The sequence below is a fragment of the Vanessa tameamea genome, chromosome 15, assembly GCF_037043105.1.
Source record: "Vanessa tameamea isolate UH-Manoa-2023 chromosome 15, ilVanTame1 primary haplotype, whole genome shotgun sequence".
NCBI lineage: Eukaryota > Metazoa > Arthropoda > Insecta > Lepidoptera > Nymphalidae > Vanessa > Vanessa tameamea.
The window spans coordinates 2597354-2741532 of record NC_087323.1 but is presented as its reverse complement, the minus strand read 5'-3'; the positions used below and the strand labels follow the sequence as shown (position 1 = coordinate 2741532).

At 32.3% G+C, this 144179-nt stretch overlaps 6 protein-coding genes and 1 non-coding gene across 9 annotated transcripts; 5 read left to right on the top strand and 2 right to left on the bottom strand.

Moving 5' to 3' along the window:
* Positions 1 to 33036: 33036 nt before the first annotated feature.
* Positions 33037 to 48803, top strand: LOC113399115 (uncharacterized). The gene is made up of 6 exons (XM_026638153.2): positions 33037 to 33202; positions 43381 to 43538; positions 45805 to 46021; positions 46449 to 46576; positions 47548 to 47728; positions 48379 to 48803. Exons 1-6 carry the CDS (start codon positions 33157 to 33159, stop codon positions 48426 to 48428), a joined length of 780 nt encoding a protein of 259 aa, XP_026493938.2. The 5' UTR covers positions 33037 to 33156; the 3' UTR covers positions 48429 to 48803.
* Positions 44745 to 44861, top strand: Trnal-caa (transfer RNA leucine (anticodon CAA)). The gene is made up of 2 exons: positions 44745 to 44782; positions 44817 to 44861. It is a non-coding gene; the product is annotated as a tRNA-Leu (tRNA).
* Positions 48804 to 52533: 3730 nt separating the features above from the next.
* Positions 52534 to 73985, bottom strand: LOC113399102 (centrosomal protein of 164 kDa). The gene is made up of 21 exons (XM_026638138.2): positions 73776 to 73985; positions 73300 to 73411; positions 69795 to 69942; positions 68800 to 69250; positions 68329 to 68542; positions 67500 to 67789; positions 66750 to 66939; positions 65706 to 66642; positions 65097 to 65274; positions 64086 to 64243; positions 62871 to 63026; positions 61572 to 61672; positions 60744 to 60918; positions 60298 to 60412; positions 59856 to 59927; positions 58692 to 58761; positions 58204 to 58337; positions 55861 to 56018; positions 54083 to 54230; positions 53457 to 53521; positions 52534 to 52907 (listed from the first exon to the last, which is right to left on the bottom strand). The coding sequence occupies exons 1-21, from the start codon at positions 73840 to 73842 to the stop codon at positions 52824 to 52826; spliced, it is 4023 nt and encodes a 1340-aa protein (XP_026493923.2). The 5' UTR covers positions 73843 to 73985; the 3' UTR covers positions 52534 to 52823.
* A 2238-nt stretch (positions 73986 to 76223) lies between these two features.
* LOC113399172 (26S proteasome non-ATPase regulatory subunit 8-like) lies at positions 76224 to 78088 on the top strand. Its single transcript, XM_026638248.2, has 5 exons — positions 76224 to 76456; positions 76539 to 76714; positions 77092 to 77299; positions 77418 to 77588; positions 77880 to 78088. The coding sequence occupies exons 1-5, from the start codon at positions 76349 to 76351 to the stop codon at positions 78021 to 78023; spliced, it is 807 nt and encodes a 268-aa protein (XP_026494033.1). The 5' UTR covers positions 76224 to 76348; the 3' UTR covers positions 78024 to 78088.
* On the bottom strand, positions 78075 to 95338 carry LOC113399169 (uncharacterized). Of its 2 annotated transcripts, XM_026638243.2 has the most exons (19): positions 95224 to 95338; positions 94219 to 94986; positions 93754 to 93902; positions 92250 to 92381; positions 91936 to 91956; positions 91147 to 91203; positions 90838 to 90987; positions 90212 to 90356; positions 89716 to 89863; positions 89246 to 89317; positions 88306 to 88401; positions 87604 to 87838; positions 86592 to 86715; positions 85764 to 85980; positions 84737 to 84935; positions 83809 to 83981; positions 82684 to 82884; positions 78486 to 78601; positions 78075 to 78294 (listed from the first exon to the last, which is right to left on the bottom strand). In XM_026638243.2, the coding sequence occupies exons 1-19, from the start codon at positions 95247 to 95249 to the stop codon at positions 78201 to 78203; spliced, it is 3123 nt and encodes a 1040-aa protein (XP_026494028.2). In that variant the 5' UTR covers positions 95250 to 95338; the 3' UTR covers positions 78075 to 78200. The 2 variants fall into 2 exon arrangements, with proteins under 2 accessions (XP_026494028.2, XP_064073256.1); XM_064217186.1 differs by lacking the exon at positions 91936 to 91956.
* LOC113399171 (nuclear valosin-containing protein-like) lies at positions 78727 to 81880 on the top strand. Its single transcript, XM_026638247.2, has one exon. The coding sequence runs from the start codon at positions 78814 to 78816 to the stop codon at positions 81424 to 81426; it is 2613 nt and encodes an 870-aa protein (XP_026494032.2). The 5' UTR covers positions 78727 to 78813; the 3' UTR covers positions 81427 to 81880.
* Positions 95339 to 97854: 2516 nt separating the features above from the next.
* LOC113399170 (putative molluscan insulin-related peptide(s) receptor) lies at positions 97855 to 119084 on the top strand. Of its 2 annotated transcripts, XM_064217142.1 has the most exons (8): positions 97855 to 98008; positions 101681 to 101808; positions 106197 to 106416; positions 107726 to 107866; positions 115609 to 115814; positions 116288 to 116434; positions 116526 to 116688; positions 116774 to 119084. In XM_064217142.1, exons 2-8 carry the CDS (start codon positions 101786 to 101788, stop codon positions 118622 to 118624), a joined length of 2751 nt encoding a protein of 916 aa, XP_064073212.1. In that variant the 5' UTR covers positions 97855 to 98008; positions 101681 to 101785; the 3' UTR covers positions 118625 to 119084. The 2 variants fall into 2 exon arrangements, with proteins under 2 accessions (XP_064073212.1, XP_026494031.2); XM_026638246.2 differs by lacking the exon at positions 97855 to 98008 and having other exon boundaries at positions 101570 to 101808.
* Positions 119085 to 144179: the final 25095 nt, after the last annotated feature.

The window sequence follows — 144179 nt, the reverse complement described above, 5'->3', positions numbered from 1 at the left end:
GGATAAGATTAAAAACATTAAAATTCAACATTTCACGAGTGAGATACGTAGTCACTTCTTACAGAATAGCACTGTTTCGGTATTAGTATTATAACTTTTATCAAATTATTGACCAAAAGTATTTCAACATTAAACACGTGAGATACAAAGTCACTTCTTATAGAAGAGCACTGGTGTAATACTAAAATTGTAGCATTTATCAAATTTTTGACAGAAAAGTGTTTAGTCATTTCTCGAATGAGATGCGAAGTGACCTTTTACAGAAGAGCACTGTCCCGATATTAATATTGTAGCTTTTATCAAATGATTGACAGAAACATCAACTAAATTCAATCAATCTTAAGTTATCTGTCCGTGAACAAATTGACCGACGAATATATATTTTCATAATGTTTCAAAGTTTTGGATAATTCTTTTCCAAATATTTTGCGAACATTATTATTATTAGAGACGCCCTTCGTCTACGTAATACGTAATACTCACACTTTTTCTAAGAAAGCTAGACCAGACTTATGTCATACACATATTAAATGTCAGTTGTCATTTACATTCGGTATGTGTAAAGAAATATTATTATGAATATTATTTTTTCAATCTTATACAAAATAGTTTTTTTTTTATTTCATTGTTATTGGACACTCTTTATTTGAAGTGTCATGCCATGCAGATTTGATGGCGGTTTAATAATATATTTTATTTGTAAATATATCAAAGTATATGGGTATATTTTAAGACTTTATGCAAGCTACTCTGAGTAGTTAGCACCCACTCAACGTAGTATACGTATACCATTACCGAAGTACAGGCACAAGAGACATAACATCTCAGTTCCCAAGGCTGGTGACGCATTGGCGAATTAGGGATTGATTAATATTTCTTAAAACATGAATGTCTATGGGCAGTGGTTACCACTACGATCAAATGGCCCATTTAGGAGTCCTCCTACCGAAATGAAATACAAATAGATTATAAATATACATAAATCGATTCAAGAGCCACTATCACCAATCATCCTGAGCTATTATTATAATATAATAGTGCAACTCTTTAATAGAAAGAGAACACAGGATTCATAAAATTCATTTAAAATTAAAACAAATCTTTCCTTTTTATTTCGAAGTTACAAAGGAACCGCCTCGACGTCGTATAAGCGTAAGCGATTTCTCTCCGACTCCGTTGACATTATTAACTACACCTCATAAAATATACACAAAATATGAACATATTATTTATACTTTAGTGAAACCAGAATAAAGTACTTTATTCTACACAAAAAGACCAAACTTAATATCTTTAAAAGTTCAAAAACGGACTGACTTAAACAAAAGTAGTTTATTCAGACAACTTTAAAGCTAGTTTAGTTAGGTTAGGTTAGAAGACGTTCCAATTAAAATTTTACCCAAATATCCAGATTCGGTTGCAAATATAAAAATAACACCACAACAATAAATAAGGCTTACAGCCACCAACTCATTATACATCTATACTTAGATTACAGTGATTCTAAAATATAGACCCTAAGAGATCATTTACCGGTTGCAATTCACTTTTAACCGTTCGTAGCTCAGCGGAGTTCTCCTCTGGGGGCGAGAGAGATCTCCTTCACATTCCTCACCAATGCGTGCGGCAGCGCGAGCCTATCCTAGCTGCCGTCCTCCTAGATCACTCATAGTTATAGACACGCACTGCAGGAAATATGAATGACTAATTACAACTTCTATGTACCGACATCTTTAATTGCTTTGGCTCACTCACTTATAGAACAAGAAGCATAGTATTGTCATGTGGCGGTAGTATCATTGAAATTGAGTGGCGTGGAGTGAATTTGGTGAGTCCAAAACGGATCTACACTAAACTCAGCAATTCGTTTCTTCTGTTAAAATAAATTACACTCAATCTGAAGGATTTGTTTTTTTTTTCACGTTGTCTTGTCATATTAGTAATGAGAGGATTTTTTTTATTAATGGTAGTAATAATACAATATAATGAGTTGACCTGCTACACAGTACAGCGAACCCAGCATTTTTCCATTGATATACAATAGCCATTATTGTTATTTTTACGTTTGGATATTAATAACCTGAATAGAGGCCAATGCTAGGTTAGCCTAGCATTGGGGTATGGAGCAAAGGGGTCAGCTCTAAAGCCGACGAAGAAGAGCAGATTTGGAGCAAATTCCGAGCACGAAATGAATAAACACAAATTAAGCAAATGAAAATTCAGAGGTCTTTGCGAAGGTTTGAACCTGCAATCGTCGGTTAAGATGCAGACGTTCTAAACACTACGCCTACTTTTTTAGATACTAAAACACTTTTGTTTATAAGAAAAATTTAACTAACCTCTATCTTTAACTTTAAAATATATTGTACCTATAAAGCATGTTTATATGAGTACATTAAAACTTTAAAGTATATTTTTAAGCTGATTTCATCTACATTGTAAGCACAAAATAAAACTATTACTTTAAAGCGCTTGTATCGCTTACAACAAAATCACGTGTAAAGTTAAACTTCTAGACGCAATAAATTACAGCAGTAGGTTTCGAACTACTTTTAAAATCCCTCTCGACTACACGAACTACTAAGATTCGTATCTCCGTAAACTTAGGGTCTACTTAAGGTAGCGGCTATACTCAAACTTGAGCAGTGTACTAACATAACAAAGCTTAGTAATGAGATCTTAGCTCGTTAACTTCTTTAAGACATGTTCAGACTGTGAGTTTTTTACAACGCCTCAAATATTACACTATTATACAAAAGAGGCGAATTTTTAATAAGCTTATATTTTGTAAGGATATTCCTTACAAAATATAAGCTTTTTATTTTTGAAATAGTAGTTGATATAAGTTGGGGGTACATGTCAGTCACCTCCTCGTGGTGTACCCTGGGCAACGGGGCCGGCTTGAGCTTGCTCGTCGGCCACACGGCTAAGACTGGCGGGAGGGATGCCGCGGGGCTGCTCTTGGTACGTCCCTGATCAGCGTCAGGGCGGACCATGTGATTTGCCTCATTGGCTGGGAAGGAGTGGGAGGGCTCGCTACTCGAGCCTCCCAGGTGTTTAACACCGGCGGTCAGCGGCGGAGCCTACCATCTTATCCGCTGCAGGGCGTCAGCTTCGTTGACGCCCTGCCTCCGGTGGCGGACTCGGGGGAGTTCGCCACATTCCCACGTGGAGGATGAGGGGGAAGGCGTGCTCTAGGCGTATTTTTCATGAATATTCAGCCGCCTTGCGGCGGCTGCCGCTGGTGGGGTCGCGGTTGCATGCCCTTGGCGATCCCGTAGCCTCACCACTCGGCGGCATGGTAGAAACCCGAGGATGGTTTTAGTGGATAGGACAGGGCATTAGCATTAGCGTGCCCTGGCACGGAGCATTAGATCCCTAATGAGTCCTACATACCCTTCCCGGCCCGCGACCGGGCGGCATGCGTAAATGGATTTCCTCCTCGTAAGACAAATTTCTACACTATTATGTACTCTATAGCCCATTCCAGTGGAAGTAGGAAAAAAGATAAACAAACCGTAGATTAACGACTTGCTAATAACTCAGCTGTATTGTGCACTACTAAGAGTTTTTGATTAATATATCATTTTTTTTATAATAAAACACTGTTATACTTAACTACTTACTTCCATTTTAATTTTACTTCCAAAATACCAATAACAGTTTCGACGACGTTCAAACGTCATTTTTTCGCTAATCCATAGTGAATATCATAGATTAATCAAGCTCTCGACAACATATGGTAATTCATGTCTTAGGAAACTATTTTCTAGATGGAACGAACGAAACATATAAGTGAAGCAAAAAAAGCGAATACAAATTCCCGGTAGTGTGAATAAACAATAATTTAAAATAAAAACACTTTTTGTGAATTAATAATAATTCGTATCATTTCGCTCTATATGAAAATTATTTTCGTTTCGGGGATGAAACAAAACATGAGGAATTGTACATGAGTTGGATTACATATCGCCATAAACATAAGCGTTCTGAATTAAGCTGCAAAGGTTAAGAGTGCCTTATGTCAGTAGCGAGACATTAACAGACTAATATTTCTCATTTAGTATCGTTATCTAAAATCGCATAAGATTTTAATCATCGTTTAAAACCTCCCAATGTGTACATACCCTATCCGTGTTCCCTACGGCAAGGTTAACAATGAACTTCCTCAACTTCAAATGAAGTACATATGTTTTTAACTACAATATTGACTTAGCTTTGCTTAAACGCAATGAAACATTTAATTCTGTTCAACGTAATTGTCAGGATAATTAACAGTTATAAAAAAAGTTCGCTATTGCTCATAAAAATTGAATTGAAATTTTAGTTCACTATCGACACGAAATAATAAAATAGTTACGTCAAAAATTTACAGTTCTATCTTGTTAAGGAATTTATAGTAACCTGGTTATATGAATATTAAGGAATTCCAATCAAAGAGATTCGTGACTCAGCGCTACGGTTAGTTATGAACAGGCAAATGTTTCATAAACTATACATCGTATATACAATCTTTAAGACAAGAGTCGCTTAGTAAACTAAGCATTGATTTTAACTAGTACAGATAAACAATATAATGGATTTATAGAGAAATGCTGCTAGCATTCTTGCTAACATTTAACATATTATTGTTATAGTAATTATTTTTAATATTTATCTGTATTATTATTTTAGGAAGTCTGTCTGATACCTTTTCTTCCAATATTAAAAAATGTATTAATAAATAAGTTGTGTTACTCCACACAAAACATTTATTTTTTTCATTAGTACTCGTTGATTTTCGGGCATATATTTGGTATTTCAATTGTTGGAAAAGAGAAACTGTTAAGTCTATTATCAGTTCTTCTACTTAGAATCTACATTCCGAGGTCGCTTTACATTTAATATAATACAATTCTGAAAGATGACGATTCAAAAGTGTTTGTAAAAGCTTACTTTAATAAAATAAATTTAGATTTTATAAAACTCCTGCTGATCCCAAATAGGATTGATTACTCACCATACGGATAGTGGAGGCGCTTAATTGTTCTGTGCTATTAAAAGGTGCCCTTATAAGCTCTTATACGTAGTTAAAATGAGTAGATTGAATATTTTATAATTCCGTATATTTTGATATCGCATTCATATTCAAACCACCAACATGAAATTGAATCAATAAACATAAATTATATGTGATACGCTGTACAAGGAATTGATTAAGATAAAAAAAAACTGTATTTTTATACCACGAAGAATAACTTAGAAAGTTATACTCGTAACGTTTAAAAAAAATTAAGCTTCATAAAATTACAAAATGTTGCTAAGCAGAGATCGCTGAATAGATAAGACACGAGGATCTTAAAACTTAAATCTTAATTTTAAAATCTTAAAAACGCCACGTAGTTCTTCAAGAGATTATTTTTTGTAACAATAATTAATCTTGTAGATTATAGAAAATTTACACTGTAAGGAAAAGTGGTGTGCCGGTGAAAATTCACTAATATGTACATGATCTACCTGCAATTGAAAATCGTACTGGATTAATCTCTAACATTTAATAGTAAACGTAACTAATAACTTCTTGAAATATAACAGTTGAAAAAATATGCATTGAGAAATGTGCATTGTCTACATGTGTGTTTTGTATATGGAAAAAATATAAAACAGTCTAAACCATAGTGGAGTAAATTACAAATACATATCACATCCATAAGTATAAATAATTGTTCAATAGTAAAGTTTAGATATCGAGGTCTTGGATTCAATCCTCAAGTTGGTTGGAGTTGGTTATATTTGAAATTTTTAGTAACAATCCGAAGTTTGAAAGTTGGCAGTTTTAATGTTTGCTAGCCTAGGAAAGCACCCAAGGTCGTATTTTGTCCTGCACATGTTTTTTTATTGATTATAATATAATATCGTGCAAACACAGGATCAGTTCACCTTGGCGCTATGCGGACACTTTCTCCTCTATGCAGGGCTCTCTGTAACCCGGGTTCCCATATAGTTTGGAACATTCACAAGCTATCCCATGATGTATTTTAGTGGATATTTCGTTGCCAGTGAGCCACATATAATAAAATGCAATAAAAAAAATCTTGCATTAAAGGGCCTTAAATGTGGACATAAAAGTATAATACCGATCTTGTTTCTTTACAAGCAAATACTTCTAATACCGTTGGGTACTATACAACCAGCGAAAGCTTGAAATAAATGAGAAATTTAAATAGCTTAAATAGTCCTGAAGAGTTTCGAGAAGCGTAATAAAACAATATTTATGAAAAGAACACTCCAGAGTCTTAAAATCAAGTTGAACGCTAACAATAACTTTGAAAGTTTAGAAATTCGTGAGTTATTGCTTGTCCTAAGATAGTTTAGTAGTTCGTCCTGGTTTCAGTAATTATCACCATATTATCTTATATTATTATTATCATATTATCTCAATAAATTTATACCAAACCTTAAATACCAATCATTTAAATTAAACAGCGAAGTTCTGCTGATGTTCAGTAATAATATAAAATATAAAGTGCCAAATGTAAGCCCTTGGATGTTGTTAAATTAAATTAAAAAATAATATTAAAAATATATTGTAATTAATCAAAAACCCAAATCCAAATCAGTAGTCTCTGATCTCGAGGTCCTAGGTTGAAACCCCAGGTCGGCCTGATAGAAAAATCTTGATTATGTCAAAAAAAATTCAGTAACAGCCACGGGCTTGGAAGTTGGAAGTAAGTTCAATCTCGTGCTTAAGAAAGTACGTAAAGTCGATGATGGACAGGCGCAGGGTCTGAAGTCTTTCTGGTCGTGTCGTTTTTGCTGTCCCATTGTATTATGAGAGTGAGAGAATAGAGACTACAACTGTGTTTGTGGACACACTTGTGCATTATAATATGCCCTGCGTAGTTGGTTGCTCTCCCTTTAGATAGGCAGCAGTGTCTGTAATCGGTCAGATCATCATCGTCATCAGTAAAAACTTTATGGAAATCCTTTCCGATATTATCAGACAGATCTTACGAACATGAAACATAAATACGTATTTATTTAAACATCGCCAATACTCATTGATTTCTAAGCATTTCTCGATAAGATTCCGTTTGAAACCGATGCAAATATTTATACCAGATTATTCCGAGTCGCCAAACTAAACACGACTAAAGCTACCATTAAACTGCATTGTTTATTGTTCGCACCGAATCCTGGCTCTCGGATAAAGGTAACGCTATAAAGTCACGTTAAATTGTTACTGTTTTATTTACCACCAGCGCATGCAAATCATTTATGGACATGCAAATAATACAATTGATATTATCATGTAGTTTGTTTTTTCTTTATATAAAAAAGGTATATGTTACTATAGTGCGCTGAAGTGTTCTTGAACCTTGAATTTTAAAGCAAAGTCTCAGATAGAAAAAATACTTCTATTTTTTATTTAAATTTATCACATAATTGTCCTTGTATTATTTTATTTATGACATATATTGACGGGGTGGCCAAATTGGCAACTTAATTATAAGTGGTCACCACTTGGTGTTGTCCTTGTGCCTGTAGTAGTAAGTAAGTATTGTTATGTTTTGAAGCTGTTTGACGGTAGAATATGTGATGAGTCGATGGTCGTACCCATATGGCAAAACCAGTAAATTGAATATAAATATTAATGCAGGTAACGTGACAAATTTTCAATGAACTTAATTTTTTAGGGTAAATTTAAAGGTGATTCCATCACGCTTCTTGATTGAGAAAATACTACATACATGTGACAATATGTCATCCTTCAAATGCAGGCTTGCTCTGATGATGAGATCGTGACAAACACATTAGCATATGAAAATTCAACGGTACTTGCCCCGGCTTAAAACCGCAAGTTTCGGTTGAAATTCATTTGTTCTCTGGTTTATATCGGTTCAGCATAATAACAGCTTTTTAATATTTCACTAATGGGCAAATATATCTTCTTCAGTTTGGAGTTGATCTGAACACACTATAAAAATTGGAAATAATATTATATGTTGCAAAATAACATTTGATTGAAGATTTCGTCACAATGTTTTCTTTCGAATTTGAAAATGTGATGGATTACAGAAATAAATTCAGAAGTTTGAAACTCAAAGGCGCGTTTTTGGATTTAAAACATGTTTGGTAAAGATCGTGTTCTGTTCAGTGAACTGTTTCAGCTTGGAATGTTTCATTTTTATTACTAAATTATTATAATGTAGTTAAAGATTTTATCTATGCTAATATCATAAAATAATTTTCATAGAATTTGGTATGAGGCAAGATTGAGCTCCAAGGAAGGACATAGGCTCCGTTTTTGCCTAAAGCATGATAACCAACTCCTAAAATACGAGCGAAGCCGCGGAAGTCAAGTAGAAGCAAAGTGAATGTTACCTAAAGATAGCAAACATAAAACTTCTATTAGTTTATAAGACACGGCATTACTGAGCTTATATTACATACATTAAATGTTATAATTAATGGATAATTTAATGGCGCATATCACTTTTTAACATTCCACGTGTGTGTTCGATACGTTTTGAGTTTATTTTTACGGATTATCTTCGTAAATAGACAAGAAAGCTCTTTAATTATCGTTATAGTTTTTTGTCCACTTATACCCTTACAATATATAAATACAGTTCCTTCTAATGCTAAAATTCTTATGAAATATATACTAGCATATTTTAGTCTCTTCGAAAATATACACTTTATATATTTGTATGAGAAATAGTAAAACAATTTATAAGTAAACAAAATATTTATACTTGTTTTTTTTTTTTGAATATAATGAATTCGATACATAATATATTGTAGGTTACTTTACATTATAAACATATTAAAAACAGAAATACGCTCAACTGCCCGTTTTCAACGCTCAACCTTTTCTGATATGGTGACATCTATCGAGCCTTATATAAAGACTTGTCACCTGAATCTATTTCACAACCGTATTATAAAACTTGATTATTTTTTTTTTATTAAATATTATATCCCAAACATTGATATATTTATAGTTCTACAAACGATAACTAGCTATTTATAGTTTATATATATCATGTTATAACTATAGCATTATGTATAAATGTACACGTAGTTTCTTTAGTTTTATTTATGTATAATATTTATACGTTGTTAAATTTTATAGGTAGTAAGGTAAGCAGCTTATACATTAATTAAAATCACATGCGGGCGAATATTCCATTTATATAAATAATTTATTAACTTTTAACACGAAGGATTTGTCTGATATTTTAATAGTTTTTAGATTGAAATAATTTTATCGTTTTGATACAATTTATGGGCTATTGAAAAATTATCTATGAACTCAAAAATCAAAACGGATTTTCAGCGGTTTTAACGAGTAATTCATAATGGTTTTGGGTAAATTGACTGAAATAATATGACGATCACTGTTGACGCTATAAACAAGGATCTAAAATTATAATTTAATTTTGTTCTTAAAAGAGATACCGAATATTATACATATATAATCGTATCGTAAACCACCTACGCGATCTGGCGAAGCGTAAACGTCTAAATATAGAATCATTAGGAAAAATATATACAAGACTGTAGAATTATTAATGACATTTTACATGCATTTTACGACGGTAAAATTAATGATGCCATAAAGAAGTATTATTAATAGTAAAATAATATTTAATTATTCTTCTAGCAACCAGCAGATACTACGTGACCGACGAAAACTACTCTAAAAAACATTTCACGATAAATTAACTATCGCCAGGTACCTTATAAATACTTGAAAAAGTACTTCAGATCGGACGTTTCCAATAATACTAAATTTAACAATATTATATTATATCGTATAAATACGCCACGGAGACAACATTATCCTTATTTTCTTAATAATATAAAGAGGTTCTGAAATAACTGTATATATATATATATATATATTATTAAATGTATATATGTATTTAAATAATTTAAATATTGACCGTTAATGTCAATTATTTTTTGACATTTAGTGAAAAATTGAATTATAAATCTTGAGGACGGAAATCGAGGAACTCTTTAAAGGCGTTTTAATCAGTCAGATTTGGCGTTTCTAATTTCTATCTGTATAGACTTTATGTATGAGAATGTATGTATGTAGTAGAATGCTTTAGTATGTCTTTTAAAAGAACTATCTTGTTTTAGTTCTTGACTGATCGCACTAGTGTAGCGTTACGAATGGTCGCATATAAACTGAATTGCCGAATAAGCTGTATATAATTAAGTCCTGAATTATAATCCAAAGTAAGGATGATATAAACTTATTGTTTTATTCGTGATATTCGCAGCAGTAGTACTTTTAGAAGGCGTAACAGGCTTTTAGAGTTTGGCAGTTGACTATGCCGTACCTCAAAGTAATGCGCTTGAAGTCCCTCCTAATATGCTGGTTTGCCTTCCTATCTGACTAAGTAAGGTAATAGCAAGTTCATATTTGGGCGTATACGTGAGCACTATATCTAATGCGCAGTTCTTTGTATGGCTGCCATACATTCAGTAAACGTACTTCAAAATCATAAATATTCTAGCATATTCTTCGCTTGGTCATAGAGATGTGTTCAAGCCTATAGAACTAGAATCAGAACATAAAACAAAGCCGCCTCTTTTGCGAACTAACAATCAGATGACCTATATTGGTAGCTCGGAACAAAAAAACAACAGTAGTGGTATACACTAATATAACAGTTATTTCTCGTGGTATCTCTGTAATATTTATATAGAAATATGACGTCGACGATAGACGTGTAAATGGTCCACTGCTCATAGGCCTTGTAAGATATATTAACTTTTCCTTACATCGCCAATCTATATGCCCCTTTGCTGCAGTTACGGTGACTCCTTCGCCCTCCAAACCAGAAAACAACAGCACTAAGTATTGCTGTCCAGCGATGGAACAAATCATGAGTGCTCGTAACTACCAAGTCTTACCCCAGTGTGTTTGTTTGGGTGTGTTTTCATCGATGTTTAATAAAAATAAGATCAACATCTAACGTTATACGTATATAATAAAACTAGTTGTCACGTTTAAGGAGTTAGTCATCAGCTGCTATTCATGAAAGTAGCCTATGTCCTTCCTTGGAGTTCAAGCTTTATTCATACAAATCTCATCAAATTCGTTCAGTGGTTTTGTCGTGAAAGAGCAACAGACAGACACACAGACAGACTCATTTTCGTATTTATAATATTAGTAGAGATAAAATACAATCACACTCGCCTCGTGCCACTTCCAAGTTTCCAATCTCTGAGCGCAGTACAATCCCAGATAAATCAGATCTCATGAAACAGAACCCCGAATAAAAGACACTTTTTCTTCTCGATCAAGGAGCCTAACCGGATAATTAAGGCCTCATTCATTTCATCCGTTTCGCTGGAAACTGTCCGTCCGCGAAAATTCTGTCTCTTATATTTTTTATCGAAGCCCCATTGTGCGGAGGACGCTCCAGGGAGTGCTCAAGGACTTGGAGTAGTAATTATAAATACTTGGAAGACTCGAGAGCTCTAGACTGTATGAGAGAGAAAAATAGAAAAATAACTTCCGAAGATTCCGTTACGTTAATTACAAAAACGAATGTTATATTTGATATGTTTAAAAGTTTTTAAGACTTTAATTGGATGCTGAAGTTAGATAAGTTTGTGAACATATTCCCTCTCGTTACAATTATAACTTTATTATAAATATATTTCTGAAGTTTTAAAATCACTAATAACATTTACAAAACGTAATTTAAATTCAATCTAATACTTTTATATTTACAAATATGACATTCAAATTTATTATTTAAGCAACAGTATAAATTTTAACTTGTTTAAATTTAAGTTAAAAATTTTTTTCTAATAAAAACAATGCCAGGAGGAAGTGGCATTGGGCTGGTCGTGGGTTGAAGAACAGATGGATTAAAAAAGTCTTCTAGAGAAAATTAGGGATCGGCAAATGCACCTTAAATCGCCGTCCATTATCAGGTTAACCAATGGTTTATGGTTAAAAAAAATATATATATATATCCCGCTGAGTTTCTTTCGCCGGTTCTTCTCAGGTCCGAGGTGCTAAATTCCGAACCGGTGGTAGATTTTTGACAATCAATAAGCAAGTGTAAACACTTCTATATTGAATAAAGATTTTTGACTTTGACTTTGACTTTGAATGATCAGAAATACATGGCAAACCATATGCGGATGACCTTCGCCTCTCACTGCAAGCTTTTGCACCTTGGGAGAGGCTTATGCCTTTCAGTGGATGAGGCTATAACAGTAACGTTTATCACAAGTTAAACAACGTGGGAGTAGTTATAAATAAAACCATAAAACCCCCTGAAAGAGAACAATGTATATTTCTAGCGTCATAGGACTTTTTGAATATATAGGTAATTAATACATTACATTATATTATGACTAAAGGAAAATCTCTTTTAAGATACAATTGTATCCATATCAATATTATAACTCTTGTATTCCATCCCTTTTTGATCATCGCATTACATCAACGGAAACACCGATATTACCTGGTCAGTACGAAGCGAATTTGGGGTTTTATAATTTTTTTAAGACTACAAAGTTGCAGCATCTGGATCCGGACGAAATCTCCTTATTCACGTAAGCTGCTTAGGAGGTAAGTCTTTGACAATCGAATGCGAGAGAGATTGGGACTCGTGAATTTAAATTTTCGCGGAGACGAACTGGGTAGGATTAAACGCGCACTGTAGGATCGTGATATATGCGTTCAAATCGAAGATATTTTGCTATCGGCTCAGATGATTGGAGTCAAATTTAATATGATGATTGAAATAGCTTTTTGAACATAGATTAAAAATTATAATAGTTATACTATTATCAAAAACAACACATTAAACATTTTTAGGTAATGATTTAAAACATTGTCAACAACAAATTTGTCTCAAAAATTCCGTATAATAGATTTAAGATACTGATTATTTGAAACAGGTTGAATAAATTTCTCTTAAATCTAGATAATTAATGTATATAATTTTAATACTTAAAAAAACAACAGTGCGAATACTGAGAAAATTATCTCAAAGAAACTCGCGCCCCACTGAATTAATTCGGACACGAATTAATCCGAACACCTACCGATTTGAAAGATTGCGATGCTTCGATTGGCGCTTTTCGAATTTCGAACACGTTCCATTTATCAGTTGACATTTTTATTTTCACAAAAGGCTTTATTAAATTCAATAAAGCCAGTATTCTCTTTTTACGCATTCAATTTGATATTAATTTAAATTTTTTCTTTATCCACTTTAATGTCTTATAGGCAATTGAAAAAAAGATAATGTATTTCAATGTTTTAAAGCCAACCTTTACGTTATTTATAAAAAAGGTTTGAGAATTAATAACAGAACAATTTTTAAGTAAATAAAAATTGATTTACCGTCGGACAAAGCAAAAAGGAGGGTTACAATTTTGACCGATATAGATGTACATATGTATGTATTTGGGTATGTATGTTCATCTGTTGCTTCATAACTTCTAAACTACTTATCATAATTTGGCAAATGAGACACTGTGAGCAAATCGATCATCCACAGATATCATTAAAAAAAAATGTTGCTTAGTTGGGTATCCAATTACCTAGAGGACTAATTTCGCACATTTCATAAATGTATACATTAATAGCTCTTACTGTAAAAAACACAAACATAAGAATTATTAACATGAAGCCTTAACTATTCACAAACAATAATTAGGAATAGTTACTGTACAAATCATGACCGCGTGGAACGGTGGCAAGAAATTTAGCAGCAATTCCCCGTTGAATCGCAATTCCGATTCTCTACACAAAAATAAAATCCACAGGCTGCTACAAACACTTCCGTTAACAGTGGAAGCAATAAGGTGACGCGTAATAATTTTAATGAAGGTTTTTTCACTACTACTCCAAGGGCCAAGTGTTTCAACTGCAATAATAATATAATAAACTGCTGTAATGATCATTTATTAAACACCTCTTAATTATAACCTCAAATGATTTAAATAAAAAGTTAATTCAAAAACTAAAACTTGACTACTAAAAATGAAATTCTAAAAAGTTTCTAAGTTAAGACCACGGCTACCCTCTAAACATCTAAATCAAAATATACTTTATTCAAGTACGCTTTTACAAGCACTTTTAACAAACTATATTAAGTGAAGCTATCGACGGTTCTGAATGTATGTAACTATGAATACGTATTACTAGAAAAACTATTTTCTTCTTTTAAGATTTTTAGAACGTTTTCAATAGTCGGGTTGTAATCTTTGAACTGACTTTTTATTTTATTTCATTTTAATGAAGTTAATATTTTTTAACCAATTGGCTGAGTGCAAGAACTCATAGGATATATATCCAGGCCATCTCTCGCATGATGCGTAGCAGTCCCCCAGTAAACTGCGCAATCACTATTCCATGAATTGAAAAATGTGGCAGAAACAAGCAAGAAGATACATTTATTTTCCAATTAGAGAGTTTCTCAATAAAGTATAATTAATATTTATTTATATATCCTACCTGGAAGTCAACAAATACTAAATATACGTTTTTGTATCATTAATATATCATATATCGAATAATATGCCTTATTTATTTCACATTAGGTAAACGAATCGAGACAATATCGACGTGACTAAATGTGGTAGTAAAAATTCGAATCAATATTGCGGAGTATTTTATACGAAAGCGGAAGACGCCGCATAAATATTGGACGAAATTACTTAATTGTAAATATCTATAAATAGAGTAAGATAAAACAGGTTAGTGACTTTTTTCCGTTGTTTATCCACCGATCTTTTTATTTTTATATGATAGCTATTGACGAGCTTGAGTGTTATCCCAAAAGTTATCCAAAGAAAGACAGTGTAGAAGAATATGTTCGAAACATGCAAAATCTTCCAGTTTTCCTGTCCTGTATTTTCCAACAGTCATTATAGTTGATTTTTGACCACTGAGCGAACACTAGTTCGTTGTCAAGATAGAGTCATTCATTGATTTACATTTGTAATGAACGACACCCAAATATCATCAATAAGGGTTACAGAGGACATTTTTACATAGAAACGTTCACTCGTACCGTTACTCCCTACTTCTAAATTTACTGTTAATATTATATTCTTATATTATTTACTCAGAAACTCACCCAACCTACGTCGCCACACGATATAGTTAGGATGGAAAATTGATAATGATAATGTAGGCATGTCACCTCCATTATATCTATAAATATCTGTAGTGGAGGTAAAATAGGTATCATTTATTTGCAGCGTGGTCCATGGTAGTCGGATTCAATAACAACCTGATCTTGGACATCTTGTAAATGTACTTTCTAAAAAGAAACGAAACGACTAAAAACGTTGCTAAGCTGTTATTAAGATTATTTTCGCTAACTGTTTTTAAAATAACAATTAGACAAATTAATGGATATTAAAATTGTATCAATATTAAAATTAAAAGAAATCATTGTTCTTAGTTAAAAACATAATAAATTTAATAATAAATTATGACATAAATTATCAAATAGCTATTATCAATATGTATTCCTAACGCAAACATATTTAAAAATCATAACGTCTTCCTGTTCAGCAACAATGGCGTCGTTGCTAGTCTTATAGGACACCTTACATTTTGAAAGCGTTCTAAAAATTCCCTTTATATCGAACAATGGGATACATGTTACGAATTCTAAATATTATACAAAGACTTTTGAAGCTTAGTAAGTGCTTCTGAATATGCTTGTGTTTACTGAGGCACTATATAAGCCTTCAAAATAGAAATGAACAAACTGGATTATGTAATGTATGTATCTTACCAAGAACATCCACAAATTGGCTTTGTTTCAAAATTGACAAAGTTGGGATGTTTGGCAAAGATCGATTAATAGCGGACTTAAATTAGTTTTAATGGACAAAATTTTAAGAACTAAAATGAAAATGAAAATATGTTTTATTCAAATAAGCTCTCGACTTTCGAATAGTAATTTTAGAAGACTAAATTAATTTTCAAGTAACCGTGTATTTCAATTAAAATTAAGTCTCCGGTATTTAGATCCTACCGAGAAAATTGGTTCAAAAACTAAACTTTTTGTAACTAAATTGCGTGTGCTGTTGTATTTACCGAAACAGATATGAGTTACATTCAAGATATACTAATTGTCGCATACGACTTCACTCACGCTGAGAGGTATAGCCATTAGGCTTTAGGTATAAAAATGTAGCCTATGTTGTACCAAATTTCATCAACAGAGAGACAGACTTAATTTGAATAATAATCATTCCATTTATAATATTAGTGTAAAAATAAATTCTCTTTATATCACTGCATGTGTCGACGAAGGTTATAATTAAACTCAAATATTAAACTGACAAGGACTATATTTCTTGAAATACAATTAGGTAACTTCAAAATGTCCACACGCTTCCCGCGCTAGGTCCCCAACCGCCGATTTGAATGCCGCGCCCCACCGAGCGGCCACCAGTGTGGCCAGTTGATAAAAAAAAATCATTTATCCGGTAAAGCTACTTTAAATTTAGGATAATTATTAGAAAACCTTACATTAGTATATATGTTCACAGATATTAATATACTAAAGACAATTCATTAGTCATTGATCAATAACTGTCAACGATGTACTCGTAATAGGCAGCCAATAAGCCTTCAATATTAAGTCAGATCAGTTAATCAAACTTTGATTACATCTTCAATACTTCAGTATTTATTAAGTATGTATTCAGTATTTATTTATAAGTATTAAGTATATCACGTTCGATTATAAAAGTATAACAATCAAAGACAATAAGATCTAGATGTAAACAATTTTGCTACTTTTTACTAATTAAACTTATACTTAAAAAGTATATTGTGATAGACGGCGCCAGGATAGAATAAATAGGTCAAGACGCCAAGCGAAAAAGATCTTTGTACTGAACATATTTGAGTAGAATTTTACTTAATTCATGAACATCAATATATTATAAATAAAAACAAACTGCAGAATTTTATCTAAATATAATATTAGGAAATATCGGTCCATAATTAATCACGAATTCTCAGAAACTGTAACACCTACAAACTTTAAATTTTGCAGGTTGGTTCCTTATAGGGTATAGACATCCGCTAAGAACGGATTTAAATCGACGAAACTCCGCCCCTAAGGGAATAAAACGGGGGTTGAAAGTTTGTGTTTTATACATTTTGGGTAAAGCCGCAGGTTCAGCTAGTATTATATAATAGTCATATCTAATTAGATGTCGATATTATTAATTCTCAAGATTTACGCGAGTATAGAAAAATAATAAACACTCTTACATAAATAAATACATACACTATCAAAGTCTTTTCAAATGACAATTTGATTAATATTTGAATTTGAAAATCGTGTAATAACTTTCAACTGGATAGTAAAAATATTGACATCTTTTTTTCCATACATTTGCTTCTGGGAATTTAAAACAGTTATAGTCCGAAAACGGACCGAAGGTGAACGCTGAATAGTTATTAGCTGTGACGTCATCGCTGGGAGACCTGTGGCTTTGAGGTTAATCCCATGGAGATTCAATGATTCAATGGAATTGACCATTCATTAGTGCGAATGATATATTCAATACAGATAATATGTACAATCTTATCTGAATCAGAATTCGTTCGTGATCATAGATATAGTATTTACTTCTTATTTTCTGTATCATAATCCGTGTATGATTATTCTGAGTTCAATAAACTTTGAGTTATTATTTCATATTTGCAATTACATAAACATTAAGAAAGTACATGTGAACATAGTGATATACGTAATAGAAGTAATTTCTGTTATTAGTAGCTATATCAATAATGACTAGGGGCACACTGGACCCGTGAACCACTTTAGGAATGGAAGTCCGTACTGGTGGGTCAACCGTAGGGCTCAGGGTAGTATGCTCAATTAATCAAGCGATCCCGTGTCACCCTCCAAAAAGAGTTGGTACCGCTGGTTTTTAGTGATTCCGGTGTAGCTGACGCCGGTAAGGCCAACGAACCCCCCCCCCCCCACTTCATGACAAGACTATTAAACTTTCTTATATTTTTATATTGTTTTAAATTTTGATATCAAAAACGTTGCAAATACTTTCACTATGGTCATTTTTAATGTGATTGATTTTTTATTACCGGTGGTAGGTTTTTACAACTTAAATATAGGTACCACATATTCATTACTTATTTTACCATCTATTGTATTGTTTAATTCAAAGTTAAACTCAAAGTCTTCTTTATTATAGAAGCATTAAACATATAAACACTTGCTTAATGAATTTAAAAAATCTACTATTTTATAAGTCATGCATTATCAGTGTTTAGTTGCCTCTAGCCTATTCTAATGGAAGTAGGAATAAAGATAAACAAACCTTAGATTTACGTATTTCAAGCGATTTGTTAATAACTCAGCTATATTGTGCACTACTAAGAATTTATGATTGATATGTGTTTATTTATAATACAACACTATTACACTTAACTACTTATTTCCACTTTAATTTTACTTCCAAAACCCCGATAACAGTTTCGTCGACGTTCAAAACGCAATTCATACTGAATATCATAGATAATTTTCAAACTCTCGACCAATGTCGCGTCAATTCGCTGTCAAATGTTGTTATTGTTGTTGATGTTGTTTATTTGGCTTTTCCCCTCTTATAATTCGAATACCACCATTTATTTGCATGTTTACTTGAAATTAAATTTGAATAATCCTATTTAATTAGAAACATTTAATTTGTATAAAAACTGTACTATATATAAAACCATCGCATTATTACATAAAGAGTTGCTTCTTCTTTAAAGAATAGTAAAGACCTCTTAAATTAATTTATCGAATCGTAGTAGGAAACAGTACAGCTTAGAAGTGGTTAAAATTTCTTACAATGAAAGTTTAAATAATAGATAGAAACAATGACTTAGGCGAACGTTTCCAGGTACCAACAGCGGCCATTTTTGCTCCTCAGCCTTCAAAAAATAACCTAAAAAGTAACCTAAAGTTTAATTGAATGAACATTATGAGTTAAAGTCATTTAGGTTAAATCCTTCATTCAATATATAAGCGTTATACTTACTTAGTTATTGTCAAATTAAACACTACCACCGGTTCTGAAAAGAAAATGCCCTGACTTGAGAAGAAACGGATTTTTGTGAATTCTTACATATATTTAACTTCACCAAGAAATAGCCAGAAGGCGATCGTTTCATGTCCAAAGTGTGCTATCAACCATGAACTCACTAATTGGATAATTACCTTTTATACCCAAGAACAGATATCGAAAAGGCAATTATACCAGAAAGTTGTAAGCCTTTATTAATAAAAAAAATCACAGTAAATTACATTAATAAACTTTATGCTTAATAATATAAAAGGATATATAATTCATTACTTGTAAAAAGTTGACGCAAAGGAAGAACCATATCCAGTTTCTTTAAATCTAAACTTTTCTATTATCACAAAGAGTTTTCAATCGCCGACGGATTTCCCCGGACTCCTGCACACAGATTCTATTTTATCATTCGCCGGCACCGTGGCAAAGAGATGTGCTTTATAAGACCAACTCTCCACTCGGTTTATTATTAACGCTGTTTGAAGCTTGCTTTAAATGGAATTGTAAATATACTTTTATAGTCAATTTAGGTAGTAGGGCTTTGTGCAAGTCTGGATAGGTTGGTACCTACTTACCATATATGCTACTGCCAAGCAGCAATACTAGATATTGTTGAGTTCCGGTATGAAGGATGAGTGACTTGTGTAACTACAGGCACAAGGGAAATCTCATTTCCCAAGATTGGTGGCGCATTGGAGATGTAAGGAATGGTCATTTTTTTAATGTTAATTTATGGTAAGTACCGCATGTAGCCCACTTGACCAGCCGCCTACCTGTGCCATAAAAAAAATGTGACGTGATGTGAAGTGAGTTTTAGTGAATCGAAGTCTGTTGTAGGAGGATTTGGAGCATAATTTATGATGATGATGTACGTCCACTATTCGTTGTAAAGGCTATACCAATCGAAGTAGAAATAAATATAAACAAACCTTAGATTTTACCTTAGAATAAATATAAACTCAGCTATATTGTGCACTACTATGAATACTATTACACTTAACTACTCATATCTACTTTGATTTCACTTTCAAAATTCCGATAACAGGTTCTTCGACGTTCAAGACGCATTTTTTTTTGCAAATCCATAGTGAATATCATAGTTTAATCAAGGTCTCGACCAATGATATCGCGTCAATTTGCTGTCAAAATAATATTTTTTATTTGGCTTTAATCCTCTATTGGTCATTTCTGCTTTCGCAAAATGAATCCCAAAAATCTCAAAATCAATGTTGATGGTTAATGTTAGTAAATAGAGATTTATAATATCCGATAAATGGCCCAAAAACGTGTATTTTATTCGAAGGTCGCAGGTGCCAATCTGAGGGGCACTCGTCTACCTATTCTGTGTTTATAAATTACTAGCTGTGCCCGCGACTTCGTTCGCGTAGTTGTCGGAAACACTATCATGATTCAAACGATTTTGATTGCTCACGTTGGTTTTTGTTATTATAATCGTCAATAAGATTTAATAATATGTTTTACAGTACTTCAGCGTAGATTATATTTTTAGTTTTATTTTCTTGTGGTAGAAGAACATACTGATTTTGCCCGCAACCCGATCTTGACAACGCGACATATAGTTGGCCGTGTGAAAAGCAGTCTTGACGTAAATCGATTCCTACGTGTTTAAATGTTTGGCCCTGTGATTTATTAATGGTTACGGCAAAAGATAACTTAATGGGAAATTGAATTCTTTTAAAATTAAAAGGTAAATCATTTGGAATCATTGGGATGAGAGGTATAAGCACTGTTTGACCAACTGCCGGACCAGTCAAAACTGTTGCAACGATCACGTTATTGCGAAGGAATTTTACTTGAAGGCGGGTCCCGTTACATAAATTTGGTGGTTTAAGATTTCTGAGTAAAATTATCGCAGCACCTATTTTTAACTTCAGGGAATGTGGTGGAAGGCCGCTCGGGTTTAAAGAATTGAGAAACTCTTGTGGGTAATGGTCAGCATCTTCTTGATCCATTACATTATCAATAGATGTGTAGGTAGTTATATCGCCTGGAAGTTTGGTTAAAATTAGGTCGTTAATTTCGTCAACGCTACTATTTCTCGCCGCCAATATTGCCCTTTGACACATCCATTGGTAATCTTTATTTTCTATTTCGACGATATTAGGGTAAACTTTTGATATTAAATCCTCTATGCTAGTCACTTTTTCTCCTAAATCGCGATCAATTTCAATTTTATTTTCAGAATGAGGTACTTTTCCATCTCCTATTAAAAGTAACTTTGAAGGAAAATTTGTACTTCCTCCCCCCAAATGTGCTCTCATATTCGTAGATAGTTTTAAGGTATGGACAAATTTCCATAACGGTGAACTTTTAAGGCAAGACCTTACAATGTCTGCTCTAGTTCCTCTTAAAATTACCGGTAAAATTTGTCTAAATAAATTACCAACATCTGTGTTTTTATTGCTTATCGTTATACGGTCAATTATGACAACCCTTTTCTTAAACATAAAAGAAATATTGTACAATAGTGTACGATTGCGAATATTTTTTTTGTTAACAATTCGATGCAGGTGTATCGACATCTGGATGTAAGACAAAAGAAAAAGTCAATTGTAAATAAATAAATCACAAACAAAATTCATACTCTGCCAAAACAAACAAAACGTTCAACAGGAAATGTAATAGTAAATCTGAATGACTTTTCTTTGTCTTGGATTAGGAGAAAAGTTCATGAATTGTAATACCTGACGGTAGACATGTTTGCTTAAACACTCAATTTTGATTCCAATTTTCTGTCATTATATAGGACCACTATGTACGTATAGGGTTTAAAAAAACATCAAGAAGAAGTGTATTTATCGATAGACCAGATTTACAAATTTGGAGTATATCATATATTTACAAACCTACCTTGGCTGACACCGCCTCCATAAATAACAATAATTTTAACTATAATATATTATCGTAATAACTTTGCTGACTTTTAAATTGTCTAAATATTTTTAATTTCATTTTACATAGTATAAATCTAAAAAATATTGTGATCATTGTTTGTTATTCATAGGTTTGTGTTAAGTTAGATTTAAAGTGGGTAGGTACATACTTATCTCCTTGCGTGGAAACACAGAACGTACCTACATATTGGTAAGTAGAATAAGTTACTTGATTATTAAGTTGTAGAATAATAAGCAATTATTTTTTACTTTTTAGAGCATATTATTTTTTTTCTCTTTTGAAGTCGGTTTTTTTTTGTCAAAATTTTTGTTTCTAAAAGATTCGGCCGAGTATCGCTAACGTGCTCCTTAGAATTGTTCCGTTCCCTTCCGTACCGTTACTTTGTCATGGATCCTATGCTCAGAACCTTACCAAACATTCACCATAGTACCCTTGAAGTATATCCTTTATAATAAAAAAAGAATCATTAAAATTGGTTGGCACAATTTTGAGTTATTCACCTATTTATCGCGCACATACATAATGCACATTTAAGACTTATATCGTTTTCATAAGGATACCATCATCGTAACAGGATAAAATTAAAATGGGGCCCCACGGGAAGCACTACCTTTCAAACAAAAAAAAATTATCAAAATCCAGTGAAAAGTTATGAGGTAACAGACATATAAAAAAAAAATACAGACGAATTGATAACCTCCTCCTTTTTGAAGTCGGTTGAAAACAAACAATATTAACTTAAACGTAATAAGATAAACAAACCGAACAATAAGAAGTTTAGATTGTTTCTCCTTTGGTGTTATTATTTCATAAGGTGATTATAGTACAACCGTGTTGAATATGCTTGAACGTAATAGAAATTACTTGAAATATTGAACTACTAATTTATTTGTGTAGTCATTTTAAACGATATTCACCTATTTGCTTATTTGCATAATTTATTTTCTCAGTGATGATTAATCTGCATCGGTGAAAGTATCGCTCGCCATTTTGAACTTTTTTACGTGTGTAATGTAATTTTTATACCTTATTTATACCGTGAAACGTTTGAATTATTTACTTGCAAAGTACGAAGGAATGTTCATTGAAATTTTATCTTATATCGTAAGTTAAAACTACAGCAGATTATGATTTAAATGTAACCGATTTTAAACGATAAAAAATAATGAGCAAATAAGCTGATAACGAAACCTAATTTTGATAAATAATCTAACTATTAAGAATGTTAATTTTTTTAAGTCGTTATGTGCATTGCTACTTCGCAGAACTACACCCGCGGGTGAGAGTGGCGAGCGCGGCGGCGGGGCTGACCCGCCTCCCCCTCAGCCGCCGCCGCGCCCCGCCTGCTAGCACACTCTTAACAAATAGACATATAGTGTCACGGACTTTTTTTTTATTATTAAAAGAGGAATATATCTTTCATACACATTTTTTGAGTAACTTAAAACGTTTATGCTGCGCACGCATTGAAAGTCCATAAATGTGAATAATTTTCCCCGTTTTTGCAACATTTCTCACTGTCGCTGCGCTCCTATTGGTCGCAGCGTAATGTTATATAGCCTAAAGCCTTCCTCTATAATTGGACTATTCAACAAAAAAAGAATTTTTCAAATCGGACCAGTAGTTCCCGAGATTAGCGCGTTTAAACAAACAAACAAACAAACTCTTCCGCTTTATATATTAGTATAGATTTAACTTTCGGTACAGAAGAAAAACCCAAGAAAACGTATATAATTTCATCAACAAAATCTGCAAAAAAAAACTCCAAACAGCATTAGAACAGATGAAAATAAGACATTTCCACTATCCAGCATTCGGATGTTATCAGTCTACGTTGATAAATATCTATTATTTGGACTTCGTTTATAGTCTCGCGATATTACCAGTGGATACTTACCCTTATAACGCCGACTTGGAAAATTTCCGAAAGGACATTGAAAATCTCGAAGAGAATCAGGCTTCATATTTGAGTTATGTTTAAGGTTTCTCTTTCTCTCTTACACACAGAGTATAGATATATAATGTTAATTTATTGGTGCGTCACAGAGTATAATATAATGTTTGTATTTACATAAAAATTATGATGTAAGTTTCTGTCCCATCTTTCTCATTAATTCAAAACAATTTTTAATGAATGTAAAGCAATCGTATGAAAACGCGATTTAGTCATTTTTTTTTCTTTAAGATATGCATTATGTGCTAGACATAAAAAGTTACTTATTATATTTAATCCTTGTCCAATTTTCTACTTTTCAGAGAAACAGTAACACACTACTCTGTAGTTTGTACGCATGAAAGGAGATCAAACATTTTATTGATTTATGCTTATGGGTATGTTTTTTTTATGAAATACGTACATGTAAATGACATTATTTCTGCAAAATGTTATGAATATTATTTTCTTTCCTTACAATCTATAATTTTTTTCACACGCATTTCGATTCAAAGGTTAACAATTAAAATTACTTGTTGGAAATTTGTATTACTGACTAAACGTTAAACTTCATTTTCCAAAAATAGAAATTTGTCGCTTTCGCTGTTTTTCCTTTGCAGCGACGATTGTTATTATCATTAGATTTTAATGTTAACAAGAAAGGATGTCCCAGTGACATAACACGTCATATCCTAAGATTGTAAACAAAATCGTTCATCGCTAAGTTTTAATGCGCTTAGTTGGTTTCTTATTCATTTTGTGCTTGAATCTTGTGTGAAACATTCTGAGAAAACCTGTGTGTCGCATAAAACTCTACCATATCTGTTCTCTACGGACGTACATTAGAGAAGCATGATAGAATGATCTTCAATCCTCCTGTTCAAGATCCTATATCCAACTGTTCCTATATCCAAAAATAAGAAATCTACTAACTGTTATTTTATGTTAACAAAAGATATTTAGTAATATATCGATAAGTAAAGAATTTATAAATTCGAAAATAATGGAAACATTAAAATAAAATCAGTCTGATGCCAATACTTTATTAATTGCTTTTGTAAAAAGTTAAATTTGTTATCAAATTAATTTCTCATATAAATAAGGTAAAAACTTTATCATGCCCTCGTCTATATGTTACTGATGAAATATCATTTCCAAATTTAATAAAATACCCAGTTATTTAATACATACAACAAAATATTAGATTTGACAAATATTTTAACTATCTCTCTAATCTAGTCGCTTATAAGAGCCCGAGTTCTTGGGTTCAAATTCCAACACAGGATAAAAAGTTATCAGATGTTTCGGTCCAAAATTTTCTCCAATCCGGTCATTTTATATGCCGTCCTTTCGAGAATACGATATTTACCTTCAAGCATCAGTTCATCGATTCATACGGCAATACAAGGTCATCCCGGTTATTCAAAAGACGTGCAAGGCTTCTACCTCATGCACCTACTATCCGAGAGAATATGTTTGGAAGACCGCGATAAATAAACATTTTAACCGAGCAAATTCAGCCTTGAACCGATTTCATTCTGGCATTACCTTTCAAACAATGACAGTCTCAGTAGAAGTATGCTAGGCCCTCCCTAGACACCCTCCCCCTCCCCCCAAAACTAATTTACATTAAATCAATCACTATTCGACGGTTTTCCCATTTGATAATCCAATACTAGAGGTATTGGACTTAATTAAGTTTCATAAAATTTGACAAATGTAAAACTTACAGTAATAAAAATTTTCTCAAAATTTTCATAATTACTTTATTAAATCAAAACATAAATAATATCATTCGCAAATATTTCTTTCAGAACAACGAATGTTTTGGTTATTCACAAACAAAATGTACTTGCTAAGGACGTGCTACGTTTCAGCTCAAATCCTGTCAAAGGCACGTTTGGTTCATGGAAATATGTTTTCAAAATATCTAAAATATTTTTAAATTAAAAAATGCTTACCGAGATAACTTTTATAGCAGGGGATATTATTTTTACGAATTATGTATACCTTGAGTGAATTGAGGTTGGCGACAACTCAAGTATTTAATAAATAAAGGATAAAAAAATTATCAATCTTTCCGTTATAACGTATGCTATGTTAAAATATATTATTATTATTTAAAAGTGGTTCAGTGTGTTTGTGAGACGAAATAACGAATTAATTACTTGTTTTATAATTTTTTTATCAGAATATATAACAGAATATGCAGGGTTATTGGTAATTCGACGTATTCCTGTTAGGAGGTGATAGGGGTGATTATTTGTGATAATTTTAACCCCCATATGCATGATGCAAAAGTGAACAATTTTTGAGTGATCGCGTTTTTTAGATTTTTTCAAAATAAGTCCAAAATGCAACTTCAAAAATTTATTTAAAAAAAAGTATCAATTAAAATCTATTTTTTTCTTCTGATTTATAAAAACGATTAAACACTGGATATTTTTCAATATTTAAACAATAATTATCGGTCCAAATTTAAAAAGGCGAGACAGAAAACGATATTATTTCAAATTATTTTTTTCCCTCAAATATGCCTGAAAAACAAAAAAAATCATTATGAAATCTGCAGATTATTTTAAAAACATAATCGTTTAGTTAGCTTTCCGAAAATGTATAAAAACTAGGAATTTATTTCAAAGCAAATTCAAAGTTACTTCTCGCTGTCTATACGGTTATATCTTTTAAACTACGCAACGTATTTGAATGCGGTTTACAGCAATAAACAGAGTAATTCAAGAGGAAGAATATATGTATAATACGAATGTATTAAAGTAAAGAAAAGCCGAGAATTTCAACCTATCTAGCCGAAAAAAATAAATCTTTTTATGTTTATTTTTCAATCTAAAAATTGTATGTAGACCTTATTATACCCGTGTGAAGCCGGAACGAGTTGCTAGTATAATTATAACATTAGATATATTATCTATTTTACAATAAATTGTGTAGTTCAAAAAAGGCGGACTTATTGCCTTAGTATGCACTAAAGGAACAATAACAATAACAGGAAAAATATATGTAATATAATAGTTAGAAAATAAGAAGAACTAAAAAAATCCTTACAAAATATCTTTTAATTTCAAAATAGTAAGAGAAATAAGAACTATACATGTAATAAACTCGCAGGCCCTTATTACTAATTTCATAAGCAACGACTTTTGGTCTGTGATTGTTTCAAAATCTAATAGATTTTTCAAAAATAGAAACTCAAATTTTTGTTGTTTTCTCTGATACTGTTTCGAGTCACATCTGTATTCAGTAGTGAGTAGTTCACGTCTTCCATTCCATTGTGATCACGATAATAAAATAATTACTTACCCCTATATTGACGGTTATTAGTGTTCTACAAATAACCCTGTATATAAATAATTAGACCCCGCGTGCTTGTTTATTTGCATAACTCAAAAACGAGCCGAGATGGCCCAGTGGTTAGAACCCGTGCATCTTAACCGATGATTTCGGGTTCAAATCCATGCAAGCACCACTGAATTTTCATGTACTTAATTTGTGTTTATAATTCATCTCGTGCTCGACGGTGAAGGAAAACATCGTGAGGAAACATGCATGTGTCTAATTTCAACGAAATTCTGCCACATGTGTATTCCACCAACCGGCATTGGAGCAGTGTGGTGGAATATGCTCCGAAACCTTCTCCTCAAAGGGAGAGGAGGCCGTAGCCCCGCAGTGGGAAATTTACAGGCTGTTAATGTATGTTATGTAACAAGTGGTGTGGTTTATTGAAAAATAAAATCTTTCAAATCCGGGTCAAACACTTACAAATAACCTTGAATCGATAAAGTACTATTCCAATTTTATTGTCTTTTTTATGTTATAGGTAGTTGGCCGACCAAATCGACCACCAATGACGCTGTTAGAAATATTGGCCATTTCTGACATCGCCAATGCGCCAACAACCTTGGGAACTAAGATTTTAGGTCCCTTCCGCCTGTGTTTACATTGGCTCACTCACCCTTCAAAACGGAACACAACAATACTGAGTACTGCTGTTTGGTAGAATATCTTTAGTTAATAGTCTGGCATAGTACCGGAGATGCAGCCCAAGATCTACTTTAATTATAAATTAACGTTACAAAACTATAATCCATTTTATATGTATTATTAAAGACAAAACAACAAATAAGGCCACTACTATAATAAATGGGCGAAAACAAAAAGTAATTTTATTGTTACTACTTATTCAAAATACATACAGGATATAAAAAATATATATTCAAATATGTATTACAATACTAATATGTATATGTATACTAATTATGTATTACCAACTCCATATGAATGCAATACGAGTAACGTTTAATCAAAAATATTATAATCCTCGTAGAGTTCAAAAATATGTTCGTATGTATGACGGTGGAGCGGATTAAAAACGTTCATTAAACCTAACGAACTCGTATGTTTCAGGTATCACGGATTACGTTCCGATTCGTTTGTACTCCGTACATAATATATTAAAACAAGAGGGGCCGTACAGCCCATGTCATTTTTTCAACAACAAAATTGACAATTTCGTCAACAGATTATAATTTTTTGGTATAGTCATATGAAAGTCACTAATTAGTTTTATTTTTTGTGTTAATGACGTTGGTACGAATCAGAAATTGCAATATACAAAATTTTTAATAGTTATTACTTTATGTAAAACTACAAAAAAACGAGACGAGATTATCCGTAAAAGCAACAATTTTTTGTTCCTTATCGAAAAAGGAAGTTCTCGCTTATCATTAAAACATTTACGAGATACGAAAATAAAATAAAAATTAATTAATTATATGTTAAAATTATAATAATGGTTTCATACAATTTGCCTAAAATATTTCCTGAAATTAAAGGAAAATTCTACTTTTTGGACATTAAGACTGCCGAAAAATCAAATAACAGTTTCAATGTAAATCCCTCTAATCTTAACTGAAAACTTGACAAATTGCATTTAAAAAACGGTCTTCAGCTTAATAATGAGTAGATAAGCGAAAAATTTGGCGACCATTAACTTCAACAAGTACGGTCTCCCACGAATCTTAATAAAAACTCACGCCAATCTGAACCTTATTGCTAACAATATAAGATTTCCTACGTAAATTTAATTGTATCTAGTTGAATTAAAACGTCCGCTAGTAATTCCGGCACTAATGGAGCAAGAAGTGATTAATGCTGGCGACGACATTACTGTTAATGAGGATAAATTGCATCTTTGAGCGTCCCCATAATAGCAAGAGCAATTCTTTTGCTTCTTTAATGGCTTTGTACCAATCGAAAATGGAAAATAGCATTATTAAAGCCAATGAATCAATGAATGAGTTATGGCGGCAGATAACGATCAGTTGGCGAAGTAAGTACTGGTAACGATATTTGTAGCAACGAACATTAAGTATTTGTTACAGAAATGTTTTATTTCTAGCATTTTCACGATACTTTATCAGAGTTTGTTTATTATTCTGATAAAAACACTTAGGTTATTTTAACTTGATCGTAACCATCATTGGTTGTCTACAAGCTCATGTTATATTTGTTTTGCGGGTTTTTATTGTTATTTATTTATGTATATGGTTGCGAACAATGTAATTGAAACCAGGAGAGAAGTGACTATAAAATCTATAAAAAAACTTACCTCAAAAGAAAAACAAAACAGGAAATTTGCAGGCAATAAAAATATTTCTTAGTAAACTAAGATTTTTTAAAGATTAAGAAGATTATTTAAAAATAATTTTCATTAATTATTATAAGTACAAGCAACTCTCATTTTTATCGATAATATTAAACATTTATTCAAACAATACACGAAAGGAGTTCAACATATACGTCATAATTTCATAGATTATTATTTTCGCATGGTATCATACGGTGTCATAGAATGTTCGAGATATATTTTTTCAAACGGAAATCTTCTTAAACAAACTATTTTAATTCAACACGACCGAAATCACAGGAACAGCTAGTACAAGTAAAATAAACAAATGGTCTCCATTATAACGAGTCTGAATTGAAAGCTATTGGCCCTTTTAACTTGGGTACTTAATAAAAAGACCAGACAACTTCAGAATGAACTCAGTTAAGTAGCTTATGACCTACGCATCCTTTTCTATGGATAAGTCTAATACAAGTCATCTAAGTACTGAAATTGAAATTATTACATTCAAAATGCTTAGACGTAAAATAGATTGAAAATAAAGTATTTGGTATTGGTGGAAGTGGTTTGGTATTGGTGGAATGAAGGTCAAAAAACTGTAATTAATAGGACATATGTAAAAATGTTTGATTGTTGATTTTTCTGTAATAGGATAAAGTTAATGTAATATTTAATCGCAATGGAGAACTATATCTCCTGACTAATTAATCAATTGAAATTGTGCGCGTGAAATTTTGAACTTTTTTATTTATTTTTTTTTTATTTTCGGGAAACAAACAATTATATGACACTTACGGTATGGTATATAATATTACATACATCAGCTAAGTTTACACTGATACTAATTACACAGTTATTAAAATTTAAAAAAAGACTAACATACATTAAATCAAATAGGTAACATTATACAATTAATGAGATCAATAAACATATACTAAGGGAAATCTTATCATTATGACTAAAGTTAAACATAATTAAACGAAATAAAATTAAAAAAATAAACAAAATATAAGGCATTAATGGCATTAATACATTGGTTAATTAATTACAGGCTAAATATTTATACATGTCAGGGTTAAAGAGAAGAACGTAGGGTTCCTAACACGAAATATGAAATATTTCAAAATTTATTCTATAAAATTATATTATCAAGCTCGTAAGTTAAATCTTCCTTTCCTGCTATAGTGTTGTGTGCAAAGCATCTATATATTTAATCTATCTAACCTTAACATCTAAATACTTATTGTACTAAGCAAATTGGAATAAGGCTAACATACAATAGCGAAAAAGTTTAAAACTTTTGGAGCATAGGAAAATATGTACCGTATCTTAAAATAAGGGTAATTTTATTTCAGCCATTGATTAAATGTTAAATATTCTTTATTCAGTTCACAAAAGCATCAGATTAAAGTAAAACAGTTTTTTTGTTTTATAAAAAGAAAGTACAAAAGTTTCATAATATGAAAAGTTTAACGGTCAATGAATCTGGATTATAAGCAATCTGTTTACTGTTAAACTTTTAAAAGGGTACTTTATTTATTATATTACTCGTACTAGCTAACTGTGCGGACTACGCAAGGCTCAAATTAGTATTTGATATACCCCATTGTTATATATGTATGTTACCAAGGCAATTTATATCTTAAAAAAAAAAAACATTGGATTGTATCAAACGTTAGATCTTGAAATGAAAACACAAACAGTTTTCCACGATATTAATATGACTTAAAAGATAATATACGTTACGAAAATAGGACTCTTCGTTCATTTTCTGTTCCTTTCATTTTGAAAATATATTTTATATAGGACCCTACTCATTGTTTATAGGAAAACATCAACGAACCATTTGTTAGAAAACCCTCCCCACTAAGGTCCGACTCGCTCGTAACCGAAAAAAGAACCTTTAATATTTCATACAAAAATAAAAATAAATAATTTTGGATGTTTGGTCGATATGATACATCAAATTGCGAAACACAATAAAAAAAACGCACATCATTTTTTTATGCCTAAAATAATAATATTAATATCGGACGTTGAAGAATTATATATCCATACCAAAGCGGTATTTAACACAAAGATACATAGAAATTAAGTCATGGGGTACAAACACCGTTCATGATCTTAATTACGAAACAATCCATTTTATCGCCATCCCAACCATATCTATTAAGCCTAAAAATCGTAGATCAGTTAAATTATTCCACGCTTACTAAATAAATGTGCACGAATTATGAAACATTATCGCTTTAAAAAAAAAGGTTTCTCGAAATTGAGCTTTACAACTTTGTAATAAGAGCTAATATAAAATATACGACGAATCATTAAAGATGGATATGAATTTTAAGCGTTAATTCATTTGTGTCAAAATTTATCATGCATGCGGAATCAGGCATAGTGTATAAAATTGCATTTATGGTGGTCAAATTAAAGTTTCATTAACTGCTATTATGCGTTTACTGATATATTTTTTTTTGTTCTCTTGCCGGCTATCTGTCAATTATGGAAACGAAATTTATAGACCACAAATAATTTTGCACGACCATTATAGATGAGGTTTTATTTGCATTCTCTTGTTCATTATAAACTCCTTACTCCACATTTTTCATACAAATACTATCCTGTATCACTTTTACCTATTGTATTCCATATTTTTTTAAACCTACGATGTACTGTTGCTGGCGACGCAGATGAGTTTATATGTCACAAATGTCAAAGAAAGTCAAAGCGCAAAAGACTGTAAATAAAACAAATAACAAATTCACACGTGAGAAAGAGTAATAATATTAGAGTCAAATTGTCAAATTTTGTTCAGAGATTATGTAAATCAATACATTTTATTTTATTTAATATAATAAAGTACATTTGAAAAATCATGAGAGAGATGGGTCTTTCTGCTTGGCCATGGGTCAAGCCAGGTACGGGCCTCGAGGCATACCGCCTAGCCCGGGCTTGTCCTACGGTAACTTCCGTTACCATGTGATTGAATTCTGACCCAGTGGGTTAGGGTCTTATTGACCCGGTGGAGTAAAAATCATGAAAAACTATGCAACAAAAAAAAAGATGACATTTCTGTGCCTTGTAATTGTGTAATTTAACTAACATGACTGTATTTTTAGATGTTGAAAAAGAGTAACTACTGAGTTTCTTGCCGACTGTTCTCGGTAGAATCTACATTCTGACCCGATGGTAGCTTCACTTAATATAGTTTGTTAAATGGCGATTCAAAAGTGCTTGTAAGAGCTTACTTGAATAAAGTATTTTTTTATTTTGATTTTATGGGGGTCCTAAACAGTGGCACAAAGATTTATAGATAATAATTATAAACAAGAAGATATTTAGTATAAAATCATAATGTACTAAAATATACCAGTACAGTATCATTGTCAGAGTTGACGCACATGCTTTATTCGAATGTACTTTAACGTCCTGTCATTGTCGTCGCGCGCGCAGCTTTTAAACTACAGACAGTTTAGTCAAAACGGTATTATAAAGTGGACGTGTTTTATATTTCAGTTAATTGTTTTGTTTACAGTTCCATTTATTTTGATTAATAACTGTGACTATTGTGATGACCTCCGGAATTAGTGGAGCGATTATAGCATGGCTACTGTTGGGTAATTATCAAAGGGTTATTATGTAATATAGATATGTAAAAGTCGTTTTTGAATTATAATATTATTGCAATTTTAATTTTATAAAAAAATTATTGCATGAAATCATGAAGGTCATTAACATTAAACATTTTTTTTTTACCATATCTTAATAATGATTTCTGAATTAGTGAACCGCGTGTTATTATTCAGTTCATATTTATGTCGTATCCTACTTCTAGATATAGGTAATATTATTTTATTATGACAACTAAAAAAAAAAAAGAAAAATAATCAAAGTTACGGAAAACACATCTGTGTTTGAAAGATTAGATAACAAAACACAAAAAATACTTTTACAGCAGGATCCCAGAAAGCGTTCAAAGTACATAAAATTGCCAAATTAAAAAAAAAAATGTTTGAGAACGCTTGTGTCTAGTAATACAATTAGTGAATTCGCAGTTGATAGCACATCTTGGAAGGGAAGGTTCGCCTCCTGGCTATTTCTTTATGATATTGAAATATGTAAACATTCATTAAAAAAATGTCAAAAATAAATCCCGCTAAATTTGTTTCGCCGATTCTTCTCAGGTCTGGGTATTTTCATTCCCGACGCGGTGGTAGTTTTTAACTTTACAATCAATAAGTGCTTTGCCTCTACATTGAATAAAGGAATTTGATTTGATGTGATTTGAAACAATACTTGAGCGCTTATAACACGAACAATAAACAAGTTATTATTACATATATATAATACAATTAATAACAACATTATACAAAACAAAAGCATTATACAAAGTACAATAATTATACAATAGTTGCATTGAATAAATTGATAAAATCTTTATTTATAGTCACATCACAAACAAAATGTTTACCAAAATAACATTACATTAAACACACACGGAACATCTGCATATACCTCAAAACTATAAAAAGGTGTACGTACATACGTGAGAAGTACTTCTTAGGCGTAGTTATTATTTAATAAAGTAATATTAATCTACGTATTTATAATAAAATAATATTAATTATTATGGGAAATGTAATTTATTATTTGTGCTCTACTATTATAACACTCATTCACAATTTAAATTTGTAAAAAAATAAACATGAAAAAATAATCTAAATGTGTGATATTGTCCGTGTTGAGCGATTTGCCACTTAATTGGCAGTTTAGCGAGCAACAATGACAAACTCAAAATTATTTATTAAATATTACACGTATGAAGCATTACACTAAGAAATCTACCACCGGCTCGGAAAGAAACACCTCAGACACGAGAAGAACCGTCGAAAGAAAGGCGCGGGATATTTCTCTTTTTTTTTGTCATGTAGTCTTCATGTTACCATTTCAAATTCACTCATACACAAGTTTTTTTTATAACATGAAAAAATAAGTCCAAAAAGTGCAATGGCCAAAATTGTTAACAGATCAGTTCCAGTTAGGATATCGACCCTAACTTTAGTTATAAACGATCTAAGGTAATCGTAAGAGTATTGTCGTGGTGCACCCAGCTGGGAAATAGTTGCTTTCGACATATATTTTTTATGAAATGACTCGAAATAAATCAACAAGGAGAACAATTCAATGACAAAAAATTAAATTGTTGTTATAAATGTCATCTGAATTAAAACGATAACAAAATATAACTTTAACCAATGGTATATAAAACCATATACAATAGAAAGAGAGAAAGAAAAGTCGGAAAAGGACGCCTGCAAAAATAACTTTTTCCTTGCGTTTTCTGCCAGCTCACTCCACTGTAAGCCGCGTCAAAGAACTTCGTTACAAAAATAACGTTTATTGGCGCGTATTTAGTTAAATACTTATTAATTTGTTTCTGTTTATTTAACATTGGAAAGAATAAGACTCAGTATTAATTAACTTTCTCCACCCCTCCCCCTTATAGGTAAAGTAGGTATTAAAAATATCAAATAATGAATTTGCATGCTGCGCCACAACATAGATGATTTTTGACTATTTGACGATAAGTCATTGGCTGTCTGAAAATAAATGTCAGCCAGTCAACGACATTGATCACAAAAAAGATATCGTTAATATATTATTTATTCAAATACGTTTACGATTAGATGATTATCAAATACGTCTGTTTGTAAATAATTAAAATAAATTAATAAAAACCAAATAATTTATTTTCCTTAATTAATTTTGGTATAATTAGTATTTATACATAATATATTATCGTAGGATTTTCAATTGAGGAATTATTATAGTTGGAGTCTGTCCACAAATACAGGTGCACTCTTTCTACCCTGGCTCTCATAATTGGATAGAACGGCAATCAAACACAACCAGCAAGAGTTCAGGCGATTTTAAGATAAGGAACTGTAACACTGTCAAGTACCAAGCTTCGGACTTCTACTGGGACATAACACAAAAACCCAACTAACTTTTAACTAACTCATGATCTTGCCACAGACCCGTAAGCTACTCAAATAAGTGAAGTTTTACACAAATTCAAAGTTTTTCTGTTCATTCCTCAATATCGTTACCGATTGTAAACGATTTTTTTTAATAATACAGAAGAAAGAAATATTTAAGGATACAACGTTTATACCAAATTATTTATACGACTTTGAAAGACTTTCATTACGAAAAAAGTTCCCATTGAACCCACAAATATTGGATTTATACAGGAGTTCATAAACTCCACTTCACTTTTAAAACCCAGTCAATTCTTACGCTTTCGCTTCTCTGACTTTCCAAATTCAACTTTCGTAAAAAACCAATAAAAGAATTTGCGAACATATACAAATAATCCAAATAAAAAAACAAAATGATCACCTTTGAATTATGCAGTTAAATGCGACCCAGATGCACGGTGCCCGCACCCCGTCTTGCATTTTTAATTTTTCACATCAAACCCGTCCATTGCAGATGTCTCTTTAATTATTCTCAATTGGAACCAATTACTAAATAACTCAAAGCATCCATAAAGGGATCTCATAATTGCACTTAGTTTTGATGGCAGCTATAAAAAGACATTTGGTTAATATAATATGCTTTCAGTACACGATAACATTCACATAATAACTTTATATCTACATAAAACTAGGATTAAAAGATTATAAAAGTATTTTGAAAAAGATTTAAAACCTTTGATAAGATGAGATAAGAAACAAGTGAAGAACGGCAATCATCACTGAATTTAAATGTACTTACGTCTTTTTGGTGTTGTACTTAAAAAAAAATGCAAATAATAAAATTATACTATAATATTAATTATAAGAATGGCGTGTTTGTTTCATACTATTTAAATGTTTGACCCGAAAAGGTATTTGAACCCTTCAACTTAAACGTAGCTTTATAAACTAATCATGCCAACGTATACTTTATTCCAACTATAAGAGGAAAAAAGCCAAATAAACAACAATTGCCAGTAAATTGACGCGATATCATTGGTCGAGAGCTTGATTAATCTGTGATATTCACTATGGATTTGCATAAAAATGGCGTTTTCAACAAAATGGCGTTTTCAACGTCGACGAAACTGTTATCGGAATTTTGGAATTAAAATTAAAAAATTAAGGTGGAAATAAGTAGATAAGTGTTGTATTATAAATAAAGATATATTAATCATAAACTCTTAGTAGTACACAATATAGCTGAGTTATTAGCAAAGGCAAATCGCATGAAATACGTAAATCTAAGTTTTGTTTATCTTTATTCCTACTTCGATTGGAATGGGCTATATACTGGTATATACATATGTATGTATGTACATTCTTTTATTTTAAAATTATTCAATTTATTATTAATAGGACTTATGTCACTCACATTTTAGATTCGATTCAAAAGCGTATGCTTTTATTAAAACTGTAAAGAAGCTGAATGCTTGAACGCGTGAGTCGCGTGACCACTTAAGACGCATCTTCATAGTTCATAAGTTCGCATCATTATAATTATTATTACACGATACTGAGCGATAAAGACGAGGCGCGATTTTGTAATTTTTAAATTTAGAATCAAAAAAATACGTAAGCGTCTGGTTATTCAGACAAATTACACTTCAAAAATAATTCTGTTATTCTCATTCGATAATACGTTAATAATAATAAGAAAAATTATTTGATTACGAGTGTGTTTTATTTTATGTAATATTATTTTAAAAGCTAATATATTATTATTTTCGAATCCCCAGAAATCTAACCGCGAATCTTGATACCCTATCGAATTACACTTCGAATAAAAACAAGTAATAGTTTGTTTTTAGATTTGTGTTATGTAATACGCACACTAGTGATTTCTAAAAACATAAGATGATTATTTTAAAAAAGTCATAAGAATCATTTATTTGTTTTATTATTTAGGATGTTATGGCATTAAAAAGTTTGAGAAACGCTTAGCAATGAAACTATTGACTTCTAATGGGTCTCATTACGACATGCGCGTATCCACATTGTCACAAGTAGTCCTAAATATGCTTTATTAAAGTATCAAGGCGCGCACGACGCACCAATTGAGCATATTAAGGAATTCTTATATACCGAAAACTGACTATAACAAGACTACTTTGTATAAAGTTCAATATTATTAAATTATACTAATATCATTTAACGATCATAGTAACATTTTAAAGTGAAACTACATTATTAATGCATTTTAGTTGAAATTTGTTATGTGAAATAGATATTTGTCTTGATGACCGTTGATGTTAGAGACGAATAAAGTTGCTACGCTATTTTGATTCGTGTGTACTTTTAATTTAATAATTATAACAATCAATTTTGCATATCAACTTCTGACATTTCACAATTTTCTTCAAAGTGTTCTGAGTCTGTTCTTGTAGAATAAAAGGAGATGGGCTTTTATAAAATATATGTAGTAAATAAATATAGCGCTTATGGAACAAGGTTTATTTAATTTTATAACTTAATCCCTGTGGGAATCAGAATGATTTGATCAATTTTATTAAATGTATATGTAAAAATAAATTACAACGCTTTCAATTACAATTTGCGTGGACTGGGGACATTTATTTACATGAAAGTTTCTTTATAGGACAAACGGACAATTAGACAGATCATATTTTTAGCAATTATAATGTTATTTTAACAATTTTATATCTTATGTTTAGTTAAAAAAAATACTAGTATTCAAATAAAATATGTTTTCTTTGAAATACCTATTATTTTACGTAGAGCTGGTATAGTCCAAAGGATTAGGCATCTGTGTTAACCCAAGATCACTGATTCAAATTCATTGTCATTCAAGATTAATTGTGTCTCTTTTTCATCTCACTTTGTGACAGGACTTTGTGAAAGCTCGTCTGGGTAGGTACCACCCACTTATCAGATATTCTACCGCCAAATAGCAATACTCAGTATTGTGCTGTTCCGGTTTGAAGGGTGAGAGAACCAGTGCAGTCACAAGGGACATAACATCTTAGCTCCCAAGACAGATTGATATGATTTAAGAAATATTTAATATTGTTTATTACGCCCATGTCTATAGGCGATGGTGACCATCTGGTGGTCCATTTGCCCGTTCGCCTATATATCACATTAAAAAAAAAACTCGTGCTCGAAAGTGAAGAAGTCATACCTACTGAAACCACGCTTTTTCACCACGAAGTTTTACTTCGAACGTAACTATTATTAATATTTACTTCTAACCTAACCTAACCAACACGCACTGCAGCACTATAGTAACCAGTCAAGTGGTAGAACCCGCTCCAAATATTCTCCTCGGGATGAGGGATAGGCCCTGGCTGTGCTTTAACGTTCATTTTACAGCACAATTTATACATATTTGTTAACAATCAATATGTATATACTGAATACCGTTTAATCAACAAAAGTCAAATGTGAATTGAATTATTAATAACTTCATAAGCCGTGCATTTAAAAAGCCGTTAGCACGTCACAAAGGTGTGCGTTTACAATGTCTGTGATATTTATTCATAAGAACATTCCCTGCATGTATTATAACTGTCCGTCTGTGCGTTACATCGTGTAATGGTATCGTCATCTATTTGTATTTATGCTGGAATTCATTCACGAGGTCGTTCGTGAAGTATTCATAATATAATCCAATTTAGCTTGATCCGTCCACTGTCGGATCCATTATAGATGCTATGTCCCAGTTAAAATAGTCACAGACTATCCAGTTTAAACTGGAAACATGACTACAATATTGATTAAGTAAATTAACATGCAATGCATGATTTAAGACAGTTGTAAAAATCAATACCAGCAGACGATCACTTTCCTTGTTGATACTTTTAAAAATCTTGAATAAGTCGTTGTTTTTTCAGTAAATTCTTAATATAAGCCTGAAGTTAGTGAGTTTAGTTTTACACAGGGCTCGCGTTAACCACCTAGGCGCTCCGGACTAGACATGCATTTGGCGCTCTTTTACATACCACCAAGGTTGTACTGAGCCACAAGGAAGTCTGGTTTTAGGGTCTTTGACAGTAGAAATCGTGGACAATATTTTTGTTATTTTTTCGTGCCCTGTGATCGAGGACCTACTCTAATGCTAGGCGTAAAGTATTGAGGGTATGTAGTACGAGTGGTAGAATACTTCGGCGATCTCCCGAATTCGGCGCCCTTGGTAATCGCTCCAACGCGACTCCCCTAACACCGGTAATATGCTTCGACGTAGCGCACGCCTAGAATCACTGGCGATGTTCTTTCCCCATTCGTGTTAGATTGCCGTTCTAGCCGATTATAAGTCAGGGAATAGAGAATGTACCTGTGTTTTACTTTTAACAGGCGCATTGTATTGTGTTCTATAGTTCACTTGTTCTTTAAATTTTGGGTGAAATTCTGTCACGACTGTTTTTTAACACTCTGTCAATGGAGTAGTTTATGTAATTCTACAGTAGAAGATATACAAAATAAGTAACATATAATACAATTACAATAAAGTAAAAGTTAAAAAAAATGTATAATGTAATTAAAACGTCCAAGTTCAAAGGAACACATTGTATCAAAGAGGAGAAGTCTACAATTGTTGTCAAATTGACGAGATATAACTGCCCCTCCCCTCGCATGCGTTCGGTAATTTGTCTAATTTAAAAAAATAAAACATAACTGGGTGAATGACTATTTAAGCTTCATAAACTGTAATCTACGTGACATATTTAAACTACTTTTAAAATGGTTTAATACTTTTTTTATGTTTTTATGATTAATATGAAAATCTATTCAGTCGTTATTATGTTACATTGAGCGCCGTAAAAAAGGGAAACTGAGCACACACAAGCACACTTTTAACTATAGAGTTACACTGGCTCACTCATTTTCAAACCAGAACCCAATAATATGAGTATGAGTTATCAAAATAACTTTACAATAATTAGCGCAATTTCAATATTTCCTTTCTTTCACCATATGAAATACCGTCTTGGGTGGGGGGGGATATTTCCTTTATTTTTGCGTAACTTCGCTTTGTCACCATCAAACTGACTTTGAGATTTTACTGAAAATGTTTTGCACACTACTTATTAAAACAATCAGATTAATAAATCATTATTTAAAAAAAATATACTGTGACACACTTAAATGAGGTGAGATTTTGTAATAAATCGGTATTTGAAATAAAATTATATGCACACAATTATTAAGGCAATTTTCAAACGAAATATAAATATCGTCATATGTTGCATGTAAATATTATTTATCATATACCATTTATTAGTAAGATCTTTGTATGTTTTATTTTGAATTATTATACATATTTAATCTCTCTCTCCCTCTATCTTTCTTTCTCCCTCTATCTTTCTTTCTCCCTCTTTTTCTCAAGTCACATTCAAGTATTTATTATGTTGAAGACATGACCGTGGTATTGGTACAAAAAACTTTAATAAATAAAACTATTTAAATTTGGAACATAATTTATTATATACAGATCAAAATTTTCGTGACCACTTGGAATTGACGACCTCCGTGGTCGAGTAGTGTGTACACCCGTCTTCATGGGTACGCCCCTCCGAGGTCCCGGGTTCGATACCCGGCCGTATCGATGTAGAAAAAGTTCATTAGTTTTCTATGTTGTCTTGGGTCTGGGTGTATGTGGTACCGTCGTTACTTCTGATTTTCCATAACACAAGTGCTTTAGCTACTTACATTGGGATCAGAGTAATGTATGTGATGTTGTCCAATATTTATTAAATATTTAAAAAACGTGGAATGATGGCAAAACCGCGAAACAGCTTTTCCCATTTTGTACATTTTATAGTTACATGTCGTTATTTTTTATCACTTAGTCATAAATTCCAAGATATTCTGTAATGTGATGAATACTATTTTTGCAATTGTCTGTACTTCCATTAATAAAAAATAAAAAAAAATTATAAACAATCTCAAGAAGCCTTAAATGCATTCGTGTGTTATCTTATCAAAAAACGTTACAAAATTAAAACTTAAAGAGTAATTATTTCGAAGGTATTACGTGAATAATCCGCGTGACCCGCCCTTGTTTAGGTTCATACCTCACATTTGCATAATTAATTGTTTAATCCACTTGCGCCTGACAAAAACAATTTACTTATGTAAATAAAAGTTTTAGCGCCGTAAACAACGTTTGTTTATTTCTAAATGCAAAACCGCTTTAGCAGTTTAAGTGATTGCGTTTGATAAGAAATAAAATGCAACGAAGTTACCATTCGTTCTACAAAAGTCTTATTAAATAACCTTTGGGAATTCAATTTGATTCGTTTCATTTTGAATTGCAATGAAAATTAATGATATATTTTATAAGATTATACTTTACAATATAAATATATAAGTACGTTATTTACTAGGTTGGTTGTTAGTAACATATTGATATTACGTGATTGTTAATAGAGCTCACAGTGCCTCTATGGGCGGTGGTGACCACTGATACATTACATTACATTAACAGCCTGTAAATTTCCCACTGCTGGGCTAAGGCCTCCTCTCCCTTTGAGGAGAGGAGCATATTCCATCACGCTGCTCCAATGCGGGTTGGGGGAATACACGTGTGGCAGAATTTCGTTGAAATTAGACATATGCAGGTTTCCTCACGAGATGAATTATAAACACAAATTAAGCACTGAAAATTCAGTGGTGCTTGCCTGGATTTGAACCCGTAATCATCGGTTAAGATGCACGCGTTCTAACCACTGGGCCATCTCGACTCACTGATAAGTCAAACTTATCTGCCTATTTTACATAAAAATAAATAAAACATCACAATATTTTTTTATAAGTAACAATCTATATAATTTTATAAACTAAATTCAATCAATAAAATTCAAGTTTTAATTATAAGATTCCTTTTCACATATTATTAAAAAAAAATTAAAAAAAAAATTGACCATTTCATTTTTACATATTTATAAAATTAACAATCCTCTCCTTCAATAATAAAATTTAATTTATTATAATACATTAAAAATTATTGTTAAATTATACAACTAATATATTTATATTAATATAGACCAATAAAAATAGACTAATTAATATGTTTAATATTCATTGAAGAAATTATTTTACAGAGTAGCTAAGATCATTTGTAAATCAACCATTTGTGTACGTACATAAATTACAATCTTAATAATAAAAAAGTAATCATTTTATTCATTTTATTTTTTCATCCTGTTCAATATACTAGAACAATTTTTAGTATATATTATTGTATTGTCATATATCTGTAGTGCGTGTGTAAATTAATAAATCGACTAAAAAATTCATGTAAATTGAATTGGTAGAAAGACACGTTGAATGATTCCGTTGATACGTATTATGCATTTTAATTATCAACATAAGAGAAAAATCAAAATAAGAACAGTTACACTTATTATGTTATCACGTAAATATCGCATAGAAATTTACAGCTTTACTTATTAAACGTTGTTTAGCGAGAGTTATTTTAACACTGATTTATCTCTTTCTGTCATCATTGTTTCAGCATTAGAAAGAAAAAGACAAAACTGTTTAACTAATTATACAGCAACATTTATAAGTTGTATTTATTTTTTATTAAAATAAAAAATATCAAGAATTGCATTACGTTCTAGTGTTTTTGTACAGAGGTTTATGTATTTTATTAATGAAGGAGAGGATTGTTAATTTAGTTAAAATGCATGTCATAAATATTGTTACTGAACATCTTTGTTATGTTTAAAACAGTTACTTTTTTTTTTAAATGGTGAAAATTGCTTGTAAATTCATTTATAAAGGTCATTAACCTGTTACAATTTTTGCAGCGACAATAGCACATGCAATAGAGGTGAACGTTACGGGTGAATGGCGTCCAGACCTGGGATGGGAAGTTACGTGTGGGTGGCAAACTCTGTCCAATGACACCCTACAGTCAGTCAGATTATTTAACAATGGGCAGCAGTTCATGATTTACCGACCTGAGGTTTGCATACATGACATTTTAGAACATATATTATAATCTAATATCATACAGGGGAAAGTAAGTTTGCTTATATTAGTATTTAATAGTTTAAAAGTAGTAATGTTGTATGAGGAAATCTTAACGTCTTCGATTCTTGACAGTTCCCTTGAAGACTATGCATGAATACGATCAATGCTGAATAGACTTAACACTAATTAAAACATAAAAATAATATTAAAAATATACGAAACAAATGACTATTATTATAGTACTTGTCTGTTTATTTCTTTACTGGGCTATCAAATGTTATCTCCTATCTAAATCCTTCTACTCCTAGTACATCTTAGTTCCCAATGTCGGCGCCACAATGACGATGTAAGGAATAGTTAGTATTTCTTACCAGCACCGTTGACTATGGGCGGTTCCGACCACTGACCATCAGGTGATAAATTTGCTCGTCCGCCTATCTATACCACAAAAAAAATCTAAGACCTGATTTACCAATCTCCCATCCCATCCCCACTCTATACAAAGGTAAAGCCGTGAGCAGAAACTAGTAGAAACATATTTTGCGTATATTAACACTGATATACAAAGATTTCCATAATTCTTAATTAGCCTTCACATAATATATCGTGCGAGTAATTATTTTTATTAATCACGGAAAGCCGTTTCCATGAATATGTAGTACCTTGTTTTACTTTTTCCAGCTACTTTTTCAACGTTCGAAATAAAATTGTATTCAATATTCAATTATTTATTAGCTAATTTTATTTGAATTCGTTGTATCCAGGTTTACATGTTTTAAAAAAGGATTGAGTTTTTTCGAGCAGAGTATCTTTCACTTATATGTTTAATACTATTTTTATTTAAGATATGAAATCACAATTCAATTTGCTTGATCAATTCTTAGTGTAATACAATGCGACATTACTTAAACATTTTGATGATAGAAAGTATATAAAATATATAAATTTAAAAAATCTGTCCCTATTCGTTCCCTTTCATGATTCAATGAAACGCCGAATCAAAGGAGAGTCTGGCGCAAGACCACCTTTACCTGCTTTTCTAAGAACTTCCTCATATCGGGATATTCAATTGAAATATTAAATACTTTCAACTTCCCTGACCTTATGACATTATCTTAAAAAAACATATTACGTTAATAAAATTATCGTTACACGTTACTGTTGCATATGAACGACATTTTCAACTATATTACTACTCGTCAGGATGGCCGAGCGGTCTAAGGCGCCAGACTCAAGGTATCCCTTGCCTACTTAGTAGGTATACGAGCTGTTCTGGTCCTCTCTGAGGGCGTGGGTTCGAATCCCACTTCTGACAAACTTTTTTTATATATATTTTTGTTTTATTTTTGCATCTAATTATGAATTATTTAAAATATTTTTTTAATTTAAGCTTAAAGTTTGAGTTAGTTTAAAACTCGATTTAATAGATATTTTAATAATATATTTACTCTAATCTATAAAGTTATGTATAATCCTAATTTAACGCTGGTGGAACCGCATGGCACAGCTAGTATATATGTGACTTGGCATTACATTTTACACATTTGCGCATTTAAAACAGTAAAAAATAACTATGATAAATTATTTAGGCAATCTTAACCACGCATCTAGTCTTACATAACACCAGCCCTTCTCACTTTTGTTTATAAAAAAACGATATCTTTCATCGATGGACATACTCGTGACTAATTTCAGACAGGCAAAGTTAGATTGCGCGTATTGTAAATTAGCCTAAAATGCTTACGAGTAGCTATATACGTAATGTAAAGTCCGTTTTCGGATATTCACCTATTTGACTCATCATATCGAGCCGAGTGGGTAATCTTCCCCTTCCGAGTATTTTACCAAGTAACAATCTGTTTCCTCCCTATTATGCGCTTGTTTACAAGCTTCAATGAATACCGCTTTGAAATTTAACTGACTTGATGACAAATTGCGTTAATAGTAGGTAGGTAAGAATAAATCTTATTGCATTTTATATGAATATAAAATATACTGGTAAAATTTAAATTATATGCTGCATAGATATTTATGTGTTTTATTTTATTATTTAGTAACAAAATAATTAATTTATTATAATAAAGTTTTTAAAGCATTCTTAAACTTTTTTATGTATTAAAATGTAACCTGTTTGTTTTAAAGCAGCCGTACATTATTCATTGTTAAAATATAATTATGAAATAATTTCGTATATTTTTTTACACAATTCAACTGTTAATTCGTTAGGCATAACTGGGCGTACATTAAATTGGTTACAGAGACACGGACTGTCACGAAGCGAAGTGTTCCAGACACCACAGACAGTGATGCACGTGGACTGCGCCGTAACCATAGATAGGGGACAAGAAGGGAGGTGTGTTATGCTTCTTGAACCTTACCAGCCCTCCGTGAACGATTTCACATACTCATGCGAAGTTTCTGGCGAGAGACCGATGTTCCGGATTGGCAAAAAGGACTACCTCGTTAAAATTCTTGGTACGTTGTGTAATATAAATATATAAAGTAACAGCCCAAAATGTTCCATTGCTCAGCAACGTCTCCTCTTGAGAAGATTTTGGATCTTTTACATCACGCAGAATATAATATATAATCATGTGAAACCCGCAAGTTTCGAGAGATTAATTACAAAAACATTTTTTGGTATTTATTAAGTTTATGGTATTTTACGTTATATATAAATAATTTTAATACTCACTCCAAATGCTAACTTCACATAGCAAGAACTAAACAAATCAATAGACTGATATATTTATAATCTTAATTTTATTAATGCATTTTGATACTTGAAAGAGTTGATTGGCTACAATATTGATGATCGGTCAAACAAGATCTTAAACAGATTCACCACCATCCATGTTTGTGTATACTTACCATGGTTTATCACACCTTTGTTAATTTTTAGTTCCACCATCGAATGCATCACTCACTAGCAAAACCCAAGATGGATCATCTCCAACCCGTGTAATGCTCAACTGTTCTTCGACTGGTCTTCCAGCACCAAACCTGCAGTGGACTGTCGATCAGGATAAGGTGATTAACAACAATTTTTGATACTATAGAACTTGTAGTACTGTAGAGTTCTTGAATCTCGAGGTCTAAAGCAAAGCCGGATCTACAAATCAGCTTAGATTTAAAAAATACTTTTATTTCAATTTGATTAAAGTTTGACCGTTTACCGTCCATAGACATTGGAGTTGTAAGAAAAGCGCCACAAACCTTGAGAACTAAGTTGCTTGTACCTGTAGTTACACTGGATCACTCACCGTCACTCATAATTCGTTACCAACGAGCTACGAGGTTATGCCCCTAATGCCTGTAGTTACACTGGCTCACTCATCCTTCAAACCGAAACACAATACTATAGTACAAAAAAATACTATAGTAGTACTATTTTTTTTTTCTAAAAAAGGGCTTTCTGGCATAAGCGAACATGCCGCCCTGGTTTGATTGTGGTTGATTCTTAGGAGGATACAAAAATAATATATATTAAACTTAAAACTATCTTAATTAATCACAGGTCTATGACTTAATTTGGACAACATTTTTGGGAGATTTGACGTTGGATCTGCCAGAATTGTCTGTTGTTGTTGAAATGCCTGTTGCATTGTCCAACAGACTTAGATCTAAATTAAGAGTAGTTCTAACTGATTCGTTCTGAGCACATTCCATCAATACGTGCAAAAGATCATCAGGTACATTACAAGTCGTGCAGTTCGGAGATGTTATTTTCCGCATCAGAAATGCAAACTTATTGCATGGGGTGTGCCCAGACTGAAGCCGCAGAATTAATTTAGTTTCATTAAAATTGATGTTACTGTTCTCAATCCAAGGTATAGTAGTACTATATATAGTATTGCAGTTTGACGGTAGAATATCTGATGACTGGGTTGTACCTACCACCTAAACGGGTTTGCAAAAATCCCTACCACCCACAATACGGACTTTGTATGCTAAGAAATAGCATACAAGATCCGGATTTTGGTAGCAGTCTTTTGTTTTAGCTACAAGCAGATTTCACTGGGCGCGTTTGGAATGCAACGTCAAAACTTTGGAATGTCTGGTCTTATCTATCATATACACGGAACACAGATGCTAAGGTCCTTTGTACTCCTGAAGTGAATTCACATAATGAGATTATTAGAGGAACGCCAGCAGAGTTCAATTCGGCATCTAGATATTTTGGTAAGTATTTCATTTTTTACTCAGAAGTCTGCAAAATTAAAACTTTAACGGTAGGGATTTAACATAACCGACGAAGATTTCTTATTTAAAAATTATATAAAACAGAGTAGTTTTTTGTCTCTTGTCTGTATCTTAAGTAAATTATTCTAAACTTATCAATGGATTTTGATTCGTTTTTCATATAGAAATAGCGATAAACGAGAAAAAAATGTATATATCATTTGTAAATATTTTGTACAAAATGGTCGTACTGAGACAAAATGGACGACTGTGAATTCCGGCTAATCTCTGGAACGGCTGAACGGATTTCGACAGGACTTTCACTGGCAGATAGCGGATGCAATAAGGAGTAACTTAGGCTACTTTTATTTTAAAATTATATATAGAATAAAAATAAAATCACGCTACAATATCCAAATAACTTAAATTCAAAGAAGGCGCACGAAGTCGCGGTCTCTGCTAGTTTTAATAATAAAATAAAGATTATTTTATAAAATATGTATGAATTGCAAATGATCTATCTAAATATATCTTCCAAATTGTATTTTGTATTTTTCTTAAATCGATTCATTTTAACCCCAACTTCTAAACATCGATCTACTTTATCCAATTACAAATTGTATGTCTTTTTAATTATGTTTTTTTTTCAGGTACAACACATATAATGTTTATGACATTATTTCTATATCTATTAAGGTGAAGTTAATTTTTACGGACTCTTACTTAAATGAAACCACAGAGTATTGATGTTTTTTTTGTATTTTTATTTCAGTAGGATATCGATGTTGACTTAGAAACATTAAGGTGGGGTTACACTGGAGCAATAAGCACAGATAATAAAATCATAAAGTCATTAATTAGTTTTAGTAAATCTTTTATCATATATTAATGTCCTGATTTTTATAGTTAGATTATTTATATGTGATTTTGTTCGCAGTGTAACCACTAGCTTAGTAAAATATTGGTTAATAAAATCTCCACACTGAATATGTAATTAAAATATATAACTATATGTTCTATGAAAAAACGTTCTCCAGTTATGTAACAGATATACATAGATAATACGAATAATGGTAACATTCGTTACTATTTAATAAAAAATATTTAAAAAAAGTCAATCAAATTTCTTAGAACACATTGATATATCTTTAGTTTGCTATATGTCTATGGGGGTAAACATTCATTTTCAAGTAGAAATGCTACTCTATGGACAACATTCATATTATAGACACCAAAGATAAATAAATATACTTATAGAGTAAAATTTTATTGACACATGTGGACCAAAATTATTATTATTTTTTTAGGCTATTTTATACCAAATCATGTAATTCCATAATATCATTATAATTACAGTTAATTTTATTTTAATTTTTTTTAATCGTAAGATCTCATACTTCTATGTAGAAATTAGAATTTTAGACCGTTCATTTCAATGTATAGTATAAGGATTTTCAACCACATGTGTCAAGGTCAGTGTGGAGATTACCTTACAATGATTTTGGCATTCGGTTAGGACAACTTACAAAGTTACGTCTATATAGATTATACTTTCGAAGTTATTTCCAGATTACATTATTAAAATCCAATTTACATGTAACTAAGAGAAATATCTTATTAATAATAGAACCGTTTAAAATTGTAATGTGCGTGAATCGTTATATTTAAAAATATTCATATAAAGATTATTTTCAATGAATTTGTACAATGTGTCAACAAAGAGAACATTATAATACTATTTATACTAGTTTTTTAAATTCAACAGAACTTATATAATAATCGATTTTTATTCAATAATTGTAAAATAAAACTAAAGTAGCGTCAGCAGGTTAATTGTCAAAAAAACTTATTAAACATTTTTTTATTTTTTAGTAGAATATTGATTTCTACATTTCAGAATGATTTTTGCCTTTGACAAATAACCAGACATGACGAAATAATATTTCAAAACATTGCAACTGTTTCGATAGTATACTTTTATATATATTATTAAAATTGAATATAGAGTAATGTCTGTACATTTGTAAATAATAAGATTTTATGGACGTAATTCGACAATTGATTAGAAATGTAACAATTAAAATTAAACAATGTAAATATAGTATTATGTACTAAAGAGTATGAAATGACTAGGTCACAGGGCTCCATATATATTTAACGTTGAGAATATATTTAGCTAATATTTAATTATGATAGAAACTATAATTCAATAGGATTACTGTGATCCAATTATTATAAATTAATGATTGATTTATTGAAAGATTAAAGTTGACAACGTTTATAAAAAGTACATTGATCACGTTCGTCTTTTTTTTTATTTAACTTGTGCATTTGAATCATAAACATATACATATATATAATACGAATTTTTTTTTTTCTTCTGTTCATTACAACTTGACGTTCTGAAGAAATAGTAGACGATAATTGAAATATATATTATTCAAAAAACTAAATTTACTTTTGTCCGGTTACTATACTCAAGAAACGATTTATTTTGCTGACGAAGCAAGACCTGTCTACGAGGCGTAATTGTAAAGCGTCCCTATACAAAAGTTTTATCAACTCAAACATGTATATAAAGACGAGAAATTACATACAATGGTGACGAGCCGTCCTCGGTTCGTTAGATCGGTTAGATCGGTTAACCTTGTACAATAATCATTCACTAAATATAGGAACTGAAACATTGAAATTCAAATAAATTGTTTGAAAGGAGGTCAAATTAATATATATGTCACAGCCAACTAACCGTTCAATCAACGGCTTAGCCTCTTCTCTAAACTGCACCGTTGAACAAGCAATCTTTACATGAAATAACTATGAGTTCCTCCTGACTGATTTTGGACAGGACGGTCTATCTCAAAAGAGACCAGCCAACTACAAACACAGGTGAACTCTCTAACCCCTTAGTCTCATTATCCGATGGGACGGCAGATCCGACGGAAAGAGGTCAAGCTCAGGACCAATGGCTTTACGTACTTTCCGAGGTACAGTTTACAATTTCCGAGATTCCGGGCTGGTATTGAGATTTTTTCTACAGTAAAACCAATATTTTTTTTATCAGACCGACCTGAGGTTTGAACCCGATACCTCAGGATCTGCGGCCTTATATTTTTACGTATACGTGTATTATTAACACTAAAATGAATTACTAATGGGGAATTAATAAATACGACTCTACATTATTATCACAGTACCTTTTGTCTATCCTTCACGCTAACAATTTTCCCATACATTTAATTATGTTTTTGAACGATTCTTTCCAAAAAAAAGACCACTTTCTTGTAACTTTATGCTGACAAATTTAATATATTCTATAGAAATAGCTGCAAATCATGTGTTCAATATTGAAAACGTATAGTAAATTGCTAGCCGAAACAATCTCTTTATAATAATTCAGTCTAGTCGATTAAAGATTTAAACTATTCGAAATGGAGACTAGGAATCACGATTAAACGTAAATCGCTTAATCCTAACATAACGTAAGAAACTCTTATAAAACTCTCGTAAAATTACACGAAACGAAGAAATTATTAGTCACAATATATTGAACAATTAAACTACCTCTATCGTTAGACGGTGAAAGAAATGCACTAAACGCACCATCGACATTAAATTGAACTCTATACCATACATATAAGGTTCATATTAACCTATTACAAACATACTAAATTTTAGTCACTCGAAATATGAATAAAAATCTTATGAAATAGATCATAGGGTTCAAAATCGTTTGCATCATTCCATATGCCGTTGATAATCCCAACGCTGTTTACTCAAAAGCCTACCATAAAACATCTATCAAGTAGTAATTAGTGATATTTTTTGTCGAAGCATCCGTAACGTTCACTATTATATAACTTCACATTTAAGTATTAGTACCTACATTCTCAAATTTACTTTAAAAAAAAAACTATTTCAAATATAAACTGTTTTTTTTAAAACGTCCAATTTTAATAAGAAATTAATTTTAATATAGATTAATTTTAAATTGAATAAATTTTTAGTTTAACAAAATATAAACTATTATATGAATGGTAATTAGACATATATCCCCTTTGTAAGGAATTACTAAAAATCCTATTATCCCCTCCAATCAAGCTGCTAATGGAATATGACTAGATAAATTACAATACTTAAGAAAACCAGAAACAATATGTGTTCAAATTGTCATCATCGACCGTGCTAAACTCATTTATTTATTGCACGTCATAGCTTTATTTTACGTCACCTACTTCATTCGGTTATTATTTCATTGTAATTATTCACGGCTTGTGTTAATGTTCTCCTTCTACAATTACCTCTATCACTAAATCTCCAGCCATACCTTAAGTTACTCTCCTGTTTTACGTACCATACCTTACATTTATGTCATTTTCGATATTATTGCTTTAAAGCCACGTTAGAACCTAACATTATTCTTGTAATATTACATTCATCAATCATTACATGGATCTGCGTCCTTTTAAAATTTCCGTCACGAAATATTTCCTAATAATTAATTAGACATAAAAAAACTAATTTGTACTCACGAATTATAAAAGTAACTAAATTAAACATAACTTTGCTTATTTTAAAAGCGTTCAATAAGTGTTTAGCACTTACTGTGCGATATTTTCAACTCAATTGATTAAATGAACTTAAGGTATAATTTATTTTATTATCTATAAACTATATTAACTTTGGATTTTTGACTAGATATAAATAAACAATTTAATTAATATTTGAAACATTCAAAGTATTATTTAAAGAAGCAATACTTTCGATCGAAAATGTCTTTATAAGTGTCATTTATTACAAAAAACTTGTATCTATAAAATGCGATGAGAAATATTATTATTGACATATTTGTAGATATATACTATATAGATATTTGTAGATATTGAACTAGTTTAATTGGTAAGTGTGATGACTATTTCCAAGGCCGTATAAATAATATTATGTAACCATTTCAATAATCTTAGTGTAACGTATATGAAATAATATTATCGTAAAAACAGTTCAGTCAGACTATGAAATATATTGAATTGATAAATATCTAGAAATTGTATAGTCTATGGTCAGAATATATCAATGAATTGTTATGTTAACAATATTAGGGGGCAGTTTGTAGCCAGGCGCGTAAACCTTTGGCTCGCTCGGCTACACTATCGGAGTTGTCGTGGACCACTGGTTCCGGCTGTAAGATCAAATCAAATCAAATCAATTTTATTCAAGTAAACTTCACAATGAAGCGTTTTTGAATCGTCGATATTTAAATACTACAACCGTTTCGGAAAGCAGCCTCCATAGAAATAAGAGATTTATAAATTTATGCCTGTATTGTCTATTCCAACCAAAAGAGAACAAAAGCGAAATAAACAACATTTGACATCGAATTGATGAGATATAATTGGTCGAGGGCTTGAAAAAAGGGCTTTTTCAATATCGACGAAACTTTGAAAGAAATATTTAAATGGATATAAGTAATTAAATTGAATAGTGCTGTATAAATAATCACATAAATAATTTAGAAATGTTATTAGTTCCCAATATAGCTGTACTAGACCTAATTTTTTTTTAAATCTGTATTCCTTCTTCGTTTGGAATAGACTATAGTTATTTTTAAACAATTCATTATTTTCTATAAATTTTTCCTTGTTAATAAAGATTTTGTAAAAGCCATTCAATAGAGATCATTTCACTGAAGTGCAAATAATGTTAAAGATGTATTTGTTATAATACTCACTGCTGACAATGTCATTCTTGTCTGAGACGTGGTTGGCATGTTACATGAGCTCGTTTCAGGTGAAGCTGTAACAAGAAATGTACAAATTATAATTCAATCAATTCAATATTTTTTATGATTTTCTATCACTCTAGAACGTCAAATCCGAATTTAGTCTGAATAATATTCATGTAATCAAAATTATGCAAATAGTATTCTTGTTGCTCATATAAGATATTAGAGGATATGCATTTTAGATAAAAGGAATCAATGTATGTACTTTGAAATTAATTTATCGGGGTGTTTTCGGCGGAATCCTTATTCTACATCATTGGTAGCTTTACAATAAACTTAAAATTTAAACTTGTATAGTGACAGTTCAAAACGCTAATAGATGGTGCTAATAGAGGGAACCGTACACCGTAACAACCCACAAATATCTCACTGAGTGGTGATGGTGATGTCGGTGTCCGCGGACTTCGGTGTAGACTAGTAGTTAAATAATGATAATATCATCCAAGACATGCAGATTCCCACACGACGTTTCTCTTCAACGTCAATCATAAATTGACACGGACAAGTGTGTGATGCGTGTGTGTGATGCGTGTGTGTGTGTGTGTAAGTGTGGTGCGCGTGCGCGCGCTGACCGGTGGTGGGGCGGCGCGCGTCGAGGGCGCGCCAGATGTCGCGCACGTCGGCGTGCAGCGCGCGCAGCGAGCGCAGCACGGCGCCGCCCGCCGCGCCGCCGCGCGCCGACACCTCCTCCGCCGACGACGCCTCGCTCGTCGTCGCCTCCTGCGCACCGCACACGTCACTCGCTGTGTCGCATGCGATCACTAGCGTGCTACCGCAACGTTTTTGGGGTTTAGGGGGACGAACAAAAAATCTTTGACAGTGAATTACCGCGATATCGGCGATATCTTGGTCGATCTCTGGCATTCGATAAGGATACGCGAACCATATCTTCACGATTCTAGTGATCCCGCACTCAAAACTATACTACCCCAGTTCATTCAATCCCGCACGGTCAATGTAAACTAACTTGTCATTTTGTGATAAATATAATAAAAAAATTAATGAATGAATACACGTTACAAAGAAGTTTAAAACAAAGCGTTTTACAATAACCAAAATTGCACACTTACCCTCTACTACTTACAAACGTTCTATAGCTTTTGTACAGTCACTCAATGCTTTGCCTCTATCTTTCTAATGTCAAATTTCAAGTGACAGAAAGAAAATCCATGGAAATTAATACATTAGCTATACAAAGTTTTTTAGTAGAGACTTAATTTAAAATTTGCAAAATATACAGCATATGCTAATAAAAAGTAAAGGTAAATAATAACAGCAACCTGAAAAAAAAATTTCTAATACTATGCGATATAAATGAGAACAAAAAAATTGAAAGACTGGAATAACCTAAATTGATGTTATATGGAAACCGAGACCCCAGGACATCAATCACTAAACGAAACGATGAAACAAACTAATAATAATAAAAAGAACGAAATCAAATAACTGGACAAGCGATGACTTTACGTTTATCAATATTCGTAAAAGTCTCTGAAACGAAAAGAAAAAAAAAACAGATGCAATCCTTTTAATAATGAAATTCAAAACAATTCAAAAGCAGGCAAATTATTTTGTTAACGGTCCCGCGTGAAATGAAAAGAATTAAGCGACATCGACAAAAAAGAATAAATTGCGCCATGATATAGGATCGACGCGTGGCTGTAACACCTGTATGAGCGGCGGGTGCGCGTCCGCGAGACGACGCAACGCGCGCTCGATGTGTCGCAGCCGAATCTCCTTCTCCCCGAGCAAGGCGCGAGCTCGGTGCAACGCCACCTCTAGTTCGGTCGCTTCGCGTTCCTCCTATCGCGACACAGAGAATTGCACAGAAATATTGGGCCGTGAATGTGCGAATAAAATAGTGAGTGTATGTTGAACGTGACCGACTAAAAGGTAATAAAATTAAGACTAAAATGACCTGCACGACACAGCGATTATTTTGTTGTGGTTTCGTTTTTCTCCTAACGTTACACAGATAATTGAACTCTAAAATATGTGCGCGACTGAGAGAGAGGATTCAGTTCTCCAGACTAAATTAACGTGTATTGTAATTTTAAATTTCATCGGTATACTGACTGAAGATCTATGCTTGTCATTGTTAAAATTGCTTAATGCATCTTTTAAAACGTTTTGTTAAACTTTTCGAACAGTTAATTTACTTAAAAATTAAACCTATAGAAACTCAATACTTAAAGGTATTAGTAATTAAAGTATCATTTTCGATATGAGTCGATATTTATCTCGAAATAAAAGAAATCAGCTGTAAAAAAAGTCTTTACCAGTTGACAAGATACCATCTATTATTATTTAAAAAATAAGATTACTCTAAAAACAATCCGCCATTACTGACCGAGGGAGCCCTGTGCGGAGACAAGGAGGCCCGAGACTCCCGCAGGGCGGCCCGGCGGCGCTTGAGCACGGCCCGCGCGCGCCGCATGCCCTCCCGCTCCACGAGCGCGCGGTGTCGCACGAACTCCAGCTCCGGCGTGTCGGCGGCGTCCACGGTGCCTGGGACGTACATTCCCATATTATGGTACACTATAACTCTAACGTTTTATTATTTATTCCATTGGAATTATATCGCCGTCGCCCAGATGAGGAATAAAGATAAATAAACAAATCTGCCTTTGAACTGGCTTGACAGATCGATATCCCAATTAATGGTATGGATCTATTCATTCTGTCTCGTAGCTTTAATACTTCTTTCCATTTTTCATTGGCGGATATCATTCGTTTCTTCGTCCTCATTTCACAATGACACACAATCTGAAAACCGTGTGTTAAGCACACAGTAATACTGCTAGTTCTCAAACCTTTTTCTTTTCATGTGTATGGATGGTAGTTATTTTTCATTATTTCTTCCAGTTACATACATAACATAATCGGCCTGTAAATTTCCCACTGCTGGGCTAAGGCCTCCTCTCCCGTTGAGGAGAAGGTATGGAGCATATTCCACCACGCTGCTCCAATGCGGTTTGGCGGAATACACATGTGGCTGAATTTCGTTGAAATTAGACACATGCAGGTTTCCTCACGATGTTTTCCTTCACCGCCGAGCACGAGATGAATTATAAACACAAATTAAGCACATGAAAATTCAGTGGTGCCTGCCTGGTTTTGAACCCGAAATCATCGGTTAAGATGCACGCGTTCTAACCACTGGACCATCTCGGCTATATATCCAGCTATATATATTTATTTAATGAATAGGGCAAGATCTTAACAGTATATGGTATTGCAATATTCATTCACGAAGGCGCGCCCCTCCACTTGTCTGATAGTTTAAATCCGAGCATACTTCTTTCCATTTTGCGTTGGCGGATAGCATTCGTTTCATTGTCCTCTTTACTCAATGACCAATTCTGACAACCGTGTATTAGACATAATAATACTGATAGTTCGAAAACCTTTTCTTTACATTAGTATTCATGTATTTATATTTATTTTCATTTTATGAATAGGTTATGATCTCTGCAATATTTAGTATAGATTTATTCATTCATGAAGCCTCGAGGCCGTGTTTTTTTAATAAACTTAACGAATATAGGCAATATAATTTGTATTATTTAGAATTTTTTCCCTTTTACGCGTCTCACGCACACTAAGACATCTTGTAGCGTCACTCGTGAGTCAGTGCATTAATACAATATAATAATTCAACGTGTGTGAATATTATCGTGAAAAAATTAATTTCAATCAACAACTTAGAATTTTTATTAAAATTGTATCAGTAGGCTCATAAAAGCACAAAAGTTGTCATAATGTCATATTTATGAAGTTTTTGTGTGCTGTGAAGTGAAACTTCTTTTGATTTCGAAATTCTTTGCACCAAATTTCAAAATCAAATTTATTTATTTTTTTTCTTTCAAATTCAAGTTTAATTTATTTTTAATATATGTTCTAAATTGCAAGCCTTTGATGAAAAAAATATATCATTAATTTAAATATTAACCAGCACTACTAAAGCACTTTTGCTTTTCGGCCCATTTAAATGGTAGTTAATTGCTGCTCACAGATCCCGAACACAACAATTGATTATCTCCTATTCTTAATTTCCACCGGACATGTTACTATTACCAAAACATTGGAAATAATTAGAATCAATTTAATTTATAAAAGCTTGATTATTTAAAAGGTCTTATAAGTTTTTCAAAAAGATAAGTGTTATACGTTTTTCTAGACTATATGGTACTCTATGCAATAAAGATTCATATTATATTGCGTATATTACTCAAAATTTGTAAGTGCGGCTGTGTTCTGAAATTAACTCGTACCTCACTAAAATACCTACTAAAATACGCTTATACGCTATTGATGCATGTATCTTTTTAATATTCATATATTGTATTATAATTATTGTCAATGTCTCATATAACTTATCACAGGGAAGATTTCATAAGGCGTCGATTTTAACCAAAGACCTTGGGATCAAATTCCGATAAGCACCGCTAAAGTATCGCGAGTTGAATAAAACCATAGTGAGGAAACCTACATGTATGAGAAGAACTTCTGCCATTTTCATATTTAACTAACTGGCATTCGAGGAAACGAATACCAGTTGATAATTCCTTAGCAGAAATAAACTCAAAACGAACACTTTAAAGGGAGACGTTTCGCCTATAGTGGGACATTGACAGACTGATAATTATTAATGGAATTAGTTGAGTAGTTTAGTCATAATGCAATTCAATACCTATTTCAGCAAAAGGATATCTCAAACTGTAGGAAGGCTGACAAGCCAAATCCGGAAACTGGTCTTCCAGATCGTCCAACTTGCGCAACTGTTGTCTGAGGGATTCCAGAGGGCTTGACCAACCTTCGCCACGTCTGGAACATTTTTTTACAAGATCTAAAAGATGGTTTTGATAGTTTTCGAAAATTCCAATTCATTGCAATTCTAAGACTATAAGAGCTTGTTTTTAAGTTTTAGCAGCATAAGAGAAATTTGTTACGATGTATAGATTCATTAAAAAGCAAGTGCAAAAATATATTTACAATCGTAATGCAAGCAGAGCAGAGTGCAAAAACTTAGCAGGATTAGCGTCCGTTTAACTCGGTATTAATATATTTATCATTCAATCCAGTCATATCATACGTACTTTCATTCAAGCAAGGATAAAATAAATAGGCAAGATATTTTGAGACATATATTTTTTTTCTTGTTCAAAACAATATGCTTACTTCGGTGAATAATTGAGACGAGACGTCGATGCAGATTTTAATCTCGTGAAGCACCTGCGTCGGCCGTGACCTGGAAAAATTAACAAAATATATACCGACGAGGCACATATGTTACAAAAATAGGTTAAATTTTCGGTAATGAAAAATAAATTATGAAATTTGATAAAAATTAAAATACATGTAGAACTATACTTAAATATTTTGATATTGAATCATAAAAACGCATTACTTATTTATTATATTGAAATTAAGTCATCATTTTTAGTCTGTATATCACGTGACCTAAAACACGAGCCGCAATGATGTGGCGTCAGATACGCAAAAACTGACATTTCAATATCATCTTTGATAAACAACTTTTCTGGAATTTTAATGCTAGTATTTGCACATTACACTCCAACGATAGCGATTGTAACTCATTATTATCCACCCACCACACCAAATATTTATAGCTGTTAACGTTGAATGAGTGCCAGTCGTATATAAACTACTGTTGTTTTTATCAGTATGACGTCACCTAAATGATTGACAGCGTTTTCGCGGGAATAAAAAAGGTTTAAAATTTAATTTAATTTTATGGTAAGAAAAGGTGTTTATTTTACCGAAGTATATTTTTTTGTGGCTTTTTCTTAGAAAAATCAACATTTTGAATTACTTTTTCAAACATACACAGTAGAATACCCTAATGTGTTAATTGTTATAGGTAAATGGATGAACTGTATCGGACACTTGGTGATGGTTTTCTGACAGCCCATCTAGATGGGTCACACCTACTTGTCACATATTCTACCGCCAAACAGCAATAATTAGTAAGTAACCAAGTGCCAAACAGCAGTAAGTAGTATAACTCCAGCTACTGAGACTAAACATATTAGTTTGCGTTGAGATTTAAGGAATGGTTAATATTTTTCATAGTGCCAATGTCTATGGGCGGTAAGGACCACTTACACAATGTGTTCTGCAACAAAAAAAAATCTAGGATGGCTTTAAATTAAATAAGAAAAATCATGATATCGACATTGTTACATCTGTCTAAATGTCCATATATTATTTATAATGGGCTGGATGGACAGATGTGGAAGATAATTAATGCTGCTGGTTAACGCTGCAGCAGTATTTAACATATAATTTATATACGTTTTAAATTTGCCTCATCATACTCACCGTTAATAGTATCTTTTGGTTTTTCATCAGCTGTGGTAGCGTCTGATGAATCTTGACAGTCAGTAGTGGCACCTGGTAACATATCATATCACAAATCAGACATGATATTTGAATAACGAAATTAAAACATTTTTTTAATTAACTTAATGTTAATCAAATATAAAATTTACAGACCAACTAGTGCTATTGTAGAATCAGTTTTAGAAAACAACGAACATATGTTAGGTATACACCTATTTATTTTAATAGGAAGAAAACCTAATTACATGTAAGTATTAATAAAAAAAGGAAAAATAAATTAAAATTAAAACGTTTTTGACGGGACTTTCACTGGCAGATAGCTGATGTTATAAGGAGTAACTTAGGATACAATAATAACTTTTTTGTTAAATTCAAACGCGTACGAAGTCGCGGGCACAGCTAGTGTGTAATATAAACTAACCAGCATCTTTATCTCTATCTCGTCTCCGTCTCGGCGGTTCTCTGAAGGCGACTGCATTTCTCTTTGTCCGCGGATTTTTAATCGCAGACATTTGTGATGTATCCGATTGGAGGGTCTGAAAAGAAATGAAACGTCAAAGTAAATCGTTTTTAAATTGTTACGATATATATATTTTTAAATTAACCTATTTAATACTAATGACATACATGATTTTTCTTTGGATATTTTATATACTTGTAAAACTATGGTATATTTATCAAAATGCAAAATTAATTTAGATTTATATTCATCGAAATTACTTATCATTCATATTATTTAGAAATTGCATTCGTATACTTTTTAAACAAAGGTGCAAACTTTTTTTATGTTACAAAAAAAAACAAACATTTTACTATAGAGCTATATAGTACCAAAGAGTATTAAATAAACTCGTTTTAAACACTCACATTGTCTCTTCTAACTTTCCATTCGTCGTTGTTATTGTCGACCGATTTCGGAGCGTTACTTTCCGAATATGAAGTCTCATTGTCGTTAAATTTTATCGTCAGATTGTTGTTCCTTATCCTCGGAGGTTCGGCTTCAACGACAACGCTGACTGACGTGTCGTTTAATTCTTTGCATCTATAATTTAAAAGTGAAAATTATGTGTCAATATTTATACCACGTATTGTATTGGTCTTTAATCAATAGGTAGTGCAAAAATCCTGGGCGCTATCTCGCCGATGACTGATGATGGTCTAGTCTATCAGTGAGGCGACCCAGAATGTCCCTTAAATACTTTTTGTTTAAAATGATCATTTCAGACCACAGCTTACACCCGAGCGCGGTTATTAGAACACGTGAATGTTAGCATCATTTATTTCCAGTAAAGTCCCGCTATTCAAGACCCGATTACCGAAACAGACGAAACAAACCGGCCAACTGTATTAGTATTGACCTTTCACCAATCACACGGCAGAACACATTAAACACTTCTCATAACCTCTATGCGCCACTAACTTGGATCGCAGCTGGTATATCTTGTGCGTGCGTACACAACGCGCACGTAAAACCGAATCACAGCAACACAAAGAATCATTGTACGATGGTACAGAAAAATTGCAAGTAGGACAAAATTTATCCCAACTAATCTGCCACCTACCACCGCGCTGGGAACAAAAACTATTTAAAATGTAGTGAATAATACAGTTAATTCCACTTCGAAGCTATATATTTAAATTCCAAATACCAAATATTTGATACACGAAACAGGTAAGGGGTTAAAAGTATCATACCTTTCCAACGATGGATTGGCTTTGTGCGAGTTGGACTTCTCCGTTTCGGAACCCGTTGTCATGCTCATTTCACGTCTCTTGTTACGTCTCTCTATCGACATCTGAATAAAAAATATACAGATAAGTACTTTATAAATCATGTACCGGCAGGTGCTATGTATCAAAATTATTATAAATTAATGTATATTCGCCCCACTTTCAAATGTCACGAAATATAAAAAAAACCCTTTGAAATTTGAAAATACAAACAAATAAAAAATCAAACAAAATCTTTGAGAGTTATATCTCTGATCTCTAAAACTTGATGCACGAAATATTTTTAAGCGCGTAGCTTACATGATTTTTAATAAATAAATTGAACATAGAAAAATCTAGTATTGAAATTAGTGCTAAATGCGTAATTGCTCGAAACAATTACTTATAGAGTATTCTCTAATCCTCTAAGTACTTTTAAATTCTGAGTCACGTCATTTGAAAGTACGGCGGCCATGTGTATAAAGATTTATTAAAGAATGAAATGATAATTAAAGCAAAATATAATAGCGTAATAATTAATACTAAATTCCTGAATGATAACAGTCACGAACCTAACCTTTATAATAAAAAAATGACAATTGCAATTGAAAATAATAATTTAACCAATAATTGTAAGTAATGTTGTAATGAATTAAAAGTATCGTATTATTTACATCACGTAGTCGACTTCGTAACCAGCGGGGAGCGTCTCCCTAGTAGGGCGTAAAGAGATATTAATGGGGACCACTGCGGTCGGGTCGTCTAGAAAAATCAATCAATCGAGTGACCAGTTTCCAAGCTCGATTACATTTATATACAGAAAAATAAATAACTAGTCGTAAAGCAAATTGCCGCGTAAAAAAAAATCATGTTCGCATATTCATATAGACACGAGGATTCGAGCGTAAATATTAGGAACGCCTAGCATACAAAAGCTCTATTAAAAAACTCTCCAAACGCAACAGCATTATTACATTCCAGATTTTATTTAATCGAACACAAATACAGGGCCGGATTTAGGGGAGGAACGGAGATACCGACGAGTTTAAAAATTTAATGAGATATATGTTTAGGTATTTAGATATTGACAAATTATAATAATATTACTAATTACTCATATAAAGATTAGTAATAGTAGATATTATCAATAAATCTAACTGACAAAAGTAATAATTAGGGACATCCGCTCCTCTGTCTCTCCGAGGACTTTAAATCCGGCTCTGCTAGTACAGTATCGAAACAAAGTGCAAGCGCTCGTCGGCGGCTAGGAGGGGAAAGTGCGACCTTGACGTCGTGCTTGAGGCGCGCGTACTTCTCCTTGAGGCAGCGGTACTTGTCGCCCAGCGCGCGCTCGTCGGCCGCCCGCGCCGCGCGCTCGCCCGCCAGCCGCGCGCGCAGCTCCTCCACGTGGCACGCGTGCTGCGCGCGCAGCCGCTCCACCTGCGCACCACTCACCACGTCACTGACACGCCGACGGCGGCGTCAGTGTGTCAGTGACGTGCCTACGCACACACCTGCCCGCATTACTACAACACACCGACGCTACGCACGCAGATTTGCACGCCTTCACAGTGCCACACACAGACGCAACGCAAACGGTCGCGTTCGACGGTGACGGAAAATATTGTATGCACGCATACCGGTGTGAATCGTATGAAATTCGTTGTGAATGTTTACATGTACTTTATATGTATACTACTAGACCCGCTGTCCAGTACTGAGAATTTTCGCACTAAGTTACGGTCAGAAGTCCGCAACTTATTTAGTCATGCGATCAATCAAGATCAAGAGGAGTGACTGACAGTTGTTAAAGAAAGCGATTTGTTTATATACTTAACAAATTTGGACATCTTTTATTTAGTCAGTCATAAAACGACATTATTATTTATTTCATAAATTATTTATTGCAACTAATTTATTTCGTATTTTCTTGTTAACATTATTTGATGTAAATTACATGAATGACAGACAACTTGATATGCCATTTCGCTTACGCTTTACTAGATTTATTCTTAGAGAACAATAAAGTTTTCCTAAGGTCATTAATTTTTTCAAGTACATATGAGATCTACTTAATACCTTTAGAATTATGACCATTATCGGATCCAAGACAAACAGAAAAAGATAAAAAAAAATAGCTATTGTGACGCATATGCTCAAATATCTTGCCTTAATCACTGAACTAACTTATTTACTAAACTCCCGCTTTATTTACCTTTTCCATCACTATGATATAATTTTAATTTTGCACAGCTTGTCTAGTAATATACATATATGTCAATGTGACTATATACCAAAAGTCGTTTAATTTTAAGCATTTAAAAAAATATTGTTTATTGCTATTTAATTTATACCAAATTATAAAAAAAAATATAACTTAAATACAAATATTTATAACACTTGAACGTTAGCTATTTAGCATATAATCTCGCGTAATCAATAAATCCATCAAATCAAAACCGTTTTAAGGTTCATATCATATCAATATTAATAATTTACCTCGGCTCTGTAATCGTGCCGCAGTTCGGTAACCCGAGACGTGTGCTCCTCCCTCAAAGTCTCTATAGTGGCTCTGTTTTCTTCTATCATACGAGATCTCTCTCTATTTAAATTCATTTGCAGTTGGCTGTGAACTTCTGTGAGCGCACGTTCGTTATCTGAAAAAAAAACGTTTTATAAATTTATTGTTGAAGTAAAAAAAGTTAATTAGTATTCTATATATGAAATTTTGACCGTTTTAAATAAAATATTTTGTCGAAAATAGAACCAACACAATAACCAATTTACAAGATAAATGAGGATAAAGTAATATCAATAGACGATTCACACACTGAAATATATAGTTCTATGTTTAGTTTTTACCTATCACCTTTAACTTTTTTCTTATTTTTTATTTCCATATATATATGCGTATGTATATGTTATAAGAATACTACTAATATTTTATTTTTCTCCTCTAATTAAACTTAAGGCTGGGACGACAATAGACCAAGGTTTAAGGATCGAACCTGTGACTTTTTACATCGCTATTTTTCTGTCGTCTGCATAGCAGTTAATGTTACTGATTTGCAACAAGTCATTGATATGCAGAAGAAACAGAGTGGGTGATAGAACGCAGCCTTGTGGAACACCAGCATTGATAAATTTTAAATCGGAGCGTGCACAGTCGACAACGACCTTGATGCTCCGATCTGCCAAAAAACTGGTAATCCAATTGCATAATTTCCCGGGAAGCCCATAGAAAAGAAGCTTCGAAAGAAGCGCTTTGTGCCACACGCAATCGAAGGCCTTCGCTATGTCCAGACTGGCTGCTAATGCCTCCTCTTTGCTCTCAACTGCTTCCCCCAGTCTATAAGTAAGGTAAACTAGAAGATCGCCGGCTGAGCGACCCCGACAGTCTATGCACCCCGTAAACCATGGCGCTATGAAATATATACAAATATACATAATTGTAAGGGACTCACGTGTAACTAAATAAAATTACATAATATTAAACACCAAGTATGTTACCTATTTCCAGTTGTTCACGTAATTCATTGAATTTCAGCTTATAATCATTTTTCAATTTTGTCATGCTGTTATCGTGTTGTTTCTCAGCTGCTTCGACATCGCTTTGGTATTTCCTCTCTAATTCTCTCAATTTATTTTGCAAGTCCTGTTTATGATTACGTTCAGCTTCTGCTAACGCCTACAATCAGAAAACCTCTAAAACTACCGAAGGTACCACATTTAGGAACTTTAAAATTTAATAGTAGTAAAATTCATAACTCATTTTTAAGACTTCTTATTGAAACTGACGTCAAAAAAGAGCTTTTAAAATTATTTATGTGTTATAAATGTAAGTTTTTATATTAATAATTACGTTGGGTTTGTTTTTTTTTGCAGAATTAAGGTAAAAGCATTTTAATTTCATGTATATTGGCCATTGTTACGTTTTGAGTTTCGGTAAAAACTCTAAGTCCGTCAAAATAACATTTTCATTTTGTATATAATAAGGTGAATAGAAACGAGCTGACCCACTTGCAACAAAGTGAAGTTATAGTTTGTATTGTCTTAACTGAATACGATAAAGTAGAACGTAAGTCGATGTTAGTGGTTTTAATAAAAAAGTGTTCTCACATCTTCCATTTCACGTCGATGTCGATCCGCCTGTTCCGATAAACGTATTTTCTTCTCATTTAAAAACTTCTCTTCTGCTTCTTTTAAGTCCTCTTGCAATTCTGCTCTTAACCTCTTTTCTTTCGCCGAAAATTCCATACGTATTATCTCCAAATCTTTCTGCAATGATAACTCTAGCCTTCTCCTTTCATCTTGCTTATTCCTCTCAAACATTTCTCTCATTCCCATATCAGGCATTAGCGGAGACTTTATGGGTTTAGGACTTTCTTCTTGAGTTTCGAATTGATAAACTACAACTACATTGTCCGAACTAGACTTTCCTTGAGAAAGTATCACTCCATCTAATCTAGGACTAGTCAAACCTTTACCTAAGCTAGATGCTGAATCTGATGATTTTAATGGCGCTGGCATAAGTTTTGTTAATGGTTTGAATGTTGATAAAGGACTCGACCAATTTTTAGTGAATTCTAATCTAGGTGACCTATCTGACCCTAAACTAGGGGTAGGAGATAATTTAAGTTGAGTCTTAATATCTTTGGGTATATCTATACTATTCGATCTAACGCTGCTTTTAGATTCATCGTCTTTAAGCGATTTTCTGGAATCTTCTGAATCGGAATGTGTAAATTTGGCTTGTTTTGGAGTGAAATCTAATTTAGGAACTTTTATTTGAGGTATTGGAATGTCTCGTGATCTTTGTACTGAGTCTGTTGCTTTGGAATGTGACCTTTCTTGTGAACTTTCATCGGTACGGGGACTTTTTTCTTTTTCTTTGATATCTTCTGGAATATCTTGTTTGTTTTGTGCATTCGAATCATCTAAGTCATTGAGATCTAAATTAGCAAATTCTCTGTCAGGTGAATCGATAGATGTTTCAGATTCAATGCTCTCCATCAAGTTTATAGAAATTTTACTTTTTAGAGGTATCATAGGAGACCTAAAGAGACAAGTTGAATGTTTAAAACATACATAGAACATACTAATAGTACAAAAAAAACACTTAGAAATTAAAATATTTAAACGAAATTTTAATTCCAAACTGACCTTGGTCTTGATTCTTTGTCTGAAATGGGCTCCTCCAAGGTAACTGAAGTAGGTTCAATATCGGTCCGACGCACTAATTCTGATATCTTTTGAAAATTCTTCTGAAATAGCTCTGGTTTGATATAGTCACCTGGCGGTGGCTTTACAAGTCGGCGTCGCGGTGACGTACCACGATTGAGACTTTCACTGTCTAAAAAAACATATACAAATATTAACTCCGACGATATTGTAAGGTATGAGAACAAAGCCTGTCTATTCTCAAGAATATTCAACTTCGCCAACATTACATCAATCGTTTTTGAAATTAAACTATGGGCTAGGGCTCCTTCAAAACAGCGTGAGGAAATCGAGTCTTATACAAATCGCAGTCCCGGGGCGAGACCGTCACTTTTGCGAAAATGCAATTTTACAGGTGAAGCATTTAAAACTTTGACATTCACCAAGCGTCGCCGTGATTCGCGCCAAAACCATAATGACACTCACACCATCTTACGGAAACTATGTGATACGGTTATTGCACCAAGTAAAGGGTTGCTTCGGGACACTTATTACACATTTAACTAATTTTTTGCAAAAGTGACAGTCTCGCACCGGGGGTGCGATATGTATCCATCTTACCCGCATTGGAGCAGCTCCTAAAAGAGAGGGGAGCCAAGCAGTGGGCATATTTACAAGTTATTAAAGTATTAATGTTTGGCAGTAGAATAGCAATAATAAATTAAAATTATTTTACATATACTATTAATATACCTTGAGAATCTCTCTCCGAATTCGAGACACTTTTTGGCTCTCTCGGACTTTCTATCACACGGGGAGGTAAAGGGGGCCTAGATACTAACGGTGATAAGGTATTAACTGTTTGTGTGATCGGTGCTAATGTCATAGGTGTGATAGGAGATACCATGATAGGTGATGATGGGATAATAGGCGATGGTACTGTGGGTGCTACGCTAATAATAGAACTCTGTGCGTCGTTCTGTTCTGATGAACTGTTGGAGCCCGGGCTGACGGTTGGATCTGGCAAGTTTTCCAATTTAAATCTGAAAACAAAAAGTAGAAACTTATATTTTCTTTGGGAATCTCCCTTATACATGTGGAGAGACATTGCATCGCACACAGAATCTATTATAGATTTAACCATTGGATATATTTCCCAAGATTTTACAAGGATGTATTCTAATTAAAAAAAAAGTTTAACATATGCAGCCTTATGATTGATTATTAAATTTAGAAAAAAACCGATGTAATATTCTATTATAATGTAATCCATTCCTCACACTTTTATGCGCCACTAACCCTATAACCATAAAATTTAAAATGTTTTACCTTTAAAAACACTGCCATACAAAACATCATTCGTTTTAATCAATTTAATGGTTTAATTTTTCGTCAATCTGTTTAAAAAACAGATAGATGTTCTCACTAAATTTATTTGATTGTCTTTAAACGACGACTTTTACACTGACTGATAAAAACAACTGATGTAACAAAATATCTACTAAACATTTTTTACTTTTACTGTTAATAACTTTAAGTCGAATAACAACATTTCATTATTTGATCTGAATATTTTACATACCTCACACTCTTCTTGTCCTCTTCAAAGCTTGGAGTTTGTTTCGATTTGCCCAGCACCAAGCTTTCAATCTTTCTATGAAACATGTCAGAACTTTTCTCTCTAAGAATGCCTTTTGGTGGATCGCTTTTAGTAACAGAATCAAGTTGGAGGGATTTTTCTGTATCTGGACTGGGAAGATTGGAGCGCGATATCTTGAAGAACATACTGCCTTTTCCTATTAAATGACAGAAATTATCATCTATCTAAGAAAAAAAAACAGAAACGGTTTCGTGATTTTAGTTTTTCGATGAGATTATCAATATTTACTTGCGTTTTACAATAAATTAATAATCAGATTGATAACGAACTATCACACCATGATAATTTCAGGACGGACATAAATGTGGTAAGATATATTATTAGCACAGAACAGGAGAACAGAACGATAATACCAAAGTAATTTCTAGAAATAATGGCATAAAAAACTCATACCAGTCAAAGGTAAGCCTTTGTCAACTTTGGCAGAAGCTAACAATGGACTAAAATTTTCTTCTTCTGGACTGGTCAGAACGTGCATTTTCAGGTCAATGATCTCAGATTGCTGTTTGAATAACATTTTAGGCCTTTCAAATGTTGGTCGACTTAATATATCTCTGTCTGAGGTATTCCTCACGAGGCTTGGTTTAGGCGATACTGTGCTGTCAACGCTTCGTCTTAAGGGCGAAATTCGAAGATCACTTAGTTTTTTATCCAGTCTAGAAAGGGGCGCAAGTGGCGGCCGTCCTAATGGCGTAAGACGTCTATTTCCGGGCACCAGAGTGGTATGATCTTTCACATCCGAGGCGTGCTGTTCACTGTCTGTGCTTAAGTCCTCATCTTCACTTTCCACTTTGGTTTCAACACGTTCGAGATTTTTAGTATTCTCTTCAGATGTAAGTAGTTCCTATATAATTAATACAACTATACATTATATAATTTTTTCGTACGAAATACTTTTTATCGATCAACTTCAATCAAAACATTTAAAAAAATATATATATTTTATACACCGATCACTAATAAATAACTCTTAATAACAAAGTTCTTTCTTGCATTGTCAATTAAAATTTTGTAAATAAATTTGATTGATTGATTGAAAATGATTATACATTAAACTGCTTTAATGAATACATTCTTTCATTCTACTCGAACTACAAGAGGACAGAAGCCAAATATATAACATTTCACGTCGAATTGACGCGACATCTTAGGTCGAGAGCTTGAATAATCTATGATATTCATTATGGGCGACAAGGTCGATGTCGACGAAGCTGTTATCTGATCTTTGGGAGTAAAATTAAAATGAATATAAATTGTTAAGTGAAATAGTGTTGTATTAAAAACAAAGACATATTAATCAAGAACTGTTACAAACACACAACGCAGCTTTTATAATGGCAAATCGCATACCATACGTAAATGAAAGGTTTATTTATATTCATTCATACCTGTACTGAGGCACAAGTGTCATCTTGCATGGACGCATCTCGTGCCTTCTTCACCAGTTCCCTGTAAACGTGATCTAGGGGATGTTCCCACTGAGTCTTCTTTGTATCTTCATTGTAATAGTAATGAGTTTGAAGCTTCTCGTCGAAACTGTTTAAGAACACGTGAAATTATGTCTCATATTATTATTATGTTAGAATGTTATTTTAAATGGATTTGAATGAAACGTGTTACGAGGTTAGGTTTTTATTTATTTTTTCTAAATACTGATGAACGCCTCAAATTTGAAGACGTATTTAACTGGTAGGTACTATCCATAGAATAGTACGCTACAACCAATTGGGATTCGCTCAACGTTATTTTATTTAATTCCTAAAAACCCAGGAGGGTGACAACTATTGATCAAGATTGGCGTACAAGTAACAACCAATAATTATTAAAAAATATACATAGTTGTATTTCATAGAATAATTGCTGGCACGATAAATACATACTGTATTTTAAGAACTAATCTAAATGTTATATTTGGTATTTTTCACTAAATTGCGAATCTACCGCAGGCGGTCGCGGTACATGTAAAACTATTTTAATAAGCTAAAGCAAGCGTCCGAAGACATCCTCAGAACGCAAAAGCCAAATAGTACAGCGTTATGTGAATCAATATTAATCATTTTTACATTCGCATTATTTGTGCAATGACAAATATATGAAATATATCTCCCATAACCGATGCATCGAGAGCCGAGGTGACCCAGTGGTTAGAACGCGTGCATCTTAACCGATGATTTCGGGTTCAAACCCAGGCAGTGGTGCCTGCCTGGGTTTGAACCTAAACTAAATTTTCATGTGCTTAATTTGTTTATAATTCATCTCGTGCTCGGCGATGAAGGAAAACATCGTGAGGAAACCTGCATGTGTCTAATTTCAACGAAATTCTGTCAAATGTGTATTCCACCAACCCGCTTTGGAGCAGCGTGGTGGAATATGCTCCAAACCTTCTCCTCAAAGGGAGAGGAGGCCTTAGCCCAGTAGTGGGAAATTTACAGGCTGCTAACGTAATGTATATAAGTAATGTAACCGATGCAATAAAATTTATATCTAAAATTAAGAAATTAATCGCAATTGCAATTAATACTGTTTCGGTAACATGGAAAAATTTAACGGTTTGGAATTTCGGGAAAGAATTCCCAAATTAGTGCTTAAAAATGCGCGCCGGTGGCATTCGTCACGGTGTTCAGATGCTTTCTATATCAAGATTCTTACCGAATGTTTAAGATTTGTAGTGCAGTAGACTCGATTCGATCTTTTCCGAGACAAATGTAAGTAGGACTTTAATAATTTCTTAGACACTGAATTGTGGTAAAGTATAAAATGACGTCGAGATTCTTGGTAATCGAATGAATAACTTCAATGTCTGGTCTTGCCCGGTTCGCTTTTACCCCAACATTCTATAATATGTCAATACATGGCCACTTGCATAGAAAGGTCAGAACTTAGAACAAAAAATCTATGACAATTTATTGATTTAGTAGGCTCACATCGAAAGGATAGGTAGATAGGAGTTGCCAAGCAATTTTTCCTCGGTTCTACTTATCAACAAAGCAACGTAGCCGATCAGTGTGACCAAGTTAATTTTTAATAAAGCTGATTAATTTTTAAGTGAAACTCGTGAAGCGGCGTTTCGATAATCGATTGGTGAACGAGAATTGAAGGAGAATTGAACGAAGAACGTAGAGAAAAAGAGAGTTTTATATTTTAAGCAGTTTAATTTCTACTTACACGTGTATCTGCACGCGAAATATATTTTTTTTTATTTCAGTGTTACCGTCAATTTTTTTTTAACACTTTTGTTGAACTGTGCTGCTTTTATAAAAAACGAAATCAACAAAAAAATGCCCTTTAATTAAGGAGCATTGTAAATCAAAATGTAATCTGTGCAGGTGTAATCACTTTTAAGCCGTCACTTTATAGTAAAGCACTGTTTCGGAATATCGAATTTACCGAGAAGAATCACTGGAAGTATCTCATGTAAATTTAAAAAAATAAATAAAAAAGCCATATATCTGTGTACAAAGCCAAGTTACAATCTTTCTATAAAAATTAATAAATATATTTTCTTTAAAGAAATTTTACCAAAGAATATACACATTTCAGCTATTTTTAACTGTGCCTACTAAAAAATTTAAAACTCATGTTAACAAAAAGATAAAAAAGCGTGGACTTTGTATTTATTGATTTTGTAGGCAGGATATATAAAAAATTAATTGTACTTTACTTTACAGTATATTTTAATTTTGATTTGAATCCACAACCTCTAGCTAAAATAAAAATATATTATAACCACTGGATCAATTCAGCTTTACTACCAACACAACATTGTATATTTTATTTACACATACATATACAACATAACCATGTAACATGCATAGTGGATATCATGTGTGGCATAAATTAAAGTTATATAGGTAACACAAACTCAATTACATTTGACATCATAACATTTATATTACTAAAACCAAGGCTAATATGTGTTTTATGTTAGTGGGTCACCACACCTTATGTATGTTGTATCTTTGTATTAGTATATACTTGCTATCTCTTTCCATTTTCAAATGGAATTTTTCAAAGGTACATAGAGATTTAAATATACAATAACTGAGAAAATGTTTAAAAAACAATAAGAAATTTGTAATCTGGAGACAAGAGACGAAATAGTCTCATTAGCAAGTGATTGCAACAAATGTTTTTTTGTGTTATAGACTGTTAGTTGACAAAACAGATTAAATAGCCTCAAGCTAAATCACAACTAAGTAAATACTTCTTTCAAAGTTTCTATCGTATAGTATTTGTTTGTTAAAGATAAAATAAAGTCCATCTATAAGTTATGTTGCTATAAGTAGCCCATTCTCAGTTCCCCATTCAAGCAGTATTTGTAACTAACATTTATATTTAATTTCGATTAAAATAATAGTCTCTAGGTAATATAGTTCTCTATTGTATTCACTCAATTTTATTTCAACTATGTTCCCATCATTTTAGATTCAGAAGAAATGCATACAAATCAATTTGAAGTTTAGATCAATCATACCAAAATATAGTGCTTACAATTCTATGAACCACTTTCTGTAGGAGCCTTGGACTACTCAACTATGCATAAATTAAATTAATAGAAATTGCTATTTTTTTTATTTTACATAGTTCATATTACATAACAATTAAATTTGGGAGGGGACAATTTTTAAGGGGCAAACTGAAAAAAAAGCAAATATTATATGTTAGATATGAAGTGACCCACTGTGTGCTACAAGAGAAAACTTGTTGAAGCCAAAGCAATATATTATTTCCTATAATTTTTTCAATCATTGCTTTACACATTCAACAAGATATTTGGTGTGACCGGTTCTAAATTAAAGATTAATTACACCAAAACATAAAGTTAAAGTACATAGCTTCAATGTAACAACTTCCTTTTTTGTGTGGCAGTCGACATATAAAATTTGTACTTACTATGCCTTCCATGGTGCTGGTAATGCTTGCATGAGGCCATCCCGAGCCAGTGGCAAGAGATGGCTCTCACTGTCAGGATCAATACCCAGCTGACAGGCATAGTCAGATATTTCTGTAGAATAATAAAACAATATAGGTTTTGTGATTTTTAAGCACATACTAATATGTAATTATATATTTGTTTTCAATTTCTATAATTAAATAAACAAGTAATATTTCAGATAAAAGTAAATTGAGCCTCATTTAAGCATATATTGATATAGTGTGAAAAAATATAAATTAGAAATACGAAAAATTAAGACAGTTTTAGCGATATTTTACCAATTATTTATTCATTTGCTTTTGGTAACTGTAATAAACTCTTAATGGAAGTTGTTGAATTAAAAATATAAGTGAATAAATATATTATTACACATGTTTTACTAATCTCATACTACTGAAAATATAATATAATAAAAAATACAAACAATACAAACCTTCTGCAGATGGCTGACTGTTCTCATCAAATATCTCACGGCACACCACGGCCGACGGTGAACTCATAATTAGATATCATATTTTAATTTATTTAAAAACAAATCCGCACTTATTCAAATCATATTTATCGCTAAAAATCTTTTTATCCATTATTGAATAATCAACGGCGAACAAGACATCGCCTGATGAAGAAAATCTTGACAACTGAATGACAGTAAACTAAAAAGGTTGCTATTTGTAAATTTGTCTCCACTTTTTTTACCTAAACTTATACAAAGTATTGCCATTACAGCCTTTCAATACCAAACCTAGTTCATTTTGACTGTGATGAACGCTGTATTGGAAATTTTATGACCTAGCTGATTTAGCTTATTATTAGCTTTTTGAGTTCCATTGTGACAGGAAATCATATCTTGTAAAAGTTAGTACAACAAAATATAAAACATTAAAAGATTAATAATTATACTGTACGTAATATTATAACAGATATAATTTGAAGTATAAGCTAATTTAAATGATAAAATAAAATTTCCAAATCGTAAACTAACAAAAAAATCTAACTAACCTACAACTTTTTGCAATTACTTTTGAATTTTCGTTTTTTATTATTTTATAATTTATGTATTATATTTGTTTGTCCTCTATGCCTCTATGCCTAGCCTAATGAAAAAAAAAGATATGATATGTATCTTTGTATGTTTTCCTTAAATATTTAATCTAAATCCGTGCGAAGTCAGGATCTATTATTAATATTATATACAATCTTGCCAAGTACGAGATAATTTTTTTTTGTATATTGTAAATGATCTTTTTCTATAACAACTCAATAACTCATGTACCTTTAACATATTTGGCAGCTACAGTTTATTATTACGGCTATACCTAGCTAGTATAAGTGTATTATCTATGGGCTATACGCAGTAAACTTCAGTATTTCGCACGCAGTAACTTCAGATTCTATTTTAAACCTCGGTTTATGAAATCTAAAGGTCAATTAATAAAAGCAACAGCACCTTTTGAGCGATTAAACATTGACTTTAAAGGACCTTTACCATCGAATACTCCAAATAAGTATTTATTAACAATAATCGACGAATACAGTAGATTTCCTTTTGCATATGCCTGTAAGGAAATAACAACTGCCACTGTTATAAGATGTTTAAAAGATTTATTTTACACTTTTGGAACACCGCTTTATATTCATAGTGATAGAGGATCTGCTTTTATTTCTAAAGAGTTTACAGAATTTCTAAGTTCCTTGGGGATTGCATGTAGCAGAACAACGCCTTCTAATCCACATGGAAATGGTCAAGTCGTGCGTCTCAATGGTACTTTGTGGAAAACATTACAACTTGCCCTTCGTACAAGAGAAATGCCAATTGGAAGCTGGGAGCAATTTCTGCCAATGTCCTTACATGCAATTCGTTCACTTATTTGTATACCAATTAATACAACTCCACACGAACGACTATTTAATCATCCTCGTAGATCACCTAATGGAGAATCGTTACCCTCTTGGTTAATTCCTGGAACTGTGCTAATGAAAAAAAATATACGCAATAAAAACGATCCATATAACATAAAAATGGGCGGGAATCAACAGTTTCAAATCGGAACTTAGCTCCACTCCTCACTCCAATAGAACACTACATAGATCAAAATTTAGAAGAACAATTAAATAATTCGACTACAAAAAGACAGCAAGAACAAGATATCGTAGATGTTTTTTATGACTCAGAAGACCGAAATATAAATGCGGAGCATATTGATGTTCAGAACATGCAATCTGTGACGCCTAGTACGTCTGAGGATCAACATCTTAGGAGATCCGAAAGGACAAGACGAACTCCATATTATTTAAAAGTTTATAGCTGCGTATTAGAAAATGTTAATGAATGGGGGTGAATGACGTGTAATTTATGAAGAAATTACAGTATTCGATTATCTTGTCAAATGTAATGTCACTTTATTATGTACAATTCTTAAAGTTAATTAAAGACAAGTTCTCTTATGGATTTGTCATTTATGTATCAAGTAACGTAGGAATCGTTGTTTTTGTAAAATTGTTTTACGCAAAAAGCACGCTGTTGTCCCGAGAACCGCTCCATCCCATCGTGACTAAAATTGCATTAAGTGACGCACAATTTACCGCCACCAGCGGGCCCGTAAATGTCATTGTTTTTGAGAAATCAAGTGTTGCTATTTGCAAAAAATTTTGACCCACCTGTACTAGAGCTGAAAGCAAAATTAATAGTTTTTGCTTTTATCCAATCGATAATATGTTATAATTATAATATTAGTTTATTTTCGTTATAAAATATATTATTTCAATAAATATATTATAGTTACAAAACGATATGTTTAATTAAATATTTTTGTCTATGATGAGTAAGTAATGTAAAATCTTCAGTTGTACTGAGAATCCATCAAAACATTTTTGACAAGCAATGACTTGCTTGCTTGAACAGTATCTTTATGTCTAAACTGTCAGATATTACAATAGGCAATAGCAACCAATTAATAAGCAACGATATTCTAAAGATCTAAAGATTCTTGAAATATTCACAAAGAAATGGCTTCTGTAAAAGACGTAGCTTCTTTATATCAAAATCTGAAAACTGAGTGGGCCAAGAAACCTCGCAAGCTGGACAAATGCGGCGAACTACTAAATAAAATAAAGGTACTGAGCGTGACTGGCCAAATATTGTATGAATACATCGATATTTAATAATTTTTTTACTAATATCTTATTATAATTTCAGATAGCGCTAACACAACTTACTTTCTTACCTAGCAACAATACCGCGGCAAATCAAAAAGAGTTAATATTGGCTCGTGATGTTTTGGAAATTGGTGCCCAATGGGCTGTAGCTGCTAAAGATGTTAAAGCCTTTGAAAGATATATGTCACAACTTAAATGCTACTATTTTGATTACAAGTAAGTATATTCCAATTGGGATGGTTTAAATTATGATAAATATAATTTAATAGAAGTGCATTTTTGAGCTAATAATGGACTTCCCACTAGAATAGTGAAGATAAGCTTTTAATTAGTTTTTCGACCTCATATAGACAATATATTTAGTTATGACAAAGTTTAAGCTTACTTTAATTGTATAGTCAAAATCAAAACAAGCATATTATATTTTGGTCTATATATCTACCCTGAGCATTTACACTACATCCAGGGCACAAGTTTTTGTCAATTTTTCATAAGTGAGCGAAATGTTATGTTAAATACTAATACACTTTATTTATTTATTGCAGTCATTCTTTTTGACTACTGGATAAAATAAAATATTATGTACATTTCAGAGACCATCTTCCGGAATCAGCATTTATGTATCAATTGTTGGGTCTGAACTTGCTCTTCCTACTATCGCAGAATCGAGTAGCTGAGTTCCACACAGAACTTGAACGTCTTTCAGTTGATGTAATTAGAGCAGATCCCTATGTGAGACACCCATTAGCTTTGGAACAATATCTGATGGAAGGTAGCTATAATAAGATTTTTTTGGCTAAGGTATGTATAATTGTTCTACTAAATTCTTACATGATGGTTAAATATTTACATAATGGACAGATATTTTATTTTTTATACATTAATGAAGTATATTTAATAAATTTTGATATAATTACAGGACAATGTTCCAGCTGAGAGTTACACACTTTTTATGGACACCCTTCTTGATACAGTTCGAGGAGAAATAGCTGCCTGTATTGAAAAAGCTTATTTGTGTATATCATGCACAGAGGCAGCAAGACGTTTGAACTTACCATCTCAACAGGCTGTTTTGGAATATGGAAAAAAGGTAATGAAAAACTAAGGAGGCTGGATATGTCTCCAGAAATAAAATAGCTTTATAGATAGTTTTCATAAAACCTTGATTTTTGTGGTGAAATAAAATGTATACATTACATACACTGTAAACAAAAGTACATAATATACAAGTATCAATTACAGTAATATAGTTATACTTTTTAAATTAGAACAATAATATAAACAATCTTTACACTATAATGATAATTTTCATATTTTTTGTTATTATTTTTCAATCGTGAGTTTTATTTTATCATTTCAAAAAAACTTCTAAAATTTTCAGCGCAACTGGATACTTGGTGCTGATAATTGTTATCACTTCAATGCTTCTGAAGAAACCTGTGCAGCTGCAGCTGGTGTATTCCCATCATCTGAACTTGCAGAACAAACTATTGAATATGCTAGACATCTTGAAATGATTGTCTAAATCATGATCTTAGTGCTTAAATATTGATTTTATAAATAAAAAGAATAAAACTGTGGTTTCTATTTCTTACAATTTATTTTTCATTGAAATTATTAATAGTACAATAAAAAGTGTTTTTTTTAAAGACCCTCCTTCCTTCTATAATGCCTCTATATTATGTTTGTTTTAATTTACACATTAAACATGTAATGATTGAATGTTGTCTAATTTTAATAGTTTCATGAAGTATTCCAATGCATGTTGAAAATGCCAATTCTTTAATTCCAAACACCTGAAATAAATTTTCGGTTTATTTAGAGTTAACACCAAATGAACTAAGCTTTATAAAAGTTACAATTTTCTTATTACATATTCCTTTAAAGATTAGATGATAGCTTTTTTTTATTTATGTGTATACATATGGTATATATTGTTTTAATAGTAAAAAAAATATATATTTAGTACACAGTTTTATAATCGTACCTTTCGCTTGGTTTTGCTTCAAGTTCCGTCACCGTCATAAATACAGCTACAAGTCGCTTTTTAGTATAATCATCAGGGATTGACTCAAATTTAAGATTTATTGTTTTCCTTGGAATCTGAAACAATTTTTTACCAATGAATGCGGGTATTTAATATTATTCTATATATTAGTGTTTGTTGTAAATGAACAGCTTGCTTAAGAAATCATATTATTTTTTCATATGGCAATAAAACCATTGATTCGGCGACGCCGCTGTCAAACATTACAATCTGCGACGAAGTCAGTGTAAAATTATTTTTGAACATAATTTTTAAGCAGTCATAAGACATGAAGAAACATCAAACAAGACAAAAAACTTTAAATGACCCGGTTATTGTTTCACGGGTCAAAAATTATCTAGCTGAAAACGTGGATAAGACATTTGTCGATGTTAGTCAAATGGCGCGTTCTCTGAAAGAGCGCTATCGCGAATACAGCAACAGAAGCGACAACGCTTTTTGTCAAATGGTCGAAAGTGCTTATAAAGTAGTGTTACAAAGCTACGGACTGGATGGTGCATCTACGTCTGAAGGTTCAGAAGAAGAATCAGACTTGGAATTATTAGACGAAAACAATAGTGCGCTTAATGATCGGTTATTAGCAATGTACAAGATGCAGGATAAAAAACGGGCGCCGGCCTCCCGCAGAGCTACTGACAAGTCAGGTGAACCTATTGATATACTCAGTAGTGATGAGGATGGCAGTGCCGCGCCAAAAATACCGAAAATCAATGATCAAATAACAATTACACCTCATATACCGTCGAGAAATGCGAATAGTACAGCTGTCGAAAGTATAGTGAGGCCACAACAAATACTAAATATAACAGATAAAAAGCGAAAATTAGACTCAAATAAAAATGCACCACCAAAGAAAAAGGCCGAATTTGGCTCTGTTAAAAACGTTAAGGTTAGTTTTGAAGATGTTGGTGGTATATCAGATTTAATTACACAAATCTGTGATCTTGTCCTACACATGAAACATCCTGAAGTTTACACTCAGTTAGGGATAAAATCACCTCGAGGTGCGTTACTACATGGCCCTCCAGGTACTGGAAAAACATTAATAGCTCATGCAATAGCCGGTAAACTTGAACTACCCCTTATAGCTGTTACTGGTACTGAATTGGTCGGCGGAGTATCTGGTGAGTCAGAGGAAAGAATAAGGGAGTTATTTGATAGAGCTGTGTCAGTTGCTCCATGTGTGCTATTCATTGATGAAATAGATGCAGTATGTGGAAATAGAATCCATGCTCAAAAAGACATGGAAAAAAGAATGGTTGCGCAGTTATTGGCGAGTTTAGATAGTTTGAATGAAAATATTGCTTCTGTCTTGATACTGGCTGCAACAAATAATCCAGATGCTTTGGACCCTGCCTTACGAAGAGCAGGTCGATTAGAACAGGAAATTACTTTAGGAATCCCATCATTAAAGGCTAGAAAAGAAATTTTATCAATACTTTGTAAAAATTTAGCCTTAGCAGATGATGTAGATATGAATGCTCTTGCCCAAATTACTCCGGGGTTCGTGGGTGCTGATTTGCAAGCTCTTGTAAACAAAGCAAGTACATATGCGGTCAAAAGAATATTTGCTGAGATTCGTATAAAAAATAAATTAGAGACATTAAAAAAAACTGAAGAAACAAAAATTCATAATGAAGATGTCAATGTTATCCCCAATGGAGATGGCAGCAGTGAAGAATCTGTAAAAGAACCCGATGAACCTGTTGAGAGTACTACAGAACCACCTCCACAAACAGAGTCCACCGAAGTAACTCCACAGGAAACTAATGAAAATGGAAGTGGATTAAATAATCATATTGTGGAAGAGCTCATATGCAAACCCACCCAACTTGACCCAGTTGATGAAGTTTTATGCCTTCTTGAAAATAACATACCTTATACTCCAGAAGAGTTAATTGGGCTTGCAATTAGATATGACGATTTTTTAAAAGCTCTTAAAACAACGAAACCCTGTGCTGTTAGAGAGGGTATAGTTACAGTTCCTGATGTTACATGGGATGATGTGGGTTCACTAAATCAAGTTCGGAAAGATTTACAACTAGCTGTATTAGCTCCTGTGAAATATCCAGAGCAGTTAAAAAAACTTGGGCTATCGGCACCAAGTGGTGTATTACTATGTGGACCCCCAGGTTGTGGTAAAACATTGCTAGCAAAAGCCGTTGCAAATGAGGCTGGTGTCAACTTCATTTCTGTAAAAGGTCCAGAGCTATTAAATATGTATGTAGGTGAGAGTGAACGTGCAGTTCGCACATGTTTCAGGCGAGCCCGTAATTCTGCTCCATGTGTAATATTTTTCGACGAATTCGATGCCTTATGTCCGAGAAGGAGTTCGCACGACAATAATGGAGCCGCCAGAGTAGTTAATCAATTATTGACAGAAATGGATGGAATAGAAAGTCGCGAAGGAGTGTTTGTTTTAGCTGCATCCAATCGACCTGACATTATTGACCCAGCGGTTTTGCGACCTGGACGCCTAGACAGGATAATGTACGTCGGTATGCCTGCAACTGAAGATAGGTTCGACATTCTAAAAAAACTAACAAAATCAGGAACAAAACCTCAACTTGGGCCAGATGTCGATTTACAAGTTATTGCAGACTTGACAGAAGGCTATACAGGAGCAGACTTATCCGGTTTAGTGCGAGCTGCGGCAACGAATTCTTTAACAAACCACATTGCAAACGGAACCCTCGAAGGGGAGATTTTCGTATCATTCGAAGACTTCAGAGCTGCCCTTTCAAAATGTAAACCTTCAGTATCTTCTAAAGAACAGTTGCATTATGAGAAACTAAGATTGAAATATGCAGGCGGTATTGATGAGAAGGAAATGGAAATGGAGACTGAACTGACTAATGAAGAATCAATGGATACGGTGTAAAATATATTTAGGTTAAATGTAATACGACAGTAGTAAGCTAAAAGTTCCACTTGTATCACGTCCCATACTCTAAGCGTGTTTAAAAAAGTGCCAAGTCAAATATAGAAAACTTTGATGTATTTGATGTCTTTTACTGCCTTAAGTTCAAAGTAATAATTGTAGTTTTCAGTAAATAATCATATTGTTTTGTGTGCTTCTGTATTTAAAGTGTATGTATATATGATCTTTCAAGAAAATATTTACATAAATTTTATATTTGTTAATGAGATAATAAAAATGAAAAGTGTGTCTTGGTTATGTTAAAACATGATACAAATATATTATTTTAATATTTCATGAACGAATAATTGTAACTATTTTTGAGAGTGGTAAAGATGGTAGGTAATCTCATGAAGCCATTTATGAATGTCTGCACATTTTGAATTCAGTGACAAATAAAATATTTTTATTAAAATACACATTGTTTTTGTTTTATTGGACTCTGCGTGACAAATTTTTGTTTTAGTTCTTTCTATAAATATTTAACTAATAATTTTTAAAGTAATATAACATTAATAATTTATATTAATATAATAGGTAAACTATTTTTTTTATTCAAAATTGTAAATAAATATTTCAAAACAAAATTAGGTTGCAGTTATAAAAAAAAAATTAGCTTATTTTGAATAATATGCCTTATTTTCTATTTTTTTTTAATTTTAGCCAAAGAGATGAGAAAAGTATACGAATGCGCGTGGGTGGGTGTTTGTATAGCACGAGATCGCAAAGTACCTATTATCAATTACAATTAGTAAATTTGACTCATTTCATAAACTATCGCAATATATATTTCTAGGCAAAATATCCTGGAGCTATCTTAGTCATGTGTAAGTACATATGATATTTAAAAACTATTTAAACTTTCGACAAATCAAAACTTGATTATTACCTCAGGTTACCGAAACGTTATGTTACGCTGACTATACACTAAAACTATCACTTGAAAACATTGTTCGATAATATTTAGCCGCAAATACCAAGATCCTGAGTTTAAGCTACAGGGTCAGTTAGGAAAAATAATTTAGTTTATCTAAAATTTTCAGCAGAAGTTAACTGTTTACCCTTCAACTGTTGGTCCTACAACTCTCTCCGGTTGTGTCGAATTGCATTCCCATCCCATACGAGGGTGAGGGAGAACACACTTTAATATCTTCTGTGCAGTGGCCTAAATCGGTCAGGTTATACTTCTAATGATAATGTAATACATTTAATACTCACCATAACAGTTTTGAAGGCGATGCTAGAATATTCCTTAGTCGGTTCGTCCCAATACACCAGTTCATTCCGTATTTTATATTCACAACCATTATCAGTAATTAGAACTATTGTACGAGAGAATGCCATCAGAGGTTCTTCTTCTGCTAAGGATTCTGCGGTTACTTTTAGAATACCAGCTACTTTAAAGATGGTTGAATTATCCTGTGTAATCATATATAAAATATAAAACGAATATACAAAGGAATTGAACTACCACGTTGTCTAGTGGGGAGAATTTAAGATCAGATAAGAACTTCAGTTCTCCAGGCGAGAAACTCCAGTCTATAATCACGAGTTGAACCAAAAAAGTGCGATCTGTGCTTTGTAGATTTTTTTATAATGTTTTATATTTGGCAAATATAAAACATTATAAAAAATAAATATTATCTTTTTTTTTTGAACGAATACTATGCCCCAAATTAATTAAGAAATTACTAATATTCCTATTTACCCCTCCTTTTAAGCTTATCACTTGCGTCAGGAGTCGGCACGTCAATAGCCCAAGGGGTCAGAGAACAGGAATATGGGCAATGCGATTTTGGTATCAACTACTTTTTACATTGCAACGAAAATACAATGTGGAATTAATATGTATTTATTTGAGTGCCCTCAACTAAATACATATTCTAATAATCTAAAATTGAATTATAATAGTGAAAGTAGTAACAGTCCACAAATTTTCGAAAGTTAGACAGGACCGGATTTGTAGGTCTGGAGGCTCTGGGACAATAGAGAACTGGGGCCTCTAGTTATTTTATATAAATTAATTTTAAGAATTTCATTTCTATCAATAAGGTTTGCTTATAATTTATTTACTATAATTAACTAAATATCTAAACTCGTCTGACTCTCTATTGTGGAGGACCCAGAGGGGTTGCCCCGGTTGCCCTTCCCTAAATCCGCCCCTGAAGTTAGGAAAATACATTCTATCCTGCTTAAGAAAAAGCTCGAAGTATTCCATCACGCTGCTCTGGTGCTGATTGCTGAATATATATGGGTTATATGTGGAAGAATTTCATACGACATAAAAATTAAGCGCATCGATTAATTTCACTCAAAAATATCTAGTTTTCTATCATAACTCACGTCGTGGTATAGAACGTCAGTTGTGAAAGTCGTCGGATCGTGTTTTGTTTGCGGCCATTTTCTGATAAGTTTTCCAATATTTATGACGCCCTCCACACAGTCTATATTCCCTTCAAGAAAGTTTTGACTTTTTATTGAGAAGTTGCGCATATGCTTGTAGGCTGATTCATAACCTAAAAATAGTAAAACTTTAGTTGTAAGACGAAAAAAAAAAAAACAATGATCAACAATAAATACAGACAGATTGTGTATGATTAACTGGAAGACAGGGTTAGGTAAAAAAATTTAAGCGTAATAGGTATTATTCCAGGTTAGGTAGGTATTCCAAGAGTAACAAGGAAGTGTAGGAGTACCTCATTTTCGTTTTCACAAAACGTTTTCTGTTAGAAAATTAATAATTTGAATTTGTTTTGAACTTTATATATTCTTACCGCGTCGTAGTAGCGTACTTCTAAACTAATTGTTCATACACAATGCAATTGTTTTGTCGAGATTGTGGTTTATGGTAATAGCGTGGCACGACCTCGACCGCATGTGATATTGGGGCGATAGTTACATAACAGTTTTTTTTGCAAAAAAATTATTTTATATTTTTTCTTTATATATATATATTTTAAACTTATATACATGTTTGATATGTATAGTACAAACTGCTTGCTATATCTGTCTCGTTGGTGTCCAGCTTATAAAAATGGGGATTCTGCAGTTCTGGGTTCAGGCAAGGATATAAGATATAAAATACATTGTCGGACAAAATAAATATTGTACAAAAGGCAAACTCAATGCTAAATGCACTCGCTACTAATCAAGTGTCGAAAATAATTTTTGCACGACTATATAAGAAAATAAATATATATGAATTTAAGAAATGAACTGTTCAATCTGGTGTTTCTAGTCTGCAAAATTTTTTTACGAATAAAATACTCACGTAGTTTGCTTCTACACGTTATTGTCATAACCGCATTTCTCACGTACATATCCTGGATACATTGTCTTTTATCGTTATCTAAGTCTAGAAGTGGAAAGAATACCTCTAGAAACTTTTCCACTATAGGATGGGCGTCTTCTGGGCAATAATTACTTAAGAATCTCGGTAAATCCCCTTTTAAGGTAATTTGTACTCCATCCTGTGAAAAGAAATACAATGAATAAGAAATTTATCAAACTTCAATTATGTTTAAGTTATATGTAGCAAAAGAATCGCTATGTCAATTTTTCAGCTATTTACTATATATATTGTTTACGTTTTGCTGACCATATTTTCGATCATGTATCTCTTACTCACTTTAGGCAAAAACGATACGAAATGTGGTACAATTGAGTTCAAATCGAATAGTACTAGTACAATCGAATGAAATAAATTAAAATTATTTATTGTATACGTAGTTGCCAACTTTAAATAGATCTGGGCGACAGGATTTTGTTCAAGCCCGTCTCATCATATATTTTATCACCAACTCATCAGATACTCTACCGCCAAATAACAGTACTCTGTATTGTTGTGTTCCGGTTAGAAGGGTGAGTGAGCCAGTGTAAACACAGGCACAAGGGATATAACATCTTAGTTCTCAAGTTTGGTGGCACATAGGTGATGTAAGGAATGGTTAATATTTCTTACAGCGCCTTTGTCTATGGGCGGTGGTGACCACTTACCATCAGGTGGCCCATATGCTCGTTCGCCAACTAATGCCATTAAAAAAAAAACCAAACTACAATACTTAGCATCGTTGTCTAGTATTGTTGGTTTGAAGCGTGAGTGAGGCAGTGTATCTCAAGGCCAATAACATCTAAGTTCCCAAGGTTGGTAGCACATTGGTGTTGAAAGGAATTGTTAATATTTCTTACGGCGTTTCCTATGGGCAATGGTTACCATTTGGTTACATCAGATGGACCAGTTGAAGAATGAAAATCTACATTATTCTAATGTATTCAAATCGCGTTTGTTAAATACTTACCAATTCTCTTAAGCCGGGGAAAATAGTCCTTACAACCTTCAGATAATGATCTGGTTCTATATAATCCATACAAAGGGGATTCCCTTCCAATATAAGTTTTTTCAAAGGCAAATGTTTACACGGCAGTAAAACTAGGACACTTTCTAAATAATTATGGGATAAATTTAGAACTTTCAAATGCGGCGTTGTCGTTTGCAGATGAAATCCTTTTATTGAGCTGAAAGTAAATATTAAATTACTATAACAAATTTTTTTCTTATATATCAGTCATTAAAGAATCTACAGTTTACAGGAAAACAATTTCTGGTTTTCTTTGCTATGGTCTTTTGATGTAGCATAAATGCTACAGAATATAAAAGTGTGTACAATATTAATTTTTATTTTAAAATAGTTGATCAATTTCGATTTCATAAACAAATAAACTATAATCTTATGATTTTTTTTTTTTAATTAGAACTTTGTTGTATCTACGTATGTATATTTCGTAAAGTAAGAGTCCAATTTCTACTTAATGTCGTTGAAAAAAAATCTTTTATCAAGAATACAATAATAAATTAGTATCATCAAACACACTTTCACATTTGAATTTCAATTGTTTACAAAATATAGGTTGACGTTAAATTTATATTATGACATTTGAAAATCGAGCAACATTTAGAACAATTTCGTAATTGAATAATAAGTTCGTTTAACGGAATTATTATTTTTCTTTGATCCACATTATCGATATTATCGGTTGGTACAATGCAGACCGTATCTTAATAGGTACGAGCAGTGTAAGTTTTGGTCAGAACCACATTTAAATTGAATAATAAAAAAAAAACTTACGTTAGCCTATTGGATGATAGATCGAGTTCTGTCAAATACTCCCATCTCACGTCACTTTGTATCTGTATAATCTCCGACTGATTGTACATACGATTTAAAGGGAAGTATATGAAATGACTTATATCTTTAAAAAAAAAAAAATTACACTAAATATACTGTTATTAAAAAAAATTGTGTCATAATTGTATTACCACACTCTCTCCTGCCTCGATTGTGTCTTAATACTCTGTATATATTTATTATTGTGAGGGCATCCGACATAAATACTTATACAAAGATATTTGGCGTACTGTGAAATATGTAGATCGTGCATGTCTTGCATCACTGCTTTTTAATTTACTTATATATTTTTAATTAATATAGCTACTACGATTAACATGTCATGACGACTGTTCATAAACGGAGAAAGTCGGCATTCCGGATTCTCCTCCGGGAAATATAAGAAACTCAATAAGAAATTTGCATACCTATACATATATCGTGCCATCAGAAATTGTTGACCTTGAATTATGAACACAAACTAAGCACACAAAAATTTTAAGTAGCTTGATTAGGATTCAACCAGTAATCTCCGGTTAAGGTTCCCGTTTTCTTAGGTCTATATCTTTTTAATTTATTCACTGTTAGGACTTCGATTTTAAACCCACAACATTTCTGGCGCAGAGGTCTAATACAAAATGAATTTTATTGACTGATTGGTATACTTAGCTAAATAGTTAGTTGTGTTCCGGTTTAAAGGGTGAGTGAGTCAGTGTAACTACGTCCAAGGCGTGTAACATCTTCACAAGGTTGGTGGCGCATTAGAGATATGAGGAATGATTATTATTTCGTAAAGGGCTAATGTCTAAAGGCACTGGTGACTGCGTACCATCAGATGGCCCATTTGCCAGTCCGCTTTTTTATGTCATGTAGGTAACATAAAAAATGACTCGATATAATACCTTTTTATCATAACTGCAAAGTCAGACCTGATCATTATTTTATTTTAAAAAATTGCGTTGTGTAAACATACCTTTTTTCAGAGTAAATTGGCTCAGATCAACTTTCTCTCCATCGCATAACGTCACGAGTCGTTTCCTCAAAACGAGTCGCGGTACGAAGTCTACCTGTTTGTCTGTTAATTGCGTTTGCGATATTGTAATTGATAATTCGACGTCGTCCTTCTTTATCGTGAACCCAAGGCAATGTATCGCCACTAAGGCCCCGCGGCAGCGGAACACGAAGAACTTGCATTCCTTCGCTGTGAACTAGAAATTTGTTGATTAGAATAACCCTTGTATTATTTACTTATATTATTTATAATAAATTTCGTTATATAAGTTAAAAATAAGGCAAATTTAAATGTAAAACAAAATTATCATGTTGAGTCTCAGATTATAAAACAAAAGGCAGTGCGACTTTAATAATTTATTTTAATTGACGTAATAACAAAAATACATCTCATGGCTTTTGTCTTTACAAACTAAGAAGATTGTTGTTAGGAAGAGAAACATCGTGTCAGATTACTCAAATGTTACTTCAAAAATCTGTTCAAATGTAAGTTTTCGGAAATGAGATTTACTAACTCAACATTAAACCTCAGTTCCCGAAAGTAGCAATTTGGCGGTTAAGCCCTTCTTGCTTTCCACTGACGATATCTATTTTTAAATAAGTACGCTTATTTTTAAATCAATTCTGTAAACTTTTTATAAAAAAAAAACAACAAAATAAATACCTCAATAAAAGTTGGTATGAAAGTTTTCTCTTTTAAATGATCTAAGAGCACATCCAATAAGACCTCTTTCGTCCAAGATGGCGGATATCCCGTTACCTGAAATATGAAATATATTAATGATAACCGTATTACTATAGTTTGTTAAATACTGCTTATTGGTTGATAACATAAACAAAAAATTGTGTTTTGTGCAATTCACACATGGTCCAAATCAAAAAATCAAAATCAAAATATACTTTATACAAGTAGGCTTTTACAAGTCACTTTTGAATCGTCATTTAACAAACTATATTAAGTGAAGCAATATGTAATCAAGCAAAACTTAATAATATTTTTGTTTATTTTCTCGAATTTATGTTTCATCAAATTTAAAATTACGACTCTAAAGTTTCAATTCAAAAATCAGTTGTGGATATTATAGTGCACAAATTTTTGATGAAAAGGACTATAACCAATGTTTTACGCGTGGTCTGAACCCTGGATCTTGGGATCTGAAGCTTAATAAGCTAACCTACTAGATCTAGAAGGTAGTCAGATAAAAAAATAAATGGAATATATACAAGATCACAATGAAAATGAATATGGTTAAAATCACTGTGTTTGCAAGAATGCTAATATTGCTTTGCCTATTCCAACCGAAGAAAGAAAAGATAATCAAACGATTTGCTAATAGGTCTGCTATATTATACACTCCAAACGTTTCTTGGTATATATATATATATTTACTAATAATGTACTATTCCATTTAACTACATATAACCACATTAGTTTATATCCCAATACACGTCGACATACATAACGCCTTTAATAAAAATCTCGACCAATATATCAATTCTACGTCAAAGATTTATTCTTATTTATTCCTCTTGTGTTTGGAATAGACTTGTATGTGTTTGTGTGAATTATATGTTACGTTATTTGTGTAATTATATATACCTACCGATAGCATGATTAAGGAGTTATCCTTATCATATATTTCTTCCATTTGTTCTTTCTCCATCATCATTACCGTCTGAAATTCAGAGATGTTCACCAAGTTTAGAAATATGGATATACCAAGTCAAGGATTTGAGGCAAATACAAGGAGTTTCTTGGAGAAGTTCTGTAATTCTTTTAACAGTTCACCTCATAATTTACCTTGAAGAAAGGTAATTTTACACAAGGAGAAATTACGAGTAAATATTCACCAACTTTACAAAGAGCGTTCGGTAATTTCGTGCTCGAGGGTGAAAGCAAATATTACATGACATTTGCACGTGTCAAATGAAATTCAGCCACTTGAATTTACCGACGTCTTGAAATATTTTCAACGCTCTTTCTTAAATAGAGATGCATTTGTCTAGCGACGTCCAACAATTACGAAATATACCTTTTCTTGTTTCATTAATATTGCTTGTCATCATAGCATACCTTAGAGCGCCTCGCAGTGACGCTCTTCTTTAGAGCTATAGGTTTACTCCACGGCCAGTATGGAAGATACTTTAAAACGATATCGTCAGTACTATTTTTGATGTATTCTTGTTCGCGGATGTCCTTGTGTGTCTCATCTATCACTTCTCTGCGTGAGACGATAGCATTAATTTTGTTTTAGAAATTTATTATTAATATTGGAAATCTTAATAATCTGTGTAAATAACATAACATTGGAAATCATACATATATCAAAATACTAGAAGGGCATTAATGCTTCAAACAGAACCAGATATTATATGCATTTTCCCAGCAAAATACGGAAGACATCCTGTATGAGTTTATACTAATTTACCAAGCGTAGTAGACATTAAAGTGGATACTATAAAAACCTTCTCCACGAAGAAATACATAAGTGCTTACGTTCATGTGACGCAAATTATCTTTTATACGTGTTTAAATGGTCATACATTTAAAACAATTATAAAAATATTACCTAACAGCTTCTTCCTTATTCAAGCATAGGTTTATCGTTAGTTTCTGTTTCTTCGGTTGAGCCAAAGGTCCTAATCTTTGGAAAGCGCTCACACGTTTACTACCTGCATCCAATACATCCGATGATTCTGAACCATCTTGAGAATCTGGAAATTAAATTATCACATGTTGCAATACACGTTTGTTTTGTAATACACGTAACACGTAGGATTTTAATTTTAAGTAGTTGCTAGCTCTCAATAAATTTGCTCGTCAAGTTTTATTAGAAACTTTTATTGAACTCACAATGTATGCAAACTGTGTTTGTTCGGTTGCAATCTTGCATTTTTATACGATATTTAAGGTGTAGATAAACAAGAATTGAATTATTTTTAGTACTATTAAATTTAATCAAATTATCTATACTAATATCACAAAGAGGTAAAATTTATTCGTTTGTACTTGGGGTGTAATCTTCAGAACTAATGATCCAATTCTTTACAATTTTTTTCACTGGTAGAAAGCTATATTATTCCAGCTATAGGTTATAATTATTTTTATATATAACATTTTTTTTAGTAATAAATTGCAGACGAGCTGAGCGAGGCGAGTCGCTAAAATATCTATCATTTCAGACAGATCACGTACCTTCCTGACTCCTAGTTTCCTGATAGATATCGGTAGGCGAATATACTTGAGGTTGGCTTACAGTTTGACCCAACATTTGTGGGTCATGTAAATTCGTATTTGGCATCCTATCGACTTTTGGAGTATTTGACGTACTAGGGTCTTCGGAATCTGTCAAATATAGTTATTAAAATGAACATAACATATTTTATAATTAAAATTTTCATTTTATTATATTTCTTCAATGTATTTTAAGGTCATGAGTTATGGTTCAGTTGGTTTTCTGGGAAAACTGAAAGTAGTTAAGTAGTTTGTATTATAAGTACTTACAAGTTTGTTGCTGTGGCTCTGAATACTTATCCAGTTGTAAGAATGATTTTGGAATACCTACGATAAAAAAAAATTAACATATAGTTACAAAATTAAAACGCTGTTTTATCAGAAATATTATATCCATACATTCGTTCTCATATTACAGTCTACATTTTATTTGCAATAAAAAAAAGGGGAAAAAAATCTTCGTATAATAAAATAAAAAATGTATTACATATAAAATGCAACGAATGTATAATATTATGTATTAAAAATATTAGTTGCATTCCATATTCAAATTCAATCATTCACTATAGAAACCTTAAACTTAATGATAAATTGATAATCAAAGTAAAAACGTCAGTTAGGTGAAATCATTTCAATCTTATGTATCCTCAAAAACCCAAATAGTGAAGAAACAATGTTATTTATTTTCAATTGTTAATTAATTTTTAATTAATTTAATTACCGCCTTCATGGTTTTTCTGTTTGACCTAAAGGTTGACTGGCAGAGAATGCCTTCAGGCATTAAGTCCGCCTTTTGTCCCATTAACTTTATGGTGGTCAATAAAGCATCTAAATAAATAAATAAATAAATAAATAAACATTTAGAATAGTTGTTTACTTGTTTAATTATGGGATCAGTTATGACTTTTGTAATAGTTCCTAACTGAGAACTCAAATTAATTTGAATCAGTAGAGCAAATATCTGGCTTTTGATAACTTAACCCTTTTTAATAATTAAATAAATTACATAATTATCTCATATTTGTGTAGCAATAGGTTAAATATATTCAGTTGAATTACCTGCTGGAAATCGTTTTGACACTGAAATAAATAAAAAAAAAAATTATAACATGTGCAGGCCAAGTTTCAAGCTAAAATAATTTCTAATAATCAACTAATTTAAGCATTTTTATTTTGCATACTAATTTACAGACACAAGGAACATAACATCTTAATTCCTATTTGTATTGGGTATAGTTTTTATCTAATTGTGCCATATCCTATGGCTCGAGATGTCATTTACCGTAAGGTAGTCTGCTTTGTTGCTAAATATAAAAAAAAAAAAAACTAAATTTAAAGTGAAAACTTATATTGTCAATATTAATATTTAGTACCTGATGGAGCGATAGGATTTGTGCCAAAAATGTGCCATTGCAAGTTTGTCTTTATATTATCTTGCACAACTCTCTTAATATCAGAAGAGAGGCCTTCAAGTAGTTCTTTGTTTGCTTTCTTCTTTGCTTCATCTGTAATAAGTATAAATTTTGCTATTAGGTAATATATGGTAGGTTAAGAACATCAGTCAGCTAGTGTATTCGGCTGCCGGCGGGTCTGGATCTACTTCCAAACCGCCGGCAGCAGGTCAATAAGAGTTATACGATTATTTATCATTAAATTCTCAGTAGCATCGAAGCATTAGCAAGTAGGCAGTTTTACACTTCCTAGGACAGCACAGCAGCATTAGTCTTGTTGGATTATTTTCCAGTGATAAGGGGTTTCGATACCATCGGAGTAAACAGTGAGGAAACAGAAGTGCTCGAGTTTGCGCCCCCCCCCCCCACATCAATGTCTGTTCTACACACTCACACTCCACTCAAAACATACATCATTTCATTCCATTTTTAATTCTTATTTGTTATTGGGGTACTGTATTTTCGTACTCTTCCATTTATCTTTATCACTAGTATAACTTAAGTTTTGGTACATGTCATACTATACAGTCATGTATGTTTTGGTATTTATCGTATTTCTAGGCATCCAGATATATACCTAAGACTCATAATGCAATATGACATTGATCTTTTCTTATGACATGTTGACTATAGAAACCTGTGTCTTTTAAGCTTTTCTGTTATGCATGATACTTTAAAATTTCCTCTGATCACTAATTTCATATCATCTATTAACTATACAGATATTATAACTTTTATTATAATCATCAACATAAGCTTTAAATTCTATAAAGGATTAAAGTATTTTCGCACAATTATTTGTTCTTCATTTAGTGTTAAAAATCTATTGTCATTAGCAATTAATGTGTTTTGATTTTTTTTTATATTAATAATAATATTGATTTATCGAAATTATTTACTTTGTGGGTCTTACAAGCCCTCTGATAGATACCATTCTTTAGATTACTATTCTTTAGATATTTTACTGTCAAACAGCAATACTAGTACTGTTGTGTTCCAGTTTGAAGGGCGCGTGAGCCAGTGAAACAACATAACATATTACCATCCAAGATTAGTGGCACCTTCGTGAGGTAAGAATGGGTAATATTTCTAACATAGCTATTGTCTATTGGTGGTGACCACTTAACGTCAGTTGGCCCATCTATGATATTTTTTAATGATATACTCATAAATAATATCTAATATATATGTATTATTATGTACATGACAAAGTGATATTAGAAGAATAGCAGGCATTACTTGGACAAGACAAGTACCAAACCGGACAGTAAGGCTAAGGGTGGCCTCTGCAGGAAAGCAAGATAATCTTCACATACCAGTGTAAAAATAGCAGATAATTAAAAATAAATATTATTTTCGTGTAAGACTATTGAATAAAGCCTGTTGTTATTACAATTATCCATGATATTATTTTCTTTATGTTTACCTTGTAGCTGTAAAGGATTGTTTGTTACTGGGCTTTCGAGTTCTGGACCAGTTTTTGGCTCAGATTTGTTTCTCATTTCTAATTTTTTAGCATATTGCTCTTGCAATTTTATTTGAAAATTTGATTTCACATTTTGCTGGAGACTATTACTGAAAAGTTTTGGAATAAATTAGTAAGGTAGATATAAAAGGTAATGGTTTAATTACAGTAATAGTAATGAACATTTCCTTTTCAAGATTTCCTATTTAATAAATGGAAAACATAACTTGCTGAAAATCTATGACTTATAGACTTATTTGCAATAAATCTTAATGTCAAAATTAGTTTTGCCAACATAATAGAATTACTATATTCACAGGTTTGGTGCAATATTCCAAAATATGACATTGTAAACAAAATATTTGATTCTAAAAAAATATATTGGCAAAAATCTCAATGATGTTCAAATAGATATCCAATACTTACTTTTTGTTTTGATTCTCATTTTGTTTTGTGTCATTAATTGTGCGATTTACAATAAGTTCATCATCATTTAAATCAACCACTTCATCTGTTGTTTCAAAACTCATAAATGATGGATTGTTATATATTTCAAAGTCATCAAATTGATTATCTTGTGTTCTTGAATAATTTTTTAAAGTTATTTTCTTTGACTGTTCTTTTTTTAAATCATAAGGTTTATCAATAGCATCATTTTTAAAATTTTGTTTTTCAGTAGCCTCTAAATTTTGTGATTCATAATATCCTGTGCTATTTAAATCTGATTTGAATGCTGGCTTATTGGCATTCATAATTGCATTTTGACATTGAGATTCATGTGGATTTGAGATTTGGGTTTCAATATCCACAGATGTATCTTTTTGTGATGGAGAATTAATAAATTTATTGTCATCTATATCAGGTGTATACTTATTTATTTCTATGTCTGTACTTTGTGAATCAGTAGATGTAAATGTGTTTGTCATTGTTCCTGGTTTAAAAAAACCAGGCATTTTATGTCCTGAAAACATTGGTTTTGAAACTCTAGGTCCAGACATTAGCGGTCTTGGATTGTCAGATACATAATTAGGTCTGGGTCCAGTTAGAGCTAATTGTTGATGTATATGAAGTAAATTAGCGATAGTCTTTAGACCCCGAAGAGTTGCAGCGGGATCTGTGGCGGGTGGTTGTGCCTGTGGACGTCTCATAGCAAAAGCATTTTTTCTTTTACGTTTATTTTTCTTTTTTCTTGACCTGAAATTCAGTTTTATGATATTTTATAAATAATTTCATGAAGAATACCTTTAACCCGTAATCTTAACCACAACCATTGAATAATTAAAAAATAGTGAACAAAATATTTGCAACTGTTTTCATGTATTAGAAAAGGAGAATGTATTAAATATAAACGAAAATATTGATTTTTTTACATATCATTTGGTTAAAAATGATTGAAAATAATATCTTTTGCAAATAATAGACTTTACTTACGCAACTAAATTAACGTTATTATCCATATTCTATTTATCTGAAACAATGTTTTAGCTTTATTTTGTAAACATATGATTCTGACGTTAGTCTGTTTGACTTTGATTGCTTACTTTTGACATCGACGAATATTGAAGTTGCCTGATAATAAATATTTTGTTCTGTAAAATGATACTGTTTATATACTTTTTAATACCATAAATTTTAATTTATTTATTTTTTATTTTATCCAAAATTAACCAGAGTTATTGGTTGATGTTTGAAGCATAATATGTCATTAAAGTAACTTTTCATAACTACTAAAGTATTCATTTATTGGCACATATAAAAACACATCTCAGATTAGTAATTTTTTTATTAAAACTAACATCACTCCTGAGCTAGCCGTTGTTCGTCCTTCGATATTTGAATACCTTCGATGAGATGAAGACCTTAATTGACTTTTTGACGAGTAGCTCAATATTTAAAAAATAGTGTATTTGTACTACTGATATGAAAGGATGTCCAGCTTACTATAGAGTGAGCTATTCTTGCAGCATCACTGAAGATAAAATCAGAAATAAGAGTCACCGACATAACTTTTAAAATTAGCTTTTTGATGTGGTATTGGACTGGTCATGTAAGTCGAAGGACCAATGGCTAATGGCGTGAACGAGTCCTATATTTTAGACGAAAATGAAAAGTATAGTAGTAAATTCCATATTACTGCCAGGTATACTGCTTCACCTGCTATTGCGGAAACGGAGGTTCACTATTCCCATCGAGGGTTCTTTTGAGCATGCCAAGGAGTCGAAAGACATAAACATTGATTTTCAAACGTGATCGTAGCATGTCTGCCGTTTTGATTTCTTAGAATATATTAGAAAAAATTAATGGCAGATACTTATTCCGGTTCCAACTATATTTTTTATAATTCCAAAGTTACCTAAATTTGATACAAGTTTGCGTTATTTCGCAAAGCCTATATTTATATAATTATTATATACATTTATTTACAAAAGTAGACACATAGGTCGGTTCTAAGGTGCAGGCAGGCCACATAATAGTTTCTTAGCTGTCCTTATGAAGGTCCTTATGAAGGAAGTATTTTGATTCTCGCACTCTTAATTGTGCTTGTAAGAAAAAATATAATGTCACAAGGGTTATATCAATATAATACGCATTAAGGTATATTTGCTTATTATATAACGAATTTTATTATTAAAAGGCAATGTTCGGATTTTTTTCGTCAAATATTAAGTGGCCTTGCAAATTGGCCACCTGATAAAGATATATACCATAATAACTGTGTGCTATCACCCCTGGGATACAAGGTATTTCCTTCATACTGAAACATAACAAAACTAAGTATTGCTATTTGGCTGTAGAATATGTTATGACGAGAAGGTATATATCTAGACAGGTTTGTACGAAGCTCCAGTATTTCTTATGCAATCAAATGTAATCATATAGGGGCTTAGATAACACAATCACAAATATTAAGAAAATATATTCCGATCAAATATTCGTCTATGTAAGTAACGTAACAGAAGGTATTGTTTAAAGTATGCACTCAAAACATAGTACATTCAAGCGGGACACAAAATGCAATATTACTTGTTAAGTCCACTTGACCCGCAGGTCCCCTTATACAGGCTGTTTTATTACAGTGCTTGACGATACCACGAAATTCAAAAGAGGCCGTGATAAGAAGCATAATGTAGCAAGTGATGAAACTTAAGGTTTTATTAACACTTTAATAACGGTAGCCTTAATGGATATTAAAACGTCAACCAGATTATCTGACAATTTAAAATTTAAGCCCTGCCACAAAAGAACATGCTTAACTAAATGTAATTAGGAATGTTTTAGACGCTGAATTCATTCTTACACGACTTTAGTGCCGCAAAGGAGAGCAATGAATTACCCACTTTACTCTTCTCGTAACGCCTTTTAAGGTTTGAAACGTTTGATTAGACGTTTTTACTTGAAATATGAAACGGAAAATCATAAGCGCCGTGATAGCCGTTGTTAGGCCTAAGATTATTTGCAGATTTCTTTAAATTTTTGTTTAGTCTATTTATTTTATCTAAAATGAAGTAATTACTTTTATGATGTGGGTGGTTCTCTGACCTGACATTAATCTCTTCTGTTAAAAATGAATAATATTAAAAGAAAAAGTTTAATGTCATTATGACGAATTTTATGACTTTCATCAAGAGAGATAATCTGTTTGTCTGTATTTATTTATTTCTTATATTCTCTTATATTCTTATGTTGATTTAATTTATATTTCATTAAAACGATTTCTCTGAAACCGTATAAAAGAGGGTTTGTTTCATTATTCTTTACACAATTATTTAAAAGAAATAAAAATATTTTTATATAGGTTTAAAAATAGAAAAAGGTTAAATTAATACTGATAATATTTACAATATATACCGATATGATGATAACTTAAGCACACGCCTTATTAAATAGAAAATATCATAAATAAATAAATAAAAGTCCCAACGTGAATCATTCAATTTTTGAGTGAAATATCTCGCATCATTCTGTATAAAAATGACCTTTCGAGATCGAGGTCCTAAATTAAGAGTCTATCGAATCTTCATGGGCATAATTAAATAATTTGCACCCATACGCTCAGTTGTAACTGTTGCTTTACTTTGATCGGGCGCAACAATACGGCATTAATTGTTCGATTCACATTTTCCTTGTAGTGTCGATAGTATAATTTATAAACAATTAATAGTTAACTTTAAAACTTTCCAGACGATAGTGAAACGGGAACTAAGTGCACAATTCGGTAGTTTAGGAGACTATTTATTACTGTCTGTCTGTGTCTTCATTGAAAGGTGTTATTGTTTATTATTGTTATTTTTATACGGTTATTTTTAAAGTGAAAATAATATATTTTGTAATATATCACTAATTACCTACGATTTTTGTTTACATTATGATTATGAATGTAAATTATTTTTAAAATTAATTCTACATTTTTAAATCACATAGGGTTATTGTTATGCGTTTTATAAATATATTCCGAAAGCAATTACTACGCCGTACATTGTCGTTTATTTCTTTTTTTTTTTTATACATTTGATAGCTTAATCCTTTACGAAGACTAGACTATTTAACATCACGGTACGACTTTAGAAAGCGAGGCAGGGTAACTTAACGCGAAGTGACTAAGTGATTAAAACAATAGGAATAGACACCGAAGACCTAAGAAGGGCTACGTTTAAGCTTAGGTACAATTTATTTCGTTCTGTGGAAAGATTATCAGTGATGGATATTAGATGGAATATACCGAAAGGATAACGATCACATGTTAATTAAGCAATCAGTAGAGCAAGTATAATAAAGTAAGCTGTACATAAAGAACTAAACTGTAATATTCGCTTAATGTTCTTACTTGTTACGACGCCTTTGCTCACCGGTGAGATTTTAATGAGCCGTTAATTTAATATTTACTTTAATACTTTTCATATTCGCTTCGCATGTAAGTTGACTGCCTTGTTGCCCTAGTGGCTTATGTGTCTGCAAATCTCAAGGTCAAATCTTCAGGTCTGGTGAATAAAACTTTAGGGAATTTCTCAGTCAGTTAATTCTTTGAATGAAGTTGACAGAGTGTATAATAAAAAAAAAAAAAACCAAAATAACAGTCTGTTAATATCCCATTGTTTGATTAAAATCTCCTAGATAAGGTTTGGATTAAATTCCACCACGCTGCTCCAATTCGGGTTGATAGATACACATGTGGCTGAATATCATTGAAATAAGAGACATGCAGATTTCCTCACACTGTTTTCCTTCAATAAGTACATGTAAATTCAGTGGTGCTTGTCTGAGTTTGAACCCGCAATCATCAGTTAAAATGCACGGGTTCGAACCACTGAGCCATGTCGGCTCTTTTTAGAGTTAACAATGTTTTGTCTAAATTATTTCCGGTCGTATGGGATTTGCCGTCACATTGCATTGTATAGATGTAATGTAGTGCTCTTGTTTTTACGCACACATTTGTGCATGATAATTTGTTCTGCGCAGTTGGCAAGCCACTCTTGAGATAGCCGCCATAACCAAAATGACATCGGTCAAAAGGATATTATATTATATAAAGGATATTATATATATTGCCGACCTCCGTGGTCGAGTAGTGTATACACCGGTTTTCATGGGTACGCCACTCGAGGTCCCGGGTTCGATCCCCGGCCGAGTCGACGTAGAAAGAGTTCATTAGTTTTCTATGTTGTCTTGGGTCTGGGTGTTTGTGGTACCGTCGTTACTTCTGATTTTCCATAACACAAGTGCTTTAGCTACTTACATTGGGATCAGAGTAATGTATGTGATGTTGTCCAACATTTATTTATTTTATTTATTATTGTCATGTGGATCAAAAAAAGACCACAGTCGGTTAACACTTATATAAAGGAAGTCAATTACAGCCTACTTATTTTATATCGATGAAATTTTCAAATAAATATAATCTGGATTTTAGTACAATAATTTGCATCAATCTAATTTTATAACGGAGCCAGATGGTTTCATTTTTTGTAAAATAGGTTCGCAGACGTACAAATAGGCCACTTGATAGTAAGTGGTCATCATTGTCCATATAAATTCCATAGGCACCGGTAAAATATTAACCATTCCTTATTCAATGCACCACCAAACTTGGGAAGTTAATGTTAGTCCCTTGTGCCTGTAGTTATACTGGGTCAATTAGATATCAAACCTAAACACAACAATACTGACACAATTTTATTCATTTACATAGAGTAACTTTACTCGATCGTGATATATGTTATCCAATTCGAATATTATATCCAGCTCTTAACCGTTTATAAGTGTTCCCTTGATGGATCGTCTGAACATTATTAGGTATATACTACTAATAGTAGTAGTACTAAGTGTGTCAATTATTGTTCAACTTGAATATTAGTTTCCACTCAGAAGCGGAAAATATTTCTTATATATGAGTGAATACTATTTTCGAATTGATGTGGTAGATATTGGAAGTCCCATAATAACGGTTTTAGGCGATATTTTTATGGAATATTTAGAACAAAAAGATTGAACTCGGCATCACGTATGTATCGTATATAGGTACTATATTATATTATTAAACAATAATTATTCGACAAGACTTACGAGCCGTATTTAAAGTAACACATCATGCTAGCGTCATAAAATATAATTTCACGTCAGTCTGTAAGTGATTTATTTTTTGATAAGGCATACATGGTCAGGCCTGATTTTTGACATGTAAAATATAGGTAACTTACAGACCCGCAACTAGATCATTGCGTTTGTAGAATAGATACTCGGCTGAACGGCAACGATCACGTTGATTCTTACGATCCGATTGCGATAAACTGTCAATCTGCTCGTAGAAATGGAGCGCAGACCTTTACATCTCTGTAATCTTGAACGTTTCGAACAATAACTGAATTATGTTAAGGAGGCACTAATACACGATTGATACAAGGTAATGTAGTTACATAACAAACACAAGCAATGTAGGTAAGATAAACTACCGGAGGTATGTCAAACTGTGTCTGCCATATTAAGTCAAGAGAGAATATATATGAGTTGGTTTTTCCGAGATTTCATAAACGAAGGGTTCATATATATATCCATATTCATAGCTGCGATAGTGCCTATTGGTCAAAATAAGCGTATTATACCGAATCGTATCGAAGTACGAATACTTTTAGAATTTATAATTAATAGATACTATAAGCTACTGCGGAGCTGAACACCTACTGCATTCGGTAACAAGTCTATGTGTTGAGCTCAAGGTCCATATTTTCCCTTGACGATCAAAGATTATCAATTCAGTTTTGTACGCGATTGAAATTAATAAAAATATTATTCATAAAAATGGGCATAAGTACCATTATGTCGAGATCGAAAAAAAAATAATTAAATAAACTAAAAAACGCGTAGATCTTTAAAAACGCGTTTATCGTGCGACCTGTCGTATTATGACAGCATGACTTCTAGTGGAACCCACTGTACACTACATAAATTCCAATAGAATGAAAGTTTCTTGAACAACGTCCACGTTGTCCAATCGTGTTAGTGCATAAAAGTGTAATGTAGGTAGACGAAACCAATTCCAATGAAATCGAAAGGCCCGCGAAGCTCCAAGTCAGATCGTGACTATGACTAGTCAAACTCTGTCAAAATGTCTGGGTAAATAAAAAAAAAGTTTTCTCACCCTTAACATTCGACCAATTTTGATTTGTCATAAAAGGTTTCATCATAAAATTACGGCTAAAATTAATTTTTTGGCAATTAATAAGTAAGTTCATTGCTTCTGCATTGAATTACGATTTTAATTTGTCAGCAGTCGAATATTTTCTTTAAGACTTGCGACTTTTTGGTTTAGTTTTAGTTCTTAAAATAAATAAAAATATAATTTATACAACAACACTACCAGAAAAATGTGATGCATAATAATGTGTTTTCTAAGTGCCACAACGTATTTGAGAATTTTCCGACATCTCATGAGAAAACCTCGATCAGCTCGCAAGCAGAAGAAGTATAAAAGATTTGGTGCCAAGAAGCTTAAAGTAACATGGAGAAAATCACGCTGATTTGGTAATTTCTTTTTTCCTATTTTACCCATTATAATATATCCCTAGAATTAATTTTAACTTTAATTTAATAATAATATATCCCTAGAACTTTTCTTGCAACCGATTTTTATATTTTTTACATATTATGGTCTTCATAGATAGTAATTAATAGATTTAATTTCACTTTTTTTTTAATTTTATTGATAAGGCTTTGTTCGGCTGTGATACATTTCACACACGACATTCGCAGGTCTGAGAAAGTTTGTTTTAAATTGTAGCTCCTTTATTACATTAAGCTGTTATCACAGTAGCGATTTGCGAGCGAATTCAAAGCATTATCCATATTGCAATTCGTTGCGAACTCACGATAAGGGCACTCGCAAATCACCAGTGTGACAATAACCTTACCTACTTTTAATGTATATATTATCCTTATACTCAAATATGTAAATATACGAGTTAAATATGCTCACATTTATAAAATATACTGCTCTTTCTTCTGCAAATAAAATATTTTATTTATATTATACGTTAATCTAAAAGCTTCGTTGCCTTAAGATTATTGTAGTCGAATTATTTCTTCCAGTTTTTTACTCCCCTAAATAATTATATTGTAACGTCGAAGGTAGTTACTGCTTATTAAACTACTTGTACCTCTTACATAACATAATAAACATAATCAGCCAGTAAATTTCCCACTGCTGGGCTAAGGCCTCCTCTCCCGTTGAGGAGAAGGTATGGAGCATATTCCACCACGCTGCTCCAATGCGGGTTGGTGGAATACACATGTGGCAGAATTTCGTTGAAATTAGACACATGCAGGTTTCCTCACGATGTTTTCCTTCACCGCCGAGCACGAGATGAATTATAAACACAAATTAAGCACATGAAAATTCAGTGGTGCCTGCCTGGGACCCGAAATCATCGGTTAAGATGCACGCGTTCTAACCACTGCGCCATCTCGGCTCTTACATCCCTGACCAAATCTTTTTACGTGGACTGCTCTGAGCACTCTTTTGCTTAAATGAACAGTATCCAAGATGTTGATCCGAGATTTCCGCTATTACTATACAGATTTTTATTTTTATATACATATAATTGTTCATTTTTCGCTATTTTCATTGTAATTACTATCAAATTACAAAGGAATATTTAAATTTAAGAAGGGCTTTGAATAAATTCTATTTTGCATACCTTAAAACTAAATATAATAATAATAAAGTAGGCGTTATTTATTATTTAACAGTCTACGTTATATATTTCGGTTTGTATTAAATTTCGACAAAAATATATATTTTAGTATAAAATACGTCATAAGTGATGAAGAAATCAGTGCTAACTTGTGTGACTAATGATATAAATGCAAAAGTAACTCTATTTGTCTCTCTGTTGTTATTTCACGACCAAACCACGAAAACAAATTTAAAAAAAAATGGTATGAATCGCCGCCCAGCGATGTAAAAAGTTGCAAGATTGACCTGACCCTTTGGGCTATTGTCGTCCCCACTCCTAACTCAAGTGATAAGCTTAAAAGGAGGGATAAATAGGAATATTAGTAATTCGTTTATTAATTTGCGGTATTGCTACTATTATTTTTTTTTTTTTTTTTAAATTGTACTATTTACTTTTTTATACCAAACATTTGATGATGAACCCCTAAACGCGAGTATAGTCGCATACTGCAACTAGTTTACAATATATTTTTAAAGCAAGGAGCTGTATTTCCATTTACGTAAAAAGAAAAAGAAACCATATGAAAAATACCCAACGGCATAAACTTAAGTAACTGAAAAGAGAAAAACTAACGTTGTAATTAACAAAACGTTATCTAAGAAATGTAGATATATACGTAATGTTTTTGCATATTTATATTTAAACAAATAAATATATTTACAACGTATATAACTTGCTAAAAAAGTTATAAAAAGCAAAATTTATAATTAAATTATTTTGTTGTACATATTGTAGAAGATGTTTAGAAGAACTTTCATTTAAGGTCACACACATATGTACATGCATTGGCTTGGTTGGTTTGGCTTGTTGCCGTCTGAAACACGTAACAAGACCATCTATCATAACATATGTAATTCTTCTATAGTCTATTCTGACCTTGTGGTCAGAAGTGTGGACAAAAGCCAAATAAACTACATTTGACATCTAATTGACGTGAAATCTTTGGTAGAGAGCTTGAATAATCCTTGACTTTATATATGGATTTACTGATTTACGAAGCTGTTGTCGAAAGTTTGGAAGTAAATTTAAAGCGGATATAAGTAGTTAAGTGTAATAGTTGTAAGATATATTAGTCAAGAACTGTTATACCCTGTACAAGATAGCTTGATCTTTTTAACCGATGTAATTTTTTCTGATCGACATAACTATGCAATGACGAACATTTTATTTTCTTAATTTTATGATTTTAAAAATTGTAAAAATATTTAAAAAAATACGTATAATACACAAGTCTCTAAAGATTCGAGCGTTATCCGAAAATTTTAGGACTTTTTATTGCTTTAAAGTAAAATTTGAATAGAAACACTGAAAATAATAGACACTTGTACAATCTTACATCGGTCGGACGCTAGGGACACGAATAACAGGCAGTAACTGTTACAAATATCGATAACAAAAAATAATTATTAAAGATCATTGTTAAGTTATTGTTACGAACGGGGTTCCTTTTGGTTGGGTTTGGTTTTTTTTGGGTAGTGGTTGGGGTCTCTTTAGCTGATATAAGAAAGCTCTTTTTAGAAAAATAAAATAAAATTAAAAAAAAAAAACAATTGAATTTTAATTTGAATTACGCATTCCATCGTTCCATCGACTGTTATATATATTATATTTTCTGTTTCCCATCACTAACCCGCCTGTCAAAAAGATCAAGCTAACTTGAACAGGTATAGTAGTGCACAATATAGCTGAGCTTTGAGCAAATCGCATGAAATATATAAATCTCAGGTTTGTTTATCTTAATTATTTTTGCCAATTTGGAATAGACTATACAAATATAAATCTTCTGTACACGTTCGTATGTTACTTCTAAGCTGCTTGAATTTAGATGATTTTTTTGTGCGTTCCTTAGTAACTGCCTTACATTGAACTTTTGGCGCTGAGATTATTAACAAAATATATTTTTTTCATTCGTACGAAGTCGTGATGGAGCGCTAGTTATATTTTATACAATAGGTATAGTCAGTTCTAAGAAAAATATTTTTAATCATTTTAAAACAAGTATTAATTAGAAGTGTTATCATACTTCCTTTTTCAAATGTCGTTTAAGTCTCTATGTATATTTTATATATAAGTAGTTATTTAGCTCGTTATCATATTAACACTATGGCGGCTAATTTTAATAAGCTTGCAAATGATAATTTTTTACGTTATAAAATATATTAATTATGTACGTTCGTTCCCGAGTACATACTGTTGCTATTTGAAGCAAAAAATAAATATTCAAAAGTGAATCTACTTTATAGTATAACTATTTTTATATTTTATATGTTAATAGTAGCGGAAATAATTAGGATTATTTAAAAAAAGATTTTCTTAATTTTCAATTTAATAAATGTAAACTTTATATTAAAATATTGAGCAAGACTGAGTTTCTAGAAAGAGATAGTAATTTTTGGTTTACCCAGTGAGCTTTCAAGACGGTGGAGCGGTTCAATTTATAGGATACACGTATCAAAATGGCGTATCAACGTCGGTTGTCAACATTTCACGAGTGACATAATAAATGAATTCTTACAGAACCACACTTACTGCTGGCTTCAAATTAAGCGTGGTAGTATTTATTAATTTCTTGACAGGATATATAACTAACAGTATTTAAAACGGGATATTTACCATGTTTTTTATTTTTATTTGGTGGAGCTCGGTGGAGCTCGTGAACAAGACATTCGTAGATAATGTCGAAATATCGAGCTCCACCAAATAAAAATAAAAAACATGGTAAATATCCCGTTTTAAATACTGTTAGTAATAAAAATAACCATGTTAATTTAAAATCTTATATAGGATATATAACATTTATTAATAAATAAATAACAATTTTAATTGTACTTTACTGACTTACTCTGTAATTAAAATGATTGAATAGATAATATATAGTTAATAATAACTATTGAGTTTCTTGCCGGTTCTTTTCGGTAGAATCTACTTTCCGAACCGGTGGTTAATTAAATACATTTAATTAAACACTGTAACATGACAATTCAAAAGTGCTTTGATCCTACTTGAATAAATAATATTTTGATGTTGATTTATCGTTAGTTTATATATATATATATTGTTTTTAACATCAACAATATAAATAACAAAGATGAGTTTTAGGTATATCTAAAAAGTGTTTCTACCTCAGCTAGATTTCTTTCTTAATTAATATAACTAAGAAAAACTTTTTATCCACAGGTTAATAATAAGTAGTTTGATAGCCTCTATGTCATGCGGCCTCAACAATCAAGATCCGATAGAGTATCATGGACTATGCGTGAACATGTTCTTAAACCACATTGAGAAACTGAAGAAGTTGGAGAATTGTACCATCGTAGTCGGTGATCTAAAAATTTCACTACTAGAAAGAACTAAACCAGAAGACTTTAAGAACCTTACATTTCCTAAATTGAAAGAGGTTAGTACGGATATAATAATTAATATGATTTTTCTCACCGTTTTCATTCCGTACCGGTGGCAGCTTCACTTAATATAGTTTGTTAAATGAAGATTCAAAAGTGCTTATAAAAGCCTACTTGAATAAAGTATATTTTGATTTTGTTATTTGTCTGATATTTTGAGCGTATGCAAAAGTATACGTCAATTCCTCGATTAAAATAAAATAATATCACATATTATTTTGAAAGGGTATCATTATAATTGTTATAAGCTGTAATGAAAACAAATTCTAATAATACTTTTTTCGATTTATTAAACTTTCAACCCTTAAATGTTTTTTTTGTAAGTGAATAAGTGGCTGCAGAATTGTAAAACAATTTGGCAATTAAATTAATATTGGTATAATTACAAATTAAAAGTTATTTTAAATTGTTTTACTTCAAAACTAATTTGAATACAATGTTTAAAGTACTATTGTTCTTAATAAATATCAAACAATAAGTAACAAAACATTGTTTACAAAGTAAGACTTTCATAATCGACTCAAGAATGGCTACTTGTTTATTGTAGCCAATTTCTTAGAAATATATTAAAATATAATAATATTAACAAAAGTTCTATCAATAAATATGAATAGAATAGAAATCTTAATCGCTTCGATGAAAATTGCGGATCCGGAGGTCATGGACTCAAGACCCGAGTTGGGTGTATCAAAAGTTATATAAGTTTTTAGGTCTAAGGGAAAGTAAATTCAGCTGTTGGTTCTGCTGTACGTCTGATCTGTCAGTTTGCTTTTTGTTGATATTTATAAGAAATTGGGCATGTTTGGTGACACACTAGTGCTTGTCATGTCTCTCGTGCTAGTTTGATAATTTTGAAGATTAGCTGTCGTGCCTGAAATCCGGTCAGGACTTGATAAAAGGCTTTATTCAATTCTCCCCAAGCGAGTTATACACTGACTACAATATTTTGTAAATTATTTTTGCTGTGTACCAAGTTTAGTCAAATATAACTTGTGTATTTTGCTGGTGCTACAAGTGTGCTCATATGCTATGCTACTACAAACAATAATGCTTCGTTCTATTATGTGCTGTTACAGAATATATTTTTTAACTGTTATTTATTTAATGTATTTTACGAGTACCGACGTCAAAAACATGATATTGATTCCACAAAATAAAAAATGATGATTGAATATATAGTTCAATAAAATTTGTATTTACGTAGTAGTATATAGGAAAAACTCAAATTGTCTAGTGCAATATTTATTAACCTGCTTTTTCCCTCGATGAATATTTTAACAAGCTATTATTAATATTTTATTTCAGGTTACAGGATACATGGTTGTTTATCGAGTTGCCGGTTTGGAAACTCTAAGCAATTTGTTACCAAATTTGGCGAGGATACGAGGGAACACACTTTTGTATAATTATGCTTTAATCGTATATGATGTAGAACTTTTAAGAGAGGTGGGTTTATTATGTGTACTGAATGTCCTAGTTATATTTATTTAATTTTACTGAACTGAACTTTACTTTAAGTACCAGAAAGAAGAAATAAAACAGATACAAAGCCTTGTCAAAATAGGTTTATTCCATAAAGTGCTTTCTCAAACACACCTATGAAGAGAAATCAATATATTTTTACGATTGTATATGATCTTAATCATAATATACAAGTAACTCTTTACCTAAATATATTAATGTAAAGAATATGAGCTCTTAAGAAAATAAAGTTTAATTTATAATAGTCTTGTATAGAATTAGACAAATGGTGTATAAACATACATTCCACTTCACACATAAACATTTTAAAATATGCCGTCACCTCATGTATTTAAAAGGATAAGATTCAGTATGTGAGTTTTAATTGTTACCTAATTTTTAATTCAAGTGTGTGCAAAATTTTTAAATTCTATTGCTGTATTTTGACTAAAACACTCTAACAATACTAATACTAAACTTAAATAAAAGTTTCTAATAACTGTATTTACTGCAATGATTATATCTATATCTATACTAATATATAAAGCGGAAGAGTTTGTTTGTTTGTTTGTTTAAACGCGCTAATCTCAGGAACTACTGGTCCGATTTGAAAAATTCTTTTTTTGTTAAATAGTCCAATTATAGAGGAAGGCTTTAGGCTATATAACATTACGCTGCGACCAATAGGAGCGCAGCGACAGTGAGAAATGTTGCAAAAACGGGGAAAATTATTCACATTTATGGACTTTCGATGCGTGCGCAGCATAAACGTTTTAAGTTACTCAAAAAATGTGTATGACAGATATATTCCTCTTTTAATAATAAAAAAAAAGTCCGTGACACTATATGTCTATTTGTTAAGAGTGTGCTAGCAGGCGGGGCGCGGCGGCGGATGAGGGGGAGGCGGGTCAGCCCCGCCGCCGCGCTCGCCACTCTCACCCGCGGGTGTAGTTCTGCGAAGTAGCAATGCACATAACGACTTAAAAAAATTAACATTCTTAATAGTTAAATTATTTATCAAAATTAGGTTTTGTTATCAGCTTATTTGCTCATTATTTTTTATCGTTTAAAATCGGTTACATTTAAATCATAATCTGCTGTAGTTTTAACTTACGATATAAGATAAAATTTCAATGAACATTCCTTCGTACTTTGCAAGTAAACAATTCAAACGTTTCACGGTATAAATAAGGTATAAAAATTACATTACACACGTAAAAAAGTTCAAAATGGCGAGCGATACTTTCACCGATGCAGATTAATCATCACTGAGAAAATAAATTATGCAAATAAGCAAATAGGTGAATATCGTTTAAAATGACTACACAAATAAATTAGTAGTTCAATATTTCAAGTAATTTCTATTACGTTCAAGCATATTCAACACGGTTGTACTATAATCACCTTATGAAATAATAACACCAAAGGATAAACAATCTAAACTTCTTATTGTTCGGTTTGTTTATCTTATTACGTTTAAGTTAATATTGTTTGTTTTCAACCGACTTCAAAAAGGAGGAGGTTATCAATTCGTCTGTATTTTTTTGTTTTTTATATGTTTGTTACCTCATAACTTTTCACTGGATTTTGATAATTTTTTTTTGTTTGAAAGGGAGTGCTTCCCGTGGGGCCCCATTTTAATTTTATCCTGTTACGATGATGGTATCCTTATGAAAACGATATAAGTCTTAAATGTGCATTATGTATGTGCGCGATAAATAGGTGAATAACTCAGAATTGTGCCAACCAATTTTAATGATTCTTTTTTTATTATAAAGGATATACTTCAAGGGTACTATGGTGAAAGTTTGGTAAGGTTCTGAGCATAGGATCCATGACAAAGTAACGGTACGGAAGGGAACGGAACAATTCTAAGGAGCACGTTAGCGATACTCGGCCAAATCTTTTAGAAACAAAAATTTTGACAAAAAAAACCGACTTCAAAAGAGAAAAAAAATAATATGCTCTAAAAAGTAAAAAATAATTGCTTATTATTCTACAACTTAATAATCAAGTAACTTATTCTACTTACCAATATGTAGGTACGTTCTGTGTTTCCACGCAAGGAGATAAGTATGTACCTACCCACTTTAAATCTAACTTAACACAAACCTATGAATAACAAACAATGATCACAATATTTTTTAGATTTATACTATGTAAAATGAAATTAAAAATATTTAGACTATTTAAAAGTCAGCAAAGTTATTACGATAATATATTATAGTTAAAATTATTGTTATTTTTGGAGGCGGTGTCAGCCAAGGTAGGTTTGTAAATATATGATATACTCCAAATTTGTAAATCTGGTCTATCGATAAATACACTTCTTCTTGATGTTTTTTTAAACCCTATACGTACATAGTGGTCCTATATAATGACAGAAAATTGGAATCAAAATTGAGTGTTTAAGCAAACGTGTCTACCGTCAGGTATTACAATTCATGAACTTTTCTCCTAATCCAAGACAAAGAAAAGTCATTCAGATTTACTATTACATTTCCTGTTGAACGTTTTGTTTGTTTTGGCAGAGTATGAATTTTGTTTGTGATTTATTTATTTACAATTGACTTTTTCTTTTGTCTTAAATCCAGATGTCGATACACCTGCATCGAATTGTTAACAAAAAAAATATTCGCAATCGTACACTATTGTACAATATTTCTTTTATGTTTAAGAAAAGGGTTGTCATAATTGACCGTATAACAATAAGCAATAAAAACACAGATGTTGGTAATTTATTTAGACAAACTTTACCGGTAATTTTAAGAGGAACTAGAGCAGACATTGTAAGGTCTTGCCTTAAAAGTTCACCGTTATGGAAATTTGTCCATACCTTAAAACTATCTACGAATATGAGAGCACATTTGGGGGGAGGAAGTACAAATTTTCCTTCAAAGTTACTTTTAATAGGAGATGGAAAAGTACCTCATTCTGAAAATAAAATTGAAATTGATCGCGATTTAGGAGAAAAAGTGACTAGCATAGAGGATTTAATATCAAAAGTTTACCCTAATATCGTCGAAATAGAAAATAAAGATTACCAATGGATGTGTCAAAGGGCAATATTGGCGGCGAGAAATAGTAGCGTTGACGAAATTAACGACCTAATTTTAACCAAACTTCCAGGCGATATAACTACCTACATATCTATTGATAATGTAATGGATCAAGAAGATGCTGTCCATTACCCACAAGAGTTTCTCAATTCTTTAAACCCGAGCGGCCTTCCACCACATTCCCTGAAGTTAAAAATAGGTGCTGCGATAATTTTACTCAGAAATCTTAAACCACCAAATTTATGTAACGGGACCCGCCTTCAAGTAAAATTCCTTCGCAATAACGTGATCGTTGCAACAGTTTTGACTGGTCCGGCAGTTGGTCAAACAGTGCTTATACCTCGCATCCCAATGATTCCAAATGATTTACCTTTTAATTTTAAAAGAATTCAATTTCCCATTAAGTTATCTTTTGCCGTAACCATTAATAAATCACAGGGCCAAACATTTAAACACGTAGGAATCGATTTACGTCAAGACTGCTTTTCACACGGCCAACTATATGTCGCGTTGTCAAGATCGGGTTGCGGGCAAAATCAGTATGTTCTTCTACCACAAGAAAATAAAACTAAAAATATAATCTACGCTAAAGTACTGTAAAACATATTATTAAATCTTATTGACGATTATAATAACAAAAACCAACGTGAGCAATCAAACGATAATCATGATAGTGTTTCCGACAACTACGCGAACGAAGTCGCGGGCACAGCTAGTACTAATATATAAAGCGGAAGAGTTTGTTTGTTTGTTTGTTTGTTTAAACGCGCTAATCTCAGGAACTACTGGTCCGATTTGAAAAATTATTTTTTTGTTGAATAGTCCAATTATAGAGGAAGGCTTTAGGCTATATAACATTACGCTGCGACCAATAGGAGCGCAGCGACAGTGAGAAATGTTGCAAAAACGGGGAAAATTATTCACATTTATGGACTTTCGATGCGTGCGCAGCATAAACGTTTTAAGTTACTCAAAAAATGTGTATGAAAGATATATTCCTCTTTTAATAATAAAAAAAAAGTCCGTGACACTATATGTCTATTTGTTAAGAGTGTGCTAGCAGGCGGGTCGCGGCGGCGGCTGAGGGGGAGGCGGGTCAGCCCCGCCGCCGCGCTCGCCACTCTCACCCGCGGGTGTAGTTCTGCGAAGTAGCAATGCACATAACGACTTAAAAAAATTAACATTCTTAATAGTTAAATTATTTATCAAAATTAGGTTTTGTTATCAGCTTATTTGCTCATTATTTTTTATCGTTTAAAATCGGTTACATTTAAATCATAATCTGCTGTAGTTTTAACTTACGATATAAGATAAAATTTCAATGAACATTCCTTCGTACTTTGCAAGTAAACAATTCAAACGTTTCACGGTATAAATAAGGTATAAAAATTACATTACACACGTAAAAAAGTTCAAAATGGCGAGCGATACTTTCACCGATGCAGATTAATCATCACTGAGAAAATAAATTATGCAAATAAGCAAATAGGTGAATATCGTTTAAAATGACTACACAAATAAATTAGTAGTTCAATATTTCAAGTAATTTCTATTACGTTCAAGCATATTCAACACGGTTGTACTATAATCACCTTATGAAATAATAACACCAAAGGAGAAACAATCTAAACTTCTTATTGTTCGGTTTGTTTATCTTATTACGTTTAAGTTAATATTGTTTGTTTTCAACCGACTTCAAAAAGGAGGAGGTTATCAATTCGTCTGTATTTTTTTTTTTTATATGTGTGTTACCTCATAACTTTTCACTGGATTTCGATATTTTTTTTTTGTTTGAAAGGTAGTGCTTCCCGTGGGGCCCCATTTTAATTTTATCCTGTTACGATGATGGTATCCTTATGAAAACGATATAAGTCTTAAATGTGCATTATGTATGTGCGCGATAAATAGGTGAATAACTCAAAATTGTGCCAACCAATTTTAATGATTCTTTTTTTATTATAAAGGACAATAATTTTAACTATAATATATTATCGTAATAACTTTGCTGACTTTTAAATAGTCTAAATATTTTTAATTTCATTTTACATAGTTTAAATCTAAAAAATATTGTGATCATTGTTTGTTATTCATAGGTTTGTGTTAAGTTAGATTTAAAGTGGGTAGGTACATACTTATCTCCCTGCGTGGAAACACAGAACGTACCTACATATTGGTAAGTAGAATAAGTTACTTGATTATTAAGTTGTAGAATAATAAGCAATTATTTTTTACTTTTTAGAGCATATTATTTTTTTTCTCTTTTGAAGTCGGTTTTTTTTTTGTCAAAATTTTTGTTTATTAGAAGTGGTTGTCATCTGCATAATTATTCTGATTTGGTTAGGTTTTTGTTTATTAAAACATATATGGTTTTTTTATTACGATAAAATATCGAAATAATTAAATAACCTTTATAATACTTTTTTTTTTCAATACAGATTTCATTATATTATCGGGTACTTAATTATTTACCATATGTTTGTTTTTATTGATTACAAGATACGTTTTGGTTTAAATTTAATACCTACATTTTTTTTATCTTTTTCGTCACTATAATGCCTAGAAAAAGAACTAACCTTTCTCGGCAGACTGCTAATGCAAAGCGTCTGCGGCTTTTGCGTAGCAATGAAACAGCTGAAGACAATACGCAGAGGTTAGCTAATCAAAGAACGGTCAGTGAACAACATCGTGCTAGGGAATCGAGCGTTGAACGTTCACAGAGGTTAGCCTTACAAAATTTCCGAACTTCGATGAATCGACAACGGGAATCAAATCATCCTTATATTTTGCCAGCCATCTTACCCCTTATAGTTATGGAATAAATTTCGCAATGATTTATGTGAAGATATATTAAACAGAACGCGTAATGAAAATCAGGATATAACATTAGCCTATACTGATAACGTATACAATGATAGACTTATCTTAATTGAAGATAAAATTCATGAAATTTCAGATAAATCATTGACTGATTTTGGGCTTCCTGCATCAAAAAGGAATTATTCACATAATAATTTAGATCCTTTAGAAGTAGCACTACGGAAGCCGTATGATGTAAATGAATTAAATGAGTATATTACTGAAAATGAACCAAAATTAGTTAATGACCAGGTGACGGCGTACAATCGTGTTATGTGCAGTATTCGTTTTAACGAAGGAAAAATATTTTTTTTGGATGCTCCAGGTGGAACTGGAAAGACTTTTATTACTAATTTCATATTAGCAAAAGTAAGGTCTCAGGGAAAAATAGCCTTGGCAGTTGCGTCGTCAGGAATTGCGGCAACTTTATTAGCAGGTGGACGCACAGCTCATTCCACTTTTAAACTGCCTCTAACTGTTTCTTTACAAAAAGATAGCGTCTGCTCTATTCGCAAAAATGGCCCTCTGGGTAAAGTTTTACAAGACGTTTCTTTAATTATCTGGGACGAATGTACCATGATCCATAGAGCTCATGTAGAGGCTCTAGATAGAACTCTCAGAGATATTAGAAGTTGTGATAAAATTATGGGTGGGATTACCGTTATGTTTTCTGGGGATTTTCGACAAACTTTACCGGTAATTTTAAGAGGAACTAGAGCAGACATTGTAAGGTCTTGCCTTAAAAGTTCACCGTTATGGGAATTTGTCCATACCTTAAAACTATCTACGAATATGAGAGCACATTTGGGGGGAGGAAGTACAAATTTTCCTTCAAAGTTACTTTTAATAGGAGATGGAAAAGTACCTCATTCTGAAAATAAAATTGAAATTGATCGCGATTTAGGAGAAAAAGTGACTAGCATAGAGGATTTAATATCAAAAGTTTACCCTAATATCGTCGAAATAGAAAATAAAGATTACCAATGGATGTGTCAAAGGGCAATATTGGCGGCGAGAAATAGTAGCGTTGACGAAATTAACGACCTAATTTTAACCAAACTTCCAGGCGATATAACTACCTACACATCTATTGATAATGTAATGGATCAAGAAGATGCTGTCCATTACCCACAAGAGTTTCTGAATTCTTTAAACCCGAGCGGCCTTCCACCACATTCCCTGAAGTTAAAAATAGGTGCTGCGATAATTTTCCTCAGAAATCTTAAACCACCAAATTTATGTAACGGGACCCGCCTTCAAGTAAAATTCCTTCGCAATAACGTGATCGTTGCAACAGTTTTGAATGGTCCGGCAGTTGGTCAAACAGTGCTTATACCTCGCATCCCAATGATTCCAAATGATTTACCTTTTAATTTTAAAAGAATTCAATTTCCCATTAAGTTATCTTTTGCCGTAACCATTAATAAATCACAGGGCCAAACATTTAAACACGTAGGAATCGATTTACGTCAAGACTGCTTTTCACACGGCCAACTATATGTCGCGTTGTCAAGATCGGGTTGCGGGCAAAATCAGTATGTTCTTCTACCACAAGAAAATAAAACTAAAAATATAATCTACGCTGAAGTACTGTAAAACATATTATTAAATCTTATTGACGATTATAATAACAAAAACCAACGTGAGCAATCAAACGATAATCATGATAGTGTTTCCGACAACTACGCGAACGAAGTCGCGGGCACAGCTAGTTCATAGTATATATTATAAATGGATAATTGAAATGCTCTGTAAATTGGGTCTTCGAAGTAATAATTACAAACAACAGCTTCATATCAAATATTGTTACAGATTGGCTTAAATAGTTTGCTTAAGATAGACAGAGGAGGTGTCATAATTTGGGGTGGGCCCCTCACCTGCTTTGTAAATACAATCGATTGGAATGCTATCGCTCCTAGATCTCGACATGTTTTAAGCAAACCAGACAAACATGCGCAATGTAATTTTCCTTGCACATGTACGTCTAATCCAGCAACAAATCGCTGTTGGAGCAATAAGTATGTATAATTAACATTGTTTAAATCGAATTTAAAATCCTGTATATACGTAACCATATAAGTATAAATATAATTAATATATATTCTTTAGTGCACTAACAATAATTATGACTGCCCCACAACTGGGCAAATGTCTATTCTCTTATTAATTATGAGTTGTTTTTCAATGCAGATTTATCAGTAGAATTTATTCTATTGTTGGGCATAAAATTATAAACATTTAATTTTAATGAAAACTCATATGATATTTGCCCTGATGTAAATCCCATGTGTTCTATCGACTAGGTCATTGCATCTTTACATATTAATTCAATAAGTTTATATAATATATATGAATAACTTCCAGTATACATAGACCTGTTAGGCAATTTATTTTGTTACTTTTTCGAATATTTTTTATATTCGAAAAAAATATTTTTTATATTATTAATTGGTTTTTAAGTAAATTTGCTAAGGTAATGGTATTTTTTTAGAAAGTGTCAGATCTTCCTCGAAGGGCCAGACAGTTGGAATTGCAGTAGTGAATGTATTGGATGCCGTAATACGAATCCAAAAAGTTGTACTCTTTGCAGACATTACACATACAAAGAAGAATGTGTATCCCATTGCCCAGAAAATACGTGTGTACTAAGATGATTTAAATGTTAACAATGATTTTAAATGATTCAATGGTTCACTTAGATCTTAATGTTTCTTATCAATAATTTTCAGTATTCTTCTATCAGTAAGCAATCATTGTATTACAAACGATGAATGTGTTCATTTGAATCGTTGGGAATGGAATAACACATGTGTATCAGAATGTCCTAAGAATTTTGTTCAGTGGAATGAAGCTGGAAATACGACGTGTGTTCCTTGCGATAACTGTCATCAGGTATGTACCTCTATTTAAGAATTTGTAGATAACTAAAAGAGATACTCAACTAAAATTATATCTTTATTTATGTTTTTATTTTCAGACTTGTGGGAACATGTCCATACAAACTTTAGACACAATTCAACTTGCTGAAAAATGTGTATATATCAACGGGTCTTTGAGCATTCATATTTGGTCTATACCATATGCTGCCAATGAACTTAGATATTTCATGAAAAATATTGTAGAAGTAACAGATTATATAGAAATTTATGGTTCTATTACACTAACTTCGCTTGATTTTCTTTCGTCACTTCAAAGGATTAGAGGTCGTCGTTTATTCAATGGAAAATATAGTTTAGCTATCTATGACATGCATAACCTTCAATCTCTGTTTTTACCACAGATTATAAAAGGGCTCAATGTAGAAAGAGGAACTGTAAGATTTTATAGAAACCCCATGCTCTGTATGCATCAAATAAAAAAGTTGACGCAAAGGTTTCCAGTAGCGCCAAATGAGCTGGACATACCTCAAGGTATGAATGGTTATAGTGGTAGTTGTAATGAAATGTTTCTTAAACTAACCATACAAGTAAAAAATGAGACATTTGCTATTGCATCGTTCTTTACTAAATTGAAGGGGGTGCATTACACGGTTTTGTACGTGAGGATTCCACATGGAACGAACGCTTCAATTGTACCAGAAACATGTAGTGACTCAGAGTGGTTTGCAATTACTGTACCAGATACATTTAATGATTTTGTTCATGTTCCATTGCCGTCTCTTCGTCCTGCGTCAACTTACGCTGTTTGTGTAGAAAAATATGATCCATCAACACGTCATCTGGCACGCAGTAGTATTGTTAAATTCGAAACCCATGTTGGTAAACCTGAACCGCCATTTATTTTAGAACTGGTCGCATCCTCCTCTAATGTAATCGTCATCAGATGGTCGGATCATATGGACTACAGACCATTTATAACACGTTATGAATTAGATATTAATCTGGTTGATATTAATTATAATATTATTACCAGAGATCATTGCACCGTTAATGATGATGAGATGTTTGATATAGATTATACACGACATGCAAAAGTAATGCGACCGCCAAAGAATTATGAAAGAGGTTGCGAAAGTATGTGTGGAATATTATCTTCTGTAACTATTGGTGCTATGGTTGAAGATTATTTTGATGTATGCGATACTATTGGTAAATGCGATGATGATTCTGAAAGATCTAAAAACTCCAGTATTAACGGAAACATCATAAGCTTATCATTAGATATTAGTGGTCAAAGAAATAACTTTCAAGTCGGAGGTTTAGCTCCATTTAGAGATTATAAATTTCGTTTAAGAGCTTGTACCAAAGATTTATGTAGTCGAACAGCTAAAGATGTCGTTCAAACTCTGCACTCAGAAAATGCAGATATAGCTTCTATAACCCATAAGAGTATTATTGATCCTGGGTTAATTTATGTAAAATGGGAACCACCAAGCGTAACTAATGGACCATTATTGGCTTATACTATTGAAATTTATCCAAACGTTAAGGTAAGTGATATGAACCATCTGGTGCCTCAAACGTGGTGCGTTCCCGGAAATGAAACAAGCTTAACTGTAAAATCAAATAAGGCTAGTAAATACTTAGTCAGAATATGTTCCACGACCTTAGCCCACCCATATGCGTGTAATGACTGGATAAAAATTGAGGGTTTTGTAAAATATGAACTGGTTTGGTGGTGGTCTGGAGTACTATTTGGGTTATTCTTATACGTTTTTTCATGGGTTATAGGCTGGCGATGGAAAAGAAGAATAGATAGAAGTGATAGTATACCACTATTTGACATTACATCTAGTTATCGCCAAGAAAGTGTACCACCAGCTACCATGTTATCGGATTTTGTGTCTTTACATAATATTTCTTTACGCGATTTACGAGATTTATCTTAAGCTTGAGCCATATATGTTAAAAGGCAAGCATAAAAAGTTAAATTTTAAATTACTTTCTAAAGCTTAATCAATTCGTTCATCAGTGAAATAATGCATGCAAAGGATAATTGCTTGGATATTATATATAAGCTAAAAAGTATTGTTTGATGAACTTAATTACGTTAAGCTTTTGAAACAAGATATAATTTTTTTTTCGAAAATTTCGAGTTAATGTAAAACAAGAGGTATTCCAGACGAGAGAACAGAGATATCGAGTTTAATTTTGTGTAATGGAACAAAAAATAAATGTTTTTAATGTCTCTTAAACTTTCTAAAGTGGTTGTTGTACGGTGGACATTTTAAATTGTTTTAAAGCTTTACTGAACAAAATGACTACTGAATTTTAACAATGTTTATAATTTGTTGAAATAACAAGGGAGATAATTAATTTAACTCTATTTATGAGTATTATTATATTATGTGTATATAAGGTATGACCATAAGTTACGAAGTTGACATTACTTGTACAATTCCATTTTGTACATCTAGCAGTAAAATTAATCGTGTATTTAATAAAAGTGTTAAATTATGACCGTTATTTCCTTCCTTCTTTACCGTACAAAATACATTTGCTGCTTTTAGGATGTTGAATTAAATAAAAGTTTCATTTCAAAATCAAATTAGATGAAACTGAGAAATTCTCAAATGAAAAGTTTTATTACGGACATTAGTCAAATAAACTATTATTTAATTTGAAGGAAGAGTGAGTATGGGTTTTATGAGAATTCTATTATTTCAGCTGAATAGCTTTTTGTACTTATTTCATATTGCTTTTCATAAATTTTAATTTAGTGTTACTTGAGATGTTATTACTTATTTATATATTTCTTCTTGAAAATCCCAACCGATGTTTGCAAATCCACGCAAGCACCACCTTATTTTAATGTATCGTAATTTGTATAGATATTATAATTATTTTTATTATGTAGATGACATTGCCAAAAAATATATCGTTGAAACTGACATATTTCGTTTGAAAAACTGTCAGTTGCCACACGTCTTTCAACCAACCCAAGTCGGAGCTACGTGATGAAATAACTTCGAAGTGTTCTCGAGCAGGCTTTTGCTTAACAGTGGGTCATTATTGCTGTTACATACAATATCATACATGTTCAAACATTTATTCCACATTTTTTAACAGTACATTTCTTTAAACTTTAAAACTTAAATTATCTTAAAGAAGTTTTCGAGAACATTATAGATTAATTCCCGTTACTAATTATAAATCATGAAAGTATTTAAAGTTGATATTGATATTCCTTACACTACAAATATAATCAAGTAATTGGATTTCCGAAAATTCATCGCCAGGGATACAAAGAGGGTAGGTTACTTACACAGGTTTTAAAATATGAAATATGCCCATTTTAAAATACGTATTCTTACAAGCTTCATGGTTTAGCTGACACTTGTCAATTCCTGTAAAATGTAAGGAATTATTATAAAGTTATACGAGTAATTTACGCCAGGGTTTGCTAGTTAGTAAAATATTTTTGGTGTATAGTTACTGCAACACGAATTATAATAAATATTTATATTCTGATGGTATTCTGATGGCATATCAATAAGATGTTACTTCTAAATTAATATAAATATATATACATATATTAAAGGTCTATATTATAAGCATTCTAATTAATATGCGTTTTACTGGCATATCGAAAGATAAAAAGTAAAAATAAAAATTAACGGTTATTTACAAATATTCATAACAAAAAAAAAAAAAATAGAAAATTGTGTGTTTGACAGAATGAAATTTTGTACAAGAATTTTTTATGGAACATATGTTAACACTAAGAGAGGTTTTCAAAATTCATCACCTAATCGTTAAATAGGGGAATGAAAGTTTGCATTTCCATTTCAAGCATTTCTTAAAATTCATCACACAAACGGGTGAAAATGGGGATGAAAGTTTATATTAAACTTGTGTAGATATCGGTAATCTTTAATTAAAGAGTAAATGACGGTTGCAGTTTATTGAAAATTCATCATCCAGGTGGGTGAATTTTGAGATGAAAGTTTATATGGAAGTTGGTCAAGTCAAAAAGACGGAAATTGATGTCTATACTTCTTTTTAAGATCTACATTACATAATTTTCCGATGGGATTTCCTATACGTTTCGTGTATAAACAAAATCTCATTATTTTCATTCATATTATAAGTTTTAAAATAATGCTTTTCTGACACTGTTTCCATAATATTACTGCCGTAGTAATTTTGATTGAAATCGACTGAGCAATAAGATTAGTGTTAATTTGTTAAAATCTCATTTCATTTTCAATCAGCATTTTGAAATCATTCCAATAATATTCCGCAAAATTTCATGAAGTCGGTACAGCAATAAAGAATTCCCCGCCCTTCTAAGTCCGTCCGTCGTTTTGTGTTTTAATCCGACACTATCTACAGAAATTCGGTAGAGCAAACGTCCGTTTGACAGTCAAGCGTAAAATCACGGCTTATCTCAATTCAGCAGATCTTCCTGGAGCTAATTAAACCCCCGAGCATTTACAATGTTTTGGTCATACAGCGTCGCTTAATTCTTAGAGGTATATTTGTTTTGGATTTATGTTAAGGCGTTTAAGTAAATAACACATTAATTGTTTGAAGTTCAAAGCGCACTACGTGTAATGAAATAGTTATTTAAATATACAAAAAATGTACAGTAAATCCTAAGATTTATTATTATGCATTGGCTGATTTCATAAACTGTTTATTATTAAGTCTCCGTTCTGAATTAAAAAAAAACCATACTTAAAATTGATTCATTTGAAACGGTTCTCGATTGGACACAGAAGTGAAGTTTAAGTTCTACCTCATGTGATTAAATATAATTTTAAATAATGAGGTATCAATTGCATTTATAATACTGTGTATTTTAAAAATGATATTACGGAACGAATTCAATTCTTCACAACAAACAAACTATAAAATACATTAATTATACCTGTACTAAACGAAATTTATAAAACATTACTTATAACACACAAAACCGTTGCCCCCAATAATACCCCCTTGTGTCCTTCCCCGGGGCTCAACGATCTCCATACCAAATTTCATTTAAATCGGTACAGCAGTTTAAGCGTGAAAAGCTAACAGAATCTCTTTTGCATTTATAATGTTAGTATAAATGATTATTCGTCGGAACTCGCATAATTTTTGGTTTCAGAAATCTCTATTGTTGGATGGACATAAAACAATAGGTGTTCCCATAAATCGAGTCCACAGAATCAAAACATAAAGTTATCATTTATATATAATAAATAATAATAATAATAAAAATTGCTTCGGACTATATACCCACTTTTTTAGGAAATTATCATTTTTTGAAAAAAATTTAACCTAGTGCTATTGCAATACATAAAAATAAAATAAGGAAACAGTGTTTGTAATCACTGCTTCGCCATTTCCTTAGAGATTGCACCACAAGCAGTCAAGCTTGATTGATATACAAGCAGTCAAGTCTGCTGGGGATCATGCTGTTGGTACTGCAATTGACTTTACGCATTAGGGTATCGCATCTTTTACGCATCGTGGCAATAAACAATACTCCGCGAACATTCCTGACGCACGACAGATTTACTTTTTGGTTTGTTAGGTTTTCACGTCTTAACTACTGGACCACTTATCATGAAATTTTGTAAAAATATTGTCATGGTAACAGAAAAGGGTAGACAAAACACCCACAAACGCGAGCGGAGCCGTGACTGGAAACTATTTACCTATAAATATTATTAAAGGAGTGTTTAAGTTAATAATAATGTGTCTTGTTCAGTCGAATGTCTAAACGATAACGACTGAAAGATCATAATCAGCGTTTAATTAAACAATGTTTACAATTAAGTATGTTAAATCTTTGCTGTGATATTTAAAAGCTAAAATAATACAAACTACATTAGATCTTCTGTGAATATTTAATATACAAGTCTTGTTGTATCTGTTATCGTTTTGGCAGCGTGCGGAACGGACCGACAATTCTCTCAGACGACGTTGACATGACCTATATAAAATCTGTATTATAACAAATTTCTCCTGAAGACTTGTCACATCGGAGTTTCGTAGCTTGCTAAAGGACATCTTCACTAAATATAAGCAAATATAAATAGTAATTGTTACCAAAAATATTGAAAGCCAAAGAATTTCATCAATACTAATATTATAGGTGCTAAAGTAACTTTGTATGTCTGACTGTCTGTTGCTCTTTACCGGCCAAACCGTTGAAAGGAAATTGATGAATTTGGTATAAACCAAGTTGGAATCCCAAGGATTTACTACTTTTTTATATCAGAAACGTCACGACCAAGCCCAACAAAACGAGGACGCGTGTGACAATTAGTTTGAGAATAACATTTAGTTCTGAGATTATTATTGGTTTCCAAGTACCCATGTTTGGCACATTGGTGATATATTTCTTATAGTCACAATGTGGTAACACATTAAATAAACAATACAAAACATTATTAATTACCTTCGTACTGAATACTATACTTATTAGTAACATAAGTTAATTAATTCATCTTGTTACATTGTTTATTGTGATTTCTCCTGGTAACAATGTTTAAGTACGGATTCTTAAATGAAGAGCAATCAAAGTTCTATTAGTAGAGACAATTAATTTAACAAGTAAGTTCGCGATCTTTTCAATTTGAACTCTATCAGCGTAGTCTCGAAGTTTCTTAATATTAATGGTTTTTCTAACTTTGTACGATGTCTTATTTAAGGTTCTTGGAGTACTTTTTGTATCGTGTTGTAGGAGAGGAGTATTCGACATTTAATGAATAAGTGATTATCACTGCCCATAGAATTGAGCGATGTAAGAAATATTAACCAATTTTAACATTTTTACTGGTTCTGTGCAAGTCAGTCCAGGTGAGGTAACTACCACCAACCCTTCAAATATTACTTAGTATTGTTGTATTACAGCTCGAAGGGTGAGTGAGCTAATATAAATACAGATATAAGGGATATAAAATCTTAGATTTTATGATTAGTGGCGCATTAAGAGTGGTGACCACTTACCATTAGGTGGCCCATTTGCCCGTTCGACTACTAATGATATAAAACATTGTCTATATGTGATATCCATGTGACTGTAATGACAATGATTCATTCATTCTTCAAATCGAAATATAACAATACTAAGAACTGTTGTTTAGCGATAAAATAAGTAAATGTGTATTTCCAACCAAAAAGGTTTTGCGTAAAGCCAAGTAAGTATTACTTTACTTTAAGAAATTTCATTGTAAATACCAGAAAAGCGTTCCAGTGCCTTTTTTTATTTGCTTTATCTGATGCATTTAAGCTAATTAAGCGCTGAATGTTCTGCCGATGTCACGTATAACACAGATGACACGTAAGATCTTTATTTAGAATCTCATAATGCCCGAGTTCTATATTCAAAACAGGATTCGTTTTATTTACGAATATTGAAATTGCCAATTTTCGGTACCAATTGGAAATCGTTACATTTTTTTTTATTACTAATATCTGAATAAGTGAAATGATAATAGTAAATGTAATGTGGATAAAATATTACGAGAATAATAGACGAAATCCTATTTCTAGCAGATTTCTACACCCTGTATAAGGACTCGTACATACAAAAGGTCTAAGTAATTGGCCGTAAAAATCCTATTGGACAAACGTTTCTTCAGAATAAGTTTATTCCACCTTCCTTTATTGTGGCAAACTGCGTTCGTCACATGCAAATGGTATTCTGCTATTTCATAACGGCCACGATACGCTCCTGATTCCATGTCGATGGAACTTCGATGATTACATCGAAGTTCCATTGGAATAGGAAAACAGCTAAACGACGATAATTATATTTCGATTCGAGTGCAATAAAGTGACATTTTTAGTAGAGTTAGTATTCAGGTTTGCTTGCGATTTATAATAAATCAAGTCCGCGGTGAAAATCACCTTATCTTACCCACAGTCCTTTTTTATTAACTTTATTAATTAACGGTTCTTTAAACGAATTATTTAATATAGATTATATTTAAATAAGAGATTATATTTAAGTTAATTCATTATTTCATACGTACGAATCGTCATTACCTATCACGGGTTTATATTTTTTGGACGTATTTCATGGTACATAAGGTTCACGATTGGTGAAAAATAAAGTTTTGTAATAATATATGTACGACTAGAAAAAAATGTATTCGTCATGTGAATATACCCTATACTGTCGAATATTTCTTTCCGTACAAATTTCTCTCGACTCATTTCATATCCCATTTCCATATATAGACAAGACCTTATTCGTAAACTCTTTGTAAATACTTTTCGTGTTTCACGTCGAGTATTCAAAATTATATTTTTACGCAGATCAAATTATTTCCATACGAGTAACATAAAACCTTTTTGGTAAGGTAATAATAAAAGCAAGTGGTTATCAAAGAGTTTTATTATTAGCGGTGTTGTTAGTCTAAAACGCATATTACGTTATTTATTCTCCATTTTTTGTCTTAACAGTTATTATTTTCGTAATATTTCCAGTTTAAAAGTGATTGATAGCTCCCCGAACGAGAGGGCAGACCCTTTCCATCTGAGTACCCATCAGAGAAAAGCCAACTTTGTAGTAAATATTGTAAGATTTAAGTGTGTACTCCACAACAGCGCGATTTTTAAGACATTTTCTGCCTCGCACAACCACTCTGTGGAACCAGCTTTCGTCGGCGGTTTTACCGAACCGATACGACTTGGGAACCTTCAAGAATAGAGCGTACTTCTTCCTGAAAGGCCGGCAACGCACCTGCAAGCCCCCGGTGTTGCAGATGTCCATGGGCGATGGTAGTCACTTTCCATCAGGTGAGCCTCCTGCTCGTTTGCGACCTCTAACATAAAAAAAAATGTGTGTAAACACAGGTGCATTATCTATTCCCTCGGTCATATAATCCGATGGGACGGACACACGACCCACAATTCGACACGACCGGAAAGAAGGCTTAAAATATTTTCCATGATCCGCTGTAATAAACTCGAAACTTGGACCTTAAGTAACGAAGGCATTTGGACAGAAATGAAACATTTACAGATAACATACGAGTAGTATGCTTCTCGTTTTATTCTACTTCAAAGGGCTGTGTGAGAAAATTCGATATTTCAGTATTTGAACCTAAGGATCTGAAGTATTGTAAGCTGCTTACTATCTAATGAGATACATTAAACGATATATTTTTTTGTTTAATATACATGTTTGTTTTTCCTTTGTTCGGGACATTTTCGTTTCCTTTATTTTGTAACGTATACTGAATTTTAGTAGAATAGTTCCCTTACAGGATCTATTCGCAATTTTCAAGTTATAATCCCAATGTAAGGATATTATATGAAGCAAGTAACAAGTCATGTATTTGGTGGTACATGTAGTATTATGATTTTTCAAAGAGGAAACATATTACACCAAAACTCATTACTTTGTCGATGATTAATAATTTTACGTATCCGTAATATTTATTTATTTTTAATCTACTTCATGGTTTTGTGCAAGCTCGTTTGTTAGGTACCGAGCCGCATTACTTAGTATTGTTGTGTTCCCGCTTGAAGATTGAGTAACTACATGTACAATCTTAGTTCTCAATTTCGGTGGCGCATTGGCGATGTAAGGAATGATTAAAATTTCTTACGGCACCAATTTCTATAGGCAGTGGTGTACACTTACCATAGGTGGCACAAAGGCCCGTCCTAGATTACATATGTTTACAAAAACAGAAATGTATTCGTTTTTAAAACAAAATATACTTTACATGAGTAGGCTCAACTCTAATCAATATAAATATATCAAAAATTCGTAATGTAGATTACTCGTTTTCATAATACATTAATTATTAATCGTGAATCGTAACCGAAATTGTGGCTTCAAACGGAGGCAACCACCGAATTTAAGGAATTATAAACACTGATTACATAGGGTAATCAGTGTTTATAATTCATGTCGTGATCGGCAGTCAAAAATACATCGAGGCTAATGAATTCCAGCCACATGTGTATCCACTAACCCGGATTGGGAGCAATTGGAGCAGCTAAGTGACATACGCTCTAAATCTATTCCTCAAGAGACATTTTCTCAGCCTTGGGGTATCTACAGTTTCTTTCCTTTTGTTTTTAGTTCACACTATAAATGTTTGCATATAGTCTCTATTTATATATATACTAGCTGTGCCCGCGACTTCGTTCGCGTAGTTGTCGGAAACACTATCATGATTATCGTTTGATTGCTCACGTTGGTTTTTGTTATTATAATCGTCAATAAGATTTAATAATATGTTTTACAGTACTTCAGCGTAGATTATATTTTTAGTTTTTTTTTCTTGTGGTAGAAGAACATACTGATTTTGCCCGCAACCCGATCTTGACAACGCGACATATAGTTGGCCGTGTGAAAAGCAGTCTTGACGTAAATAGATTCCTACGTGTTTAAATGTTTGGCCCTGTGATTTATTAATGGTTACGGCAAAAGATAACTTAATGGGAAATTGAATTCTTTTAAAATTAAAAGGTAAATCATTCGGAATCATTGGGATGCGAGGTATAAGCACTGTTTGACCAACTGCCGGACCATTCAAAACTGTTGCAACGATCACGTTATTGCGAAGGAATTTTACTTGAAGGCGGGAAAATTATCGCAGCACCTATTTTTAACTTCAGGGAATGTGGTGGAAGGCCGCTCGGGTTTAAAGAATTGAGAAACTCTTGTGGGTAATGGCTGCATCTTCTTGATCCATTACATTATCAATAGATGTGTAGGTAGTTATATCGCCTGGAAGTTTGGTTAAAATTAGGTCGTTAATTTCGTCAACGCTACTATTTCTCGCCGCCAATATTGCCCTTTGACACATCCATTGGTAATCTTTATTTTCTATTTCGACGATATTAGGGTAAACTTTTGATATTAAATCCTCTATGCTAGTCACTTTTTCTCCTAAATCGCGATCAATTTCAATTTTATTTTCAGAATGAGGTACTTTTCCATCTCCTATTAAAAGTAACTTTGAAGGAAAATTTGTACTTCCTCCCCCCAAATGTGCTCTCATATTCGTAGATAGTTTTAAGGTATGGACAAATTTCCATAACGGTGAACTTTTAAGGCAAGACCTTACAATGTCTGCTCTAGTTCCTCTTAAAATTACCGGTAAAGTTTGTCGAAAATCCCCAGAAAACATAATGGTAATCCCATCCATATTTTAATCACAACTTCTAATATCTCTGAGAGTTCTATCTAGAGCCTCTACATGAGCTCTATGGATCATGGTACATTCGTCCCAGATAATTAAAGAAACGTCTTGTAAAACTTTACCCAGAGGGCCATTTTTGCGAATAGAGCACACGCTATCTTTTTGTAAAGAAACAGTTAGAGGCAGTTTAAAAGTGGAATGAGCTGTGCGTCCACCTGCTAATAAAGTTGCCGCAATTCCTGACGACGCAACTGCCAAGGCTATTTTTCCCTGAGACCTTACTTTTGCTAATATGAAATTAGTAATAAAAGGCTTTCCAGTTCCACCTGGAGCATCCAAAAAAAATATTTTTCCTTCGTTAAAACGAATACTGCACATAACACGATTGTACGCCGTCACCTGGTCATTAACTAATTTTGGTTCATTTTCAGTAATATACTCATTTAATTCATTTACATCATACGGCTTCCGTAGTGCTACTTCTAAAGGATCTAAATTATTATGTGAATTATTCCTTTTTGATGCAGGAAGCCCAAAATCAGTCAATGATTTATCTGAAATTTCATGAATTTTATCTTCAATTAAGATAAGTCTATCATTGTATACGTTATCAGTATAGGTTAATGTTATATCCTGATTTTCATTACGCATTCTGTTTAATATATCTTCACATAAATCATTGCGAAATTTATTCCATAACTATAAGGGGTAAGATGGCTGGCAAAATATAAGGATGATTTGATTCCCGTTGTCGATTCACCGAAGTTCGGAAATTTTGTAAGGCTAACCTCTGTGAACGTTCAACGCTCGATTCCCTAGCACGATGTTGTTCACTGACCGTTCTTTGATTAGCTAACCTCTGCGTATTGTCTTCAGTTGTTTCATTGCTACGCAAAAGCCGCAGACGCTTTGCATTAGCAGTCTGCCGAGAAAGGTTAGTTCTTTTTCTAGGCATTATAGTGACGAAAAAGATAAAAAAAATGTAGGTATTAAATTTAAACCAAAACGTATCTTGTAATCAATAAAAACAAACATATGGTAAATAATTAAGTACCCGATAATATAATGAAATCTGTATTGAAAAAAAAAAGTATTATAAAGGTTATTTAATTTTTTTTTTTATTTCGATATTTTATCGTAATAAAAAAACCATATATGTTTTAATAAACAAAAACCTAACCAAATCAGAATAATTATGCAGATGACAACCACTTCTAATAAACAAAAATTTTGACAAAAAAAAAAACCGACTTCAAAAGAGAAAAAAAATAATATGCTCTAAAAAGTAAAAAATAATTGCTTATTATTCTACAACTTAATAATCAAGTAACTTATTCTACTTACCAATATGTAGGTACGTTCTGTGTTTCCACGCAGGGAGATAAGTATGTACCTACCCACTTTAAATCTAACTTAACACAAACCTATGAATAACAAACAATGATTACAATATTTTTTAGATTTAAACTATGTAAAATGAAATTAAAAATATTTAGACTATTTAAAAGTCAGCAAAGTTATTACGATAATATATTATAGATAAAATTATTGTCCTTTATAATAAAAAAAGGATCATTAAAATTGGTTGGCACAATTTTGAGTTATTCACCTATTTATCGCGCACATACATAATGCACATTTAAGACTTATATCGTTTTCATAGGGATACCATCATCGTAACAGGATAAAATTAAAATGGGACCCCACGGGAAGCACTACCTTTCAAACAAAAAAAAATTATCAAAATCCAGGGAAAAGTTATGAGGTAACAAACATATAAAAAACAAAAAAATACAGACGAATTGATAACCTCCTCCTTTTTGAAGTCGGTTGAAAACAAACAATATTAACTTAAACGTAATAAGATAAACAAACCGAACAATAAGAAGTTTAGATTGTTTCTCCTTTGGTGTTATTATTCCATAAGGTGATTATAGTACAACCGTGTTGAATATGCTTGAACGTAATAGAATTTACTTGAAATATTGAACTACTAATTTATTTGTGTAGTCATTTTAATCGATATTCACCTATTTGCTTATTTGCATAATTTATTTTCTCAGTGATGATTAATCTGCATCGGTGAAAGTATCGCTCGCCATTTTGAACTTTTTTACGTGTGTAATGTAATTTTTATACCTTATTTATACCGTGAAACGTTTGAATTGTTTACTTGCAAAGTACGAAGGAATGTTCATTGAAATTTTATCTTATATCGTAAGTTAAAACTACAGCAGATTATGATTTAAATGTAATCGATTTTAAACGATAAAAAATAATGAGCAAATAAGCTGATAACAAAACCTAATTTTGATAAATAATTTAACTATTAAGAATGTTAATTTTTTTAAGTCGTTATGTGCATTGCTACTTCGCAGAACTACACCCGCGGGTGAGAGTGGCGAGCGCGGCGGCGGGGCTGACCCGCCTCCCCCTCAGCCGCCGCCGCGCCCCGCCTGCTAGCACACTCTTAACAAATAGACATATAGTGTCACGGACTTTTTTTTTATTATTAAAAGAGGAATATATCTTTCATACACATTTTTTGAGTAACTTAAAACGTTTATGTTGCGCACGCATCGAAAGTCCATAAATGTGAATAATTTTCCCCGTTTTTGCAACATTTCTCACTGTCGCTGCGCTCCTATTGGTCGCAGCGTAATGTTATATAGCCTAAAGCCTTCCTCTATAAATGGACTATTCAACAAAAAAAGAATTTTTCAAATCGGACCAGTAGTTCCTGAGATTAGCGCGTTTAAACAAACAAACAAACAAACTCTTCCGCTTTATATATTAGTATAGATTCGTATATGTTTGGAAATTGTAATTATATTAAACCAAACTAACAATTGTGTAGTGGAGAAGTGTTTGTATTTACCTTTTCAAGAGTCGCAGATTCAATTACACTGAGTGACAACTATTTATTGGTTACACAAGTCCGTTGCGGTCATGGGAATGGCAGCTGTGTCAAGCTATGCATTGCTAATTTCCTGCGAAATGTCACCTCTTCTACGTGTATTATACTTATTCACATTTAAAGCAACAATACAAAACATTTACCTTAGAAAATTTATTAACAGACGGTGATGTCGAAATTACCACACCGATGATGCACCTGACGTACAACGCGTAGTCGAAATTTTGCACAGGAATTCCTTATGGAACGGTAGGTGAACACTAAGGAAAGATTTTTCAATATTCATCTCCTGATGAGGTTAAATAGGAGAGAAACTCGTCATATCTGATGATAGAAATGTGAAAATCGCTAGTGAAGTTTTTGTGAATGAGTTAAAGACATTTCATTGAAGATTTGAAAATTTATCATCGAAGATGAAGTTAAGTTAACAGTGTTAAATATAAAGGCACTTCTGAAAAATTCATCGCCTAAAATGTGAAATTTAGAATGAAATGAAAGCAAGTAATATGCATTTCTCTAATAGTAATACCAATTCGTTACTATAAATATGTCTGATATTCGTGTCATGTAAATCTAATAATTAAAATGACAAAAGCTTCCCTGAATGAAAGTGATAAGACAAAAATAGAAGTTATTCAAACAATCGTGGATTTTATCAAGGATTTAATTTTAACCCTAAGTTCCTTATATTATTTGGAAGTAGTACTAATTTTAGAGGAACCAGCTCCAGGGATGGATGTCTAAGTACGATGGTCATTAAATGCAGAGGTGTAAGGCTGAATGTTCTTGAGCGATATCTAGATATTTTATGGAATCTTTACTTTATGCTGTGTTATTTGTTTAAGTAAAACATTTGATAAAGGATGTGAGACAAATGTAACTTACAATTTTAAGAACGAATAGTCAAGTTTTGTCTTTTCCAGGATTTAGTTGTTTTTTTGTTAAAAGGATATTTTAATTAATTAGCTGAAAATGTACTAATCTTCAAAACATCTCACGCCTTAAACACAAATAGTAGGAAATTAATTTACTTTACTTATTTTATATTATACTAAATGTAATTTTATTTTTACTTGCAAACACATTTCTTCTAGTTGTTAAAATTAAAGATTCCAAATACATATCTAAGAGTTTTTCATTGAAATGTTCTTAATTAATTCTTTTCAATGTCCTTATGAGGTACAGATGAATAGCCATTACTTCTAATATTAATTTTTTTCTTAATAAATAAATCTGAATTTAAAGATCAACATAATCTCTAAAAGCTTCAATGTTCATTGTGTGGGCAGACTATTTTTGTTATCATGAATCGGTCGATAGTTCTGCTTTTATAGTATACGTAGTGAAAGATTAGGCTTACGTCTTTGCAGTGAATTGTTAGTGCCCTGAACGCTTGAAATTGTATGAATGTCTGTTTCGGTGAGTTATGGCGGTTTCCGTAGCATAGGATAGGAGTGAATTCAGGTTTTAGAAACGCTTAAATTGTTCCAATTTGTTAGATTTCTAGGTTATATCTAAAATCGATATTTTCCAGATCTTTTTTGGAATTCATTCACCATACATGTAAATATTTAATATACATATTTTGCATTAGGAAAGGCGGTTTCTGAAAGTTTAATGATATAAATACTATATTTTCAAACACTCTAAAATATTTGTTGTAAATTAATTTAAGGAATTGGTTTATTTCACGGTGTGGTTTCTAGCAGATTTGAATAGAGTTACCGCACTTAATCCCGCGGGTGTCGTAAATGCTAGCTATGGAAAACTTTACGTTCACCATATCCATCAATTTCAAGAAAACTTTGCCTCTTAACATCACGTATAGTTGGAAACCACCTAACCAAAGAGAAGGTGGACAGATGTAGACGTCTGGCTAGCTTTTTATCTTTAAGTGAATTTATTTTAAATAATCATGCCTACAGTCATATTATCTACGATTGAAGTATATCTTTATTATTTGTAATCAATACTTTTCATGTACCTTTACTTGGCTCGGTCCAAGGCCGTCCTAGTAGTTACCGACATTTCATCATATATTCTACCGCCAAATATTCATACTTAGTATTAATTTACTATAGATAACTAGCATCATTGATATTATATTAAAGATAAAAAAGCGTGAAATTAATATTTATTGATTTCTAGGCAGGATAAATAAAAAAAATATTGCACTTTAGTGACATACTATATATTTAAAATGGCGGAAATGAGTAACTACTCAGTTTCTTGCTGGGTTTCCCGGTAAAATTTATTTACCATGTATCATGATGATTCAAAAGTGTTTTTATGAGTGATATTTGAAATTAATCAAGTCTAAAAAATAAATGTTTGTCGTATTGAGATGTTTAGATAGAAGCAATATTATGACAAATCCCCTAAATTTATCTTTCAATGAGAATCCCAAGGTTTATATGAGACTCTATTTGAACTAATTAGAAAAAAAACCAATCCAATATTCACTTCTAAAACAGTTAATATAAATATCTTAAAATTCAATGATTGGTTTATCGGAATTAATAAAAGTAGGCAAAGAAAGTACAAACTTTACAATGAAAGGACGTTCAATCGCAGCGCCAATTTATGAGTAACGGTTCAAAATTATTTAGAAAAGTGTGTTCTTTGCCAAAATTGTTAACTATAATAAATACAATTCGAATGCACATAACATAATAAAATTGACTTGGAAAATTATTAGTTGTTAAACTGGCAGTCAGCAGTCGCAGCTCCAAATTTCCCTTCTAAAATAATAATAAACTCTTAAATAGTGAACGAAGGAGTTGCCGCAGTTTTTGAAATGTTTTTGCTGACGTACCAGTTTTACAACTGAGTCACTTATTTCTTCTTCAACGGTTGCCGAGTCATTGATCAAAGAAAATGAGTGTGACAAAACAAAATTTAATTTTATCAAAGTAGATACCAATGACTTAATACGTACGTTTAAGTCATTCGATATTAAGAAAACTGCCAATGTATTGGGTATTTCACCATATCTCACAACAACATTTAATCAACAATTAAACAAATTAAAAATTTAATAGTCGTGTCCATCGTGTGAGATGGAAGGAGTTTAGAATCTTCTAGTAAATACATCACTGTCTTCACCCCTTAACCATATTTTTCAACGACAACAAATTTTTCTTGCAAATTAAATCATCATATTTTAAAAGCTAATGGAAATTGATTTTCCGTTACAATTAAAATTAAACAGCATAAAGAAAAAAAAAACTATAAAGACTATACGCAATGAATTACCACTTTTATAGTACTTTTATTAATATTATACTTACTCATATTACTTTTATATAATATATAAATATAATAAATACGCGGTATTGTTAATATAGTATCAAAAATATTTTACTTGAAACTATCTTCAATTTCCGCGAATCAATATTGATATATCATATGGCCATGCAAATATTTCCTGAAGTTTGACGTACAAGAATATTTGCGTTGCTTTATATTTATCTTTACCAATATTATTCGTATATGATGTGGTAGTTTTATTCGTATTTATGTCGATGAAGTATGATGGCATGTTTATATATTATTATAAAACTAGCTGTGAGTTATTGTTATAGCCTAAGTTAATCCTTATTACATCAGCTTTCTGCCAGTGAAAGTCCCGTCAAAATCAGTCTAGCCGTTCCAGAGATTAGCCGGAACAAACAAACAGACAGACAGACGCACCGTGTATAAATACATATGCATTTAGTAAAAAGCGGTATATTTCAATATTACGAACGGAGAATCCAATTTTATTATATGTATAGATTCATTGATAATGTTTAAGTAGAGAAAGCAAAGGACAGAGCACGTGAACCAATCAATAATGTTGCTAGTCCAAACTTATGAAATAAGAACCTTTGATTTGAATATAACGAGATTATCGTGCTAAGCAGCAATGGAAGCTAGATTTGCTTCAGGCGTAAACTGAAAACGGCCTACGCATCTGTATGGTATTTACCATCTGTGGACGTAATTTAATTATTGACATTATATTAATTTAATTTTATCAAAAAGTCGGAAGCAGATTTACAAAATAAAATTAGCGAGCGTCGAATTCGGTTACATTTACCAATTTTCATATTAATAAAGTCATAAATGAAAGGTACTTATTAATGTTTGTTTAATAATATGGGGCAATGGTTTTCTGGACAGTTGGCTAAATTGGATGTTCAACCACATCGAAAACCATAGTTTGCGTTCAAAAGCATAATATTAATAACGTACCGCATATGTATTCTATTAATATTCACGTTAAATATTAATATGTAATGAGCTTTTATTTGGGTATATTTTAACTGTCGTGTCATCTGTTCTTGGATTCGTTTAAAAAAAAATTCAAGCTAATTTATGTATGTAAAATTATTGACACTATTTTTTACGGATGGAATCTACATTTTATTTTGTCCAGTGCCTTTTACGGCTTGGTATATTTTTCTTTTAAGTTTTTTCAGTCCCATAAAATGGTACGTACGTAAATTCGTAGGTCCTATGTAGGTCGTAGGTGTTGTCTCTGACTGAACTATGATATTATGGGAATAGTGAGTGCACCTGTGTTTGCCTATATCCCTACACTGTAATATCTTATATGCAGTTCTGAATATCAGAACACGAGACTATCTTCTTACGTTTTGAATGAAGTTGCCATTCAGACTACGATGGTGGTTTCTCAGTCTATTTAGAGAATAGAATATTTTGAACATTATATAAATACAATAATTAAATTACAACATGTATTAACTATAAATTTTAATTAATCTCGTAAAACGATGATTTAAAAGTGCCCGTAACAACTAATCTTCCTTATAAATCTATTTTTTTATTAGTTTTATATTATTGGTTTTATTATAATTTAGATAAATCTGATCAAAATATTTATAAAATCAATGATATGCATCATAAATCAGTTAAAGTGCGTCTAGACATAACATAGTTTAGAATGGGCGTGCATTAATATCAGCAGAGCTGTTATTACCATGTTTATTGAACAAATTTTTATATGTATTAAATTATAACCAGTTAAATGGACAATCCGAGCGTTATATATAACAAATTACCTCTAATACGGATCCTTTCCGATTTAGATACTACGAATCTTATCTATTGAGTTAACGAAGTAACAGAGTTCCTTGATTATTATTTAGCAAGCGAAGCTACCTATTCGAAATAATATGTTTTTATATTTATTTCAATCTAAGCTTATTAATCATAACGCCTATCTTATCGTATGACGATGTCCACCTCACCGATTTCGGTCACGGCACCGTTGACAATTTTCTCATTTTCGCAACGGTAAGTCAATTAAATTTATCTATTGGAGATTAATAGATAAAATTAATGTATCTGAGGTTAGCATTCCGTACCTACCTATAATGTCGATACACATAAAATACTCAATAATTATTTTATGTAAGCAAGATTTCTTTAATTTTAATTTTAAAAATTGCAACATGTTATGTTCTTTCGGCTAAATACTCTGATAGTTAATTATCAATTTTAGTCGCTATGTTGAAAAAGCGGTTGCTAATTACGCGTTTTCGCAACACATATTAAATATATATTGGACAACATCACATACATCACTCTGATCCCAAAGTAAGTAGCTAAAGCACTTGTGTTATGGAATATCAGAAGTAACGACGGTACCAAACACCCAGACCCAAGACAATATAGGAAACTAATGAAGTTTTTCTACATCGACTCGGTCGTGAATCGAACCCGGGACCTCGGAGTGGCGTACCCATGAAAACCGCTGTACACATTACTCGACCACGGAGGTCGTCAATTATCGTAGATAAGGTATATAAAACAATATTTTTTTCTAAATTATTCTGTCTGAATTATTTATCACAAAATCTAAGCAATTAATCATTAGTTTTAATAGAGATAAGCAAGTTTTCGTCTATGGTTTTTGAAAGCCCGTTTGATGTTGATCTCATATTTGATCACTGACAATCAGCAATACTTAGTATTATTATGTTTCATTTTTAAGTTTGTATATAACTACAGGTGCAAAGGACCCAACATCTTAGGTTCCAAGGTTTGGGGCGAATTGGCGAAAAAACTTAATTTGTGATTTGAATAATCTCTATGAGAAGAATTTACCCATGTTATTCCGTATCTTAAACGTAACGTAACGTAAACGTTAAATCATTATTCAAGATTAAAATTGTATCGTTTATTTATAAATGTCATGATTGATTTATGATTAAAGTATTATATGTCGATCTTATGATATTTTGTTATTAATATTTGAGATAGCTAACAATTTATATTTGTAAGCCATTCTTAAAAAATACCATTATTATTTTCTACGTATCTCTCGAATGGACTAAAGATGAATCTTAAATCCTTTCGGGATTATAAATAGGAAAACATTGTCGTTAAAGAAATAAAATATAAAAACGTACGACGGAACGAGTTCTGTTTTTATTTGGAATTCGAACTTAAGCCACTGCTTATAATCCGACTATGGTACAGAGACAAAATATACATTTTAAAGTTTTGTGATGTATGCTGTCTAAACTCACATGCCTTCCTAAAAAGGAGTGTAATGTTTTTGGGGTTATATGTATGTATGTGAGCTACTCTATTCCACTTCAACTTATACAGATTTGAATGTATTCGGTATCGTTAGAATCCCTATCATCCCAAGTGAGACAGTTAATAGTAAGTATTTAAAGTAAAATGACGATATGGTCACGGTTAAAACTTGCATAAATATATGATATCTGAATATCTTAATTTTGCAATAACGTAAAACAAACTAGGGTACTTGAAATGACAAAGCTTTAACCAGCTTTGACAAAGGAGTCTTTATACAACGATTTTATTTTAACACGCTGTTACGTCGCAGGAAATGTTGTCACCGCTATCAGATTTAGTAGATTTTAAGCTTTGAAATTGTTTGTTAATATAGTTTACAAGCATAATCATATTTTGTTCAAAATACGGTAAATATATGTCTTTAGTGATAGTCTGATAGAGACGATCAGAATGCTGAATATATAAAACAGTTCCCTAGGAGCTGAGGTTCTATTGCTCTAAAATACTCTCAATAATGTAAAATATATAGTCTGTAAATCTCCCACTACTGGGTGAAGTACTCCTCTCCTTCTCTAAAGAGAAGGCTTGGAGCCTACACCAACATGCAATCCAATGTGGTTTGGTGGGTACAGATGTGGCAGACTTACATCCAACACATGCGCTGTTTGGCCAGATTTGAACCCGCAATCTTTCGGTTAAGGATTCACATGTTCTATTCACTTAGATTGTCGCGGCGCAAATTTAATATAAATAAATTATTTTAAAAATATTGTAATACATAGTTTTTCACTATTTGTAAGTACCACTCTATGTAAGTACCAATCAAGGTATACAAATTTAAAGGCGGAGTGGGAAACGGAGGCGTGCCTGAATAGCCTACCTCAGGAAGCTGTGCAGACTAATCAGAGGACGCTTGGGAAATAAACTTATAAATTGAATCTTGAACAAATCTAGGAATAAGTATGTGAAAGTTTTTTTTATTACAACTGACTGACTTAAATGCAAATAAAAGTTTGAATGCTAGAAGTGGCTAATGAGCGGGAGGCTTACCTGATGGGAGCGACTATTACCGCACTTGGACATCTGAAATACAGGGGAGCTTGCAGGTGCGTTGTTGGCCTATGTAGTTGGCCTAGGTAGTTGTGTTCTCTTGAAGGAACCAAGGCGTATCGGTGCGGCAACACCACCGGCAAAAGCTGATTCCACAGAGTATTTGTCTGAGTTAGGAAGTGTTTATAGCACTGTTGTGGATTTTCAGTGGTGCGAATGAAACGCCAAGTATTTTTATACTAGCTATGGCAGCAATGGGAATGTTCACAAATAGTGGATATACGACAAATGGTGACTTTTTAGCGTTTAACACGTAAACTTGTATCTTTTTGGGTTGAATTGACTTTGTTTAACATAGATTCGATTTCAGGCACAAGTTTAAAGAAATATTAGCACGGCCACTGTCTAGGGAGTCTACAGTATAATTTTCCGCACAGTCATCAATTTTGAGGTTATATTGCTTGTATCCATTGTAATATCTGTGACCGCTTTGTTGGTCTAGCAAACAATTTATTGGACCGGAAGTTAGTTCAGTAGTAGCGCTGGATGTTTCTTCCATATGGAACGTGGAGAGCCTAATCAGCGTAGTCAGACAAGACTTCTCCTTTAAAAAGCAGCCGTCGGCGATGTTTCTGTAAGAGCATTATATTTCAGAAGGGTTGATTGTAATTATGCACTAGCGGGGCGTGCGCTGCGAGATTACTCTTGCCCTCTGAGGAGAGCTCCTGCGAGGTACGAGCGGAGCATGACAGAGGTGCCAATCTTATATCCCATAGCGAAAAAGTATGGTGAAACAATCCCGCAGTCTTTTCGTTCTGTGTCAAGGAAAGCCATCACAGGGATATAACAATCCCTCATAACCCAATTTCCCCCAGATATAGAGTATCTTGCAAAGAATTCCGATGCGGCTAAAAACAGTAGCTACCTTATAAGACTAGACCCCAAATTTTTGGGTTTCAATTCCGAGTCTCTAAAGCAATAAATCTAAGAATCACACTTTTCATTTGTTTCAATTTTTTGATATAAAACACGCCTTAAGATTTTTTTCTCTTAATATTTGATTAAAGACAATGGAAGTTAATTTTAAATGAATATTCATCTTAATGATAATATAATAACGTAAAAATATTTTTGGTACTAATAAATGTTCACATATATAGTAGTCTCGATAGATATCTTTTTCACATCTCCCCTATAAAATTGAATTTTATGATGCATCTCAATAGCCATAATAAATTTTAATTTAAAATTTTATGTCTCTGCATTTCGATTGCCTCGCTCGAAATGCACTGTATTGAAAAATGGTGATTTTATTTTGTTTCAAAAGTTGAACTGTAGTTCATTGTATCTCCAGGTAGTATGGAAATTCGTTTCGTAATAAAACTTTTAAAACCACTTTGTCTTTGTTTTAGTATATACGATTCAAATATACGTATACTGTATTGAATTATTATCATAAAGAATAAAGAAATACATGAAAAAAAAAATGTATTGCGTACTTAGTTATCGGAATTTTTATTAGAATGTTGTTACAAAATTAACATAACATTTTCTTACAGTGCATTATATGAATCTTCTTGTAAAGAAAAATGTTTAAGAAGCCTTCTAAATTGGCTACCATCCTCTTATCAGTTATATGGAGCGGTCTGTTGACCCCATCTGTAAGAAACGAATGGACAACCGCTGCTAAATAACTAGGTTCCAGAGTTTGCAGCTGAGAAAGGCCAATATCGATCCTTAGGCATTTGTGCGAATGTTGCTAAAGTCTATAAGATAACCCGTGTCCTTCATCTGATGGCAAACGTAGACGCGAGCACAAAAACAAGCTTGCACATCGTTAGAGCCATCCTATCGGCCTTCGTATCGTATATGAAACAAAAATTACGGATCAATTTCCAATTTATGAACGTAATAGCCGGTCACGATTATCTTGAATAATTCGAGTGTAAGATTTAATTCGAAGCTGCAATTATGTGCTACCACTATGATGCGAAAGGGAATACACCTCACACTAGAGCTGAGCCTATCATGTGATGCAGGCTCGTGAAATAGAACAGAGGTCACTCAGGCAATCACGTTGGCCATTATCTTATGGGAATCTTCCATATAATTTAGAAGGAAACGGCAAAGAGGGACCGCAAAATAAACCCGTTAGAGAGAAGACGAAAACGTCGCCACGGTCCTTTCACAGCCCCTTTATCTGGAGTCTAAAATGTATAGCGTACTTCGGGCCTATTGAGAGCTTCCTAACAGAAAAACCCATTTTTTATTTGCCCGACTTAATATTCAAACTCTTGAGCAGCCGTGTAACCTCACTACTAGATCATTGAGCTACTTAAAACACCGAAGAATTTATACGAAGACGACGAGATTTGCGTTTAGAATTAAATATAGAACCAGTCTATATCAGTCGAGACCTATGACACAATTACTTCCTATAGCATCCTGTCACGTGTCATATACAGGAGGCAAGCTATATCTATTATTGTGTAAATAAATCGATTAGATTGCTGAAGGCAGGCGCTAATGGAGCTTGTCATGAACACTGTCTCACTCTCCGATGAAATTGAACTGCATGGTCTTGAAATACTCCCAAGAGTTTTTATTATTTTTATAAAGATATTTTCTAAGTTATTTCTTAAGTTCTACATTTTTTTAATATTTACCTGTAGTAGAACTAATTAAAAAAATCTAATGTATGGTAGTAGGATATCAATCCGATATATCCATTCAGTCGTATTCCGTTTTATCTCATTAACTGTCATTTAAATGTGGTAACAACTACAGAATGTGTTTACATATTAAATAAAGCGTCACCATAAGCGTTTGTATTATATTGCACGGAACACTCGACTTTGTTCGACTAAAGCAACCTTCTAGATTATATTTATGTAGCATGTATCATAAAGAACAAAATAAAAGAGGATAGAAAACTTTACATATAAAATGTGCATTCAATAACAAAAACCTCTTCTGATCTGATAAGCAGTTTTTGAGAAAATCGTGGTATACAAATTTACAAACATACGGGCCGAATGCAGAGCATTTACATTTTTTTTTACTCAGTAAAAAAAAAGCAGGAAGTTAGTTGATTCCATAAATATGTACATGTAAAATATAGTTATTTCAATTGATAAAAAGAGTAACAGCAGAGATGCAGATTCTTCAACCTCGAAATTGTATTCCCAAAGAAGATTCATTTCCAAGAAGATAATTCAGTCGTCATGCGGTAACCAAAACAGCTAGCACAATGTCTATCTTATTTTCTCTTTATTTTGCAGATGTCAGGGAAATCTTTAACTTATTATACACTAGCTGTTACCCGCGACTTCGCTCGCGTAGAATATGAATATATTTACAAATTAACTTAAGATATTACGTAAATTTAAGACCTCTTTGAATACCACATTGGTGTGTATTTCAGCCCTTAGGGTAGAATATCCAGAAACGCTTAAATGCGAATCAACTCATTTTTAATTGGTAGCCCAAAAATAAAGTTTCATGCTTCTAACTTCAAAAATGACGGTCTCCCAGACTATCTTATATACGAAATGTCACCCCTATTTCCCTCCTTAGGCGTAAAATATCCAGAAACGTTTAAATAGTATCAAATCATTTTTAATCGGTAGCCAAAAAATAAAATTTCATGCTTCTAACTTCAAAATGTCGGACTTCCAGACTAACCTGTATACAAATATTGGCGTAAAATATCCAGAAACGTTTAAATACGTATCAACTCAAATTTAATCGGCATCCCAAAAATAAAATTTAAAAAATAGCAGAGTCCCAGACTAACCTGGATACGGAATGTTGACCCAATTTCCCTCCTTACCCGTTCTTTATATCGTTGCTTGATATTCTACCTCTGAAGGGGTGAAAAAAGGGATTATTTCACCCCCTCAGAGGTAGAAATACATATCTACTCATTTTTAATCAGTAGCCCATAAAAAATGTTTTGGCTTTTAACTTAAAAAATGACGGAGTCCAGACTAATCTATATAAGAAATGTCAACCCTTATTAAACCCCTGAGAGGTAGAATATCTAGAAACACTTAAATACGTATTTAATAATTTTTAATCAGTATCCCAAAAATAGAGTTTCATATTTTTAGCTTAAAAAATGACGACTTCCATAAAAACTTTCCGCCCTTATTTCACCCCCATAGGGGTAGAATATGCAGAAACACTTAAATAAGTATCTACTCCTTTTTAATCAGTATCCCAAAAATAAAGTTTCATGTTTCTAACTTAAAAAATTACGGACTTCCATACAAACGTTCAACCCTATTTCACCCCTTTAGGGGTAGAATTTCTAAAATATAAGTTTTATGCTTCTAGTCCTAAAAATGACAATACTTTCAACAACTTACAACCTTTCATCCCCTTTTCAACCCCTTACAGTACTTTTTCCAAATAAAAAGTAGCCTATGTCCTTTTTCAGGCTCTAGACTATTTGTGTACCAAATTTCATTTAAATCGGTCCAGTAGCTTTGATGTGAAAGCGAGACAGACAGACTGACAGACAGAGTTACTTTCGCATTTATAATATTAAGTATATAGTATGGATTAACACATACAAGCTAAAAAGTTGAACTGAAAAATATTTTAGTTCAACTTTTTCGTTTAAACTACAAATTATGTTTTGTCACATATACGTACACATGTAAACACAGAACTACTCACATGCACATTGTACACACACACACACTTGCTCTGAACCACAGGTCTCGTTTTTATAAAATTACGTTTTGTTTTCTCTTTAAATTACTCTGGTATTGAATGTATTTAATGTAACTTGTATTCTGCCATAAGGGGGTGATATCTAATAATAATATTTAACACATGGTTTATAAATAACTTATTAAAGAAGATAAGTTTCACTCTTTGTAAAAAGCAAAAGTCACATGTAAATAGAGTATGTTAATAATAAAATCCTTAAATATAGCCATAGTTACTTTGTAACCTCATATCATATAAGCTCATTTTAGTGATATTTGTTATTTGCACCGATAAAATTGTTATTATTGTTTACTGTAAGTATTACATTTTTAGTGTATGTGTTGTTATTTTACCAAGTAAATTAATGCTCTTATCCAAGTCTTGATACAAGGTCACGTGTAGGGTAGGTATTCACTATTATTGTCCTGTGCATAAAATCGATTAGCTTGCGAAAGGCAGGCCACTAACGGCGCTTGTCATAAGCACTATTCCACTTCCAGTTGAAATTGAACTGTTTACAGGACACTAGAGTCAAATTGTCCGAATAATGTTTCGTAGAAAACGGTTTAAATTATCATTATCATAGCCGAAAATATAAGTCGGATAGCTAGCGATCAAATCAAATTTTCGCTTGTAATTTATTTCGTTCTCGGAAATGAAGCAAAACTTCGTGAGCTATGGGTACAACTGCGTGAGTAAATTCTTGCCAAATATGTTTGACTAATCCGCTTTGGGGCAAGGTGGTGGAATAAATCGTAAACCTTCTAAGCCCAGTAGTGGGTCTTGTATAGATATTAGGTCCCATACTCTGCGGTCAAAGAAATCACGATGAGGATACCTACAGACAGACTGAAATTTTCGCAAAACAAAATAAATATTTAAGGGTGGCTCCCATGCAAAAAACATCATGTTTGCCTATTAGCAAGCTCTATCCCTCCCATTAGTCAGTGGTACGGAACCCTTCGTGCGCGAGTTCGACTCGCATTTGGCCGGTTTTTATTTATTTTAAATTATCATACATCCATATACCTAGTAATTTCAAATATTACTACAAAATAAATAACCATATCTACTTTTTGTTAATATAATTTTTATATT

Excerpts from the sequence above, each read along its gene's own strand:
- LOC113399115 (XM_026638153.2), top strand. The coding sequence starts at position 33,157 with ATGACCTCCGGAATTAGTGGAGCGATTATAGCATGGCTACTGTTGG. Across the intron at positions 46,022-46,448 it reads CTACCTCGTTAAAATTCTTG|TTCCACCATCGAATGCATCA; the intron begins GTACGTTGTGTA and ends GTTAATTTTTAG. Across the intron at positions 46,577-47,547 it reads GGACTGTCGATCAGGATAAG|CTACAAGCAGATTTCACTGG; the intron begins GTGATTAACAAC and ends CTTTTGTTTTAG.
- LOC113399102 (XM_026638138.2), bottom strand. The coding sequence starts at position 73,842 with ATGAGTTCACCGTCGGCCGTGGTGTGCCGTGAGATATTTGATGAGAAC. Across the intron at positions 60,413-60,743 it reads GGAAAGTTAGAAGAGACAAT|ACCCTCCAATCGGATACATC; the intron begins GTGAGTGTTTAA and ends ATTTCTTTTCAG. Across the intron at positions 59,928-60,297 it reads AGATAGAGATAAAGATGCTG|GTGCCACTACTGACTGTCAA; the intron begins GTTAGTTTATAT and ends ATATGTTACCAG.
- LOC113399170 (XM_064217142.1), top strand. The coding sequence starts at position 101,786 with ATGGAGAAAATCACGCTGATTTG. Across the intron at positions 106,417-107,725 it reads CATTTCCTAAATTGAAAGAG|GTTACAGGATACATGGTTGT; the intron begins GTTAGTACGGAT and ends ATTTTATTTCAG. Across the intron at positions 116,689-116,773 it reads CTTGCGATAACTGTCATCAG|ACTTGTGGGAACATGTCCAT; the intron begins GTATGTACCTCT and ends TTTTATTTTCAG.
- LOC113399172 (XM_026638248.2), top strand. The coding sequence starts at position 76,349 with ATGGCTTCTGTAAAAGACGTAGCTTCTTTATATCAAAATCTGAAAACT. Across the intron at positions 76,457-76,538 it reads AACTACTAAATAAAATAAAG|ATAGCGCTAACACAACTTAC; the intron begins GTACTGAGCGTG and ends TTATAATTTCAG. Across the intron at positions 76,715-77,091 it reads TGCTACTATTTTGATTACAA|AGACCATCTTCCGGAATCAG; the intron begins GTAAGTATATTC and ends TGTACATTTCAG.
- LOC113399169 (XM_026638243.2), bottom strand. The coding sequence starts at position 95,249 with ATGGATAATAACGTTAATTTAGTTGC. Across the intron at positions 93,903-94,218 it reads AATGAGAATCAAAACAAAAA|TAATAGTCTCCAGCAAAATG; the intron begins GTAAGTATTGGA and ends AAAACTTTTCAG. Across the intron at positions 90,988-91,146 it reads AGAGCCACAGCAACAAACTT|ATTCCGAAGACCCTAGTACG; the intron begins GTAAGTACTTAT and ends TATATTTGACAG.
- LOC113399171 (XM_026638247.2), top strand. The coding sequence starts at position 78,814 with ATGAAGAAACATCAAACAAGACAAAAAACTTTAAATGACCCGGTTATT.